The sequence below is a fragment of the Petromyzon marinus genome, chromosome 9, assembly GCF_048934315.1.
Source record: "Petromyzon marinus isolate PM22_M1 ecotype Great Lakes invasive population chromosome 9, UKy_Petmar_22M1.pri1.0, whole genome shotgun sequence".
In the NCBI taxonomy this organism is placed as follows: Eukaryota; Metazoa; Chordata; class Hyperoartia; order Petromyzontiformes; family Petromyzontidae; genus Petromyzon; species Petromyzon marinus.
In genome coordinates this window covers 2,485,158-2,622,950 of record NC_133675.1, presented here as the reverse complement: position 1 = coordinate 2,622,950, position 137,793 = coordinate 2,485,158, and the positions used below count along the sequence as shown (strand labels likewise).

General features: G+C 52.2%; 2 protein-coding genes across 8 annotated transcripts; both read left to right on the top strand.

Moving 5' to 3' along the window:
• Positions 1-30,369: 30,369 nt before the first annotated feature.
• Positions 30,370-67,241, top strand: LOC116940705 (rho guanine nucleotide exchange factor 37-like). Of its 4 annotated transcripts, none has more exons than XM_076065812.1 (15): positions 30,370-30,961; positions 41,278-41,547; positions 46,870-47,024; positions 50,885-51,030; positions 51,796-51,919; positions 52,672-52,825; positions 53,818-54,014; positions 54,959-55,089; positions 57,455-57,559; positions 58,518-58,646; positions 59,576-59,902; positions 60,794-60,937; positions 61,765-61,957; positions 63,050-63,696; positions 64,138-67,241. In XM_076065812.1, exons 3-15 carry the CDS (start codon positions 46,898-46,900, stop codon positions 64,321-64,323), a joined length of 2,610 nt encoding a protein of 869 aa, XP_075921927.1. In that variant the 5' UTR covers positions 30,370-30,961; positions 41,278-41,547; positions 46,870-46,897; the 3' UTR covers positions 64,324-67,241. The 4 variants fall into 4 exon arrangements, with proteins under 4 accessions (XP_075921927.1, XP_075921930.1, XP_075921929.1 ...); XM_076065815.1 differs by having other exon boundaries at positions 41,278-41,556; XM_076065814.1 differs by lacking the exon at positions 41,278-41,547.
• A 1,660-nt stretch (positions 67,242-68,901) lies between these two features.
• On the top strand, positions 68,902-97,844 carry PYROXD2 (pyridine nucleotide-disulphide oxidoreductase domain 2). Of its 4 annotated transcripts, none has more exons than XM_076065817.1 (17): positions 68,902-69,211; positions 70,492-70,640; positions 76,768-76,787; positions 77,544-77,637; positions 78,835-78,908; positions 80,073-80,228; positions 81,564-81,717; positions 82,690-82,751; positions 83,857-83,954; positions 84,229-84,370; positions 85,214-85,348; positions 86,435-86,507; positions 87,859-88,015; positions 89,452-89,606; positions 91,071-91,177; positions 91,508-91,628; positions 91,891-93,200. In XM_076065817.1, exons 2-17 carry the CDS (start codon positions 70,517-70,519, stop codon positions 91,959-91,961), a joined length of 1,743 nt encoding a protein of 580 aa, XP_075921932.1. In that variant the 5' UTR covers positions 68,902-69,211; positions 70,492-70,516; the 3' UTR covers positions 91,962-93,200. The 4 variants fall into 4 exon arrangements, 2 of the variants coding, with proteins under 2 accessions (XP_075921932.1, XP_075921931.1); XR_012941292.1 differs by lacking the exon at positions 68,902-69,211 and adding an exon at positions 93,789-97,844 and having other exon boundaries at positions 70,364-70,640; positions 91,891-92,037; XR_012941293.1 differs by lacking the exon at positions 68,902-69,211 and adding an exon at positions 93,280-93,347 and having other exon boundaries at positions 70,364-70,640; positions 91,891-92,037.
• Positions 97,845-137,793: the final 39,949 nt, after the last annotated feature.

Here is a 137,793-nt window from a genome sequence, read left to right as displayed (position 1 = left end):
ACTGATGAGGAGTGTGAGTGACCAGCACCACTCTCCACCGTCGTCTCCCCAGGTACTGCACTCATTTTCAGGCTGAGTCGACTTCAGGCAGCCCGGTTCGAAGGGGAGCGCGCTCACCACTGCGTCACTGCGTACCACACGCACGCGCCACGCACACACGCGCGCGCAATCTCCGAATTAATTGTAATCGGCATTGTCCCAAGGCCACGTATTTATCAATCATCGGGTGCGTGCAGCGTGTAACGAAGTACATTTTTTTCGGACCGCAACGATGGCACCATGGGGCGTCAGCTGAACAGGGACGCAGAGAAGCGCGGAGGGAGGCGCGTGTTTGGATTCACGCGGAGCGGCAGAAGGAGGAGCGCGTGGATTTAGAGAAGACAGAGAATCCAGAGACGTCCTATGGAGTTCAGTAAAGCGAGTGGCCTTGGGCATAGCGCGTCGCTAGAAGTGATGATGGAAGGCGGTCGAGACTCGCGACGGAGTGGCAGCCAAAGCAGGGAGCACGCCCGAGGGGAAGGTCCACCGAGCGATGAAGTCAGCTCGCGTGCAGGAGCTCAATCATTGGTTGCATTTCGCGAGCGCAAATGATAGCTTCAGCTTGTGGAGGCCTTGTATCCAGCAGTGGGATAGTTCATGCCTGCTGCTTATGATGATGATGATGGAGGAGGAGGAGGATATAGCAACTCCGATTAGCACGGTTGGCTACGTACGATACGAAAGAAGGTCAACATACATACAAAACACTCACCAGCCTTTGCGAGACCATGAACCGCGGCCAGCAGAGTGAAAATGTAAACGCGAGCTGCCACCCAGCAGGGCTCTATCCAAATTTGAGCATGTTGGCACGGAGAGTGGAGTGGAGTGCGGTGGGGGGGGGGGGGGGGGGCGTGGCGGCGGGGGACGGGCACGCGTGCAGGAAGGAGGGGAGGACTTAACAGTGCACGAGGCTTTGCTGGGCAGGGGGGAGGTGGGGGTGGGCAGGGTGAGTGTGGCACTGGGGGGGATAAAGCATTGGCAGGGGGGGGGGGGGTGTGGTTGGGTGGCATGAAAAAGGTCAGGAATGCCATCTGCCCGCTTTAATGTCACAACGCTCCTTGTTCAATTCGCCGTCGAGCAGCAGCAGCCGCCGCCGCCACGGTTGGAGTGGACGCGGTGCTCCGGTGGGGGGGGGGGGGGTTGGTTGAGATGTATTTTTGGGATGAGCTGGCGACGGCGGGGCCGCGCCGAATATCCCTGCGAGATGAGTTGCGAGTCCAGGCGGGCGCGCTCAGCTCTACGCCATCTCCGCTAGAATTGATTTTTTGCGTGTTTTTTTTGTTCGCTTGTTTTGTTCCGAGGCCGTGCGGCCTCCTTTAGTGTCAAAGCGCGTCGCTTGCTGGCGGTGCGCGCGTGTGGATGAGACGCGTGGGGCAGAGGGTCAGCCCAACGCCTTCTGCTGGGTAGCGGTGGCAGCATCAGCAGGCGGACTGAGCAAGACCCCCCCCCCCCCCCTCCTCCCGCCCCACGGCACTCGTAAGTGGAGTTAGGACATCGAACGTGAATGAAATTCTCTGCTGCGGTCACTCTCTCCCGGCGTGTGCGCGTGAAGTTCCAAGCGTCGATGAGGAATGATTATTTATGGTCCCATTTTTACTTTAAGGGCTCTATAGGGGTCGTTTGAGGGTAGCGACGGATGGGGAGGGGAGGGGGGGATATATTGGGGGGCCATGTGAGCTAAGTTTAGGCTGACGTCCTTTGTTAACAGCGCAATGTGGGAGTACATCCTTATCCACCCCTCTCTCGACTCACCCCCCAGCTCGCTCACTTCTGTCCGAGCGGTGCGGGCATCGCGTAACCAAATCTGGCCACGGCGCGCATTTGTGCGTGGGGCACTTAGTGGTTAAATGCGTGTCCCCAAAATACAAACGGCTCTGAACGTGTGGCTCGCTTCCACAGCTGGGGCCGTGAGTCCCGGGCCTGTCCCACACCAGTTTGAAGTTTCGCTCATGAGAATCAAAGACTCGAAAGTCACCGTCACGCGCCCTCGTGGCATGATTGCATCGGCCCTCTCTTGGGGGGCTTTCTTGAGCTCCTGAGAGAGCCTCTTCTAGTGGACCCCCCTCACCCCGCCAGCAGCGGTAATTTCAGGGTTTCCCCATTGTCTTTATTACCTTGTCAGTGGTAGCGACGTCGCAGAGTCGTCAGCACAGCGCCATGATGGAGCGCTCGACTGTAGCTTCAACTTGGTTTTTGTTTCCCCTCTCCTTAGGAAAGCCATGGCCTTGAGGGTTTCTTCTAGTCTTGTCTATGGCAGCAGTATGCCCAGGAGTCAAATGTCAATGTCGAAGTTGCTGGCCACGACGAGAGGGCTTCAGGAGAGAGTCCGTGTGGTTTTGCCGCTGCTCCTATGCGGTGCACAGTCTTACGGTGTAGGTGCGAGACACGAGCTGTCGGGGATTCTGTTGTTGTAAAAATCATGAACCCACCTTAACCTGTGCACATACATGTATGCACGTGAGGGGGGGAGGGGGGTTATGGAGGAAGAGGAAGCTCTGGGGTCGGCCACCCGCCTTGTGGCGGTATCAGATCGACCGCTACTGTCGAGACTTGGGGATAGCAAGGCATTAGGCTTTGGGGAGGAGGGGGAGGGAGGATTGAGGCCAGGAAAGGCCCCTAGGTAGGGAGCTCACTTGGGGGCTTTTTGTGAACGTCTGCTGACATTGTCTCCCACACTCGTATAGCGCAGCGGTGCTGGCTGGGGGGGATGGAAGGGCGCTCGCCTCGCTCCCACCCAGCCGCCGCGGATCCTGCGCGCAAGGTTTTGGGGTTTCATCAGTGGCGAAGAGTGGCCGGCTTGACCCCTTGATGGAAACATTTAAATGTGGCCCTCCCACTCTCTGTCAAATGCCCCCTATCTTTGTAACCCAGCGCCTTGGCACCTCGAGCCCGTGAGCCCCGGTGCTGCTGCACCGCCCGTGCGCTCGATAGCCCCAACGCCACCCGATCCCAGGCTGGCCGCGGACCCGGCGCCAAGCCGTCCTTGCGTCTAAATGCGGAACCAAGGACGCGAAGGGCGCGCACGTGGGTCCCCGGGACTCGTGTTCCGCACGCCCAAGCAGGGATGAGCCGAGTAGCGGCGGGGCGAACGCGCGCCGGGCGTCCACACGCGTCCCTGGAACGCACTTTGCGCTGAGCGCCGTGAGCGAGTGGTTCTCCATGGCCATTAGCTTGTGACCCCCTCCCCAGCCCCCAGGCCCATGGTAAAGTGACTGAGTAACTCAGGGGGGAGGGGGGGGGTCATCATGGCATGGCCGTGCAAGAGACTCTGAGCCGGCCACCGCTCAGATCCCGGGTTCGAATCTGAGATCGAGCCGCCCGTTATATATATAGAAATATAAGTTGCCAGTTGATGGTCTCAGCCCGGTCACCGATAACAGCGCGCAGGCAATGCGTTCATTGTGGGTAATTGACTCAACCGGGCTGTCAATTTCTAAACATTTTCGGTTGCATCGTCTGTTGATGAGCACCTTGCGAGCAGCGCTCGGCAATCGGGGACAGCGCCTCTAGCGTGGACGAGAGGCATCGCAAGGGGGGGAACGGGGTTTGTGGCTTGGCTCTCCAACACACCGGTGTGCTGTACTAGTGACGAATTGGCACGTTCTGTTTACGTGACAACACTTACAAGTTGGCTGTGTCGAGTGGTGGCGGGTTTAAACGACACGTGTGTGTGTATATATTTACGCGATCTAGCCCAAAAAAACCTCTATAATGGATGATATTGGTCGCCAAAGCCGACGTGTTAAACTGGAACGGGAGTCTCAGCCAGGTGGTGGTCACCTTGCAGAAGTCGTGGTGTGTGTGACGCAGGGTGGTGCACTGCTTTCTGTGAGTACCAAATGGGAGTCTCTTCGTCTGGAGGCGACGTGGGCACGATCTGCAATATCATTCGATTGGAAACAAACCAACGGCGGCAACCACAACACTTTCAAAATAAAAGAAGAAAACACGGGCGTTCATTTGTAAGATCGTGATTTCTTTTTAATAACGCAACTGTCCCTGCGTCGTGTAATGGATTGGCGCGGCTGCTACTTAATTAGCCAAGTAATTAAGCGCATCATTTTATATTCGCTTTCTTGTTGAGACGCGGCCCAGTGACTCGGTCCTCAAGGACACATTGTCCACATTTCACTCGCTGCTCCCGAACGAGCTGTACGGGAGTTGGGGCTAGGGGGGGGCGGGGGACATGGGAGGGGGGGCAGCAGCTATGAGAACTTCCTTCAGCTGTCATGCACGCCTATTTCGAGTTTGCGTCTGATGCTGGGGTTTTAAGACGCGGCTAAAAGTGGAGGCCCCTCTGCAATGAAAGCGCTGGTGGTGACTTTACGATTGTTTTGCTATAGGGTTACGCGTTTTGCGATGCGGGTTAAGGACTCGTGTCCGCGGGTTGTATTTAAAGTGACTTGCGTCTCATGTCCGCCGGTTGTGTTTTATGTTCGCGTGCGCGCCAGCTCGGAGCGGTGCTGCTTCCCTCGCTGCGCGGTGAACTCAGCGACGTGGGTTTGACTGCAATTCCACATTCCTATGGCGGCGACGGTGACTTGCGAGTGTGTCCACGTAGGACAACCTCTATGGCTAATCTTCGGAGGGGGGGGGGGGGCGGCAAATGAACGGATCAGTAGTTTGCCAGCAAAGCAGTTGATGCGGCGGCTGCTCCGTTTTTTTTTAAGTGTTAGCGCAGCGTCTGGCGCGCGTGAACCCACAGTTCTCCGTGGGTTCTCGGCTAACTGCGGTTTCACAGTTCGCTTGACAAGGGATGTTTGCAGGACACACGGTCGTCTGAGGTGACCACGTGACTCAGCAAGTCATTCAGCAACCACTGACAACCTGAGTTCGAATTGAAGTTTCAGCTGCCTCTGATTAAACCGGCTCGCTCCAGTCCGGCGAGTTTATGGTCTGAGACCCGGCCAGCAGAGCATGTAATACCATGTCCCGCGTCGTGTGGCTTCAGGGAGCTGTTGTATGACATTTAGTAGTAGTTCTGTGGTGTCCTCTTTCAGAGCCCGCCTTCAATCACCAGGTCACGTCCCCTCCACTGCTGGATGAAAGCCTTACCACGCCTTGTCATTCATGGGCGTTGTTTGACTATAATTCACCACGATGGTCAGTGCGGATTTTTGAATGGGGGAGTGGGGGGGGTGCGGGGGAGCCCCAGAAAGAGACTTCACATATCGCACGGCACCATTATTTGACGTGACCGGGAATGGAACTCGCGCGCATCGCCGAGTTCGGTGGCGCAGCGCGCTAACCACTGCGCCACCGCTCGGCGCCCCGGGCGCAGTATACTAATTGGTCGGCTCGGATGATGCTACACGCGAGGCGCTGGCTCTCTGACTGGGTGCCCGCAGGAAGCCCCATCACAGCGCCGTGGCAATATCAGAAAAGGGGTTTTCAATAGAATCCTAATCCGTTGTTTACACTTCATGAATAAATCAAAGACGGGAACAGAGGCCACGCAAGTGGCAGAGAATACCAAATGGCGCCGGGGCGCTGCGAGGCGTGCGGAGAGCGCCGAGTGAGGATTTGCCAAAAGTCGCACGCGCCCCGAAGAGGAGGAGGAGGAGGAGGTGCGGGGAGGGATCGACCGCAGGCGCCGTGTGGCGCCCGAGCTCGAGCCCCGTGCGTGGCGTGCTTCCTGCTGGCCGCCGATGCCGCAGCTCCATCTGCTGCTGCTGCACAGAGCTCAACCCAGCTCGGGTGTCGGCGCAGATCGGTAAAGGTCAAAGGCAAAGGCGCAGCCCTGACGCGTTTTGCTCACGCCACTGCTACCGAAAGGGCCCCCGCTCAAGAGAGCTCTGGAGAGTCCCTCCCTGGGTGGTATCTTGCCGACGCTTCCACGCCGGCGGGACATCTCTCGGGAGGTGGGGGGAGTACCCACACTTTACCCCACCCGTGGTGTGCCCCTCGATACGACTAGGCTGGGGTGTGGGGAAGAGGCGGAGGGATTTACGCTGCCCCACCCACTGTTTCAGCTGCCGCGCCAGGGGATTGAACCTACGACCTCTGGATTGCAAGTCCAGCGCGCGAACCGCGACGCCCCCGTGGCAGCGTGGCGAGCACGCTGAGCGCAGTGCAAGGTTGGGCCGGGACGACGAATGTCTTCTGGCCACGCCAGGTCGCGCCCTCTCCGTGGTAGCTCGCACTCCACAGCCACGTCCCGGATCGGACCCCACTCATCCCAGACGTGCGCTTGTCACGAGGGTGTTTTGTTACACGAAGCACTGTGGCACTTTTGTCAATCCGCTGCTGAATCGACCTCCCCCCGCCTCCCGCCCCACCTCACATTACGCGGGTCACAGGGGTTGATTGAGGAAGACTTCACCACGCCGGTCAGTGTGGGGTTGAGGAAGGCGCGGGGCATAGCGCCTCCTGCGCGCAGGAGTGCAGCACAACAAAGGGATGTTGCGGCACCGCATTTTTGCTGACAACGCAGCATCGCCGCAGCAGCCTGCAGCTTCACGCGTGGCGGTCGCCCATCCAAGCGCTGTCCCGTGCTCGACTCTGCCAGGGCTGCCCTGCCGGGCCCTGGCCGATGATTTGACCATAGGCACTTGGCGTGGTTTACTCCGAACAAATGCCCAATTGATCTGAACGCATCGACTCGCGCAGCCGATGTTAAGCGACTGTGACGCTGAGCGTGGAACCTGGCGCAGGTGGCTGTGGAACGTGCGTGGAGAACCCCGCGAGTCGGGGAGGCGAGTCGAGCAAGATGGAGACGATTTCTCTTCTCCGGTTTAATCAACACTTCCGGATGAATCAGGAAACGTGGGCTCAAGCTCTACAGCGGGGAGACAAACACGGCCCGGGCGTACGACTCCGCCAGCCACGACAGAGGTTTGCCGCGTGACGTTACGTGCACCGGCCTCTCCGTCGGTACGGGCTGAACGGGGGGACATTTTGTGGACGTGTGGCTGCGTGTGACAAGAGGTGCTGAAGTGATATGCCCAAGCAGATTCTGTTTGGCCCGATAGAGGATATACAGGAGGGTCGTGGGTTCGATCCCGACCCTGACGCCTGCCGTATATTTAGAGTTTGCGTGTCTCTCTCTCTCTCTCTTTTACCCCGTGGTCGGGTGGATTTTTCTCCGGGTCCTCCTGATTTTCCCTCCACATTTAGAAACACTCATTTAGAGTATTTGGTTTGAATACATTTCCACGTGATAAACCACTTCATTGAGTCATAATTTGTGGCCAGGTCACTTCTGAAAAAGAGCTAATAGCTCAGCGAGCCTTACCTGGTGAAATGAAAAAAATAGTTATTTTAGTTTAAACGGGCCGCGGCACGGGCTAGAGAAGAGATCGGCTGAACCGCTGCAGGAGGATGTGGAGCTGAGTGGACTAGTTGATAACTGGTGCAAGCGGTGTCAATATCGGTCTCTGTGGACGAGGATCGTGAAGGACGCTGCTACTCGGCAATTGGAGGCAGTCAGTCTTCAGCAACAACAACGGAGGGCAGAGGAACGACGCTCACAACAACGAGAGGAACACAGGGTGAATAAAAATCAGCAAGTTGGCACAGTGGGGAGCACAGGTGGTGCATCTGCCAGTCATAACATGGCACCTGGGTCTCTTCCGTGGCAGCGAACCATCGACACTGCACGTGGCCTCAGGGTGCACCTAGCTTGGCACAAGCGTCGCTGTGACGTCACCGCTGCTTAGTTGCAAACGACGGTTGTTGTTGGTGAAATAACGCCGGGCCACGCACGCTATCGCTTGCACGAGCCATCTAAATCTATATTGTGCCGCGGCTAGGTCGACTCAGCCTTGAAATGAGTAGAGTATTTGATGGGCCGCTACAAACATCAGCAGTGGGGAGACCAAGGCGTCCGGACCCGGCTCTGTCCACAGCATCACCCCCTCGTGCGTCGTGCTGCCCACCCCTCGATAGGTGCTCGCAAACAGCACGTCCTCCGACAGTCCGCGCTGACCACGCGCGGGGCTACATTCGCCTCTCTCTGTAATCACAGCCCGTGTTGTATTGCTGTGTGCAGCGCTATCGCCCCGTGATGGGCTGCGTGCCAGTCGCACGCTTGGATGGCATGCGCGTCGCCAGGGGTCGGACGAGTAACCTTGCTGCATTCTGACACGAAACTTGAGACTGGTACACGCACACGCGAACGCGCGCGCACACACAAAATACAGACAGACGCACAAATATGCAACGACAAACACACACACACACACACGCGAGCACACATGCGCATTCCCTTGCATAGACGTTCACAGACACCCCCGTATAGCCAGCCTGTTTGTTGGCCAATGCTGTTAGCAAGCACCTATTATGGCCGGTACGGCACACGAGGGGGTGGGTGCCAAGCACCAAGCACGGCTGCCTTTGCTTCCCAAGTGCACACACAACGATATGCACACGCACATGCATGTAGAGACAGACACACATTAACTCAAACGCACACACACACACAGGGCGTGCGTCTCATGAGTCTGCCCTCCGATACAAAACAAAATTAGACAAACACCGCTCCCCCCTACCCCCCACACCATCCTTGTAGCGACAACCTCGGCCTCATTGTCACGGACAAATCTACTCCAACCACGGGATCCCATAGACACCCCCCCCACCACCACCATCACCACAATCACTCCCATCCAACTACCCCAACGAACCCCGACCGACTTCTCGCAAATGGAAAGTGCCTGCCCCACGTCGCTGCTGGCTTTAATAATATCATTGTCTGCTCGGCAGGCTTTGCCGGATTCAATAAGGAGACGCGCCTTTGTATTTCTTTTGCAGCTGGCGTTGTTCGTTTTTCGCTCCCTGCCGAACTCTTCCGAAGAACACGATTCATGGGCAGTGGCGTGCGACCATGGCACCACGTGGCTCGCCTTGTATTAGGCAATGTCTGCCTTTATTGCTACTGCTTGGGGCCAGGCTTACACACACGCAGAGAGAGAGAGAGAAGAGACACCGAGGCCGGGCTTAGTGGTGGGAGTCAAAACAAGATTATGGAATTTAAGAGAAAACAGCCTCGCGTTATATTGACAAACGACTCGCCGGTGGAGCGAGCGTGGAGAGAGAGAGAGAGAGGGGAACGAGAAGCAAAGCCATTTAACCTATCCGTACACGCATCTATATTGCGCTATGATCCATTAATGGGTCAGAAAACAAATCCAAGTCGTGGTGCTGACTTGGTGTGAAAGGTAAGGAGTTACGGAGTGACAGACAGACATGTAGGCAGGCGAGGCTGTTGACGGAATGGCAGCAGAAGAGAATGTCAATTCAACACGGTGGAGGCTTTTGCGACCAATATTATCCATAATAAAGAACTTTTTGGGGGTTAGATTTCGTAAATCAAAGGCGAGGTATAGAGAACGGGGCCAAGAAGGGGTGATCTCCGTGGAGATAAAGCCACGAGATTAGATCATGTGCAGGAGATAGAGGGGGGAGAGTGATTGTGAAGTCATCGCGGGGGGCCTTTACGGGCTGTAGAGATGGCGATGGCGTGAGGTCATAATCCCGTGGTGGATATACCATGGTTCATGATGATGATGGTTATAACAATGTATTAAAACAATGAATAGCGTGATTCCGTTGGGGGGATTTAAAAATGTGACCTGGACGAGTGTAGCATTCATTGCATTATTGCACTGAGCGATTGATTGGCTTATAAAGTTAAAACCAATTCCAGTACAATCAAAATGCACAGTGGACCAAGACTTCTCCATGCCGTTGTGGTCATGGGGTTTATTTAACCATACTTCTTCACCACGCGGGTTAGTGCGGGTTCATTAAATAGCGGGTGGTGGGGGAGGAACGGTTCTTTCCAATATCACTCTCCACTGAAGTTAGCCGCGGACGGGAAGTGAACTCGTGTGACAGGGTACATCGCTAGCCACCGCGCCACCGCTCCCCAAACATAGCCTTGCGCTGGTTACGTCATCGTCGTGGGATTGGTGCCGAAAATCCATCACTTTGCTGCGCAATGAATGAGTTCGGTGTCCACGTGGACACGGAGACCTGGTGGGACCCAGACTCTGCGACGCTCGTTTATGCCACACATTACACCACCCCCACCCCCCACAGATCTTCAACCACGCCGTGTGTCTCGCACCGCTCCGCGTGGCCTAAAACTCGAGCATTTCGCCTACAAATATTGGCCCGGGGGCAACGAGAGAGAGGAGAGAATTGGGAGCTGTTTGAATTTTCTTGCCGTGATTTATGGAGCGACCTCGAGGGTGCCCAACGCATTTTCTCATTGTGTGACTTTCCGCGGCGTGCAAGCGAAGAATCAAGTAAAGAAATAAAATACAGAGGCACGCGGAGCCCATTTGTCTATGCGTGATTCACAAATTCAATCAATTGTCTCCACCCTGGGACGCGTGACCCCGTGCGGATTATCTCACACTTGGAGCGGATAAGGCGCTGAGTGAGGCAGCGCCTAGGCCAGGGAGCCGAGAGTGGGCCACGTGGTGGGATTGGGCTGCCGCGGGTCGTGGGTGGGTGAGCGGGTAGGCGGTTGGGTAAGCCGGTCGGTGGGTAGGTGAGTGAGGTGGGGAGCGAGTGAGTGTGTGGCTGCCTGGGATGGTGGTGGGTGACTGGGTACCCCCGAGGTTGGTGGATAGGTGAGTGAGGTAGTGAGTGAATGGCTGCCCGGAATGGTGGCTGGTGAGTGGGTGGATGAGTAGGTGGGTGGGTGGGTGAATGGGAGAGCGGATAGATTGATGAGTGAGTGGATGAGCGTGTCATTGGTGAGCGAGCATGTAGGTTGGTGAATGGATTAGGTGAGTGAGTGAGCGTATAGGATGGTGAGCATGTGATTGAGCGGACGAGTGTGTAGGTTGGTGAGTGGGTTGGTAAATACATGGGTGAATGGGTGGATACGTGAGTGGGTGGGTAGGTGAGTGGGTGGATAGATAGGTGAGTGAGTTTAGGTAAGTGGGTGGGTTGTGTGGAGACGTGGGTGAGTGCTTGCGTGGTTAAATGTGAACGAGTGAGTGGGCGTGGTTTGGTGAGTGAGAGGGTGAGTGGGAGGCCAGGTAGTTGGGCGAGTGAGTTTGCTATTGAGAGGGTGAGTGAGATATTGGGTTGGTGAGTGAGTGAACATGTGTGTGTGTAGGTGAATAAGTGGGTAGAAGTTTGAGTTGGAGGCAGTCGCTCTCCAGCAACAACAGAGGGCAGAAGAGCAACGCTCACAACAACGAGCGGAGCGCCGGGCGGATAAAATGCCGTAAGTTGCAGTATGGGGTACAGCTGGTGCATCTACCAGTCATCTCAGTAAGCCAACCTATGGCACCTGGGTCTGTCCAGAGACTTCCTGCCAGCGAGTCTTCGACACTTTACGTGGCCTCAGGGTGCACCTAGCTTGGCACAATCACCATGGTGACGTCCCCGTCACTTAGTGGCGAATGGCGGATATTGCTATTGGACGTTTGAGTGTGTGTGTGTGGAGGTGAATGCATCGGTTGGAGTTTGAATGTGTGTGTGGAGGTGAATGCATCGGTTGGAGTTTGAGTGTGTGTGTGTGGAGGTGAATGCGTCTGTGGGAGTTTGAGTGTGTGTGTGTGGAGGTGAATGCGTCTGTGGGAGTTTGAGTGTGTGTGTGGAGGTGAATACGTTGGTGGGAGTTTGAGTGTGTGTGTGTGGAGGTGAATGCGTCGGTGGGAGTTTGAGTGTGTGTGTGTGGAGGTGAATGCGTCGGTGGGAGTTTGAGTGTGTGTGTGTGGAGGTGAATGCGTCGGTGGGAGTATGAGTGTGTAGGTCCCTCCCAAAATGTGTGCGCACGAGTCGCAGTGCATAGAGGAAGCAGAGGGTCTGGGTTAAACCAGCCAGGACCAAGCAGATCTGGACCGGCGCACTCAGCCAGAAAGCAGCAGGAGACAGCGAAGGACATTCCGTATCCGCTTCGGGTGTATGTTTGTGTGTTACTGAATGTTTTCTGGGTCACGAGTAGACTAGATCAGGCGCGTGACTCGCAGCCACAACCGTAGCGGCAGGTATACTGGGTGTGGTGTACCGGGTACTGAGATATTATTGTCCCATGCAAACTCTGGCGAGCCCGAAGTTTGACCGTGCTTTGGGTGGTTACCAATAATAAGTTATTATAATAAGTTATTATTGGCTACGTACGGTGCGAAAGAAGTTCCACATACATAATGATTCCTTTAATATACTCAGGAACGTCTGGATTCCCAACTGTATGTTTTCGAGAGGGTATTACTCCATTGGATTGCTTGGTCAATTCGAGTCAATGAGTGTTTGGCTTGTGGTAGGTAAACCAGAGAAAACCCAGGCGTACGAGGAAGTATTCTCTGAAGGGTCCACGCAGATAATTTCTAGAATCCATTATCCCGTTGGGATCATGTGACCTGAGCACGCGTTTGGCGACCATTGTGCGAGGAGGCATCGCGAGCAGTGGTCGCGTTTGTAGCGGAAAGTGTAATAAATGTGGGGTCACCAGCAGCAGACTCTGCAGCTCTCAGCATTGGTGCATATGCTGTACCGATGAGTCGGTATACGGTGGCGAGATATTAACTACCTCGCCTGGTATGCAGAAAGCCGTGGGTTCGATCCCGACCCTGATGACCACTGGCGCCTGTATATTTGGAGTTCTCACCCGTAGTCGCATGGATTTTTTTCCGGGTCCTCCGTTTTTTACATCCACATTTAGAAACGTGCGTTTAGATTATTTGGCTGCTACACGATGATACGCCTCTTCGTTGAGCTATCAATTGTAGCCAGGTCGCTTCTGAAAAAGAGCTACATCGCTCAGTGAGCCTTACCTGGTAAAATAAAAAAAAGTTAAATAGTCCTAATAACAACGAAACCGGTCTGCAATTGTCCATCTCTGCATCACTGCTGCCTTGCCAGTCGGTCACATTTACTCGAAGTTACTTTAATAGTTTGCCTAATGGCAAGAAGGCCACAGCCTCCGAGGCCACTCTTGCAAACGAGCCTCTCTCAACAACCGCGAACCTGAACTTTAAACTTGGTCATTTCTTCGGGCACTGCTGATGGCCCTTGCGCAATGCACGAAGGGCCGAGTTGCTGTGAACACGTGGTTTCTTTGTTTTTGCAACGTGGCGAAGACGTCACCCGCGTATCCGTCGCTGACGTCGGTGAGAGTCGCCCCGCGCCTCGCGTTGAAGGGTCCTCAAGCGGCAACCTCGCATCGCCTTCTCGCGATTAGTCCCAATGTCGGCGGAGAGACGACGCTCGGGTGGCTTATCGCACGCAAAAAAAAATCGGACGGAGCAAGGAACATTCGCTGGGAGCACGTGGTGGACCCGGGCTCCAGTAAAGGAGTCGTTGAAGGAGGTTTTAGTGCTGTTTTCCCTCTTTCTCTCTCCATTACCCCCACTCTGCACTCAACGAGATCTATCCGCCGACTCGGGGGCAATGCGCCTCTCGGAGCGAGGAAGGAATTTGCACGTGGTCCACTCAAAATGCAAATCGGCGAAAGTCGTCATTAACCCTGGCGGGGTCACTGACCCAGAGTGCAGTCACAATACACTGCAGTCACCTCTGCTGCAGTCACCTCCAATGCAGTAGCCTCCACTGCAGTCACCTCTACTGCAATCAACTCTACTGCAAGTCACCTCGATTGCAGTCATCCCTACTCAAGTCCCTGAGTCATCTCGACTCGAGCGTCCTCGAGTCCGGATTCACCAACCTCTGCTCGCGGGCCCCTTGCAGCTGCGATCTCGCTGGACGAAGCCACGTGGCTCACGCCGCCGCTGGGGTCTCTGTGTTGGTGTGCCAGTCCTTTGGGGAGCGGTAGCAATCTTTGAAATAGCGTGATCAACCGGACTATGCGTTAATTGTGTTTTGACCGACCGTCTGTGTTGCTTTACATGGTTCCAATTTTTTTTTTGCTAAACCCTGTTTGTCTGGTATGCTTCTCTCTCTGTGTCCCCTGTTGTATCTGTGTTAGTTCCCCCTACTTGGGTGTCTGTGTATACATCTGAGGTTATGTGTTTCCCCTCTCTCCTAAATTTAGCTCTTCTGTACCTGATGATGGCTGCTTGTGTTGCAACCGAAACGTCGTACGCTATTATGTTATTTTATTTTTTCTTACTTATACGTGACTTTACCGAAAAAACCAAAGATAAATTCCTGCAGTCACGAAAGCTTCAAATCAAGTCTGAGCGGTAGTAGTGTTGATCGCTACGAACCCGGCCACCACGGGTTCGATTCCCGTTCGCGGCCTACATCGGTTACGAATATTTAAACCGGACCTGGGTCCGCCCCCCCCCTGGGTCGTATCGCCCTTCAATGAGTACCGCGTGCAGTGTGAACACATCAGCGTTGGGCAGATAAAGACGGCCTGAGCGTGGTGCTGGCCATCACCTCCCCCCTCGTGTCGCCCTTAATGTTGCCCGCTAACTGCACTTGCCCCGACACTCTGTTGAAGGCTATACGGGGGATCTTTGTCTAAGTGTTCCCCTGTGTACGCGAGGGGCCGGGTTGTCGGGTCTCCGGGGGGTGCGTGTGCTGGTGGCGGGGGCAGGGAGAGGTATTCAGGGGAGAGTTCACCTGCCTGGTTAAATAATTCAGCCGCGCATTAATCGCGTTTGCCGAGGGGGCCTGTGAGCTAAAAATAATCAACTTGGCTACCCCGGGGGGGGCGGGGCGGGATTGGAGGATGATGGCAGGAGTATGTACTAAAATATCAGGCCCCCCCCACTCCGCCGCACCCCCACCCACCCCACTTTCCTCCTCCTCTTCTACCCTGCTCTCGACCGCAATAAACATTGACGCGACGCGGCATGCGGGCGCCCGAGTCCCTGCCTCCACGTGCATAAAGGTGACGCATCTATAACAAGCGCAATCGCTGATTTCACCCCGCCCCCCGCCTCTTGACCCCTCCCCTCTCCACCCTCCCCCACCCTTTTTATCAAATCGCACTCTCCCCCCTCCCGTATGCTCGCTCCACCACCACCACCACCACCGATATCTCCATCGGCTAGATGAACATTATCTTGCTCCCTGACCCTTAATTTGTGTCCGTGCAGGCTGAATATTATTAGAAATGTATTTGTGCCCAAGTCACTAACCTCTCCCCACACCCTATCCCCTTGTCGGGAGAGAGAGGGGGGAAGGGGTGGAATTTAACATGTAAATTAAACCCCTCTGACTCCCATTAGTCCTGTTTCCGTAAAAAAATGCAATTTGACGAGGACATCACGAGCACTAATGAAAAAAGGCAGCGTGTGCATTTTGCGGTGATTTGCGAAGTTTTAGCTCCCGAAGCAGATGATGCAATAAGGCGTTTAAAAAAAAGATAAGTCATTAATATCCATCGACTTGGGAATTACTCCGTCGTGTTCATCTGTTTACGCGTCGTGAGGAGCAGCGCGATATCCGCGGCACGTCCGCGTGCCGCGCGTCTTTTTTGGGTTCAGTGGGGCCCTGGTGATGATGGTCCCGTTTGAAGCGAGCCCCCAGAGTTTCGCGACAGCAGCGGTGAGCACGTCCGTCACTCGCCACCGATGTCAGCCGTGGCCGGCACGCTTCCCAATGGTCGTGGAGAGGCGGTCTCGGTGCGCAAAGCGACGCTCTCGGGACCAATGAACGCGTTTGAGAAGTCTCGCGCAGAGCTTCACCGTGGCAGCCCGGCTATAAAATAGAAGAAGATGAAAAAAAAAGATACTAGAAGCAGATGGAAACTATGTGCTATCGATATTTATCGAGAATCTATATCTCCGTTACATATCGCAACACAAGCGGACGACCGCTTGTGTTGCGATCGAAACGTCGTAGTTTTTTTGTTATTTTCTTTGAACCTATCTGCGTGACTTTACCGACAGACCCAAAGAATATGAATTCCTGCGGTCACGAAAGCGTTAAGTCAAGATGTATATCATCATCCAGCATCTATACAGTGCTGGATGACGACCTCCCAAACCAGTTGCCACTTCTCATGATCATCCGATGTAAGAGTCCACTCGCGCTTGTACATTTACTAATTTCATCGTTCCATCTCCTCAGTGGACGTCCTTCCATGGACCGGAGCAGAAATCGGCACAATTCAAGGTAGAAACAACTTTAGTAGGTAGCGATTTATGTCTACGGCCAATAAGAGTGAATTTACTTAATAATGCCATTGGAAACCTCATTTGCCAGTAACAAAATATGATAATTGGTTTTTTACCCTTTTATCTGGCAACAAAACTGACACCTTTTTTACAAGGAGTCATGTTTACATTGACCACAATACCTGCGATCGGAACGCAAACAAAAAATAACAACTCTGATAATGTATGCACTGTCCTTGAAATTGATTGGTCCACACCCGAGACAGCTTTCTTTAGAGCCTCGTCTCACATGGTGTTGGACCAGAAGACGCCAAAAGGCGCACACTGATGGTGCATTGCCTTTGAGTTGTGCCCCTTTTGGCGTCTTCTGGTCCAACACCATGTGAGACGAGGCTCTAAAGAAAGCTGTCTCGGGTGTGGACCAATCAATTTCAAGGACAGTGCATACATTATCAGAGTTGTTGTTTTTTGTTTGCGTTCCGACCGCAGGTATTGTGGTCAATGTAAACATGACTCCTTGTAAAAAAGGTGTAAATTTTGTTGCCAGATAAAAGGGTAAAAAAACAATTATCTTACTTAATAATGCCAATAACTTCAAACGGTAGTCATATATTTCACTGATGTTGGCCATAATAATGAATTGGAACCGATAACGTTAAGGGCCGTCCATAAATGACGTCACGCACCTTTGGGGGGGGGGGTCTCACATTTGTGACGATGTGTGACGGGGGGGGGTTGAGAAATGTGACGTCACATCAAAATGCGCAACTTTAAATAAATATAGCCAACACTTTCTACTTAATTAAATAGACTTTTTAATAAATGTTTTCTCCTACAACATCAGAGTGCAGCGCCACATTAAATACGCACTAGTACAATGACAATAGTTTAAAGCGATTTGAAGCATGTTTTTGTTTTTTTTTAGGGGGGGGGGCAGAGCTTTTGACGTCATATTTGAGGGGGAGATCTGCCTTTTTGTGACGTCGTGTGACGAAAGAGGGGGGGGGGTAAAAAATCGTCCAAAATCGCGTGACGTCATTTATGGACGGCCCCTTATGCCACATCGAGTGGTACCGACAAATGAGAAACAATATCCGCTCTGTGCTCAGGAGATCAGCGCTGCGGCGTGTACAACATTCTCTGGCACGTATCGCGCCGGGTACTGCAAGATCTGACCGCGTCCGTCCAGTACTCGCCGAGATTCCGCTTGCCGAACGGACACATTATAAGGTCGCACTCATTACACACGAAGTGCTTGTCGCAAATGGGCCACGATACCTCGCTCGTCTCATCAAGGAGCATAAAGCGTCAGGCGAACTGCGGTCATCCTCGCAGCAGCGGCTTTTGGCTGCTGGCCATCGAACAAAGTCGGTCACCGCATCGCGCACTTTCAGATGCGCTGCTGCGGCCGTCTGGAACGCTCTTGCTTGGAGCTATGCACTTTTACATCATCTAGACTGAAAATGCATTTCTTTAGAACTTATTTTGCGTGTTTAGTTTGTTGTCCTTCCCCCGCACCTCCGGTTAGCGCGGTTGGCTACGTACGATACGGAAGAAGTTAAATATACAACACACAAACAGCGACTCAACTCTTTTCGGACGCATCCTCTCCCTGACCGCATTTTGTTTGTCCACTGCCTCGGTGAGTGGACGCCGCCCTCTGGTGGAGCCACTCCGCGCGGGGCCACGGGAACCAGGGAGTTGTGATGCTGCGTCTCCCTCCCACCCCCCCCACCGCCAGCAGGGGGCTGGTGGGAGGATGGTGCCGAGGTCACCTTGGGGTTCGCGATCGTGGTCAAGGTGAGAGGCGAGTGTCGTCCCCCTCCTGGCTCCACTGGCGGTGGCCGTGGCAGAGCGCGGCTGGTGGGGAGCGGCGCTGGGTAGCGGTGCACGGGGCACGGGGCACGGCTGAACCGCACCCCCATCACACACCGGGTGCTCGTGGATAGCACGCTTGTTTATTTTAGTGCCAACATCATAAACTCTTGGCTGATTATTGCGTTTTTACTCATCGCTAGCAGCCCGCATGTCATTTGAACGTGACCGTCGGGGTAGGTCAGACTACATCTAATATATATCTCAAATATAGTACGATAATGTACATACAGCCCTTTGTCAATCCGCTGCTGGAGAGGAGGCCTCCCCAAGTTGTGTCGGTCACGGCGATCCTTTGACCATACTTCAGCACGCCGGTCGACGCGGGTTGACAGAGTACAGCACCGGAATGGATTCCGCTCGACTCCCCGTTGCTGGCCGCGCAGCCCGCTGCTGCTGTACCTCGCCTTGAGCACGATGCTCGCCAACACGCAAACTCTATCCAGGCTCAGCACCCCCTGCTTAGCTTCCCGAGGCCTGGGCGGAGATCGGACGCGCGCTCCGGGTGATGTGGCGAGGCGGGCTGCACTCGGCCGGAAAGAAGCCGCCTAATGATGATCACGCAACCACAGTGGGTCTCGTTTTAATTGGCAGCGATGTCATTGCACCACTTAGGGGTTGATGACGTGCGTATGATTATGAGACGATGTTCATTAGGGCGCCGTAATTAATGGCGTTGGAGAACGTGAATATTGCGGTTAGCGAGCTGCGTCGTGAGTCCCGAGTTCGATTCCCTGCCACGGTTTGCATCAGTGGCGACTGGTATCTGAAGCGCTCCTGCGCTTCCACGTTCACCTCGCGCGGTGAAGTATGGTCACGCAATCCCCGTTACCGACACGGCGTGTGTGGATGGGTGGGGGGGGGCGGACAGGCCTTTATACGGAGGGATGAGTTATATATTATTGACTGGCGCAATAACATTGAACAGTGCAAAATAGTTTTAATATTTTTTTTCAATATCAGGCTTTTAAATAGGCTCGCATATATATTTTCTGGTTTTAGACAGGTGCCCAAATTTCTCATTTCGCCGTCTCCCGGGACTGGAGTAATTTAAAGAGAGAAAGGCAGCGAGCCGATTCATAAAAGAGGCAAATGGTCTTTCTCTGCGGGGCGGTCGGCAGCCTACGGGGCGGAGCTGACGTCCTCGAGGGCACAGTGATACACGTGTCTGTGTGTATCTGTCTGTGTGTGTCTGTCTGTCTGTGTGTCTGTCTGTGTGTGTCTGTCTGTGTGTGTCTGTCTGTGTCTGTCTGTATCTCCCTGCGTGGGCCTGTCTATCTGTATCTGTCTGTGTGTCTGTCTGTCTGTGTGTGTCTGTCTGTGTGTCTGTCTGTGTGTCTGTCTGTGTGTCTGTCTGTGTGTATCTGCCTGTGTGGATCTATCTGTGTCTGTCTGTATCTCCCTGCGTGGGCCTGTCTATCTGTGTCTGTCTGTGTTTATCTGCCTGTGTGTGTCTGTCTGTGTGTCTGTCTGTGTGTATCTGCCTGTGTGTGTCTGTCTGTGTGTCTGTCTGTGTGTCTGTCTGTGTGTCTGTGTGCATCTGCCTGTGTGGGTCTGTGTCTGTCTGTATCTTCCTGCGTGGACCTGTCTATCTGTGTATGTCTGTGTGTGTCTGTCTGCGTCTGTATCTGCCTGTGAGTCTATCTGTGTCTGTCTGTGTGTGTCTGTCCGTGTGTGTATGTCTGTGTCTATCCGTGTGTGTCTGTCTGTGTCTGTCCGTGTGTGTCTGTCTGTCTATGCGGGCGTGGTGCTGGCCACCCCCTCGTGTGCCGTTCCGGCCTTTATAGGTGCTCCCGACTTGCCTCAGCAGTATGTTAAAGGCTATATAGGGGGAGGGAGGGTCTTTGTCTTTATATGTATGTGTCTGTATGTATGTCTGTCTGTGCGTGCCTGTCTGTGTGTCTTTGTGTCTATGTGTTTGTGTGTCAGGGAGCCTACGACACTTCACGGGGCCTCAACGTGCACCTAGCCTGGCACAGGCGTCGTGGTGACGTCACCGCCACTTAGTGGCGAATTGCGGCTGTTGTTGTTGTTGTGTGTCTGTGGGGAGCGCTCATAGCCAACGTCAGTGACGATTGTCTGAATCGGTCCTGGGCCTCCGCTAGGTGGACTCAGCCTCAAATGAGTACCTGGTGTGGTGTGTGAACATCGCCACTGGGGAGACAAAGGCGGTTGGGCGTGGTGCTGCCCCCCCCCCACCCCCTCGTGTGTCGTGCCGGTCTTCATAGGTGCTCGCTAACAGCACTTGCCACAGCAGTCTATTCAGGTTCTACGGGGGGTCTTTGTGTGAGTAGTCTGAGCGCAGTCTGTAAGGAAGGCTGCTGTCTGACTTTTACTCCCTGTCAATCTCCCTGCAATCATTAGCCTGCAGCGGGCTGCGCGAAGTGACAGAGGGGGCTTGTATGTCTTTGTCTTGTGCATCACTTTCATCATGGGGCATTGCCAGCGTGATAGTGATAACGCTTCATGCGTTGAACGATAAAAATAACGTTTAATTCGTATCTTCTTACATCGTTGACGTGAATTGTATCTCAGAACGCCGCAGAATTTGTAACGCTCAGAATTCACAGGAAGGCGCGGAGGGAACCCGCAGACTATACTAAACTATTTCATTTAACAGGTAAATCGCGCTGAGCTATTAGCTGTTTCAGTAGCGATCTGGCCACGAATGATAGCTCAACGCAGTGGCGTATCATTCGGCGTGTCATCTGTGATCATTTATATCAGCAGAAATACTCTTAACGCACGTGTCTAAATGTGGAGGGGGAAAAAAACCCGAAGGACCTGGAGAAAAAAAAAACATCCCCGCGACCACGGGGAGAGAGACGCGCAGACTCCAAATACGCAGCAGGCGCTGTGGGGTCGGGATGGAACCCCCCGGCCTCCTGCATCCCGAGCGCGTGCGCGAGAGAGATGACAACATCTCGCCACCGCGGGCGCTCCAGACAAGCGGTCAGAGAAGGCAGCCGGCGTCGACGAATCGCCGCCCACTCCGCGCGAGTCTCCCTGTGATCGGCGCGGGCGGGGGCGGGGGGCGAGAGCTCCTTCGCTCGGGATGCCCGCCTCGCGGCCCTGCCGCACGCCACGCTCGCACTCCGCCACGAGGTCCCACGGTCTCTTCGGGCAACAGTGACATGTGGGTTAGCGGAGGAGGGAACGGAGAGGGGAGGAGGGGGAGCGAAGCGGGAGCGGGGGAGGGAGGTGGAGATGGGGGGGTGGGTGGTGGGGTCAGTGGAATAACCCCCCACCCCACCGCAGAAAACATAATGGATTTGAAAGAGCAAACGGTAAAAACAGAAATGAGATCTGGCACTCAGTAGCTCTAGACACAGGCGGGTATTAAAATGGAATACTCGATGTTAGTTGTGGGGAGGGGTGGGGGGAGGCGCCGTACGTGTGGGGGGTAGGGGGGAGGGGCAGTGTGGGGGGGGGGTGGAGGGGTTCGGCCAGAAGCGACATTAAATGTTCTCCATTCCGCGTGATGAGAGTTGGAAAATGCGCTACATATTTAATGCGGCTGATATTGCTCATAACCGGGCCTGGTAAATACCCGAGTGGGTCTCAGCTGCGTGCCGGCGATTTGAGCGGCTCAGGCAGGAACCCGGGAATTACAGAGATTGTGATGGGCGCGCTCTTCTCTCCTCCTCTTCACGGACACGACGATAATAATTAAATAAATAAACACACCCACGGGCACGCGCAACAACAAACGACATCACGGAGACAAAGAAAAACAAAACCGATGTTAAAATATTCATTTCAACAAAGCCGTGCGCATCCTCATTGCTATTTCATCAGCTGCTCTCGTTTGCTTATTTATCACGGATCTCGCGGTGTTGGGGAGTTGTTGGGAGTTTGTTATCTGAAGTGGAACACATATTTTAGCAGCGCGATTAATTTAGCCTGCCTGCCCGCGCTGCGATTTACGATGCAACGCGTCTCGTGTCGTCTCAGCCGAAAGAGATGGAATGTCATTCTCGCAGACCGCTTGTAGGATGATTTTAAATTGATGAATGCATGAGCTGATGAATGAATGAAAGAATAAGTTGTGGAAACGTGAAATGAATGACGCGAATTCATGAACGGATGAATGAATTAATGAGTGAGACGCGAGGTGTATTGAATTAATGCATCACCTGAATAAATTAGTTGAGTCATTGAGATAAGATCTATTAATATAACAAATGCATGAACTGAACTGATACAATCGTCGGTGAGACAATATATATTGAGTGAATGAATTCGTAAATTGATGAATGAATGCATGAACTGAATGAATAAGTCACTGAGACACGAGGTATTTGAATTAATTCATTCGTGAATTAAACATTTGAATTCATTCGTTCATTAAATTTAATAATTTGAAACAGACTTGTTTCCTGCCACATTCACGAACTCAACTGATTAATGAATCCAATGAGACGCGAAAATGCGGTACAACCAGCTGAGCCGAGTGCTCAAATTCAGTTTCATCATCATCGTCGTCATCATCGCACACACGCAGGGAGGCGGAGTCGACTCCGCCTCGTGTGCGCGCGGCGAGTATTTTTAAAGCAGCTTATGCAATCAGATGTGGCCTTGAGACGCCGACTTGAGTAATGTCCGTGCCGCAGGTAATAGGGACAGAACCCCCGCAGGGTCAGAACGAGGGGAGGAGGGTGGTGGTGGTGGGGCGAATAACCAACGCGCCCCGTTTTTGCCAGTGACTCATTCTCTAAGACGGGCAAATTATTCCATTACCTCGCGCTCGGCCGATCCGAGGGTCAGGGTAAACAGAGTCTGATTGAGATATAGTGAGGACAAAGCCCCCCCCCCTTTGCTGCCTTAACTCTGAAATGTGAGCCTTTAATATTTAATGGTGACTTATAAATGAATACCTGGAAACAAATTTGAAATTAATGATGGATATGCATTACCGAGGTCATAGCACGCGCATTAAGCGAGATGCGTGATTAGGCAAACGAGACGTTAATGGGCTAGGCAGGGATATCCGTGACGGTTTCTCGTGTGAAGCGGCCTGCGTCGGCGGCACGCGCACTTGAGAAGTGAGTGTCTGACCGCGCGCGCGTGCGCGTGTCCGGAAACGGTGGTGCGGGAGTTAGCGCGCTGCGCTACGAACCCGGCCAACCGAGTTCGACTCCCACCCCCGGCCACCAAACGCCAATGGCGATCATCTGAACCGGTCCCGGACCTACGCTAGGTTGACTCGGCCTAAAATTTAGTAGCTGGTGCGGGTGCGTGCACATCGCCACTAGGGAGACAAAGGCGGCTGGGCGTGGTGCTGGCCACCCACCCCCAGCGTGTGCCGTTCTGGCCTTCATAGGTGCTCGCTAACAGCACTTGCTACAACAGTCTGTTAAGGCTACACGGGGGATCTTTGTCTTGTTGTGTCTTTGCCTAAAGGGGCCACGTCGGACGAAGGGTCGCAGCTAATTAAGCCGTTGACGCGCTCTTTAATCCATCAATTTGTTATCGTTCAGCCAAGGTGCTGGACCCCGAGTCGTAGATTAGAGAGCGGCTGTGAGAGGAGTGATCACATTCAGGTCATTTGTTTATACACCGAGTCTCAGGGCTCATTTCCAGGAGCGTCCTACGCTGAATTTGTTCGGTCATTTCTCTGATAATTATCAAAATAACAGTTATTGAATTTTCAAAGTAGAGCCTGACCGAGTCTAAAACGTATTTTTTTTTCATGAGTGCCCTTGCTACAGTGAACCGTGGAGGGATGCAGTAAAACAAGGTGGCCTGCCCTACTGCTGCCCACAAACATAGAACACGTGTCTCGTGGGTGGTGGTCGCCCATCCAAGCACTGGCCAAGCTCTGGCCAAGCTCGCCCTGCTTAGCTTAAAAAATATGGCGAGATCGGGCGCGTTCTGGGGGATTAACAAACTCATTATGTGAGCTGTCGTGGAGCAAGCTGACTCTGCACCGGTTCCGACCTTGTGGGTCTCATCAGTAGCCATGTCGGTTAAACAAATGCCTTTGTTACCAACATTTCCAAAGCAGGACTAAAACCTGAATCACTATTTATTTACATATGAGGACACTGGACGGAGCTCTGATTACATTTCCATTTATGCTAATACCCCCCCGCCGCCACTGCCACCTCGGAGCTGAAGATGTGAGATTAATCTGCTCCTGTAATTGTAAACACAGCCCGCTGGTAAATATTCACGCGCGCCGACTGCAATCGATACCACGCGGTGAGCGACCTCGTGTCGTGCCTCTCATCCTCAGCGTCTCCCTGAGACCGCGGTTTGCATAACTAATTAGCCGCCTGTGACCAATTCACCCGGGATATGCGCCCCATCCGAACTCTTCCGCTCTCGCATTGAGCTTCAGTGGAGGCGACACAGCGTGCACGCCACGATGTCAGAGGCGACTGTGCTACGTGGTGGCCAGCAGGGGGTAAAAGTGGGTTGGATGGTTGGGTGGGTTCCGTGGGAGGTTGGGTTGGTGGGTATTTGGGTGGGGGGTATTTGGTGAATGGGTGGATGGGTAGATGGATGGGTGGATGGATGGGTAGTTGGGTGGGTGGGTGGATGGGTAGTTGGGTGGGTGGAAGAGTAGTTGGGTGGGTGGATGGGTAGTTGGGTGGATGGGTAGTTGGGTGGGTGGATGGGTAATTTGTTGGGTGGATAATTGGGTGGGTGGATGGGTAGTTGGGTGGTTGGATGGGTAATTTGGTGGGTGGGTGGATGGATATTTGGGTTGGTGGATAATTGTGTGGTTGGATAGATAATTGGGTGGGTGGATGGGTAGGTGGGTGGGTGAATGGATGGATGGATGGGTGGGTGGATGGATGGGTGGATGGATTGGTGGGTGGGTGGATGGATAGGGAGTTGGGTGGGTGGATGGGTAGTTGGGTGGGTGGATGGGTAGGTGGGTGGGTGGATGGGTAGGTGGGTGGGTGGATGGGTAGTTGGGTGGGTGGATGGGTAATTTGTTGGGTGGGTGGATGGGTAGTTGGGTGGTTGGATGGTTAATTTGGTGGGTGGGTGGATGGATATTTGGGTTGGTGGATAAATGGGTGGTTGGTTAGATAATTGGGTGGGTGGGTAGGTGGGTGGGTGAATGGGTGGATGGGTGGATGGATGGGTGGATGGGTGGATGGGTGGATGGATGGGTGGATGGGTGGATGGATGGGTAGATGGGTAGTTGGGTGGGTGGATGGATAGTTGGGTGAGTGGATGGGTAGTTGGGTGGGTGGATGGGTAATTTATTGGGTGGATAATTGGGTGGGTGGATGGGTAGTTGGGCGGGTAGTTGGGTGGTTGGATGGGTAACTTGCTGGGTGGGTGGATGGATATTTGGGTTGGTGGATAATTGGGTGGTTGGGTAGATAATTGGGTGGGTGGATGGGTAGGTGGGTAGGTGAATCGATGGATGGGTGGATGGGTGGATTGATGGATGGGTGGATGGATGGGTAGATGGGTAGTTGGGTGGGTGGATGGGTAGTTGGGTGGGTGGATGGGTAGTTGGGTGGGTGGATGGGTAATTTGTTGGGTTGATAATTGGGTGGGTGGGTGGGTGGATGGGTAGTTGGGTGGGTGGATGGGTGGATGGGTGGATGGATAGTTGGGTGGTTGGATGGGTAACTTGGTGGGTGGGTGGATGGATATTTTGGTTGGTGGATAATTGGGTGGTTGGGTAGATAATTGGGTGGGTGGATGGGTAGGTGGGTGGGTGAATGGATGGATGGGTGGATGGTTGGATTGATGGATGGGTGGATGGATGGGTGGGTGGAAGAATGATGGGTGGGTGGGTGGATGGATGGATGGATGGGTGGATGGATGGGTGGATGGTTGGATTGATGGATGGGTGGATGGATGGGTGGGTGGAAGAATGGATGGGTGGATGAATGGATGGGTGGATGGATGGTTGGGTGGATGAATGGATGGATGGGAGGATGGATGGATGGGTGGATGGATTATTGGGTGGATGGGTAGTTGGGTGGGTGGAAGAGTAGTTGGGTGGGTGGATGGGTAGTTGGGTGGGTGGATGGGTAATTTGTTGGGTGGATAATTGGGTGGGTGGATGGGTAGTTGGCTGGTTGGATGGGTAATTTGGTGGGTGGGTGGATGGATATTTGGGTTGGTGGATAATTGGGTGGTTGGGTAGATAATTGGGTGGGTGGATGGGTAGGTGGGTGAATGGATGGATGGATGGGTGGATGGATGGGTGGATGGATTGGTGGGTGGATGGATGGGTGGATGGATAGGTAGTTGGGTGGGTGGATGGGTAGTTGGGTGGGTGGGTGGATGGGTAGTTGGGTGGATGGGTAGTTGGGTGGATGGGTAGTTGGGTGGGTGGACGGGTAATTTGTTGGGTGGATAATTGGGTGGGTGGATGGGTAGTTGGGTGGTTGGATGGTTAATTTGGTGGGTGGGTGGATGGATATTTGGGTTGGTGGATAATTGGGTGGTTGGGTAGATAATTGGGTGGATGGGTAGGTAGGTGGGTGAATGGGTGGATGGATGGGTGGATGGATGGGTGGATGGGTGGATGTATGGATGGGTAGATGGGTAGTTGGGTGGGTAGGTAGTTGGATGAGTGGATGGGTAGTTGGGTGGGTGGATGGGTAATTTGTTGGGTGGATAATTGGGTGGGTGGATGGGTAGTTGGGTGGGTGGATGGGTAGTTGGGTGGTTGGATGGGTAACTTGGTGGGTGGGTGGATGAATATTTGTGTTGGTGGATAATTGGGTGGTTGGGTAGATAATTGGGTGGGTGGATGGGTTGGTGGGTGGGTGAATGGATGGATGGGTGGATTGATGGATGGGTGGATGGATGGGAAGATGGGTAGTTGGGTGGATGGGTAGTTGGGTGGGTGGATGGGTAATTTGTTGGGTTGATAATGGGGTGGGTGGATGGGTGGATGGGTTGTTGGGTGGGTGGATGGGTGGATGGGTGGATGGATAGTTGGGTGGTTGGATGGGTAACTTGGTGGGTGGGTGGATGGATATTTGGGTTGGTGGATAATTGGGTGGTTGGGTAGATAATTGGGTGGGTGGATGGGTAGGTGGGTGGGTGAATGGATGGATGGGTGGATGGGTGGATTGATGGATGGGTGGATGGATGGGTGGGTGGAAGAATGGATGGGTGGATGGGTGGATGCATGGGTGGGTGGATAAATGGATGGATGGATGGGTGGATGGATGGATGGGTGGATGGATAATTGAGTGGATGGATAGTTGGGTGGACGGATAGTTGGGTAGTTGAGCGAGTGGGTGGGTTCTGGTTGGGGGGATTTTGAAAGCGACGTGAGACCGGATGTGGTGTGCAGGGCCGGTGGGTGAATTACTTGTGCGATCAGAGTGTGAGCCGCTCCTTAACAATTTGTCATGGGGCTAAGTGAGATGAGAGGGGACATCTAGGATGATTTCTGCTGTTACTTTGTCACGGACTACAAGGTACCCAGCCGACCTGGGTTCGATTTCCGGCGATGGCGCACTTCAGTGGCGAGTGTTATCTGGTCCAGTTTTTGGGTCTCCATGTGAAATGTGGTTAAATGACACCCACGACTGAACCTGTGTTAAGAAGGCCATCATCCAGCACTACATTGTACACGTATGTATATCATGTAGAACACACTGTCAATCCACTGCTGGATGAAGGTCTGTCCATTCCGTGTCGGTCGTGAGGGTTGTTTGACCATACTTCACCACGCTGGTCAGTTTGAGTTAGTGAATGGCAGGGCAGGAATAGGTTAACGTATATGTATACACACTATATACACAATATATAGACACAATATATACACTATATACACACAATATATACATAATATATACCTGTCATTGTGTGTATACAATATATACACTATATACACAATATATACATAATAGATACACCTGTTGTGTGTATATACACAATATACACTATACACTATATACACACAATATATACACAATATATACATAATATATACATGTCATTGTGTGTGTATATACACAATATACACACACAATATCACTCGCCACTGATGTTAGCCAGAGCCAGGAAACAAATTCGGGAGGCCAGTTCCATAGCCCGGTGCGTCATTTGTGTTTTTGGACAATCGTTGTATTCTCAGAGATGAGTCGCGTGTGCTCCGCATCTCGTCAGTCTTGTTTTTACAAATATTTCGTGAATAATATCAACATCATCATCATTAATATTTTTTTTATTTTGGGATGATGCATCACCAATATTTTTACTAACCGTGAATCGCATGCATCCCATTTATACCATAAGTCAACATCCTGGGAACGGATTTCAAAGGAATGTAATGTTTCACATGACATTCTTTCACATGACATGTAATGTTTCACACGACATTCCTTTGAATGTCGCAATGTTTCACGTTGTGATCTGGCAGCCAGATTTACATTGATGATGCCACGGTGGCGAGATGTTAACTGTTTCACCTGGTATACAGGAGGCCGTGGATTCAATCCCGACCCTGACACCTGTATATTTGGAGTTTGCGTGTCTCTCTCCCCGTCGCCGCGTGGACTCTTCTCCAGGTCTGTCCCTCCACATGTAGAATCAACGTCGCGCGTTTCGAGTATTTGGCTGCTGGAAATTTCCACGTGACTGGCCACTTCGTCGAGCTCAGTGGGCCTTACCCGGTAAAATACCCAAAAACAAATTCGTTCCAATAGTTTGAAATCACGGCACTTGCGCCGTCGCGCGTCGCACCTGACTCAGTGGCATTCCGCGCCAGGAATCTGCACCCAGAAACCGAAGTGACGACAGCAACAACAACAACGGCATCGGCAGTTGGCTTCAGGTGTCGCATTCCACCATAGAGCAGCGCTTCCCCCCCCCCACCCGCCAGCACCAAGCGCGCAAATAATTCCTTCGCTAAATATAGTTTTGCCGTCCATAACAGGTTTCTTTGGGTTCGATCGCGTAAATATAAATGTGTCGTTAAACCCGCCGCCACCCGACACAGCCAATTCGTAAGATTTGTCACGTAAACAAAACGTGCCAATTCGTTACTGATACAGCACACCGGTGTGTTTGAGAGTAAACCCACAACATTTACAATATTTTTTTTATTTAAAGCTTTCGTGACTGCAGGGATTCATTGTTTCCCTTCTACGTGACTTTACCGAAAGAACCAACATTTTTTACAATAGTCCCGCGCCGGAAACGTAAGACTCACCGCAAACTTGTGCCCGGTGTCAATTATTACTGTTCTAATGGTAATCATAATGATGAATTAATTTGCGGTAGAAGGAGGCGACCATGTATAGGTGCGTTGCAACCGAGTGACCTGCGGTGAATTTTTATCTTTCAATTTTGCCTACGCGCTCCTTGGACCGTGACGCCGGGAACACAATGGCACATGCTCTTGCGATTACGTCACGGGGACGCTGAACATTCCACTGCAATGGTCACGTAGGTATACAATACAAAAAAAGCTGCTTTCCTACCTGATGACGTACGCTTGTGTTGCGCCCGAAACGTCGTGATTTATTTTATATTATACCCGCGTGACTTTGCCGAAAGAACCAAAGAGCGTGGATTCCTGCACGAAAGCTTCAAATCAAGATTTCACTGCAATGGTCACGTGGCGCGTTCCGGTCGATGCTTCGTGAAGTTTTAATTGAGGCGGCCGCTCGACAAAATTAACGCAATAATCCCCCCCCCCCCCCCCAGAACGTTTGCTTTAAAATACAGGGAGACAACGTTTGCTGCCTTGTAATGCGTTGAATACGGGTAACTGTGGCTTGATAATGAGATGGCTGATAAATGTTGGTAAAGACTTGTCTTGCAATATGTTAAAGTGCACGCGGATTGGCCAGAGGCGATGTCTCGATCTCGGAAGCTAAGCGTGTCCTTGCCTGGTTCGTGCTTGCATGGGTGGCCGTTACAGGGCTTGCGGGATAACGAGGCCGCACCATCCATTGTTGTACTGTATTCTATGCCCTCCGAACTATACTCCCCGCACTCACCAGCGTGGTGAAGTATGGTCAAATAAACCCCACGACTCGCGCTGCGTCATGGGGGTGTGTTTATCCAGCAGCGGATTGACAAAAGGGCTGTACATGTACGGACCCCGAAGATCATTACGTTATATTGTTTATTCTAATTATGCGTGTTGATGCAGAAGAGTCTCATTGCGCATGTACGTTGAACTTCTTTCGCACCGTACGTAGCCAGCCGTGCCAATCGCAGGTGATTGCTATGCGTGTTCCCAATTGACCAATTTGCGGGCAAAGTTGTCAAATGTGGCAACTCTGTGCCGGGGCAAACGACACGCGGTTGCTTTCTCTTGCGCACAACGCCACGGAGTCTTTAACCTTCGTTGCGAAGCAGACGGGGCGCAGTGTGAATCCGGGCTGCCGCTGGAGTCGCGCCGTTCACCTCTGCAACAGCACGCGGCGCACGCTCGACCCTCGAGGCCATGCCACGCGAGTGGGTGGCGGTGGGGAGTTGCAAAGGACAGGGCCGTTCACGCGACAATGCTCTCTCAAAATGTCCCATCACACGTCGGTGCACATTTTTAAATGTGTGGTGAGGGCGGCGGAATTGTTGAGGACCCAGCATCTTGTTTGCGATCAGGGTTAGCTGGGGTGCCGGGCCAGCCACGCGCGTGTGTGCCTTTGTGGATTTCGCTGTGACGACGCCTTCTTCCGTTGCACGTCTCTGTGTGCCCACCTCGCCGTGATCAGCCGTGGACATCTCGTCCGACTGGTTCTACCGGTCTGCATGGTCTCCGTACGTGCACGTTGCTCATCGCGCATATCCAAAATTCCGCTTCCCCAATCGCACACGCGGATTACGCAAACACATAGATTGCGGATACACACACACGCGCATAGATTACACACAAACATGCAGGGGCTTACCGACAGCGCCTGCCCTGCTTATTCTCCGTTCTCATCGTAGGGGGGGAGGGTAGGGAGCAGTTAATCCACCCGAACGCCCGTTGCTTTGTACCGAGTTTATTCGCCATAGAGTTTTTGGGTTCAACAGCTGCGTTGCGGCGTGAGTCTCCCGAGAAACGTGGATCAAAGCGCGCGGAGAGTGGGTGGGGAGCCTCGCTGAGGTTTCCTGAACAGGTACGATTGCGTGAGCGTCGCTCGGAGCGAGTCTAAAGTTTGAAACGTTGTATTCGCAGAGGCATGGTGTTAGAACTGCCATCGGATTGTGTTCTTGGTGTGCGGGTTGGATTGGGGTTGGTGTGCGAGAGTGCGTGCCGGGCGTTTTTACCGTGGAAACATTTTCTCCGAAATTTTGAGAAAAAAAAAACTTGCAGCCCTTTGCTAGTTGAATTAACTAATTCAATATGGGTCCATATTGAATTATACAATTAAAGACGCTTAACAGCAGCGTTCTTCGCAAATTTTCAGAGGTGGGGGGGGGGGGGCGGCTCACTTTTGCCGATAAGACATCATCAGTGTGTGGGCAGCCACACATTTGAAAGCATTGGAGTTTGACAGCAGCACGATGATGATGGGGGGGGGAGGGGTCACATGTTGTGTATTGTCTGGATCCACACATCAGGGGCCCACACTCTAGGCCACCAAGAGCCGCCAGCGGCCCGCGGGACTTGCTTCACAGAAACCGTCGATAGGCACACGTTTACTTTGTAGACATGGCCTTAGGAAGAATTCCTCCGCCTGGGATTGAACGGGGTTGGGTGAGTAGCGCTGAACGATTAATCGATTTCAAATCAAAATCTCAATTTGAAACAATGTGATTAGCAAATCGCAAAGGCTGCGATTTGAAAAGTCCTGTTACTTTTTGGAATTGTTTTATTTTTTTATGTTACAACTTTATTTAGCTTAACAATTGTTCTATGTTTGATTGTTCTATTTCTATTTTTTCATAACTACATGATGGAAGCAATTCATATCTTTTAAATTCTCATCCTTGCATTAGAATATATAGAGCAGTTCATATTTTGATGGTGTCATGTGGTAATGCTCCATCACATGTTTTAACTCTATTACACAGGGAATATTGACCTGAAGCTTGACTTAAAAAAATGAAATCGAACATCAAATCGCAATGAGATATTTTCCCCAAATCGTTCAACCCTACTCGGGAGCCCACAGGGTGGGGGTAAAGGGTCCACACCATGGGGGGCAATTCTCTTTCCATACTTCACCACGCTGGTCGCTGCGGGTTGGTGAAGTGGAGAGACGCACTGACCAAGTGAAGATGTCACTCGCCACCGATGATGTTAGCCGTGGCCGGGAATCGAACTCGGGTACGGCCAGGTTTACGACGCAGTGCGCTAACCACTGCACCACCGTTCCGTCAGAAACCAATGAATATATTTAGAAGAATCGGTGATGTAAATTATTCTACTCGCGTGCAGAAGAATCCGGTTATGAATAATTTCGAAATAAACTATTTCGCATGCACAGTCCCTGGAGCTGTAACTTGCCGCGTGTAAGGACGCATCCAGTGACACACATTCGTCAGCATATATGTAGATGCGGGACCGTGTCTGGTTTCACTTGACTCGAGTCAAATTCCAAGGTTGCCTTTATCACTCACAAGGCTCCGTGTTCTCTTACAGATGAAACTAATTAGATTTGTATTGATCCACACTGCCATTAATTTACGTTCACAAAGAGTTTAGCAGCCACTCGCCAGTCGCATTAAACGCCATAACATAATATTTAGTATTCTTAGCTCTTTCGGTAAAGTCACGTTGAAGGGAAACAATAAAATAATACTATATATAAAACAAACATTCTCACGACGTTTCGACCATAACACAAACGGTCATCATCAGGTGTGAAAACCCAACGGCAAGAAACATTTGAAAGAAGTAGCGGTTTGCATTTATTTATTTTAACGGTGTTTGTATTTATTTAAAAAAAACGTTAGCGCCACGGGCAGCGATTTGGCAGTTTGTTTAGAAGGACGAGTCCATCTATGTTCTGAAAAGAGGAGGGGGGAGACGAAAAATTAATGTATTGTGTCTGAAAGCCACCGTAAGCGTGAACAATCAATTAAGACCTGAAATTGTTTATCAAATCCTTCCAATGATTGCTAAACCAGAATCCATCTTCTCGGTTGAAATTGTCTCTGTGCTTGTATATGTGGACAGCCTCATGAACGAATCTTTCATGGTCGCCAGATGGCTTACAAAGAACCTCTGTCTTGGAGAAGTCAATGTCATGTGAGCCTACTGAATTATAACAATGATCTGCCACGGCCGAGGTGTTGGTCCTACCGTGTTTAAGGTCTGCTTTGTGTTCACGAATGCGGTCCGAGACATGGCGTTTGGTTTCTCCAATGTAACTACTACCACAGAGGCAACTTAGTTTGTAGACACCAGGGTACTGTATGTCCGGAATCACATCTTTTACAGACGGAACCAGATCACGGATTTTATGTAATGTGTTGAAACGGACCTGGATCTTGTGTTTATTCAAGATTTTGGAGATCTTTTTTGTGATCCCCGCAATGTAGGGTAAAGTGATGGTTTGGAAAGGTTCCTCAAGAGGGTCCTTCTTCATGGTTTGAGTGATAGCTTTGCGGATTGTATAGTCGGAGTAACCATTAGCCTTAAGAAGCTTGGTGTACGTGCTTGAGTTCACTGCCTATGTGTTCCTGGTCGGATATGCATTGGGCTCTATGGTACAGAGTCTTGATGAGATAATTCTTCTGTGATGGATGGTGGTGGGATTCCGGTTTCAGATAAGCATCCGTATGGGTAGCTTTCCTGTAGACAGAGTGGCTCATTGAACCATCAGGTCTCTTTTTTATTAGGACATCCAAAAAAGGTAGCTTGCCATCTTTTTCGACTTCCCTGGTAAATCTGATGGCTGGGTGTATGGAATTGATGTGGTCGAAGAATTGGTCTAGAGCAGGCCGGCCATGTGGCCAGATGACAAAAGTGTCATCCACGTACCTCTTCCATAAGGTTGGGCGTAGAGTGGCAGTCTGGATGGCGTCAGTCTCAAATTTCTCCATGAAAATGGACTCGTCCTTCTAAACAAACTGCCAAATCGCTGCCCGTGGTGCTAACATTTTTTTTAAATAAATAAAAACACCGTTTAAAAATAAATAAATGCAAACCGCCACTTATTTCAAATGTTTCTTGCCGTTGGTTTTCACACCTGATGATGACCGTTTGTGTTATGGTCGAAACGTCGTGAGAATTTTTATTGATTTATATATATTTTATGATTTTCTTGTTTCCCTTCAACGTGACTTTACCGAAAGAGCTAAGAATATGAATTACTGCAGTCACGAAAGCTTTAAATCAAAATATAATATTTAGTTTTATGATTATTCACAATTGTTTTCTTTCACATCATTTTTTTGTTTTCAGTGTAAGCGTTAAAATGCTAAGGGCCTCTCCATGCCGTGGTCTATGCGGGGGGGGGGGAGGGGAATTGGTGGGGGGGTGGTAGAGGGAGGGGGGACTTTGCTGCCCCCCCCCACTGCCCACGTCGCTCATTCACGCACCGTCGGCGCTCGCCGAACCGGGCGCACGTGACGGTTGGAACATTCCAGGCGGGGCCTTTTAAACAAACCGACCGAGAGAGCTCTTAGCAGAGGGTTGTTATGCGTAGCCGTGTGTGTGTGTGTGAGATTGTAAAAGCTGTATCGGGGTAAATATTAGCTTGTTTTAGAATAGTTTGAGCAGACTGGCAATAGGCTCTCAGCCTACAGCTGGTGTCGTAAAGTCTTGTTTGCCCGTCCTTCCCGTGGTATGATGAATTGTCGCTGTTCCAGTCGTATTCAATAATCAATAACATTTTAGATCTGCTTTGGTTCTTTCGGTAAAGTCACGTAGAATGAGAATAAAATAATAAATTGATAAAATAAAATAACACAATAATATTCTCACGTGACTTTACCGAAAGAACCAAAGAAGATGAATCCTTGCAGTCACGAAAGCTTTAAATCGAAATTTAACATTTTAGATTTTTCTTTTTTTACCATTTCGTTTGTCTTCATGGCAACAAGTTTGGGGTATATGTACACAGATGGCATTCCACTGCTGGATGAGTGCTTCTCCGCAGCGCTCTGAACCGGGCTGCCTGAGTTCAATTCTCGGCCACGGATCTCGCCGGTGGTGAGTGATGTCTGAACCGGTCATGGGCTGCGTGATAAGAAACACACACTGGGTGCTTATTTCAAAGGTAACGATATCTGCCTGGGAGATAACATCTGTACGGTAAAGGGGAGATGCATTGCGGCTTTTGCTGCTCGTGGAGCAGATAACGTGAATAATTCTCATTCAAGCGGGGATAGAGTCTGTCCTCCTATAACGCTGCGCATTTTCATTACGTTAATTGGAAATAACGCGATTTAATGTATTAGGGAAAACACTTTTTTTATATATATAAAACGCGGATGCGAATTGTATATAACGCGATTGAGTGAACAGAACGACAACGCGCAAGTAGGAATAAGCGGTTGTACGGCTGCCTCGGCGTAGCATTACACAAGGCAGTGGAATGCTGCTGGATGCTTCTAGATGCTACCCACGCGCCTCGGTCCTTTTTCAGCTTGCATACGCATCTCACGTGGTATGGTGACTGTGCTTCACCCTATATTATATATTTTTTTTTTCTCCGTAACGCGGTGTCCTTTAGGAATGTAACTACTACCGCGTTATGGGAGAACAGACTGTACAAACAAGCACCATGCATTTGGAACGCATTGTCTCCTAGGGTTACTAAGAGAACAAAAACTTGAGCCACGTAAAAATACAAGATGAGCACCAGTGATATTGAGGTGGCTAAAGTTGTTTTTACGAGAAGACAAGCCATCGTGAACAACTCAAGCAAGCGTCATGCTTGTATCACAATGAAAACTATTCCTGTGAGAGAGAAAAATGCACTTGTCAACTGCACTCAACTCATTGTTGTTTTTTTCGGTAAAGTCACGTATGTAGGAATACCATAAAATAATATTAAAACAAACCAATCACGACGTGACGTTTCGACCGCAACACAAGCGATCCTCATCAGGTGTACAAAAAAAAACAAATCACGGAGGTAAATACAACAAGAAGATGAGAGACGAGAATTCAACAAACCTAAGAAAAAATTAACGTGATGCACAACCAGTCAGGTCAACAACACAGTTAGACACTTACCTGGCGGACCACGACTTTCAGAAGAGTGCTAAATTTCGTGTTCAACCTCTGGATTGGACATACCAGCAACAAATACGAGGTACAAGTCAGAAATACATATACAGAGACACCAAAAGGCAAGGATGGAAAGAGAAGCAAGGAAAAAATAGTTGGATGAACAGAAGCCTTAAATAAGAAGTGAAGGTGGGGGGAGGGCCCCTCCCCCCACCTTCCTTGCTTCTCTGTCCGTCCTTGCCTCTTGGTGTCTCTGTATATGTATTTCTGACTTGTACTTGAGTAATTTATGCAGACACGAAAGCTTTAATTCTTTATTAATGCACTCAACTCGTCCACGGGGCAACACCAACTCTGAAACGATCAAAGTCTCTGCTCAGTGGACTCTTCATGAAAAGCCGCGCACAGACGCACTTGGGAGCGCCGCAGACCGTTTGAATAACAAGTCTGCACGATTTATTCAAAACTATTACTGTACAGGACATACTCTTTGGTTCTTTCGGTAAAGTCACGTAGGTATCAAATAAAATAAATCACGACGTTTCTGGCGCAACACAAGCGTCCATCATCGGGTGGGAAAGCGGCTTTCCCACCGAAAGAACCAAAAGAGTTTGGATTCCTGCAGTCACGAAAGCTTCAAATCAAGATTGGCTTTCTTGTTGTGCCCTCTGATCACCTTGGAGGCACCACACCTCTGCACCCTCTGCTTGCTCGCGAACGCACGCGCGCATTCGGATCAAGTCGCCTCGCCCATTAACTGCCACTAAAACATTGGCAAACAGCTGTGAAGTTAGCATGAGCGCGTGGAACTGTAGCCGTCCTTTGGCACGCCAATGGTTCACCAATGTCACTACCAGACTACTCACCCGCAGCTACAAACGAGATAGCCGCGTCGGCACCCATTCGCCGATACCTCCCTTGAATACCACCCCACGACTAGATCGGCGAACGCTCCCTCTCATCTCACTCCCTCATATCATGACGCCTCCATTCCACGCACTTTCCTTCCTCCCTCATCTCACCACGCACTCCCCTTCCGCTCCCCCCGACCATCACTATACTCCCCTCCACGCACTCTCTCCAAAACACTATTCCATGCACTCTCCTCTATGTATGTTGAACTACTTTCGCACCGTACGTAGCCAATCGTGCTGATCGGATGTACGGGGTAAGACAACAACCGTTCCCTACCTCTCATCTCACGCCACTCCACCTCATGCACTCCCTACCTCCCCCCTCTCATCCCCACGCTACTTCTCCTCCTCCACGCGGTGTCCGCTCCAGCACCCAAGGCGTTCTAGGCTCCCAGTCGACCTTCGCTCAGTCGGGGTGTTGCTCCTTTCCCTCTATTGCTACCCGAATCAGGGACTCCTTCCCACCGCCAGACAGCCTTGACGTCAACCCCCTGCCCGTTGCTCAAATCCACATTCAGGGACTTCTGTTTCTCCTCTGCCTATGACTGAACTTCCTCCTCCTGAGTATTAATCTATTATTATAGTACATATAAAAATCAGAAACAAATTATATATATGCCCCCTTGTTTCCCTGTGATCGCGACATCCCACTGTTTCTGTGCCGAGTCTTGAAATGCGGTTACATTTAGACGCTGCGTGAATCCACAATTTTGTTAAATTGGGGTTGCCGTGGTGGTGATTTTCAGAGACGAATGTAGAGGAAAGGAAACTTGAGCTGAGTGTGAAAATGAATTGTACCCATTAAAAATGAAACGTGAGACGGTAGGGTGGGGGGGTGAAGGGGGTTGGTAGTGGGGGGGGGTGAAGGTCCTTGGACAAACAGGCGTGATTTTTTTGAAGTGGCCTTTTGTTCCTCTCACTGGTCTAGAGGAATAATTTAAAAACTCAAGTTGACGGCAGTATTCATTAAGCTGTGCGTAAGCGACGGGGAGGGGGGGGGGGCGTGGTAACAACCGCGAGGAGCCCCAGCAGCGCTCGTTTAACGCAGCTCTGTTGCTGCGTTAATGACTCCACAGATGAAACTGGTGCGGGAGTGTTGCCGGCATAGACAAATGCTGCTGTAAAACTGAACTAAATTTATTTTTTTAATTAAACTATTTTTTTTCTTACCAGGTAAGGCCCTTTAAGAGAAGCGACCTGGCCACAAATGAAATCTCAATGAAGTGGCTTATCGCGTGGAAATGTATAGCAGCGAAATCCTCTAAACGCATGTTGATTCTAAATGTGGAGAAGAAAAAATGCATGCAACTGCGGGGAGAACATGCAAACTCCAAATGAACAGGGGTCAGGGTCCGTCTCGAACCCACAACCTCCTGTATACCAGGCGAGGTAGTTAACATCTCGCGACCGTGGCGCTCTGTCGGCTGCTATGCGAATGGGGTGACGTGTTGTTCTTCAGCATTCTTGTTTTACACGGAGAAACAGATTCTGGGACGATCGTTACGTTTAAACCCGACGGTTTGCATTTTTATTGAAACATTGCAATATATTCTGTACCATAGAGCCCAATGCATATCCGACCAGGAACACATAGGCAGTGAACTCAAGCACGTACACCAAGCTCTTAAGGCTAATGGTAACTCCGACTATACAATCCGCAAAGCTATCACTCAAACCATGAAGAAGGGCCCTCTTGAGGAGCCTTTCAAAACCATCACTTTACCCTACATTGCGCGGATCACAAAAAAGATCTCCAAAATCTTGAATAAACACAAGATCCAGGTCCGTTTCAACACATTACCTAAAATCCGTGATTAGGTTCCGTCTGTAAAAGATGTGATTCCGGACATACAGTACCCTGGTGTCTACAAACTAAGTTGCCTCTGTGGTAGTAGTTACATTGGAGAAACCAAACGCCATGTCTCGGACCGCATTCGTGAACACAAAGCAGGCCTTAAACACGGTAGGACCAACACCTCGGCCGTGGCAGATCATTGTTATAATTCAGTAGGCTCACATGACATTGACTTTTCCAAGACAGAGGTTCTTTGTAAGCCATCTGGCTACCATGAGAGATTCGTTCATGAGGCTATCCACATATACAAGCACAGAGACAATTTCAACCGAGAAGATGGATTCTGGCTTAGCAATCATTGGAAAGATTTGATTAACCATTTCAGGTCTTAATTGATTGTTCACGCTTACAGTGGCTTTCAGACAGCATACATTAATGTTTCGTCTCCCCCCTCCTCTTTTCAGAACATAGATGGACTCGTCCTTCTAAATAAACTGCCAAATCGCTGCGCGTGACGCTGACGTTTTTATAAATAAATAAATAAATGCGCCGTTTTAAAATATATACATTTATGCAAACCGACACACCTGATGACGACCGTTTGTGTTATGGTCGAAACGTCGTGAGAATTTTTTATTGTTTTATATTTATTTTATTATTTTATTGTTTCCCTTCAACGTGACTTTACCGAAAGAGCTAAGCATATAGCTATGTTAAAGTCAAAGCCTACACATCCACAGAGGCACCTAGTGCATGGACGTCAAAGGGGCTGCAACAACTCAACTATCATACAGTAAACCGATGTGAAAAAAACCTAAGTCTAAATTACATCAATATAATAAGTGTACTCAATATATTCTTCAATAAGCAGAGCTATTAACAGCAACTGGGTATACACTACACTATATAATGAATACCATATAGTAAACAGATAAAAAACTAAAATATAAACTACCTCAATGTTATCAATAAACTCTATATATTCTCCAATCAGCTGAGCTACCAACAATAAGTCGTTATATGGCCGAAACGTCGTGAGAATTTTATTGTTTTATTTTATTATTTTATTCTCATTCTACGTGACTTTACCGAAAGAACCAAAGAAGATTCTCAGCCTTAATAGAGGTTTTTTTGGATTGGAATCCCGTAAATATGTAAATGTGTCGTTAAAACCCGCCACCACCCGACACAGCCAACCAGTAAGGGTTGTCGCGTAAACAGAACGTGGCCAATTCGTCACTAGTACAGCACACCGGTGTGTTGGAGAGCCAAGCCACAACATTTACAATCCGAGTACGACGTTTCGCCAGTAATTACAACTAGCTTCATCAGGCAACAGACAGATTTGTGACGAAGTCTAACTGTTTCGTTCCTTATACAGAGGCGTAGATGTGGTGACCACGCATTCTCAGCCTGTTGCAGTTATTATGTGGGTGTATTTTGAAGTCGGTGTTTGTTTTGGAATTATTCAAATATTCTGCATGGAAATCTCTTGGGATCGAGCATCTGCTTTGCAGTGGTGTCCAGGGCGTTAATTGTCACACGCCTGGCAAACGCGTAATGACACGTATACAACACACAAGTCTGTGACTTGTACTTTATCGAAAGGGACGGCTCGTATCAAAAGGGATCTGGGGAGGGAGCGTTGTGTGGTTTGTAGTTTCAGAGAAACAGCTGCGAGGTGGGAAGCGCGCTTATCGCTCCCTTCCGACTGGCCGTGCGTGTAGCGGGTACAATAAACGTGAATCAGCGATACTGCAGCAGCAGCAGCAATAGCAGGCGGTGTGTTTCCTGTTGCATTTAACTTCACCCCCCCCACACTCGTTACATAAGGGACACAGTCACCTAGGCTGTTACTGCCTCGCAAGGAAAAAGAATATGATAGGCGACGTTTCGGGCAATGGCCCTTGCATATAAACTATGGGCACCCATTGCCACACTTGTTGACAGTTACGCCCAAGCGCTGGCAGTGGCGAGTGAGCGAGGGAGGGGAGATGGAACTGGAGACGCGGCGGTGGTGGTGGGGGTCACTCGGATAGAGCCCCCTGCTGACCAATGCGGCCGCTGGGACGCGTGGGTGTGGGTGCTTGACTTGAGCCACGGGGGGCTCGGTAGCGGTGCCACTGAGCACAGGCGAGAGAGGAGGTGAGAGGGATTATCCACACCCGTGTCCCTCGCAGCGACGTCGCCGTCACCGTCCAGCCAGCAGCCACCACGAGCGGTGGGGTGTCTCTGTTGGGATCGCGCGTGCACGTGTGCACACATGTGTAGTGCGTGTGTACGTTGAACTTTCTTTCGCACCACACGTGGCCAACCGCGCTTGCTCATCGGAGGTGCGGCGATCTCACAACACAATGTTTCCACTGCGTGGAGTCGGCGTTACACACTCACGCTTGCTCAAGTTTTCAAGTTTCATGTTGTTCCGGCGCAAAGCTCACCCACGGTCTTGATAATGATTAACTTGCCGTTTAAATCATCCGCTAAAATTGCAAGCGGGCGTTTCCCCGTGTTCGCGGCGCACCACCACCATCATCATCTCTCACGTGCCTGACCTTCTCTCCCCCGCCCGCCCGCCTGCCGCTCTGGTCGCGTCGCTAGGGCTGTAGCCAGGGCGAGGCGGAGAGGCCCCACAGGGATCGGCACTCGAGGCGGCTGCTGGCTGCTGCTGCTGTGGAAGGGATGTGGCTGTTTGTTGTAATGCGGCAAGTCGGGTGGCCAAGCGGCTCTGGGGCGTGTTGACTAAGGAGACCGCTCTCGTGCCGAACGCTGCTGCTCCAGACGTGCGTGAGTGCACGCCGCGTGTGTGTGTGGGAGAGAGAGAGAGGGACCTTCTCGCTCTGTTGAAAAACCCAGCAGGTACAAGGCCTGGTGAGTGAGGTACAGTGGAGCAAGGTCACACAGCCCCTCATTCACATATACACTCGCTCACATACACACACGCTCACATACACACACATACTTGCTCACATACATACACACACACTTGCTCACATACACACACGCTCACATACATACACTGACATACATACATACAGACTCGCTCACAGATACACTCGTTCACATACACACTCTCTCACATACACACACGCTCACATACACACACATACTTGCTCACATACATACACACATACTCGCTTACATACACACTCGCTCACATTCATACATACTCGCTCACATACATACACACTGACTCACATACATACAGACTCGCTCACATATTCACTCGTTCACATACACACTCTCTCACATACACACACTCGCTTACATACACACTCGGTCACATACACACCCGCTCACATACACACACTCATTTACACAAACACACTCTCTCGCATACACACTCGTTCACATACACACTTGTTCCCATACATACATACACATATGCTTGCTCACATACACATACTCACTTCCACGCACACTCATACTCGCATACACACACACACTCATACTTTGCTCACTCGTTCACCCCTCGCTTCCATACTACTAAATGAAATGACTGTCTGTACTTTATATTATTTATTTAGCTTTCCTTAATTTGGGTGACCCAGGTTACTCTTGCAAATGAGACTCCTACCTTGGGCTCCGAGTTATCAACCGGTCAAACAAAATCAATTTGAACTTCATCAACCTGAACACCTTCCCATCTTCGCACACACACACACACGCGTAGACACACACAAAGATCCCCCGTGTAGTCTTAACAGACTGTAGGGGCAAGTGCTGTTAGCGAGGACCCTATGAAGGCCGGCACGGCACACGAGGGGGTGGGTGGCCAGCACCACGCCCGTACACGCGCCTACACACGCGCACCTACACACGCGCACCTACACACGCATGCCCTCACCACTGTTCAATTATCCAGAATATTCATTAGCCGCAATTTCCCCGCTACCTCCACCACGCTCCAATATTATTATCACGTCAATCAGTGAATTCATATATACACACAGGGGCGGTGCCAGGATTCTGACTTTGGGGGGGGCTGACTTCAATATTCTGAGATGTCCAGTGTGTTATGTTTTCCAATGGGCGACACAATGTATAAAACAAATTTTATTGGATTTGAACGCGGAGTTTATAATAGGTCGGAGCCGCTGATGTGGCTAATAAGTTCGAAAGGCTGCCGCTCAAGCAGCCTGCAGGGCAGCACAAGGTGGTAGCCGGATATCCGGTTATCCCAATTACCGACCTTCCCAGCCCCCCCTGTGGCTCCGCCCCTGTACACACACCCGTGTGTATGTATACATACACAGTGTATGTATGTATATATAGTCGGGTGGTGGAGGTATCGCACTTGGCCTGTAATCCAGTACTGTGGAGGCAGCGGCGAGAGGGTTGGTGACTCACCGCACACAAGTGCTGTGGAACTCCATGCCCGTGGGCGCCCAGCAGGTGCCACATACCGTGGCACGCCAGGAGATGGCGGTACAGCAAGTGAACTCATCTCCATCTGTTTCCATCCGTACGGGGATAGAGCGTCGCCCCCTCGCACGACGCGCGTGGGTTTTCTCCGCTGTGTCTCCGGTTTCCTCCCACGTGTAGTCTTATTAATTGGCTGTAAACATCCTGAAGTAACAACAACTAAACGAATGTGACCACGACCCTCCTGAAGCAGGAATCCTGCATCTCGGCGTGGCTCTCCTGGATACATAAGTTAAATTATTCATATGATGGGTAACTACCATTGTTGTGTCTTGCTCGGCGCAATGCGGCCTCTGGTAACGGTATGGTGACGTATCTCTGTGGTGACGTATCTCTGTGCGTCTTCATCCAAGCCAACCTCGTGTGGCACGGTCCCGGTCACCTTTTGACCTCTTTGCGGGCAGCATGCCAGCAGAGCAGCCATCGTCACGCTCGGTGGCTTCGCCCACTCACGGTTTTCGTCGACTAAATTAATAAATAAAGGCGCCGCGTCGAATTATTTCGTCACAATTTCCTACGGTCACGACTCTCGGCTCGCTCGCACACACAAAGACAGTGTTCCCACGTATAGCCTCAACAAACGTTTGGGGAAAGTGCTGTGAGCAAGGAGCACCTATGAAGGCTGGCGCGGCACACGAGGGGGTGGGTGGCCAGCACCACGCCCGGCCGCCTTTGCCTCCCTCATGGCGATGTTTACACATTGCACCAGGTACTCATTTGAGGCCGAGTCGACCTAGGGGAGGCCCAGGAGCGGTTCAGATAATCGTCATTGGTGTTGACCGTGAGTGGGAATCGAACCCGGGTCGCCAGGTTCGTAGTGCAGCGCACTAACCGCGACACCTCTACTCCCCCCACACACACACACACACACCTTCGAACGCTCACACGCCTGCACACACACACACACACTGGCTAGGTGGCTCGCCGGGGAACATGAGATGCGTCGCATGGTTGTATATGAACTGTTAATCAGTTCACTTGGGTGTGCGCACCCTGATTGGAATTAATTCCGAGCCTGATATCGATATTCGCAGGACACTTCTCGGTGGTTGCCGAGTTTGGTTGAATTTGCGCCTGCAACTTTGCAATGCTAAGCACAAAAAAAATCGATGCGCCGTATTATATTATTTTGCTTGCGCTGAGCCAAAGTTGCTCAGATGATGCCCTTGCCCACAAGGCGCGTGTGGTTTGACGGGATGTGTAGAATACACCGTGATCATTGTTGTTGTTGTTGTCGAGGTGCTCGTATGGGGGCCAAGGCGTACGCGGTGGCCTGGCTATTGGCATCGTGTGCTCGCTCGCTCGCCAGGACGTGTTCAAAGTCGAACGACGGACGTCGCCGATAACGATCACCACTCGGCCCATTCTAAACGAAACCTTAAATTATTGTTTTTATTTGACCAGGTGAGGCCCGACCTGAGCTCTATAGCTATGTTTCAGATGCAACCTGGCCACAAGTGATGATAGTTCAACGAAGTGGCTCATCGTGTGGAAATTTATAGCAGCCGAATACTCCAAACGCACGTTTCTAAATGCGGAGGGGAGAACCGGAGGATACGGAGAGGTAGTTAACATCTCCCCCCCCGCCCCATTCATCCTGCTGCAGCCACCGGCCGCCCAAGCTGCCATCGTTCCGAGCTTACCAACGTAGCCGCTTCCCCAATACAACTCGAGTCGTTTTACACGCTGCACGCGTCTGATGATTGTTAAGGCACGTCGCACGTGGAGTGGCAGAGCGCGCCGAATCGCGGTAATTCGCGCTTCGCCAACGTCGCTTGCCACGTGTTTGGCGATCATCTGGGGCGTGTGTGCAGCGTGTTCCCACGACCCCCTTTTGTGTTTGTTTGGGGGCGGAAGTGAATGGTAAACCGCGAGAGATGTTAAGTCGCGGGTCCCGTGAGGAATTGGGAGCTTTGTGATATTCCTCATTGACCCCCACCCACCCCGCTCCACCACCCCTCTTGCTCATCCACGTGGTTGTTTGTTTTGGGCGGCAGCGCCTCCCCTGCTTGGGGTTATGTTTGATGACGCAGCGGAGAGCCTCGTCGAGCTTACGATGACACAGCCTCCTTCGCCTGCCTGGACTGCACCGTCACTGCCAGCTGACACAAACTGTCTCTGTGACTGTCCAAGGCTCTAATTCTCTGTGCCATTGTGTTCCTTCCGGCCCCTCCACTCCTCCTCGTGTCTCCCTCTCCCAATCCTCCTCTTTCCCCCTCTACTGCTTGTGTCTCCATTCACCCCCTGCTGCTATCTCCCCTCCTCATCCTCCTCCTCACCCCCCTCTCCGCCTCCTCCGTCCCCCCATCTGCCCGTCATGGTGCCTGCGTTTGGATGACATGGCGTTTGACGTGCCGCAGGTGTTTGTTCCGCTGTCTAAGTGGATCTGAAGCACGCAGGCAGGCAGGCAGGCGCGTGCCGTGCTCTTGTACCCAGAGTGGTGAGGCTGAGTGACTCGTGCCGTGAGGCTCAGATATTCGATCCAGCGCCGGTGATGTTTGCTGCCGGTTTTTAAAGCGCGCGTGGTCATTTTAATGGTTGTGGAATCGTCACACGCCGACTCCCAAGGCTCCCGAGCAAGAGGACCCTGCCTCGCATTGGGATGTTCGGCCAGTTACGTTCATGAGCGTTTGGCTTGTGGGAGGAAACCGGATAACCTGGCGAAACCCCAACGTCCCCCCCTCACCGCCCACACTCAAGGCTCTGCACAGATGGGCTCACGATCCTAACAGCTGTGACTGCCATCCCCTGGCCACAGCACAGCTTGAGGTCACAGCACAGCCTCCTCTTGGTCAACTCGGCCTCAATGAGTACCCGCTGTTGTGCGTAAATATCGGTACTTGTGAAGACAACAGTGGCCGCCAGGTATGGTGCTGGCCACACTGCGATGTTGACTCTTTAATGTTCTCCCTAACAGCATTGGCACCAACGGTCTATTAGGTTAAGCGAGGGAGATCTCTCCGCCGGGGTTTGAGAGTTTCATGAATCTCCGACGGATCCACCAACTCCTGCCTCCCAGGAGCACAGACGAGCACACCCCCCTTCCCCACCGCTAATGGCCATGTCGTGGTGATGAGGGTGTCCAGCAGAATGTCGTGCGATTCACTCCTGAGGAATATTGCTCATCATATTGACGACGATAATGATGGTGGCATTTGTTCATCCTGGAAAGCCTCACTGAGGCTCAAGACGCTTGTTCAGGAGGTTCCTGCATTAATACGTTTGGTCAATTCCAATTTTACGAGTGTGTTTTTCAAGGAGCCTATGCACGTGGAGTTTGTACGTTCTCCCTCTGTTCTTTATGGGTTTCCTCCAGGTTCTGCCGTTTTCTTGCACCGCTAAATACACTGGTATTGGCCACAACATCCCAATCCTGAACAATTACACTGCCAATCACTCAATTGGGACTACACACAGCAGCATCACCCCCACCACCTCCGAAGACTTGGCCCACTGAGCTGTATAGTTCTTTTTCAGTAGCGACCTGGCCACAAATGATCGCTCAACGAAGTGGCTTATCGTGTGTAAATTAATAGCATCCAAATACTCTACACGCATGCTTATAAATGTGGAGAGAAAAAAATTGGAGGAACCGGGGAAAAATCCACGCGATCACGGGGAGAGAGACATACAAACTCCAAATATTTAGGCGTCGGCGTCGAACCCACAACCTCCTGTATACCAGGTGAGACAGTTAACATCTTGCCACTATGGTGCCCCTATGCTGAACCTGCCAGGTTAACCGTGCGCACTTGTTTGTTGGTGCAGACCCGGCACCACCACCGACCTGCGGACCATGGACCACATCTATGATCTTACCCCTGGTGACACCATCTATGACGTCCCACCTCCCGGTGACCTCATCTATGACCTCCCTCCCAAAGACGACCACGATTATGAGGCCATCAAAAGCTGGACTCAAGGTGAGTGGCACGGAGTCAGGCCTGCTGAGCACCAGTAGTGGCTCGGCTGATAAATTGTGCAGGTGGATTTAAGGAAGGTGGCGCGTGATGATGATGATAAATTTCATTAATAAAATATGAATGTATTATTATTGTGATGATGCGGCACTAGTGCTGGGCTCCACCAGACCGGTTCTCCGGGGAAGCCACTGCCGACGCATCCCAATGAATCCACCTGCATTTATTGTCAGCTGAGAACTGAGGTGGCATTTATAGCCTCCTAAAGTTCGAGCCACGAGCCGGCAAGGGACTACACGTATCACCGTGGGTCTGTTTCAATTGGGAGGTGTTCGTGAGAAGTGTGGATCTCCACCAAGACCCAGGGGAGATCCATGTGTGTGTGTGTGAGCGTAAGCAGAGAAGTGATGCAATGATCACACGCTACACTACCAATCCAGTGGCCCGAGTCCAATTCCTTGCCACGGCTAGCATCAGTGGCGAATGTCTGGACCAGTGCTGGGCCTCTCCAAGCTCATCGCAGCCATGAATAAGTACCTCGGTTCTAGCCATACCACTATGTGGACCTTTAAAAAGTGCTCGCTAACAACGTTTACCCCAGCAGTCTATTAGGCAGCACGAGGGAGAACTTGTAGTTTATATGTGCATGCGCACGTGTGTGTTTCTGCGTGGGGAGCGGTGGTACAGTGGTGAGAACACTGCGCTACGAACTTGGCGAACCGAGTTCGATTCACGTTGATGGCCAACACCAGTGAAGATTGTTTGAACTGGTCCTGGGCCACCTCTAGGTCGACTCGGCTTCAAATGAGTACCTGAAGCAGTGTGTAAAACATCGCCACTGGGGAGACAAAGAAGGTGGTGCTGGCCACGCACCATGCCAGACTTCATCCGTGCTACTCGCTAACAGCATTTGCCCCAACAGTCCATTAAAGGCTATATGGGGGATCTTTGTCTTTGTGTTTTTTGCGTGCTTGAGATTTCACTTTGCTTTTCTGGAGACCCGCAGCCCTGGCTCGGCGCACGGTTAACCCTTTTTGGTTCCGATGATGTATGCGTACGTCATCGGAATGGAATCGGAAGAAAAACTAAATTAAAATAACTTCTTTGGGATACTGAGGCTCCCACAAGGCCATGCGGGAGGGTGTGCGGCACCGTTTGGCACCAGCGATCATAGAGTGCGGCCGTGTCTTTAGAGTTCTGTGCAGTGAGTACAATGTCTTCAAAAACAACGGCGCTACGCTTCTCTAAATACAACTAACGCTCAACCGCTTGCGCGTTCCGAAATTCAGTGGCGAACAGGGACCCACCCTGCAACTTGCAGACGTCTCGGAACGGGAAAGGGTTAATAGCCAAACACGCAACCGCGAGTTCCGTCAAGACGCGCCAAAAATACAACCGTGCCCCGGTGGAATGTTGTGGCGCCGTAGGCCCGACGACGGAGACAGAAAACCTCTACGAAGAGCTGAGTTTCAGCCCACGGCCGGGCAGCAGTGGTCAGCTAAAGCGGACTCCGCCACCCAGCCCCCCCGACGCCACGCGTAAGCCGCGGGATTTGGCGTCTGTCCGTCCGCTAGTTGAGCGCCGGAGGAGCATCTGGCTCGGGGCGGCGGCAGGGCGAGACGGGGCGCCGCGAGCGGGCGCGCGGAGTCCCGTCTCGCGAAGCCGAACATAAGGGGCGCAGATTGAGATGAATGCGCGATTTCTCGTCGATGATTCGGAACATCTGCGCTGCGTCGTCTGTTGTGGATTCAGCAGGTTTTTTTTGTTGTTGTTGTTGTTGCTGAAATGACACGTTTTTGTGCAATTAATTAAACATAACTTTTTACATGAACGTAAATGGGACTCGCGGGATTGCGGAGGTGGAGTGAGATAGGCGTGGAGCAATCCGCCTCCACAGGCTCACCCCTGCCTTCTCTCTATCTCTCTCTACTCCCCTCCACACACTCTCCAACATCTCCCCTCTCATCCCACTCTACTCCCCTCCACGCACTCTCCTGCCTCTCCCCTCTCATCCCACTCTACTCCCCACCACGCACTCTGCTACCTCTTCCCACTCATCTCACTCTACTCCCCTCCACACACTCTCCTACCTCTCCCCTCTCTCATCGCCCACAGCAAAGTGGAGTGGTAACAAAAGAAATACACGTTGCATGACCCAACTGCGTGGATCGCATACACACATTCGTCTTCATTACATGGAGAGACAGGAAGAGGTGCACATGGATTAGAGAACATACGCAGGTTCATTACATCGTCCACACCATTAAGAGCGCCAAATAGGCTTGTGCAGGTCCCAGCGATGCTACGGATGGACAGTGGCCGACGGTCCAAAAAATGTACGAAGAATGGAACGCGTTCGGCAAGTACGTACACCGCGGGAGATGGAGTGATGAAATCGGCTCGTGTGCTGGTGCTCGGTCGATCATCGCCCGCCGAATTGCTAGGGATACCGCCAGCTTGGGGGAGGCTACCATCCAGCAGTTGATCGACCGTGGCCGATGATGACGCAGGCGCAAATCTGGCATTGTTTCACGAGGAGCGTCACACTTGAAAAAATACATGGGCTCCGCATGCCAGCGCTCGCCTCTCCGCACTCACAGATCCTAGAGTCCATGCGGAGTGCCACTGCGGGTGTGTGCGACACCGGCGACTGATGATGTCACACCCTCCCCCACCTCCCCCCATCCTCTCCCCTCTCCTCTGCAGGAGGATTTGCATTTTGACTGCAGAACAGAGACTGGGCAGGGGAGATAATTTTTTATTTCTTATTTTGTTCAAATCAAACCGACATTTTTGGAGTAAAGGCGCAGCCCTGCAATTACTCGTTTGAGCCACTGCTGGCAGAAGGGCCTCCACTAGAGGGAACTCTAGAGCCCCTCTAGAGAGGGTCTTTGGTCTACTCTTCCACACTGGGCAGATGACTTGTAGGTGGGAGTACCCACACTTCACCCCACTGCAAACGAACCCTGACTAATCACGTGCCGACTCTGGTCTACCAGCAACCAAGAATAACTTTATCCAGTGAGGAATTAAGCTCTTGTGTACACATACACACTTTATTCTAGTTATATTTTTTATACACAACATTATTATAATCATTATTATGAACCCACCAGGTAGCCCGGTGGCTCAGCAGACGAGCAAGCAGCTTCCAATCAGAAGGTTGCAAGTTCACATCCTGGTCGATGCAGCCCATCATCCCTGCAGAATGTATAAAACGAGTAACACTCTGGAAAAAGTCCAGTGTGTTGGTCTGATGGAGAGACTCATCCCTGCCGTGGTGAATATGGGAGTTCCACCACGCGAGAGAGGGTTGTACACAGGAGATGGCACCACCTCAATGCTCACTTGAGCAGGAAATGCATCTCACTTTCATTGTTAATATACAGTCTGTTCTCCGATAACGCCTGTTGTTTTCATAACGCGTATTGGGTACAACGCGATAAATGGAGAAGGGAATACATTATTTTTATAAAGCAGATACGAATTGTAAATGACGCGATTGAGTGAACGGATCCATGTCGCTCGAGTAGGACTAAGCGGTTGTACGGCTGCCTCGGTGTAGCATCGCACAAGGCGGGATGCTGCTGGATGCTTGTAGATGCTACCCACGCATCTCAGTCTTTGTTCAGCCTGCATACGTGCATCTCGCGTATTATCGCGTACTGTGCCTTACCCCCTATATTACATATTATAACGCGATTTTTCCATAACGCGGTGTTCTTCCGGAACGTAACTACTCCCGCGTTATAGGAGAACAAGAGACTGTACTTCCCGTGCCCCCCCCCCCTCCCCCTGCTGCCCCCTCCCGTTCTTCACTAAACCCTCCCCTAAATCCCTTGGGCCCCCCCCCCCCCCACCAGCTCCGGGCAATCCCAGCACCTCTGAGAGCGGCGCCGCAGTGAAGCGGGAGCTCGCCGTGCAGGAGATCGTCCACACGGAGACGATGTTCCTGCACCACCTGCGCCTGTGTGTGGACTTGATGCTGGCGCCGCTGCGCGAGACGCAGGTGAGGCCCTCCACGCCGGCAGGAGGCGCCGCGCCGCACCCGACTCGTTCGTTAGCTCGCTGCAAGGCTCCAACAAAATTTGCGATTGAAAAGAAAAAAAAACAATCCCGAACGCGGTCCCCGATCGCACCCGGAAATTCTCCACGGAGCAGTACAATTGTTCGTGTCGGAGGAGGACGGCCCACGGAGGTGGATATCATAGAACTACTGCTCAGGTTTCTTCTATTGACCTCTGGTCCACACTGGAAGGGGGGCGGCACTTTCCGATCCACCCTGTGACCGGTCAAACCCATTTTTTTTTTATTTACAGGAGGGAATTTAATCGAAGATGGTGTGGAACTATAGTTAATGATAGTGTGTTCCAGGTCTGTAATTACCACATCAGTGTAAATAGGTTTTTCTAGATTGAGAATTCATTTCTTTAGAACTCATTTTGTGGTTAGTTTGTTGTCCTTCCCCTGCACCTCCGATTTAGCACGGTTGGCTACGTACGGCGCAAATGAAGTTCAACAGACACATACAGGTTTACCACAGTGAGTCAATCGGCAGATCACGTGCTACAGGGAAAATGCACGTTACCCAATCTTTTTCAGAGATGTCCGGCCAACCTGGAAGAGTAGGCCAAATACCCTCTAGATAGTGGCGGGGGGCGGGGGCACTCGAGCACTCCGTCGAGTGGAGGCCCTTCCACCAGCGCTCTTCCACCGGCACTGGTACAAGCAAGCACTCGCAGGGCTGCGCCTTTACCTGTCGACCCTTTCGCAGGTGGAGGGCCCCGACGTGAGCCTGGTGTTCGGCAACATGGAGGAGATCATCGGCGTGTCGCAGGCCCTGCTCCAGGCCCTGCACGACTGCACACGGGGCGGCTCCGAGTCGCACAGCACCCTGGGTAAAACAATATATTGAATACATCGTGATTCGAGTTGCGCTCGGTAAAAATTCAGCAGCGCACCGCATTCACGGGGGTTAACCAGACGACGATGAGGTGCGCCGTGCTGCGGTGTGCTGCGGTGTGCTGCGGGGTGCTGCGGTGTGCTGCGGGGTGCTGCTAGTCGCGCGCTCCAAAGAGGAGGAGGAGGTGCGGGGAGGGATCGACCGCAGGCCCCACTTGGCGTCCCAGTTCGAGCCCCGCGCCTGGTGTACTTCCTGCTGAGCGCGAATGCTGCTGCTGCTGCTGCTGCCGCTGCCGCTGCAGCTGCCGCTGCTGCTTAATTCTTCCACCACCCCCTTCCTCCTCCCTGGGTAACGAGGGGCGCCGCGTCGTGCAATTCCTGAGATGGAGAAGGAAGCAAACTTGGAAGCAGCAGTGAGCCCACCATAAGTGGCAAGCAGTCGGAACCAGTGCCGTTCCTCCCCTCGGTCGACTCAGCCTTAAACCTGCTGCGGTGTGTAAACATGAACGCTGAGGGGACGAACGAGGGCGGGGGCCGAACCGGCCACACCACTATCCCGTGCGCCGTGCCCGCCTTAATAGGCGCTCGCTAACAACACTTGCCAGAACAGTCTGTGTGCCTGTGTGTGTGTGTGTGTTTATTATTGTTGGTGACCACCTGCGTAGGCGGTGCTCACTAACAGCACTTGTCCGAACAGCCAATGTGGACTACGTGGGGGGGATCTTTGCACTTCTTGTTGCCGTGTCAGGCGAGGTGTTTGAGAAGTTCTCCCCGGACATCGAGGCGGCCTACAGGCCCTACTGCCAGTACTATGAGGAGGCCGCCGCCTGTCTCAAGTGTTGCCGCGGCAACCCGGCCACCAGCGCCCGCATCGAAGCCTGCGAGGCCCAACTCGTGGAACAGTGAGCACACGCAGTGCACGCAGTGCACACACAGTACACACACGGTTCACGCAGTACACACACAGTACACACACGGTTCACGCTGTATATGCACAGTGCACAAACTATACACGCAGTACACACGCAGTGCACACACGTGCACGCAGTGCACACACGGTACACGTGTGTAGTAACTGACTCGGAGACACTAAGAGTAGGAGGCACTCTATTTATTAGCAGCTTTCACAGGTCACAAGAGGTAACTACAGGTGAAGACGGCGGCAAAGACTCCAGCAGCACCACGAGGGGATCCCACTCCAGACGACAGCCCCGAGCTCCCGCTCGGGGTCCCCTTTTATCCTCCCAACGGGGCCTCGCTCCTCCCCGGCCGCGCCCCCCTTCTAGAACCTACTAGCGGGTTCCAGGGCTTCCCTCACGTGCCCCCTCTGTAACCTTTCTCCTACATCTCTCTCTGGCCTGTCACGTGACCTGCTGCCAGGCAGGGCTGCTGCAACTGCAGATCACCTTCTCTGCCAGCAACCCACGCTATGCTACGTAGTGACCAATTCTATGTCACTGCACACGCAGTGCACACGCAGTCCGTACACACCGTACACTTGCACAAACACAAATGCACCGAAGCCGGCTCCACAACTGAGCGATCGGTGACACAATTCAGTTGCATGCAAGTTAAACGCTCGTATGTGGAAATCTTCTCCGCAAATTTGTGAGCATTTGCTCAACCGGTTGCTTGCAGTGGAGACAACCCGGCTTTCACACACCCATCAGCGCGGCGACGCATTTCATCGCCGCGTGACACGCGCACAGAGCGAGCTGTGATCGGTCGTCACGACCCTGAACACGCCGTTCAATTCCCCTCTTGATGCGCGACCGCTCGCTCGGATGCGGACAAAAGCGGCCGCGTGGGTCGCCGATCGCATCGGGCGACCGGTTGTCTTCCCTCGTGCACTCACGCCACCCCGTGCCACCCCCGTGCCGCCCCACCCCCCCAGGCTGGGCATGAACGTGGACCTGAGCTTCATGCTCATCAAGCCGGTGCAGCGCGTGATGCGCTACTCACTGCTGCTGCAGGCAGTGCTGAATCGCACGCCCGAGGGGCACCCGGAGCACGCCGCGCTGAAGCGCGCCGTGCGGGCGCTGCTCGACGTCAACTCGAGCATCAACGAGCAGAAGCGGCGCACCGACCAGGGTGGGCAACCACGCGCCCTCCCGCTCCCTCTCCCCCTCCCGCTCCCTCTCCCATTCACTCCCACGCTCACTCTCACGCTCGCCCCTCCCTTTCACCCTCCCCTTCACCGTCCCGTTCACCCTCCGTGCAGCCCTCCCGCTCACTCTCACACTCGCCCTCCCATTTACTCGCTCGCGTGTTTATCGTTGCGAGCGAGCACCTTCCTGGGTCAGCTCGCTGATGGCACTTGCCCCGAAAGCATGTGTACCTGTGTAGGCTACACGGGGGATCTTTGTCTTTGCGTGCGCGCATTCGGATGTCTGACTTGAGTCGCCTCCGCTTAACTCCAGTCGACCGGCGGCCCCGGAAAATTTTCGGTGAGACACCTAAGCCGTGGCTCGCAAGGATTGGCGGCAGAGCGGTCCCCGCGTGGAGAGTCATTTAAAACTTCCTGTCGAAACCATGACGGCTCCGGAGCTTGGCGACTGTGTCGCACGGTTCGCGGGGGTCAAGTGGCGCAACCTCCCCCCCCCCTTCCTACTTTCCCGGGGCTCTCCACGGTGAGGGGAGTGAGTGATAACGCTAATTGAAAGAGTCACAGGCGCACCGTCGCAATTTCTATTAGCCGGACGTCACATCTGTCTTGGCGGATTTAATTGAAAAAAAAACCTTCGACTGTCGTGAATCGTAATGGGATCTAATGCTTCCTCTCGTCGTGAGCTGTAACTGCTGGGAGACCACAACAGGAGATGCCCCCCCCCCACTCCCCCCCAGGCCCCCCACTTCCCGCGGGGCGGCGACCCGCGTTCGATCGCTGCTCTATTTTTATCGCTCCCACTCGCTCGCGCCCGTGCTCACTGCCGCTCTCCCGCTGCCCCTCCCTGTGACCCTTGACCCCCTTCACCCTTCTCCTCCTGACCGTCCCCGGACGCCCCCCCCCCCACCTCACTCGTCCCCCTCGGTAGTGCTCAAGTACCGCCGACAGGAGGCGATGCCGCTGGTGGATCGGCTGTCGCGGCTGAACCTGCACACGCTGCAGAAGAAAGGGGCGCGCCTGAGCCAGCAGTTCCGAACGGCCACGGGGCTCTCCGCACTGGCAAGGGCCGCGCGTCGCATACTCATCTACGAGCACGCGCTCACGTGCACACGCACGCACCTCGCACGTGCGCGCAATAGCGAGCAGCCAGCAGACGCGTGACGCCCCGCCGCTCACGCTCGACCTTTAGGCTGAGGGCGCCCGGCCGCGGCTCCGCGTGCCGCGCGCTCACCGGGGCGACGCCGCCTCGTGCCGTCGCCGCCGTCGAATCTACGTTCGGCGCCCCCCCCCCCCTACCCCCCGGCTCCCACCTACGCCCCCTCCCCCGTTCGCTCGGCGCCTCCGGGAGAGACGGGATTCGCTCCGTTGCGGTGGCGCCGTCGGAGAGAAATGCTCGGGGCCGGCGGAGCGCCCGCGAGTTGAAGACGTCCGCAGTTGGAGAGCTACCCGCAACTATGGTGCCGCGCGGCAAGCAACGTCGCTCGCAGGCAACATCTCGGGCAACGCCGCTGCGCGCGGAGTCGTGTGAGGAAGTTGAAGGGGAGGACGGCGGTGCGGAGTCGTGGGAATCAATGTCGGCAGCTGCCCTTCATTTGTCCAGAGCTTGCCGGCAAATTCGACCGTTGCCAACAGCACAGCGTGATCGAGTGCGGGGTGCGCCGAACGAAGAGTGTAATTTAAGTAATGGAGCGGGGGGTCGGGGTGCGCCGGAATTTCAGGACACCCCCCCCCCCCCCCCCCCCCCCCGTCGGTGGTGGGTCTGGGTCTCGGGGAGTTTGGCGTTTTATCCACATCGGCACCGCACCCCCATCCCCGTGCCCGCGCAATTCCAAGCAGCTGGGAAATGGCTCGAGCGATCCGCGCGCTCGCACGCGATCCCCTCCCGTTGCTGCACGGCGCCCGGGCACGGCGCGACCGCTCCGCATTGAGGTCACACGCGACGGCGCTCGCCCGTTTTTGTTTCTCGATGGCAGTGACTTGGCAATGTATGCTGAGAGACCCGCAGCATATATTGGCCTACAGACTCACATTTCAACTGATAGACTCGCGTAAAGGCCTGTATACACTCGCAGTATGACCCACAGACTCGCTGAGAGACCCACAGGCTCGCGTAGAGATCCCAATGGGGAACTGAAATGTTGCTGGCAGTGGCTTCATCACCAGCGATTTCTCTAGCAGATGGGCGCAGCTTCCTGGAGAAACTGGGTCTGGTGGAGCCCAGCACTGGTGCAGCATTATCATCATCATCGTCACTCTCATAATAAAGTAAACTAAATCATTTTATTTTACCAGGTAAAGCCCACTGAGCTATATGGCTCTTTTTCAGAAGCGACCTCGCCACAAATAGCTCAAAGAAGTGGCTTTTCACATGGACATTTAGAGCAGCCAAATACTCTAAACACACATTGATTCTAAATGTGGGGAAAAACCGGAGGACCCATAAAAAATTTCAAGTGACCACGGGGAGAACATGTATAATCCACATATACAGGCGTCAGGGTGGAACCCACGACCTGTATACCAGGCGAGGTAGTTCACAGCTCGCCACTGTGGCAACATGTGATGATGCTAATCATCATCATCGCGCGCTGCCTTCCTTGAATCCACCGCACAAATCCACCTTGAAAACCCCAGAGTGAATTTCGCAGCCTGCTTAAAACTGGAGCCATGGGCACCGCCCACTGCCCGACAGCCGGAGCCGATATGAACGGAAATTAATTTGCCGCTGCCATCGGAGCGCGGTTACAGACCCGGAGCGGAGCTTGGCTGTGACATTTCCAAACACGAGCCTGGTCCATGCTGGGTAATGTTTACCTCGGAGTTTGGACGGCGGAGTTTGTAAAGATTCGCTGGCTCGCTCCATGCTGCCCTTGTCCCGATTCAGGTCACGTTTCAGCTGAGCTGTGATAAAGTTCTGTAGAGTCGCGTTGATTCGGGTCTAAAGGTCCAAGAGTTTAATCCGTGAGCTTCGCAAGCGGGGCGCGTGCACATTCCTCCCAAACAGAAATGTGCGTTCGTAATCACAAACTACGAAATTGCTGTATTAACAGGGATTCCAGGGTCGGGCTTTAATTTGTTTTCACCAGGCCAGACTTCGAGAGCAACCCGTGTCACCAAAATGATACAAAAAAAAACCAAAAAAAAGTTCAGCAATGAAGCAAAGAGAAGCTGTCGGGGTGTGTGGTGATTAGAAGGCGGGGGAGCAATCCGTCTCTGTCTCGGACATTTGAAATCGAATCCCGCATCACTCGCGATGACGTGCACTCCTGTTGGCAAGAGTTAGCGGGAGAAATGCAGGGCACGTCGTGGCGAGGTGAGAGTCGGCTGCCGCCCGGCGGTCGAGGCTCGCGTCACTGACGGGTGCCAGCCAGAGGCCGCGGCACCGCCGGCCTAATGCCCAGATCCGTCTCGTGTTTGTCGGCAGCCCGCGGATGAAGAATTTGAGAAGGCGCACGACTCGTTCCTCGCCCTGCATCGCCTCGTCGGAGCCCTGCTGCACGGGCTGGAGGGGTACCTGCTGCATCTGCAGGTGAGCGCCTGCAGTGCGCCCCCGTCCGTTGAAAAGTGCTGCTGCACCCCCCCCCCCCCAACTCCCCTTCATAGCACTGGTTCAACACAGGCAAACTCTGCACCAACATCCACATTCGTTGTATGTACTGTATGTTAAACTTCTTTCGCACCATACGTAGCCAACCGTGCTAATCGGATGTGCGGAGAGCAATAACAACTTAGTTTGGCGTCTACAAACTAAGTTGCCTCTGTGGTAGTAGTTACATTGGAGAAACCAAACGACATGTCTCGGACCACATCTGTGAACACAAAGCAGACCTAAAACACGGTAGGACCAACACCTCGGCCGTGGCAGATCACTGTTATAATTCAGTAGGCTCACATGACATTGACTTCTCCAAGACAGAGGTTCTCTGCAAGCCATCTGGCTACCATGAGAGATTAGTTCATGAGGCTATCCACATATACAAACACAGAGACAATTTCAACCGAGAAGATGAATTCTGGCTTAGCAATCATTGGAAGGATTTGATAAACCATTTCGGGTCTTAATTGATTGTTCACGCTTACGGTGGCTTTCAGACCGCATCCATTATTTTCGTCTCCCCCCTCCTCTTTTCCGAACATAGATGGACTCGTCCATCTGAATAGCTGCCAAATCACTCTCCGTGGTGCTAACATTAAAAAAACCCGCCACTTTTTTTCAAATTTTTCTTGCTGTGGTTTTCACACCTGATGATGATTGCTTGCGTTGCAGTCGAAACGTCGTGAGAATTTAATTGTTTTATATTTGTATTATTTTATCGTTTCCCTTCTACGTGACTTTACCGAAAGAACCAAGAATATAATAATAATAATAATGCTGTTGCTGATGCTGTCAACTATGATGACGCTATGCCAAGGGGGGGGTGGGGTGACGGGTTACAGCTGTGTCGTCGCCACCACCGCGGTCACGTGTTGTTGCCGCCATGGTCAAGGGCCCCCAGGACGCGTGGCTGGCGGCCGCGCCCGGCCTGCGGGTGCTGTGGCCCGAGCGGAACGACGACATCGCCGAGCCGCTCCGCGCGGCACTCCACGCCATCGCCGAGAGGCACACGCAGCAGCTGGTGAGTTCGCGACGGGAGCGGTGGCGCCGCGCTGGACTCGTGCGAGATGTTAACTGCCTCGCCCGGTATGGAGGAGGTTGTGGGTTCGATCCCGACCCCCGACGCTTGCTGTGTATTTGGAGTTTGTTCGTCTCTCGCCGTGGTCGCGTGGATTTTTTTTCGTGTCCTCTGGCTTTCTCCCTGCAGATTTAGAAACGTGTCTGTAGAGTGTTTGGCTGCTATCAATTTCCACATGAAGAGAGGTCGCTTTGGAAAAAAGAGCCGTGTAGCTCGGTGGGCCTTACCTGGTCAAATAAAAAATAGTTAATTGTTAAGTTTATAGTTTTTCGGAGGCTCCCGTCCGTTGGACGCCAGCGCCGCGACCGCCGGGGTCGTGCAGAGACGGCTCTTGGATGTCGTAGACGGGGTCGACGGGCCACTGTCGCCCCTCGAGCTGTTTCTGCGGATCGCTGTGCAGTAAGAAAATGGACAATTGGAATATCTGTACCTGCCCTCCGTGCATGTTCATTCCTACAATGGAACTACGAGATGTGTGAATCAAAACGAATCAAAATCGTTATTCGTGCTGCGCGTGCGGTTAGCCGTGAGGCCCGATCTTCGGGGATCGATCTGCGTCGCAGCGACAAGCCGAGTCGCGCGGCGCATCCCCTCCGCTCCCGCACACCGTGGATTCACGCGGAGACCGAACGCGGCCGCAGCTCGGGATGCCGTGCAGGAGAAGCGGGCGACATGTTTGCTAAGAGACGCGGTCACAGATGGGAAGAAACAAAAAACCTCCGAACGTCGCGCGGAGGCCACAACGCTGTCCCCGCCGCGTGCGGATCGAGTTTCAAATTACGTACGGTCCTCTCCTCCTCCGCTCCTCTACCCCTCCTGCCCTGCTCCCCATGCCCTCCCACCCATCGTCCCCGATGCGGGGGGAACCGCAGCGTTCGCGCCTGGAGAGCCGGGTGGTGCCGCTGCTGAGCGGCGCCCACCACGCCTTCGCCATGCCCCAGCTGCTGGTCCAGAAGCGCTTCGACAAGCTGCTCGACTACGGCCACTGGATGGAGCACGCCGGCTCGCTGGATGATGCGCAGCAGCCCTTGGAGCTGTCGCGGCGCGAGTACGAGACCCTGAACGTGCAGCTGCTGGAGGAGCTGCCGACGTTCTGCCGCTGCGTGGCCGCGCTCGCACTCGGCGCCATCCAGGGGCTCGTCCGAGCCCACCGAGCGTTCCTCGGGGCCGCCGCCGCAGAGATGGAACCGCTCCGAGAGGTCGGAGGGCAGAGAAGCGGGTGGTCGGGGGGTAGGGGGTGGAAGAGTGGTATTGGCACGTGGCTCCAGGTTGAGGGGTTTCCAGTCTCAGCTGATAATTATATATAATGCGTGCAGGTGGATTCGTTGAGAAAATGGAAAGCAATGATGGTGGTTTCATCAGCGCTTTCTCACAGATTCACATGGAGACCCATAGACGCACATGGAGATCCATAGACTCGGATACCCATATACTCGCATAGAGACCCAGAGACTCGCATGGAGACCCATCGACTCAGATACCCATAGACCCACATAGAGACCCAGAGACCCACATGGAGACCCATAGACCCACATAGAGACCCTTAGACCCACATAGAGACCCAGAGACTCACATGGAGACTCATAGACGCGCTTCACGTGGAGAAGGTGGGCTGGGACAGAGCGAAGCTCCCGAGGTGATCAGTGGGCTGACGACTCTTCGTCAGTCATGCATTTATATTCTTGGCTCTTTCGGTAAAGTCACGTTGAAGGGAAACAATAAAATAATAAAATATATTATTATGGTTTTCACACTTGATGATGACTGCTTGTGTTGCAGTCGAAACGTCGTGAGAATTTTATTGTTTTATATATTTTATTATTTTATTGTTTCCCTTCAACGTGACTTTACCGAAAGAACCAAGAATATGAATCACTGCAGGCACGAAAGCTTTAAATCAAAAGTCATGCATTTGTTAATTAATTCAGTTGTTTCATTCACTTCACTTGCCAAAGCATTGTACCGCACCTCCATTTAGCACAGTTGACTACATACAGTGCATACATACATACATCCAGTAATTAATTGGCATCATGAACATGGTTTAGATATGGTGCCCAGCATCGACGATTCGACAATTCTCGCCGCAGATGATGAACATCGAGGCCGGGGACCCGAACATCCTCCCGTACTTCCTCAGCGCCAGCGCCAGGCACGAGGACATCCTCTCGCACCTGCAGTTTTCTGCAGACCCCATGATCCTCCTGCCGGGCTCCACCCTCGCCTCCCCTGCTGTGAGACACTCTTCGTTACTATCATCATCATCGTCGGTCATCATCATCGTTGGTCATCTCGCAGCGGATTTTGGCAAACCATTGAACTAAGATGGTCACTCCATCGCATGCTTTCAGATGTGCTTCTGCGGCCGTCTGGAATACTCTTCCTTCCGATATTAGGAAGCCCATATATCTATGCACGTTTAAATCTAGATTGCAAACGTATTTCTTTTGAACTGCTTTTTGTGTTTAGATTGTTGTCCTTCCCCTGCACCTCCGATTAGCATGGTTGGCTACGTATGGTGCGAAAGAAGTTCAGCATACATACATACATGCATCATCACCATCATCACCATCATCATCAATATCATCTTGAAAATCGAAATCATCAAAAACATTGTCATCACGCACCTTGCATACAACACGATCGCTCGTCTGCCCAGCCCACGTTGGCACCTGTGGATGCTTGGTCATCTACGAACTGAGCACGTGATGCCTTCGGAAAATTTGCCCAAGGACAATCGTTAGTCATGTTCTATCCACTGCTGAATGCACGGCTCCCCGATCCACCGCCATCGCTCACGGACGTGCGACGACGCCTCGAGCGGGCACGTCTCTCCGACGACGCGCCCCCGGCGCGTGCCGCGCGTTGCCCGCCGCGACGCCTTCAGCTTTCGCTCCGAGCGCCCGGAGCTTCTTCGGCGTGATTCGGTTAGGGAGCGCTCCCGGCACACGCGCGGCGAAAACGTCGGACACCGTGCCAAACGACGCGGGGCACCGCCCGACCGCCTCGACTCGAGGCCTGCAACCCCCTGCCCCCCCCCCGGCTTTGTTTTTCCCGTCAGAGGCCCGCGTCGCCGGGGCCCGTCCTGCCCCCGAAGCTGGCGCAGTACCCGGCGGAGCAGCTGCACCGGGTGACGGCCAACACGACGCCGTTCAAGCAGACTGACCTGCGGCTGTGCCGCGGCGCGGTGGTGGCCGTCGTCACGCGCCACGACACGCAGGGGAACTCTCATCGCTGGCTCGTCGACAGCGGGGGTGAGGCCAGGGGTCGCCGGGCGTCGCCAGGGGCCCCGTGGGCCCACTGAGCTACGGAGCTCTTTTCGAGAAGCGACCTGGCTATCACAAATGATAGCTCGGCCAAGTGGAATTATCACGTGGACATCTTTTTTGCAGCCAAATGGTCTAAACGCACGTTTAACACGTAGGCTTTCGCGACCAATATCATCCATTAATGAAAGGTATTTTTTGGGGGGTTAGATTGCATGAATGTAAATGTGTCGTTAAACCCGCCACCACTCGACACAGCCAACTAGTAAGGTTTCTCACGTAAACAGAACGTGCCAATTCGTTACTAGTACAGCACACCGGTGTGTTGGAGAGCAAATCCAGTAATTACAGCTAGCATCTTCAGGCGGACAGGCAGATTTGTGGAGAAATCCCTCTGTTTCATTCCTTAAATAGAGAGACGTGATGATGTCACTTGTGAGCCCTTCATGTGCAAAGGGGGTGAAGTACAAGTAACGAATTGGCATGTTCTGTTTACATGACAAACCTTACTAATTGGCTGTGTCGGGTGGTGGCGGGTTTAACGGCACATTTATATATTTACGCGCTCTAAGCAAAAAAAAACACTCTGTTGATTCTAAGTATGGAGGGAAACACCTGGAGAACGATATCTGCTTGTTCATAACATACTCCATCTACTATTTTGACTAACTCCTGTACATTACATAATTGCACGATACAAACCAAGTAAATCGGGACCCGATTTCACGTTACATCGATTAAATGATATATCCTTTGACTCTTCATCATCCTCACCATCATCATCAGCCATGATCAATCAACTGCTGGATCACAGCTTCCCCAAGCTGCCTCCTCTCGCGATCCTGCGATGCAACGGCCCACCCAGCACCTGCACGCAAACCGATTTCATCGCTCCATTGGGATAGTGGAAATCCTCGGCTGCCACTCCGTTATTGTTAATATTATTATTATTATCATGAAGACGACATTTGGCTGAGAAGTTAAATTTTTTGTCGGCCCGATGGTGGCGATGTTTTATTTATCCACTGTGCCCCAAATGATGACGCGTGCTGCTGCTGTTGCTCCTGCTTCCGCCTGCAGTGTCACGTGGTTTCGTGAAGTCCTCGCTGCTCGTGCCGTACAAGGCGGCGGGATTCTCCTCCTCTTCCTCCTCCTCCTCCTTATCATCCTCATTCTCCTCCATGGCGATCAACCTCCGCGTGCCGTCCATCTTCGTATCCGGCGACTCGCCACCTGGTGACGGCACCTCCAAGCGAGCGCCCGGAGCGACGCCCTCGGGCGGCAGCGCCTCCCGGCCAGCGCATCGGCCGAGCCGCGCCCCCGACGCCAAGCGGGGCGGTCTCGGCCTGGTGGCGGCACCGGCGGTGACCTCGCCGAAGCCAGAGGAGCCTCAAACCGGCAGGCCCGGCATCGCCGATTCTCGCAACGAACTGCTGCTGCCGGGGGGCGACCGGCCGCGATCGGCGTCGGTCTGCATCGAGCGTGGCTATGGGTGGGCGGTGCCCGAGGATGGTGGCGGTGACGGCGGTGGCGGTTGGGGCGGTACTGGTGGTGGTACTGCCACCACGGACGGCGGGGCCGAACACTCGCCGGAAAGCCAGGCGAGGAGCGGGAAGCACGTGGGCCAGAGGAGACGCTGGACCATGGGGTCGAGGGCCGAGAGCGAAGGGGGGCAGCAACCTCCCGGTGCGGTGCCGACCGCCTCTCCGCTGCCACTGGACAGACAGGTGGGCAGCGCCAACGCCACCGTTGACCCCAGAGACAGGAGGGAGTCTTTTTTTCGATCCATTAATTTTTTATTATTATTTGTGAATGTATTCTTTGTATTCGCTTAATTTTTTCTGCATGAATTCACAGATAAGTCACCTGGAAGCCATCGCCCAGAAGTAACTAATGTAATCTGGTCATCCGTGTGTTTTACAGTTTAAACAGGAAGTAGTGGCAAGGTTCATCCAATTATCCACACTCATCTGTGGATAACCACATGGATATCAGCTCTTTCCATGGATGAGGACAGATCATGAAGTCTGCCAAAAGGCGCAAATGTGCTAGTCTGTAATGGCGAAACTTCCACGTGATGCGCATCCACTGTGCAACTCGGTCACGTGTGTAACTGTGCACCTCCCCCCCCCCCATCTCTCGTCCCCCCCACTTCCCCGTGAACACAGGAGTGGTGTGCGCTGTTCACGTTCTCGGCGCAGGGCGTGGGCCAGGCGAGCGTGCGCGCGGGACAGCGCGTGCACGTGCTGCACACGAGCGACCTCGGGGGGAATCCACAGTGGTGGCTCGTGGAGAGTGACAGCGGCCACCGGGGCTACGTGCCCGCCAGCTTCCTCGGCACCATGCAGCGCTAGCAGCGCTCCGCTAGCCTCTCCCTCTCTACCAGCGCTCCGCTCCGATAGCCTCTCCCTCTCTACTAGCCCGCCTCTCCTCTCTGCGAGCCCCTCTCTCCGCTGGCACTCCACTAGCCTCCCCCTCCGCAAGCACTCCGCTAGCCCCTCTATCCTCTATCTCTTAGCCCTCCGCTAGCACTCCGCTAGCCCCTCTCTCTGTTAGCCCTCCGCTAGCACTCCGCTAGCCCCTCTCTCTGTTAGCACTCCGCTAGCACTCCGCTAGCCCCTCTCTCTGTTAGCACTCCGCTAGCACTCCGCTAGCCCCTCTATCTGTTAGCCCTCCGCTAGCACTCCGCTAGCCCCACTATCTGTTAGCCCTCCACTAGCACTCCGCTAGCCCCTCTATTTGTTAGCCCTCCACTAGCACTCCGCTAGCCCCTCTCTCTGTTAGCACTCCACTAGCACTCCGCTAGCCCCTCTCTCTGTTAGCACTCCGCTAGCCCCTCTCTCTGCTAGCGGTCTGCTCCACTAGCCCCTCTCTCTGCTAGCGGTCTGCTCCACTAGCCCCTCTCTCTGCTAGCGCTCTGCTCCACTAGCGCCGCTCTTCTCTCTGCGAGCTCGACTCGTGGGCACGTCTGCGCTGTGTGTCTCGCCAGGGGTGGGAGCCGAGCCGAGAGGTCGTCCCCACAGCCCCCGTGGGGGCGATGGAGGGATCATTGCAGGGCCATCTGAGACGGTAGCGGCTTGGGGGGAGGCCTTCATCCAAAAGTGGACTGAACATGGCTGATGATGATTTCAGACACTTTAACGATGTCGATTGTCATTCATATAATCAGAGCATAGATGTATAAGTTCATTCATAGTATGTCACCCAATTAGGGCTGTAATTTACACGTAAATAATTTGTGTCAAACGACTGACCTATCCCATGAACATTTACAGATTTTATAAATTGCGTTCAACAGATAATTGTGTTCAACATGACACTGAAGGTGTGTGTGTGTATATAGGTGCTCGCAAAAAGCACTTGCCCCAACAGTCTCTTCAGCCTATACAGGGAATATTTTTGTATATGTATATATAATAGTGGGGAGCGGTAGTGTAGCGGTTGGCATGCTGTACTACAAGCCTGGCGACCCGACTTCGATTCCTGCTCACGGCCAACACCACTCACAGTTATCTGATGCAGTGCTGAGCCTCCCCTGGGTCGACTCGGCCTCACATGAGTGTTCGGTGCGATGTGAAAATATAGCCACGAGGGAGACAAAGGCGGCCGGGCGTGGTGCTGGCCCCCCACCCCCTCGTGTGCCATGCTGGCCTTCATAGGTGCTCGCTAACAGCACTTGCCCCAACAGTCTGTTGAGGCCATACAGGGGGATCTTTGTCTTTGTGTATATATGTAAAATGGGATGATGGTAGAATCGTGACTGTGTGAGGCTGCCTCATCTTTGGAACAATGTTCGTGGTTGTGCTTTCCACGCACCAGCCGGGCAGCAGCAGTCTGGCCGGTGGCGGGGGTCAGAGGGCGCGTGGCTCGTGGTGGTGGACGCTGCGATTCCATCATCCCTCTCGAGTCAATAAAATCTGTAACACTTTGTGGGGAAGTCGAGACGGCGCTTGTCCCAAGGATAAAATTCGTCGTCGTCCCCGTCCCCCCGTATAAATGTGGAATTAATACCACTGGCTGAGGCCTGAAAATTGGTGAGCGATCAATCCCAAGATTTGTAACGCGCCTTATTGGGCAAAAAGCAGAGACGGAAGCGCTTATGGCACTGAGAAAAATTAACTGAACTCAACTCACCAGAAGAAAAAATAAATGTTTCTCGTCCGGACTGAAGAGCGGGTAACGGATATCGTTCCAGACACCGAGGCTGCAGGTGTAAAACTCCATTCTTTTGCTGAGTGCATCGTTTACTCCGTACAGCAAGCATAGAGTTGCAATCGTCAAGGCGAGAGTGGGACCGAGAACGGGTCCCTGTGGGATGCCGAATGGAGACAGGACAACGGTGGAGATGGAACAACGGTCCATCTTTGGTGAAGATAAAACGGCCGAATGAGTGCAGGACACGGTGATCGATGAGGACACAAGTGGCCAGAATGTTCAGTCCTACCGGTGCTTCCACCCACCCACAATGGACAGCCGCCAGGAGATCGTGGAAAATAGCACACGGCCGTGGTCTCGGTGGAGCGGAGGGATCGGTAAGCGGACTGAAGTTCATCGAGCGAGCTACGTGGTGAGGCCTTAGCCGTGCCAGTTCCGAGCCGCTCAGCTCCTCTCGAGTTCGTAGAAAGATTGGAGAGTGGCCCGATAATTTGCATCTTCGCACCTGACAAGATTGTCTTCAGGAGTGGAGAGATTTGGCACTTGCCCAAATGGACAGCAAAGTGCAGGAGCTGAGAGACGGGTTAGACAGGCGTGAGACCATCACGGGCCGTGGCTCTCTGCAGGCTTTCAGGAGCATGATCGGGGAAAATAGCAAGCGGGAGAAGCCTTCGTTGGCAGTTCTTCCATGATCTTCACTCCGTGTTGTATTCCCTATGCAAGTGGCTCATATGTCTACGTGCAGCGATGATGTAACCGTGCATGTTATAAATGTGAATGTGGCAGTAATTTTTTTAATGAGGCATTTAATTCTGGGCGCATTCATAGACTTAATTTCATTTGAGCCAGGTTATAAATAGCATTCAAAGATAATAATGGTGATGATAAGTCTATCATTCAGGTCATATAACGTATATTCACATGCTGTACACAGTACTTTGCTTGTTGATGTGAAGTATAAACTCATCGGATATTCAACGCGAGTCTGTATAAGCTTCCACAAACACCTCGTCGGTCGCCTGCTGTGCGTGCCGCGTTCGGCGCCCGAGTGTGCACAAAAATTTTTAATGTCCGTGTATCGTCCACAGTTATTTAATAAATTAATTTCCAAAAAATGCGAACGGCGTCAAATATATCCGCAGTGCCAAGGACACCACGGCCGTGCGTCCGTCACGCAATCCCCGCCCCCCCCCCGTACCCCACCAAGGGACCCGGCAGCGCGGTGGAAGCAGCACCGCTTGCAGCCGCGGAGAGGCTGATGATCTTTATTTAAAGTGGATCCCCGCTGCCAAAATTCTATTGAAGGCGCTCGACGGGGGGGGGGGGGGGGTGCCAATCCGGGGCGCTCGTGCCGAGGACGACGTTAAAAATAGACGCCGCGCACAGCGTCGTCGGCGGAGTGAGAGTCGGGGCAGGTGAGGCGAGACGGCCGATGCTTTCCTCCAGCCGTGCACGGCGCTCATCTCGGGCGCTCTCGCTCGCCCCCGTCTCGGGAGAAGGAGGGGCGGGGGGTGGGGTGCTCCGCCGAGTGTGCGTTTGAATTCCTGCGTTCCCACTGGGGTAGGAAGCGCGAATGTCCGAGACGTCGGTGAAAAAAAAGAGCTTCATAGCTCATCGGATTCCTCCAGTATGAATAAATATTGTGATGATAGGTCTGAGACGCCGACGGAATTCGGAACGAGCGGTGGCGAGCAGTGTGCGCAAAGCTGCGCTTTGGTGAACGGCGCACGTAAGTAGAAATCGCAGAGCGACCTCTTGAGATCCCTTCCTCAGGTGACACAGCTGGTCCACATGGCAGGGGGCACCGTATCCACAACCGGTCTTTCTTAAATTCTCGGAGATTTTGAATTCTCAGAAGAACCAACATTGCCGAATTAAATGCGGAGCCAAATTGATTTGTTGTGATGGGTTTTGTTTTGTTTGTGCATTCATCAGGTGACCAAGCTGAGTCAGACCATCCCTTTCCTTCGCTCGAGAATCACGATTTGATTGCGTGTGGCTGCCGGGTTTTAAACTCGGGGTTTTTCAGCTGTGCCGGCTCTCTGCTGCTCTGACCTTTTGAGCCTTCCCGGCCACCTCCGTAGCAACCTCTGTCGGAGTAACCGGCTGTTGCGTGCACATTAAACTAAAACTAAACTATTATTTATTTTACCAGGTAAGGCCCACTGAGCTATATAGAGCTCTTTTTTCAGACGCGACCAGGCCACAAACGATAGCTCAACGAAGTGGCTTGTGTGGGAATTGATCGCGGCCAAATACTAGAAGTGCATGTTTCTAAAACGTGGAAATGGGAAAACCCAGAGGACACGGAGAAAATCCACACGACCACGGGGAGGGAGACACGCAAACTCCAAATTTACAGGCGTCGGGATCGGGATCGAACCCACCAGGCGTGGTAGTTAACATCTCTAAGCACTTTACAGACTCAATCCTGCTTCAAGTCCACGAACCGACAGCAGATATTCTACGTGGTTGATAGCTCCCGAGGTGGCATTACCTTCGTGGATCCGATGTCTTAATGCGGTCAAAGGCAGCGTGCGGTAGATAGCACCCATTATTAATGAGTGGGATTATGATACGAATCGCCACCATTGGCCTCATACTTAACATTGTTTCGACGGACTTGCTGGCCTTTAGCCTCTTTGGCTAACGGCCAGCAATGTATGGGGCGCGAGTGTTTATTGAGCGGGGTGGGACTGTGAGCGCGGTGCCCGGCTGTGATTGGTGGGCGGAGGCGGCGGGGGGAGGCGCGGGTCTCTCGGTCACGGCCATGAGCCAGGAAGAGGGGGCCCGCAGAGCGCGCCGCACGTGGCCCGCACGGCGCTGAGCCCCCGAACTCAACAGGGAAGGGACTGCTCTGGACGGGGCTCCCTAAGAGAGACACGCGGCAGAGTGACGCCTGCGCCGTTAAACCCTGAACGTTGCGCAGACAATACAACTCCGAGGTGGGCGATCGTCCTATTTGACCTTGAACTCAGAAGAATATCGGCCGGGGTTGTAAAGCCACCCAAACTAAGTCGCCAGGTCGATCCCGGGACTCCCCCCGACCACTTGAGGCTCAACACAGCGAAGGGAACCCCAGAGGAGGCGAGTACGGAAGCTGCGCGTGTTGGAAGAAATTCGGGTTCGAAAATAGGGAGGTGATTGTGTTTTATTTTGCGTAGAGAAAGCGGTGGGGAGTCTGGCACAAGCTGCCCAACACGGCGAGTGGTGGACGCCGATTTCGCTGGGACGCGTCAAGAAAAGCCTCGCGTTGCTTCGACAACCGAACGAGATACAGGGGGTCGCATGCCCCACACCCTCCGTTTGTAACCTTATGTCCTTCCGCAACTCAGGCGAAACGGACAGGTGGGCAAGGCAGGTAGGTGGGTAGAGGGCAAGTGGGCGGGTCAGTGGGTGGGTTGCGAGACAGGTGAGTGGGTTGCGAGATAGGTGGGTGGGCAGAGAGATAGGTGGGTGGGTGAAGTGGCAGGTGAGCGAGTCGAGGGGCAAGTGGGCGGGTCAGTGGGTGGGTTGAAAAATAGGTGGGTGGATCGAGTGGCAGGTGGGCGGGCAGGTGGAGAGACAGGGAGGTGGTCAATTCAAGGATGAGCGCGTAGAGTAGTGCACAGGCGGGTTCACGAACCCACATGGTGGACTGCCATCTCCCGGCCACCTGGCAGCCCAGCGGATTTTGAGGTTTCCTAAAACGCTCCGTGATCCACCAACCCTCTGCTCCAAAGGGCTGGGCAACATCATCGCCACTATCACGATTGTAACGTGGATTAGTAATATGATTGTTTTTGCTAAAGTTATTTCGTCCACAAAGTAAACGTCCTCTACGTTTAACAACAAATGCAGTGTTGATGGTGGATGGATCGAGAACAGTCGCAGTCGGGATTGGCGGCCCAGAAAATAGGGAGTGAGAATTAAAACCGGGTTGGATTGGGGCACCTGCACCGCGTGGCTCGCACTTTGCAACGCTGACCACGCGGGCTCAGCGTTCCCTTCCCGGTCACGGCTGACAAATCGGTGGCGAGTGTGATGTGACAGGCTCAGCACCCACCCTTGCGTTCACCAGCCCGTGCCTGGTGAACCAACATGTCCTGACCTCCCGGCTCCCGGCCCTCTCTCTCTCTTACCGTTCCGTCCAGCAATGTGCGGTGTCATTATCTTCACCCCTGGGGGGGAAGAGTGGGAGTGGCGAGTGGGGGAGGGGATACGGGGCCAAATAAGGAGATTGGAGGTTGGAGGTCAAGGTCTCGTGCAAGTGCACTTAAGTCTCCACGTAAGCGGGCGACACAAATTATATAAGCTTGCCCTCGTCTCTCTGTTCTCGTCTCCCTCGGCCCCCTACTTTCGTCGCTGCTCTGCGCTGCTTTCCCTAGGCGCCTCCCCCCCTCCCAGCTCGCCATGGCCGGCCGCGTGCTCGCAGGGGGCCGTCAGCTCGGCCGGGAACCCCCGGGAGCCCGCGGCCTCACGGGGCTGGCCGGGGCCACCCTCAAAAGCAGCTACGACGCCGTGGTGATTGGAGCAGGCGAGTGAACCCCCGGCGCGGAGCTCATGGGTTCGCAACTCGGGGGGCGGGGGGGGGCTTTGGACAAACTCATAGTGTCGGGGTGGCGGTGGAGGAGGGGGACTTTAGGGGGCCCCCCACCGACTGCTGAAGGATCGCCATCGTCTCTTTATACCGCTGAAATTGAGTCGCATTTTGTCTGCTAACACGATGGTGCTGTTCGTTGCTGACCACTTGACGTGTTGGGACTTTGGACTGTGCAAACCGCATTGCGAGAGCCCGTGATGGGTGGCATCGCAGCCTTTTCCTCGCCCCTACAAAGACCTCGCGTACAGCCTTAACAGACTGTTGGGGCAAGTGCTGTTAGTGAAGGTCAGCACGTCACACGAGTGGGTGAGTGACCAACACCACGCCCGGCCGCCTTTGTCTCCCCAGTGGCGATGTTTACACACCGCTGCGCAAAAGTACTCATTTAAGGCCGAGTCGACCTAGGGGAGGCCCAGGAACAGGTTCAGATAATCGTCACTGGTATGGGCCGTGAGCGGGAATCGAACCCGGGTCGCCAGGTTCGTAGCGCAGCGCGCTACCCGCTATGCCACCGCTCCCCACAGTGACTACATGCACACACGGGCGGTGATATTGACACGAGCGCATCGTTCGCGCACTCAGGTTTCGCGTTGGACATTTGGTTTAAAGTTTGTTCAACATTATCCGTGGCATCCTATTTAGCCGGTATCAAAATGACGAACACATGAGAATAGGCATTAGCGTTTCTGGCAATAAAACTGTCAGTGAAGCAGGTGTTTTAATTGTTCATCGTTTTGCTACTGGCAAAAAGGCCCCATAGATATAACTGCCCAACCCGAGCTATTGACACTTTGCTACCTGCATTGCCGTTGCACTGTTCGCCTTTTGGCGTCGTCCTCTGCTCTAACACTGGCGAGTCAAGGCCACCAAGAAGGCCGCCTCTGGTGTAGGCCAATCCGTTTAAAAGACAATGCATGTATAACTATCAGAGGACATTTGTTGGCATGTTTTGCCGCAATTGTGTGTGGTTTATGCAGACTTGATGTTTGAACATCTTAACACCATCTGTTTGATTGCCGTGAAGGGTGAATCCCATTCTTCTTTGTTCAACATTGCCATGCGCACCCCCCACCCACCCACCCACTTTCACCCCATCTGAGTGTATGCCCCCCCCCCCCCTTTAAACACGGTTGCGATACAGGGTTGGCCGGCTGGCTTGGGGTGTCACGGTTGCAAGATCAATCGCATGGCGCCGTCGCCACGCGCTGACGTCTCGTCGTTTTGGTTTACACGAGATGGAGCGGCGGCGCAGCGGTTAGCGCAGCGCCGCCCTAAACCCAGGAACCCGAGTTAGATTCCGGGCCGCGGCTGACATCAGCGAACGAGCGGTGTCCGAGTCGGTCCTGGTTCCTCCTTCCTCTGCGCCTTTCACCATCCCGCACAAACCGCCGTGGTCAAACTACCCCCTCTAACCGACGCCATGTCGGTTAGGGCCTTCATACAGCAGTGGTATTACTGCAGGATGATTATCTAGTTCAATTTGTTGTGAGTTCTGACGCGTTCATGGTTTTTATTTTCCATCGGTGGGAACAGTGGGGGGGGGGGGGGGGGGGGGTGGTCGGAGGGGAGGTTGGTGGGTTGGTGGGATAGCGTGGGGGTGCAGCTGCACCACCCCAAAACGATTGAGCAGAGAACAGAGCCTTACGCTGTACCCCCATCGCACCTCCCATGAGCACGGTAGGCTTACGTACGGTACGAAAAATGTTCAACATACAAACCATCAGTTTAGAATCACCTTCACCCCCCCGTCTCCGTTGGTTACTTGACGATCTCCCAAGTTTCAATCATTGTTCCCAAAGTGCCAGGCTTCCCCGTGCTCTTGGTCCTTGACAACAAATTCGAGGAGTGTTCTGGACAGGCGCCATGCGCACGGAGGTCCAGCGAGTCCAGAGAGGGAATGAGAAATAAGATTCCAGAGAGCGAATGAGAAGTAAGATTCCAGAGAGGGAATGAGAAATAAGAGTGTAGAGAGGCAATGAGAAATAAGAGCTCAAAGAGGGAATGGGAAATAAGATTCCAGAGAGGGAATGAGAAATAAGAGTGCAAAGAGGAAATGAGAAATAAGAGTGCAGAGAGGGAATGAGAAATAAGAGTCCAGAGAGGGAATGAGAAATAAGAGCGCAGAGAAGGAATTAGAAATAAGAGTGCAGAGAGGGAATGAGAAATAAGAGTGCAGAGGGAATGAGAAATAAGAGTGCAGAGGGAATGAAAAATAAGAGCGCAGAGAGGGAATGAGAAATAAGAGCGCAGAGAGGGAATGAGAAATAAGAGCGCAGAGAGGGAATGAGAAATACGATTCCAGAGAGGGAATGAGAAATAAGATTCCAGAGAGGGAATGAGAAATAGGAGTGCAGAGGGAATGAGAAATAAGAGTGCAGAGAGGGAATGAGAAATGAGGACGTTTTGCGTTGTTGAGAGCAGGCTGATAAAAATAATGCTCATTGTGCTGAGTGTTTTTTCTTGTTGTTGCTCATTGTGCTTCGTAGACTGTGCGGCCATCCATGGTGGGGGTGGGTGGCGCGTAGAAGATAGGGGCGTTCACGGTGGCGAGATGTTACAGTGAGGGAATAAAGTATTTGATCCCCTGCTCTTTGGTTTTATTCGGTAAAGTCACGTAGATAAAATAAGACAAAATAATTAAATCACGACGTTTCGGAGGTAACACAAGCTTCCGTCTTCAGGTGGAAAAGTCAACACAATAAAACCAAAGAGTATGAATCTTTGCAGTCACGAAAGCTTCAAATCTATTTGATCCCCTGCTGATTTTGTACGTTTGCCCACTGATAAAGAAATTATCAGTCTATAATTTTAATGGTAGGGTTATTTGAACAGTGAGAGACAGAATAACAACAACAAAAATCCAGAAAAACGCATGTCAATAATGTTATAAATTGATTTCAATTTTAATGAGGGAAATAAGTATTTGACCCCCTCTCAATCAGAAAGATTTCTGGCTCCAAGGTGTCTTTTATATAGGTAGCGAGCTGAGATTAGGAGCACACTCTTAAAGGGAGTGCTCCTAATCTGAGCTTGTTACCTGTATAAAAGACACCTGTCCACAGAAGCAATCAATCAGATTCCAAACTCTTCACCATGGCCAAGACCAAAGAGCTCTCCAAGGATGTCAGGGACAAGATTGTAGACCTACACAAGGCTGGAATGGGCTACAAGACCATTGCCAAGCAGCTTGGTGAGAAGGTGACAACAGTTGGTGCGATTATTCGCAAATGGAAGAAACACAAAAGAACTGTCAATCTTCCTCGGCCCGGGGCTCCATGCAAGATCTCACCTCGTGGAGTTGCAATGATCATGAGAACTGTGAGGAATCAGCCCACAAATATACGGGAGGATCTTGTCAATGATCTCAAGGCAGCTGGGACCATAGTCACCAAGAAAACAATTGGTAACACACTACGCCGTGAAGGACTGAAATCCTGCAGCAAAATAAAACAGATACAATACTAACGTAGCAACAGTGGATTGTAAAGTGTTCAACAACACCTGAGCATGGGTTTTGCTTCACAATAAGTGGGTTATCAACTTGTTCCAACACAGCCCTCAGTCGTGCTGTTGTTACGCATCTCACACATGCCGATGATCGCGAATGAGTGAGTGATGCCAATTGAATTCATGTTATAAAAGGGTTTGGGCGCTTACATTTGTTCAAAATACAGCACGGTCTGAAAGCCAAGATTTCAGATTTTGTGCCCTCAAAACTTACGAGCCAGGAGTCGATTGGTTTCACCCGTAGGTCGGAGTCAAAATTCACGTCTGCACTGTGTTCAATCCCTTGCTAAACTCTTGTTGTTGTTTTGATTTAAAGCTTTCGTGACTGCAGGCATTCATATTCTTGGTTCTTTTCGGTAAAGTCACGTAGAAGGGAAACAATAAAATAATAAAAATATAAAACAATACAATTTTCTTGCTGTGGTTTTCACACCTGATGATGACTGCTTGTGTTGCAGTAGAAACGTCGTGAGAATTTTATTGTTTTATATTTGTATTACTTTATTGTTTCCCTTCTACGTGACTTTACCGAAAGAACCAAGAATATTCTGTTGTTGTTTGTTCGGATCCGTTATTGCCCACTAGCTTGTTTGCCCGTCCAAGGACGGGTGTAGATTGTAGTAAAAATGAAATATTAAATCGAAAAATTAAATCGAAAAATTGTTCAGCTCATGATTATCAATGAGGGGGCGGGGGTTGCCCCATGTGGAGTGACGTCACCCGCTAATGGTTATTGGGGAGGGGTGCGGCATGTGGAGTGACGTCACCCCCCCATGGTTATTGTGGAGGGGCGCGGCATGTGGAGTGACGTCACACGCTCATGATTATTAATGAGGGGAGGGGTGCGGCGTGTGGAGTGCGTGACCTTCTTGTGCGTCAGTGTAAATTTCCACGCGGACATGAATATTAATGAAGGGGGGTCGGGGGGGGCTCTTTTGCAGTGACGTCACGCACGGATGTAGCACTAAGCTGCGTAGATTTATTTTTACCGTCACTCTCCGTAAAGAAACGTCGTCATATTTGAAGCGATGTTGCGTAATAAAATATTTAATTCAGCTCGACCTTCCTCTGCGCTCGTGTCAAAATCCACCCACTCATGAATATTCATGATGCGGGGGGGGGCTCTTTTACGGTGACGTCACGTACGGACGTAGCAGTCTGCTGCGTATATTTTTTTACCATCACTTTCTGTACCAAATCTTACTTTAATGTTTTGCTTTTGTAAAACAGTACACAAAATTCTAAAACTAGTATCTTGTATGAAAGACGAATTACCTCAATTATCAACAGAAGGTGTATATCGGATGAATTGCTTATGTGGCAGATGCTATATTGGACAGACAGACGGGACGTAACATCAGCGTAAGACTAAAAGAACACCAAAGAAATATTAAATTATCTCAAACACAACTGTCGGCAGTGGCAGAACATGCTTGCCAACAAGGGCACTCAATTGATAACGTTGAAGTGTTATTTAAAACGAATTATTACTGGCCAAGACTAATTAGAGAATCCATCGAAATTGAGAGATATACAAATAATTTTAATCGCTCTGACAGCTACAGGCTTAGTGCGGCCTGGAAGCGTATTATTCAATTACAATTCCTTACAGTGGGAAACACATACTAATTAACTGATTACTAACGTAGTTTCTAATTACAATAACCCCCTCCCCCCCCTCCGCCATTTCTGCACCTGATTGGGTATAGTGATTGGGTTAAGTTATTAAATAATACACATTACAACTCCTTATCGAGGAATCATAACAATTAACTTATTACTAATCTATTATATAATTACAATAACCCCTCCGCCTCTGATCTCTGCACCTGATTGGGTTAAATGATGACGTCACCCTGCTGCTCCATTTAAGACCGGGAGCAAGTGGAGGGCTTCACTATTTTGGCAAATCGCCCAATGATGCTGGATGTAATTACCAGCGAAACGTCGTACTCAAAAATTTAAAATGTTGTGGATTCACTCTTCAACACACCGGTGGGCTAAAGTAATGAACTATTTGTCTTTTGTCAACGTGACACTTTTTTCACTGATTGGCCGTGTCGGGTGGTGGAGGGTTGAGACACATTTATGAATAACGCGATCTAACCCAAACACCTTTATTATGATTAATATTGATCGCGAAAGCCTACGTGTTAAACCAAGTAATGAACCTCCAAATGAACGTGACGCCACAGTTGTTTGGCCGCGTTTAGTTTGCTGGCACAGTGGTTAGCGCACTGCCCTACGAACCAGGTGACCTGAGTTCGATTCCTGCTCACAACCAATAACGGTGGCGAATATCTGAGCCGGTCTTTGGCTTCCGCAAGGTCGACTCAGCCTCAAATGAGTACCTGGTGCTGTGTGTAAACACCGCCACTGGGGAGACAAAGGCAGCCGTGCGTGGTGTTGGCCACCCACCCCCTGGTGCACCGTTCCGGCCATCATAGGTGCTGCTCGCTAACGGCACTTGCCCCAACAGTCTGTTGAGGCTACATGGGGATATTCTTTTATAGATCTGCTCTAATCCCGAGTTGTATTCCTCTCATCCTGGCAGGACACAACGGTCTAGTTGCTGTGAGTACGACTCGCAGAGCCGGGCGCAAGCACGGAACCATCGCACCGCACGCCCCGGCAAACCCTGCCACACAGTGATGTCCACAGCAGTGCAGAGAGTCTTCAGCTGCGTCTTCTTGGCAGTCGCAATGTTGTACTCGGAGCCATGGCTAATAGAGGGGGTATTTGCCGGTAAACATCTGGCCAGCTATTTGCATTGGTTCAAGCAAGCGTGATGAGACACCAAATGCCGAAACTGGTCAAGAATTTGCATCGAACCAACGCTATTGAAATTGTGAGCTCCCAGAAGGCTTTGCGACCGATGGGAGATTTAAAAAAATGACTTTTGGAGGGACTGATATGTGAAGGTGGCTGCCTGTCTCCTTATTTATTGAGGAAGGTAGGTCCGCCCACTACCCAGGTAGCACCGCCCATTACCCAGGTAGCTCCGCCCATTATCCAGGTAGCTCTGCCAACTACTCAGGTAGCACCGCCCATTACCCAGGTAGCTCCGCCCATTACCCATGTAGCTCCGCCCACTAACCAGGTTGTCCCGCTCACTCAACAGGTAGCTCCTCCCACTAACCAGGTAGCCCCCGCCCACTAGCCAGGTAGCCGAATTCCTGAACTTCACGAAACCTTCAGGGTTGGGAAGAGAGGCACCAGGAGAGACTTTCTGAAATCAACGCTGCCCCGGCCAATCCGGGACGTTTGATGTCTCCACTCTCTCCCCAACCATGCCCCCTGCTCCCAACTAATCCCGACGCCCATCACCAGGCCTCCTACCTGCAGCAGGCCGGGTTCGACACCGCCGTGGTGGAACGCCGGCACGTGGTCGGTGGAGCGGCCATCACCGAGGAGATCGTCCCAGGTCAGCGTTGTGAGTCAGAGGTCACTGACCCCCCTGCTCCCCTCCCCCCTCTCCCCCACAAGGAGCAGTAGTGGCTCTTTAAGCAATTAGAGCGACAATGAAACAAAAAATGTCAACTGGGTTGGGGCAAAGCACCAGAGGTGAGGCTCAAGCTGGCATGATGGCCAAGTGAAGGGATATATAGCTCAGGGCTGTTTGGAGAGTTTGTTGTGTGCATTTCTGTTGAATTTCTTTCGCATGGTATGCAGCCAACCGTGCTAATCGGAGGTGTGGGGAAGAAGATAGGATTCGAGTTAGTTTGGAGGGGTTCGAGTTAGTTTGGCTGCATTGTTAGAGTTAGGCTTAGGGGTCGGGCTAGGGTCTGGTTGGCTATTGTGGATCAGGCTTGGACCAGCGTGGTTGGCACGTGCCCTGGCACAAGGAATTAATGTTCAGTTTTCCCCTCCGTAGCCGCTGCCTGGACGCCCCCCCCCCCCCAGCCCGGTGCAGCTGCACAGCCTGCACCTCTCGATCGCTACACCGCTGGCCTGGCGTGTGGTTGGCTAGTTTGTTACGGTTAAGGGTAGGAGGCTTGAATTTTAGTTGATTGGGGTGGCTAGGGTTAGGCTTAGTGGCAGAGCTAATGTCTGATTGGCTCGTGTGCTTCGGGTCAAGCGTAGCGGCGGCTCGAGCAGGGGTCGGCAACCAAAACAACAAGAGGAGCCATTTTGTTCGAATTGAGTAAAACACCTCAATATTTCAAGAGCCGCAATGCACTGCGGGTGACTACGAGACGGTGGTCCTTCGTGATTGACGCCACAAAGCAGCGGTCCTTAAAGAGCCGCATTCGACTCTGGAGCCACAGGTGACCGACCCCTGGGCTCGAGTGAATGTAGCTTCGGGTTGCTTGGGTTCAGGTTAATGGCAGGGATAAGGTCCGGTCTTCTGGTGTATTCCACCCCCCTGGCAGTTTGTCTCCCCTCAACGAAGTGGCTTACCATACGTGGGAATTTATAGCAGCCAAATACTCTAAACGCACGTTTCTTAATGTGGTGGGAGGACCCGGGTAAAAATCCACGCGACCACAGGGAGAACATGCAAACTCCAAATATACAAGATCGAACCCACGACTTCCTGTATAGCAGGCGAGGTAGCTAACATCTCGCCACCGTGGTGCCCCTCGCGCCGGCTCTTCCCCTCGCTCGTGTCGCCCCTCAGGGTTCAAGTTCTCCCGCGCCTCCTACGTGCTCAGTTTGCTGAGGCCGCAGATTTACAAAGACCTCGAGCTGAAGGTACGGAGCTGCCTCCTCCCCACCCCCATCTCTCTCTCCGCTGTGCTCGGGTTTTTCTCTTTTGCCGAGGGCAGAAATCTATCAAAAGAGGTGGCACGGCTGCTCACAGATCAATGCACTGAGAACTTGGGTTCCAGTCCAGGTTATTAGCTGCTGCCTGTGGTTAAACTCAGGTGGTTAAACCCAGGTGGCTAAACCGGGGTAGTTAAACCTGGGTGGTTAAATCGGGTGGTGAAAACGGGTGGTGAATCCCGGGTGGTTGAACCCAGGGCTTAAACCCAGGTGGTTAAACCAGGTGATTACAGTCGGTGGTTTAAGCCGGGTGGTTATACTGGGTGGTTAAACCTGTGTGGTCAAAGCGGGTAGTTCAACCGGGTGGTTCAACCCGGGTGGTTAAACCGAGTAGTAAAACGGGATGGTTAAACACAGATGGTTAAACTTGTTGGTTAAACTGGGTGGTTATACTGGGTGGTTAAACCCGGGTTGTTAAACCGGGTGGTTAAACCCGGGTGGTTAAACCAGGTAGTCAAACCCGGGTGGTTCAACCGGGTGGTTAAACCTGGGTGGTTGAACTGGGTAGTTAAATCGGGCAGTTAAACCCAGGTGGTTAAACCTGGGTAGTTAAACCCGGATGGTAAAATTGGGTGGTTAAACCTGGTGGTTAAACCTGGATGGTAAAATTGGGTGATTCAACCTGGTGGTTAAACTTCAACAACTGCACGCATAGGAATGAGAGTAAAATTTGTTCTGCACTTAATCTTACTAAACCCCAGCTTTGAATCTGAATGTCGTTTTGACTGTTACAAGATGACCATTACCCTCAGTGACAAAGCGGGTCTCGAGGTGTGGACTGGGGGTCAATTGAAGGGATCTTAGAGTCGGCTTGGATTACCACATTTCTCTAAGAATCTGGCTTACCTGAGTTTGATTCCCAGCCACGGCTAAAATCAGTGGCGAGTGACATCCGAACTACTTCCTTGGTCAACTGTGCCTGAAACGAGTAGCTGATACTGTGTGTGACGCACGAGGTGGTGTGGCTAGGCCAAAGGTGGCCTGGCCACACCACCACGTGTACAGCACTTGCCCCCCACAGTCTGTTTAAAGGCTGCACGTGGTGGTGGTGGTGAGAGGGTGGCGGTTCTTGGTGTTTGTTTCTCTCTGTAGAAGTTCGGGCTGAAGCTCTACCCCCGCGACCCGTACTCCTTCAACCCCCTCCCGTCGGACGGCAGCGTGAGCCGCCCGCCGCCGTCGCTGCTGCTGGGGCTGGACATGCAGGAGAACCAGCGGAGCATCGCCTGGTTCTCCGCGAGGGATGCCAAAGTAACCGACGCAGCCGCCGCTCGTGGTCGTCAGCCGCGGCCCGCTCGCTGCCTCGTTATTCGTCTGCGCCTGAACACTGTGACCTCCCCCCCCCTACCCCGCCTTAATCCCGAGAGACTGCTCCCTTGCCGCATTTTCTGGACGCGATTCCGCCTCGATCCACCGCGGCTCTTCAGCCCCACGTCCTCCGAAGAAAGCCGGCGTTTGCTCACGCCGCCGAAAAAGTGTCGGCTACGATGGACGTGCGGTGTGGAACCATCGCCGGATTATTTCCAGGAATCTCACCTTGGCGGCCCACGTGACCTAGAGAGTGTGCTGGCACGGATGGCAAATCACGAGCTGTAGACGCACCTGCAACCCGTCGCGCCGCCCGTGTCAAGCCGCCCTCGAGCCGAATGCAAACACGCGCGGGGAGGGGGTGAGGGCGAGGGGTGCTGGCGCAGAGCCGCCACGCGCCAGCGAGAGCACCACCTCGTGACGCGATTTTGATTTCTCCACGCGATTTCTCTCTTAAACGTTCAGCTGATCGCTGAGCCACAGGCACAGAGGCCCAGCACGTCAAGCGGCCGGCGACAAGCGGCACTGTCAACATTGTCATAGCTCAGAGTGTAACGCATTTTTTTTTGTCATTTTAATTATTGAGCATTGAATTGTGCTTGGGAAAAGAGACGAGGGGAGGGAGCAGACAGAGAAGTGTCGTGCCGTGCAGTGTGGCAGAGTCCTCAACATGGGCGGAGGAATCAACGAGCGAAGGTGCCGAGAGTAGAAACCGTGGTGGTAGCGATAGACGCGTGACGAGGAGGAGACTGACCACCGAGTGAGTGACTGGAGTGAATTATTGGAGCGCTGCATCACCCATAGTTCACGCAATGAGTATCCGTACAGCCCGTCAGTGCACTGCTGGATGAGGACCTCAAGATGTGTGCAGAGGGTTTGTGTGTGTACACAGGTACGCACACGTGTGCACAGAAGTATGCAAATGTGTACACAGAGGCATGCAAACGTGTACCTGCGCGTGTACCTGCGCGTGTTTGCGGTGAGTCAACTCAGGGATCACCAAAGAAGCCAAACGAGTTCTGCAGGAACGAGATGTTAACTATCTCGCCTGATATACAGGAGGTCGTGGGTTCGACCCCGACCCTGACGCCTGCTCTATATTTGGAGTTTACATGTTTCTCTCCCCGTGTTGGCGTGGATTTTCCTCCGGGTCTTCCAGTTTTTCCCCTCCACATTTAGAACCAACACGCGTTTAGAGCATTTGGCCGTTGCCGTCATTTTTTTCCACGTAAAAAAAAGCCACTTCGTTGCGCCGTGTGTCGCATCGCGTGCGCGCAGGCGTACGCAGAGTATGTGCAGCTCATGGAGAAGCTGGCCTGGGCCGTGGAGCCTCTGATCGACGCTCCGCCGCCCGACGTCCCCGGGTTCCACGGTGGTCCCCTCGGCTCGCGCCTGCGCGCCGCCAAATCCTTCCTGCCCGCCCTGAGCTGCGGTGAGTCGCGCCGCCGGGGTTTCGGTCGAAACTCGCCAGGCCCGGCTCCGCTAAAAAAACTATTGTTAATTTTACCAGGTAAGGCCCACTGAGCTATGTAACTCTTGTTTTCAGAAGCGGGCTGGCTACCACAAACGACAGCTCAACGAAGTGGCTTATCACGTGGAAATGTCTAGCAGCAGCCAAATACTCTAAAAGCCGTGATGTCGATTCGAAATGTGAAGGGGAAAACCGGAGGAACCTGGAGAAAAATCCACGCGACCACGGGGAGAGAGACACGCAAATTGCAAATATAGAGCAGGCGTCAGGAACCCACGGCTTCTTGTGTACCAGGCGAGGCAGTTAACATCTAGCCACCGCTACACCCCACGCACGTGGACGGATGTGGCACCGACAGAATTCCGCCCTTCGCGACCTACGGCCCGCGGTCCAGACACGACCCGCGGCTTTGTCTCGTGTGGCCCACGACGACGTGCGGCCCACGACAACGTGAGGCCCACGACAACGTGAGGCCCACGACAACGTGAGGCCCACGACAACGTGAGGCCCACGACAACGTGAGGCCCACGACAACGTGAGGCCCACGACAACGTGAGGTCCGCCACCGCGGAACGGCCCAGCGAACGACGGCGACGCGCGGTGCGAAGGTGCTTACGGATGCGCTGGACGGCCCTCGGGGGGTGTCTCCAGGTCGTACCCCGCCGCGATCGCTCGCCGTGCGGTCGCCGCACAACCGGCGCAGGGCGCGGACCATGGGGTTAGCGAGGCCGAGGGGCGACGGCGGTGCTGGGGGTGGGGGGAGTGGCGAGCGCTTGATCGCGAATGTCCCTGCATGTTACTTCAGCAGCCCCCCCACAGCCCTCCTCCCCCCCTACAGTGCTCAAATGTTATCCTACTCCCCCACCCCGCTCCCACGCTAACCCTAACCTGTGTGCCTGTCTCGCCCCCCCCCCCCCCGGCTCCCGGTAACAGTGCGCCGGCTAGGGAAGGATCTTCCCAAGTTTTACGAGCTCCTCACGGCCCCCACCACCAAGTTGAGTTCTCGTGAATCCTACGATAGTATGACTCCACGTGGGTGGCACGATCCAAGGGGCGGTTATTTCTCCCGTGTGGCACGTCGCAGAGGGGACGAAACCGATTTTTATTTTTTGGAAGAGCAACAAAAGTTACATATCAATGCCCGGGTTCTTTAGCCGACTGACTAGGCGTTGGCGGGTGAAATGCTCGATCGCTTTGGCGTGGCGGTTCACCGGTGCTGGCTGGGCTGTCAGCAGGCGAGCCGTGTGCCCCATTGTTGGTTGTGCTCCTGCAGTTGCCGGCGGAAGCCTCCACAACCGTCCGCGCGGTCTTTCACCCCCAAGGTCCAGGGATCGCGGGGTGGAGCGAGGAGCCCGCAGGGGGTTTGGCTAGCGACGGGGTCTCTGGGAAAATGAAATTGGGAGTCGCTGGAGTTGAGTTTTGGAGGCGAGGCGGGTAGAGGAGTGGGCGGGTGCTGGGTGCGAGACGAGGGGAGAGACGCGAGACACCTGAGCCAGGCTCACGCCACGACACATCATCATCATCATCGCAGGGCATTGAAGGATTCGTACCGCCGTTGGCAAATGGAAACCGGGCTTACTTTTCTCCCCGAATATATTGCACGCCACTGGTAAACTGGAGCAGGTGGCACGTCACTGGTCGCCACAGCCGTCGCGACAGGTATACCGGATGTGGTGTCCTGGGCGCGGGAATGTGTTTGTGGGTCGCCGGCCCAGACAGATCTGGTCACGTCGGCGGATGGAGCCGTCGACGTCCTTTCACGAAGCGCGGTGAGAAGGCCACGTTCACCAACAACGCGCGAGGCAGCGGCGACTGCGTTAGCGTGCCGCACTCGCTGCGTCCAGTGTAGTCAGCGTCTCCGCTCGTTAAGTTATGACATTGATTGATGATGATTATGACAACGGTCATGGTATGATTGTGACACAAGTGATGATGATTATGATCACAATGGCAACGACTGGTGATGGCAATGATGACAGCGATAGGGATACTTGAGATGACGATGATGATCATGATGTCATTGCTGCGCTAATGATAGTCATGTAAATGCTGTTGTTGCTGATGATGATGATGCTGAAGACGATGATGATGTCCCAACAGATTTTGGACCGATGGTTTGAGTCGGAGCCTCTGAAGGCCACTCTTGCCACGGACTCTGTGATTGGAGCCATGGTCAGCCCCAGGACCCCGGGCAGTGGGTGAGCTGAACCCACGGGGTCAGGGGCACTCCTACTACTCTGCTCCATCATCTCCGAGATTTAACAACGCACACACGTGCGTGGCATGCCATGTACAAGGGCTCTCGGCCTTGTCCAGACCACCATCTCAAAATAACTGAACGTGTGGCTGTGGTGTTCGTTGTGGTCATGATGGTGGTTGTCGTGGTGGTCACGGTGGTGTTGGTCGTGGTGGTGGTGTCGTTGGTTATGGTGGAAATGGTGATGGTAGTGGTCGTTGTGGCAATGGTGCTAGGTACGTGTTGCTGCACCACGTGATGGGCGAGCTGGAGGGCGTCAAGGGCATGTGGGCCTACGTGGAGGGCGGCATGGGCGCAGTATCCACCTGCATGGCCAAGTGCGCCATCTCCCGCGGAGCGTCCATCTTCACCGAGGCGGTACTCACCGCTCGACCGCTCACCCGCTCGCCGACTCACCAGCTCGCTCCTCCTCCTGGCCGACGCAACCAGTCATTCACTCTGGCCACCCACTGAATCAACCGCTCACCCACTCACTTGGTCACTCGCTCAATCATCCATGCAACCGGTCACCCACTCGCTCTCTCAGTCGTCCACGCACTCACCCGCTCACACGTGCACTCAACTGACACCGCATTATTCCCACTGGGATCACCCACAAGGTTGTACATTTTTGACATTAAAATGCCAACATCTTCACCAAAAACACGGCGGCAGAATCGACCCTTCTCCCAGGGCCTTTAGCGCGTGTAGCCCACCGTCCCACCGTTGGCATGCGGTTGGCACCGTTGGACCAATGTTGGCTGTCGGTGTCGTTTTTCTAAACGACACCGACAGCACGATCGGGATGAAGTGTGCTGGGCAGGTGTCATCTTTATGTGCGTGCGTGTGTTTACACGCGTGTGTGTGTGTGTGTGCGTGTGTGATCGCGCGTGTGTGTGTGTACGTGCATGCGCTAGGAACCCGATGACCCCATTTTCGATTCACGCTCACGGCCAACACCAGTGACGATTATATATCTGAACTAGTCATAGACCTCCTCTTGGTCGACGCAGCCTTCAATGAGTAACTAGTACGTGGTGTGTAAACATCGCTACTGGGGAGACAAAGGCAGCCGGGCATCGTGTTGGCCACCCACTTCCTCGCGTTCCGTGCCGGCCTTCATAGGCGCTCGCTAACAGCACTTGCACCGACAGTCCTTTGAAGGCTATACGGGGGATCTTTGTCTTTGTGTGTGTTCGCGTCGCGTGTCGGCACTGGCAGGAGGTGCAGCAGGTGCTCGTGGACGGCACGGGCCGCTCCACCGGGGTGGTGCTGTGCGGTGGCACAGAGGTGCGCAGCAAGGTGGTGCTGTCCAACGCTACGCCGCACGTCACCTTCACGCAGCTCACGCCGCAGGTGCGACGCCGTGCCCACCGTCAACCACAGCAACAACCACAGCAACAACTACCACAACAACAACCACAACCACAGCAACAACAACCACAGCAACAACAACCACAATAAATTACCAAAACAAGAAAAACAACCGCAACAACCAAAGAAAACAATGACATCAGCGTGCAATGCGCCCGTGGTGTAACAAACGTCTCGGAGCGGAGGGGCAACCGAAGAAACAGTTGAAGGATGAGGGATGATTCAATTAATTAATTGATTAATTGAATGCCGTCTGGGGTGAAGCGGTGGCACACTGGTCAGCATACTGCGCGATGGAATCAGTTACCCGAGTTCGATTCCCGGCCTCAGCTGACATTGGTGGCGGGGTCATATCTCGAACGGGGCCCTGGGCCCTCCTTGGCTCAGCGCTGCCCTGCACAGCGGTGGCCTGTTGGGGGGGGGGGGGGGCTACGTCGTGGCCAGCAGGGGGCAGCGCAGCAGGTGTCCATTGTCGCACTGTGTGCTTCTGTGCTCCACGCCAAAGCACCCGCGACCTTCAACGACGCGTCGCTGCTCAGCGCGGATCGCTATGGTGAAACTTGCGCCCATGGGAGGGCTTCAATCGAGCCGTGGATCGCATCGGTGGCCCGACGTGTGGTCAGTCCCAAATATAACCGTGTCACCCCTCACGAGTTGCAATCGCAGCGTTAAGTTCGGTGAACAATGCTGCTGTGATTACAATTGTCGTTGACGCCAGGCCCCTTACAGAGGGATCCGTGAACGACTCCCAAACCCGCTGTGCTGCTCGGCGGCCCCAGTGGGATGCCAGTGCGGCGAGCGCGATTTTGAACTCCTCCCTCCCCATATATCTCCCGTATGGAGTGCGCGTTTTCTTCGGACAGTTGTCATTAACGATCGCACTGCAGGTGAGAATCGGTACACGATGGGCTGGCTTTGAGAGGCGCAGGCAAAGCGTAAGAGTGGAAGGACACCTGAGCAGATGCAGTCCAGGCTTTGTAAACTACTGGCTCTTGGTAATCTTATATTTAATTTGAACATAATAATAATAATAATTGATACGCGTCACGCTTTCTGATTTCCTCACAGGATGCCCTGCCGGCTGACTTCCTCCGAGAGGTTTCTCAAATTGACTACACGTCTCCCGTCACCAAAATCAACGGTATCGACTCTTTTTTAGCCAATTTCTCTCGCAACATAACAGCAACATCGACACAACACCGATCCACTGTGCCTCCCGCCATGTGGATGTCCAACTCTGCCAAAAAATTGCTGAGCCAGCATCAGAGAATATATATGTATGCTCTGTGTATATATATACTCTCCCTCAAAACATTTATTTCTGCCAGGAATGAAGGTTCCTGCTCGGATCCAATATTTGGGAATATCAGTTCTCGTCCTGATTGTTTCTTTGCGTCGGGGATGCATTCCTGAAAGGTGCGATAACGAATATCGAAACGACGTCAATCAAAGCGATTGGCAGGATAGTAGGTGGTGGAGGCCTAAGGCTGAGAGGTGACGGATAACGAGAGAGAACGGACAATGCTGTCAGCGACGTGAGTATGTGTCTGGTGTTGACGTGACGCAATTCTGGTCGGGGTGTTCATGATCAAGTGGCGACGTAATTTGCGTAAAGACGTGCAAGGGGGAGAGATGTAAATCGGGGTATTACCGTACCCCATGACGTGATGGAACGGATCTGGTCTACGCTCCATGTCCGTCCATTTACAACGAGTACCTCGACTGTTAGGGCCACTTCCTCAAGCACGTCCGTGACACTTTTGCTCAACATTGCGTGTATGGTGCCTTACAATGAACCGAACCCTTAACGGATGGTTGTTGGTGGGTATAAATGTTTCACTCGGTGGGAACTAATATTCATTTGCACCGGCGGTTCGAATCCGGGTTTAACCGCATGTGATTTTACTGGATTATCAAGTGCAGCGTGTGGTGGTCACAACCCAGATGCTTATGACTGCCCGCAAACAAACATCATCCAAATATATATTCGCAGTGGCAAGATGTTAACTATCTCGCCTGGTATACAGGAGGTTCGATCTCGACCATGCCCATTAAACACTTGCGCTTTTATATTTGGAACTTGCATGTTCTCCACGTGATCATGTGGATTTTTCTCCTGGCCCTTCGGTTTTTGCCTCCACATTTAGAAACGTGCTTTTAGAGTATTTGGCTGGCATAAATGTCCACATGATAAGCCACTTTGTTGAGCTATCATTTGTGGCTAGGTTGCTTCTGAAAAAGAGCTATACAGCTCATGTGGGCCTTAAATGGTAAAATAAAAAAAAAGTTAATCGTTTTTCATTTTATAAATACTTCATTTGGTTTAAATCCAGTTCTGATACTTACACGGCCAGGGCATATGAAAGGTGCGTACCTCGTGCAGATAAATACACTTACGCAAGTGACTGCAGGAGTAGTTCTTCATCCAGCAGTGGATTCATAATGGCTAACGATGCTCTGAGGTCTCCCGGTACTGCTGCCTCTGTCCGCAGTCGCCGTGGACCGTCTCCCCAACTTCCTGGCAGCGCCGACGGAGCGAGCGGGGCAGGCGATGGCGCACCACCGCTGCTCCATCCACCTCAACACGTGGGACATGGCCTGCCTGGACCGCGGCTACCACGAGGCCCTGCAGGGGGCCCCGTCCACGCGGTATGGCCCGACTCGGCCGCTGGCCGGCCCGGCTGGCTGGCTTGCCCGGCCGCCCGCCACCACCGTCAGAGCCGCCAATGCAAGGCCGCGCAGGGTGCGACAGAACACTGTTGACTTCTCTGCAAAGTGGTAGTTAATTTATGGGCCCCGCAAACACGATGGGCTGAGTCAAGCCACCCCCCCCCACCAAGCAGGATCTGAGTGGCTCACTCGTAATCGGCTGAGCCACCTGGTCAGATAGAGGAAGCAGAAACGATCATTTCATTCGAATCAAGGCTTTCCGAAACATGTTTGTCTTCGGGAGTATTTATTCCGTTTCTGAAGAAGCTCCCATAACGTGGCGCGAAACGTCGAACATCACGCCGAGCAGCACGACGCGGTACAGCCCAAGAGCGCATTGTGGAAGAGCCGTGCTCCAGCAACAATCACGGGAAATCCTACGCAAGTAGATTTTATGTTGCCGCATGGAAACCGACAGAAGCTACCCGGATGGAACACGCGCGCATGGTTGCACTTAAGTCATTTTTACTCCGGGTTGGGTCTCCAATAACCCTACCGGTCGACTTGGCCGATTTTCAGTCGTGTGAGCCCCTAATGGCAACACAACTTCATAGCGAAGTTCCGTTCGTCTTGGACAATGGTCACCTGTGCGTGACTTCCCCTCCGGTTATGGACAGACGGACGGGCGAAGCTGACGCACGAGCGCTTTGAACCTTTGTCGGAAAGATTTCGAAAGCATATCAACCCCAAGCGCTGTGACAGCTGCATAGGCCTTTTTTTTTCTTCTTCAAAAGCCGTTATCGCCCGGGATGTTCCTTAATGAGATAGTGGCGCGTCGTTTAGCAGGTGTCCCCCGCGGGGGGGCGGCGAGTCCCCGCTTCGTCGCGATGCGCTCCATTTGACGGCAATCGAACAACAAAAGCCGGGAGCCTCGCCGAGTGCCGTCGTGCGAGCCTGTGTGAGATGCCGCGGGCGATAGGAGGACGCCCGCTCGCTCGCGCGTGCATGCGAGCGAGCGCACGTGATCGCTAAAGGCCAAGGATTTTCAGAAAATTTCGTTAGCCGGCCTTCCCAGAGAGGATTACTGCACAGATTCAGCACGGCCGATAGCGGCGGCTGGGAAGCGCCGTGTTGTTGCCTGCGCTCCGTTGATAGAAGCGAGGTGTGGACGGGCGGTGTGACTCGACTGACGCCTGGAGAGAAGTGCCACACCTGCATCAGCAATGCCAATGCTGCAAGGAGACAGAGGTGCGGCCGTAACATCGGCAGAGAGGGGTGGAGGAATACGAGCAGAGGGGCGTGCACTCATGTCTGGAGAGCGGTGTGCGCGCCGACCTCGGCGGTGTGACGGTGCCAGGTGACATAACCGGTGCGCGCTAACGCACCGTGTCGCTGTGTGCGCCGACCCCTGTTCCTGGTGTGCCCCGGCCCTGCAGGCCCATGATGGAGCTGTGCATCCCGTCGGCACTGGACCCAACGCTGGCGCCTCCTGGAAGCCACGTGGTGTCACTCTTCACGCAGTACACGCCGTACCTACTCGCCGGGGGACGCGCCTGGACGCAGGCCGACAGGGAGGCCTACGGCGATCGAGGTAGGCCCGGTGCACCGACCGCGACGCCCGGGCAGCGGCACCACCGTCTCCAACACCACCACCACCACAACAGCCGCCGCCCTCCGGCACCACCTCCGCTCGGGGCTCCGGCCGCCACTGTCATGTGACCCAGGCAGCTGCGGGCAGCCATGCTGCAGAGGGGCAGCTGGCAGGGGATTCTTTCAGAGGACTTGAGCTCTGTGCCTGCGAGCTGATTCACGTGAAATACACTCAGCCCTCATTTAACGCGGTGGATGCGTTCCTAAAAAGTGCCGCGTCAAGCGAAAAACGCGTTAAAGTTGAGGCGAGATTCGCACACACAATACGATGCCGGGGACACACAACTTAGGGTATGCTGCCGCGTTACTGTATTATCCCGTGAACTGTATCACGGTAGTTTGTCGTCGACCCATTATAATGGCACGAGCTCAACGTTATAACGACGTGCGTTCCGCATTATAACGGCGCGTGTTTCAAGTTATAACAGGCGCTTTCTGCATTGTGGGAAAAGTGTTCTTGAATGTAAGAATCGCGTTAAGGCGATAACGCGTTGTGTGAACACCACGCGTTAAGCGAGGACCGAACAAACATCATCACCATCATCCCCATCGTCACTGTCATCAGCCATTGGCTACTCATAGAAAAAATTAATTGCCATTAAACACTTGCCCTACAGTTGCCCTAGATATACTTTACATACTTCCCCTAGAGATGCCTCCTAGATTATGTTTCTCAGATGTGTTCCTCCGGCAATTAATGTGTGCAGTGAACTTGTTGTACACGACTTTTTATTCGCTAATATTTATATTTAACTCAACTTTCTATTAATTAAACATATAAGTGTCTAGTGATGTAGGAAAAGCTACCCGATAGAATACTAAACAGGACTTCCTCAGGGCGTACCGCACCCTTTTGAGATGTTACTCAAGTAATCGAAACTAATGAACGGCAGACGACCTGCATTTGCGACATCAGACGTCAATTAATTTCGCGGCGGCCGCTGCTACGGCTGCTGTCTGTATTTCTCAACAAGCACGTTACATTTCTCTGTTGGAGCTGCATACGGCGATCCGCGCTCGAAGCCGTAACCTTTCCACGGAGAAACACCGTCCCCTCGCTCTTACCTCTAAGAGGTGTAATTCCACATTCAACCAAAATAACCACCGCACCCCCTGCGCAGAGAGAAAGAGCCGCGGGCGCCGCTGCGTTGAGGAGAAATTAAAATTAGCGAGGGCACACGAGGGAGGGCGACGGGGAGGTCACCGTGGACACGCTGCCGTCCGTGAAACGTGACCAACTCCGGGCGCATGGCCGCGGCCCCCCCCCCGGCCCCTGCGGACCCGGCTCCGAACGGCGGTGACGGCAGCGGCGATGAGGTGGCCTGTCGGCAGCCGCCGGCCTTCAAGGCTACGCCGCCTATCCTGTGCCGCCCCCCTACCCCCGCCCCACTCCCCCACGCCCCAGTGTTTGACTGCATCGAGGAGTACGCTCCGGGGTTCAAGTCGTCCGTGATTGGCCGGGAGATCTTGACCCCCGCCGACCTGGAGAGGGAGTTTGGTCTCACCGGAGGGGTACGACACGCCGCGATCCTTCCCCTTTTTAACGTCCCCGTTTTTAACCCCGCGTTCCAGTTTGGGGGGGGGGTAGCGGGGTGGGATTGTTTTTGTGTAAGCGCGTGAGACGGCGCCCCCCGCCCCCCCCCCCTGGGGAAGCGGTTGCATGTGTAAGGATCGTTCAGACGTCGACACTTGGCCGTGTGCTCGCGCCCCAGCGACATGTGCACCCGCGCCCGCGCGTGCGCGTGCCCCCGCCGTTAAAAACGGGCCGCTTACGCACGTGGCGCGCCCCGGGGCACGTGTTTGGACAGCACTCACGTCTATGAACCCCTTGCCGCCCCGCAGAACATATTCCACGGCGCCATGTCCCTGGACCAGCTGTACTTCACCCGCCCCGTCGCGTCCCACGTGAGCTACAGGTCGCCGGTCCGAGGACTCTACCTGTGCGGGAGCGGTGCGCACCCAGGTACGGCTCTTCCCCCCCCCCCACCCCCCCCCGTGGGCAGAGGACGGTGCCGCGCGGAGGGGGGCACGGCGCCCGCTCGCTGCGCCTTTTCGGACGTTAAACGAGAAACGTTGCGGGCAATTGACTTCAACTCGGGTGCGAGTCGGCCAGCTCTTCCTCGCACGGCCCGACTCACCTCCGGTCTGTGCCCCACTCCCCCCCCAAACCCCTCCGCCCCTCTCTCCGTGTCGCGCGTTCCCCCCCCCCCCCCCCCCCGGCACAGGGGGGGGCGTGATGGGGTCGGCCGGCCGTAACGGTGCCCTCGTCGCAGTCGCCGACTGCAAGCGGAGGTGAAGCGGCCGCGCTCGTCGCTCCGCTCATCGGGCGGCGGTGGCCGCGTTGGCCGACGGCAAATGAACGGCATGCGCAGGTATAGAGTACGGCGTGTACCACCGTGCGTGCGTGCGTGTGCCTTGCACGAGCGTCTGCGAAAGGACGGTTTCATCACAAGGTGTCGATTTTAAATGGACTTGATAGGATTCGGGGTCGCCCTCGTGTCCATTGCTCGTTGATTGGTGTTGTTCGTTGAACGTCCGTCCGGCGGGCTCGTTGGCGCGCGGCGCTTAGCGAGAAACAGACTCGACGTTCGGATTGCTGATTAAAAATAAAACGTCACTTGTTATCAATAATGATGCATCTCCACACGTTTTGTGTGTTCCTATATGCACAGGTAAATTAAACGCATGTCTTTTGTGAAACCGAGCGCAGAATCCTAGTTAACTGCTGTTTTTTCAGTTAAATAAAAAAATTATTTTGACGGAGCCAGTTACTTTCACGAAGTCAAAATCGCATCCACACTCGCATTGGCCGGACCGAGGAATGTTTTGTCCCTCAGCCGAAACGGCCCCCCTAATCGAACGCCCCCCTCCTAAACCAACGCCCCCCCCCCCCACTCTAATGACCCCCTCTCCTCCAACGCCCCCCCTACTCCAACGCCCCTCCCCCCACTTCAACGCCCCCCTATTCCAACGCCCCACTCCAACGACCCCCCTACTCCAACGCCCCCCCCCCATTCCAACGCCCCCCCCCCTATGTCAACGCCCCCCCACTCCACCACTCTCGCGCTACGCTGTGTGACCTGCGAGTTCTGTGGAGACGAGGTGGGAGTGAGATAGAGGATCCAAGTGGGGGGGCATACCCCCCCCCCCCACCCACCGAGACCCTGAATGTGTTTGTACTCTTTGTTGTTGTAACGTTCTGACCTGCCCCAACTGGACGTCTGTGAAAAAAGAGCTTCATAGCTCATCGGATTCCTCCAGAATAATTACAGATTTTGATGTATATTGATGGTCACCAGAGATAACGCATTGCATGTTTTTAATTATCATCGACGTATGGCCCTGTTCAAGCAGCGTGGAATTCTGGGACCCCCCTACTCCCCCCAGCTGTGTGGGAATATTCATCTGTCAGATGGGGAAGATTTAAGGATAAGATTAAAACAATAAAGCGACGATTAATAATGGTGAAATGTTTATGTAATTCACAATGAGATTCTTGAGGTTATTGTATGAATAAACAGTCATACTTCTTTTATTTATATAAAAAAATGCATTATTGTGTTTTTGCGTGGGGCCCCCACCCCCCCCCGGCCCCATCCTAAACCCGGCCCCAGGATCGTCGCCTGCCTCGTAACGCGTGCATCGAAACGCGTTAGTCGGATCGCGATGTTCGCGGACAGCTCGATGCGTCTCACTGGAGCTGGTGCGGGTGGGGGGCGGGGGGGGGCAGCCGGGGGAGGGCTGGGCTGGAGGCAGCCGCCAGTTATCGTCATGGACGGCGCATCGATTATAATCGCGTTGCCGATCGAGAAGACTTGAGCGACGAATCGTCGCAGCTGTAGATCGCCGTGTCCCTTCGTCCGACGGCTGCCGTCACGCTCTGCTCACCCCCCCCCCCACCACCAGCCAGCTCAGTCGCCCCTCCCCCCCCCCTCTTCCACGTCCCCCACGGGCACGCCGCTTTGGCAGCCCTCGCCGTGCCAATTTTACTCGCTTATTGCTCCCGCTGCTCGGCCAATTCCTCACGGGGGAAATTCAATCGTAAGAAAATAACATCCCCGCCGGTAATGAGCGCGATGCGGCACACTTAAATCTTCTTTTTTTTGTGCGGCTGCTGATGTAGATGCTGAGCAACGACTACAATTTCACATTCAGGTGCTCAAGCCCAGACAACCGCGTCAGGAGCAGTGCATCGCTCTGATGTCTCCTTCGCATTTGTGGATCGGGCAATCGCGTCGTTGTATACGTTGTTTCCTCTGGATGACCACAGTCGCACACTGGACAGTTTCTAATTTTCCATTTGTGCATCTGCTGCTGCCATGGTTGATGTAGTGGATGCGGGTGGGCCATGAGCAGCTTCGTGGAAGATCAAACCCAGGGATCTTCTGCGTCGGTTCTTGTTTAAATGTCGCGGTGTAAGTTTGGCACCGTTGCAGGCGCAGGGAAGCGTTTCGCCGATTGCTCTCTGTTGATTTTGGTGCGACGGATGCACGTGTGGATGAGCCGCCGTTTGATGATCAACGCCATGGCGGTTTAACACGGCGAGATAAATTCTGGATTCTGCCGCGCCAGTCCTAGAGAATTGATTGAAACCTCGTGCCCGAGGTTCGTGTCCGCGTGCCTGTGGCTGACGAAGATGCCTGGTGTAGCCGTTAGCAGACTGCTCGGGAACAGTGGCGTTAGCGAGCATCCCTCGGAGCTGCCACGGACGGCGTGGCTCGCACCACCAGTGTTTGATGTTTACTACATACCGTACCAGGTATTCGTTTGTAAGGCTGGAGCAGACATACAGGAGGCCCCGGGCTGTTTCAGATGTCACTCACCACTGATGTTAGCCGGGTGCGAAGCATGGTGCACTGTGTCGTCTATTCGAGGGATGTACGCGCGTGCGCGCAATGTGTATGTGACCTCTAATAACTCTGCCGACGCTCACGACGCGCTGTCTCTGTCCGTCTGTCCCGTCAGCCACGTGGCTCTGGGTATAAATACGGGCGACCAAAACACGCTGTCTCAATCTCCCTTCGTTACACGAATTGACATTAAACTCTCTGAGAGGTGTGGACACCGAGCAAGCGAGCGTGCATCCCGAAGACGGCCTCGCCTCTTGTGCTCAAATCATTGTGTTTAATCTGGCCGCATCGCTTGGCACTAGAGCATGCGGCTTGCTAGCGGAAGGTCGCGAGATCAATTCCTATTCTTGGTTCTTTCGGTAAAGTCACGTAGAAGGGAAATAATAAAATAACAATAAAATTCTCACGTTTCTCCCTGTGGTTTTCACACCTGATGATGATTGCTTGTGTTGCAATCGAAACGTCGTGAGAATTTAATTGTTGAATTTTTATTATTTTATTATTTCCCTTCTACGTGACTTTACCGAAAGAACCAAGAATATGAATCCCTGCAGTCACGAAAGCTTTAAATCGAAGTTCAATTCCTGGTTGGGGATTGACTCAAGCCCATCATCCCTCCCTCTGGGCTCGATTGAATGAGTGCCACTGTGGATACGTCAGCAGTCGTTTTCCTATGTTGAGACTTTCCCCTCCCCCCGCCATACGAATGTGGAATTTCCACCGCAAACAGGATCTGAGCTCCGACTCGATGCTCGTTTGAGCAGGAAATCACTGTGGCTCGTGTTGAAATCCTTGCCGATAACCTCCACCATCTGGTCCGTGTCTCTCCTCTCGTCTCTCTCTCGGGTGTTCGATTCCCTCGCGAGCTCTCCGCGTCGCTGTCCCTGTCCCTGTGGTCCGTGCAAGCCTGGTTGTCCGGCGCGACGGCTCGCTCAACGCCAGGCTTGTTGGTTTCTAAGTTCCCCGCTGGTTATGTCCATGTTCTCCACGTCCCAGCTATTGGGCCGTGGGTGTGCGAGTTCTGGGTGGCCATATGACAGTGAGGTGTGCGCTTTGGTGCGGCGGCAGCGGTGCTGATCGACGGGGCGTAGCATCGATAGGCTGGGCTAGGGCCCCCTGGGGTATTTTTTACGCTGACACGGGTGTGACATGGGTCTGTCACCGCGGTGTCACATTCGCCTGTGCCAAAATTCACCCTGAACAGCGTGCCTGGTCTCGTCAGCTATTGTAAGCTAAGCAGGTTGTGTAGCCTGGTTAGTACTTGGATGGGATGCCAGGTGTGGAAGAGGCTTTGGCTGCGAGGTGGCCACGTGATGGCAGCACTGCGATGGGGTTAGGAAGTGATTCCCACCACTGACCAAATATTCATGCCATCGCTCAAACCCAAAAAGAGACAAATTATCACCAGACAGCTTGACGTGAGGCTTTTTATCGAACGCGAAAAGGCATTTGCGATTCAGTGGAGGCTGAAGAAAGTTTAAACCTCATTTTGTTTCACCACGTGTGAGCTCCAGCTAACAGGGTGAGTCTCGTTTGCAAGAGTGACCTGCGTCACCAGAATTACAAAAGCAATCACGTAAAGAAAAACACAAATAATACAAATTGAGAAAATCGGAAACGGTGTAGACCCATTCATCTCTCTCACGAAGCGACTGAACAATTACTATTATATATTTTTTTTATCGATTTACACCGGCAGGGCCCCCTTGCCGCAGCGTCACAGCTGGAACGCGAGCAGGCGGCGCTGTGGCCCGGCAACGGGACTACGTTGGCGGTGGCCGCGGGCAACGCGTTTAGCGGCTGTGACAGCTTCTTGGAGCCGAGAGCTGGAAGCGTGTGAATGGCTCGAGTGTCATTCCTCTCCCAGCAGGTTTTATGAGCCGGGTTAAATTTTGCCAGCGCGCCGCAAAATGTGGCCGTTGACCGGTGGACGTAACCCCTCTGCGTGCGCCAATCCACGGGGGACGGTTTCCCGTATCGAGCCAGTGTGAGGGGCCGGCCTGGAAAGTCTCTCGGCTTCTTTTAAACTCGAGATTAAAAAAAGGGTTAATCCGAGAGTCAGCCCCGATATAAACAGAGCCTAACGGTCGTGCGTCCTGCCTCTCGACCAAACTCTGAGTTTCGTCTCTCTCGACTGGCAGAGCCCTCGTGCGTGTCGGGGGCGTTTACACGGAAGAGCACCCACTGTGCCGCACTTTGCCCGCTGCGTTTTGGCTGCGGTTCAGGATCCGTGCCCTGTCTCGGCAACTGACGATCCGGTGCATTCACCGTGTGCTCACCATCGTCCCGGCGAGGCCCAGTCAGGGTGCACCCTGCGGTGTCATCGCCCGCACCGGTGGTTTGACAGGTTGCGAATTTGCCATCGTATTATAAACTATTTAAACTAAACTCTTTTTTTCTTTTACCAGGTAAGCCCCGCTGAGCTATATAGCTCTTACTCTTCAGTTCTTTCGGTTTGAGCCACGTGACTTTATCGAAATAACCAAAGAGTGTGAATTCCTGCAGTCACGAAAGCCTCAAATCAAGATTATATAGCTCTTTTTTTTAGAAGAGACCTGCCCACCAATACTCTAAAGGCACATGGATTCTAAATGTGGAGGGGAAAAACCGGAGGACACGCGACCACGGTGAGAACACGCAAACTCCAAATATACAGCAGGCGTCAGTCGAGATGGAACCCACGACCTCCTCCATACCAGGCGAGTTCGTTAACATCACGCCACCGCATGATTACATCTCAACAACCGCATCGGCTATTGTTTATTCACTGCTGGATGAAGGCTTCCCCACGCCATCAACATTCTTCACGGTCCAATGCTGCCCGCTGCTACCATCCATCATTTTGACGACTGCACTTAAACCGATCTCAACGCTCCATCTCCAAAGTGTACGGCCTCATGGGCATGTTCTCTCCTTGGGCTGCCATTCCGTAACCAGTGTTGTCCATCGACCATCATCCAGTCAAGCGATGAATCCAGCGCCAGCCCATCAAGATTTTCTTAATTGTCGGTATGATCCCTTGATTTTTTTTTCTTCCGTGAATTCCTGTATTCCACCTCCTCTGTCTCTCAGTGCAATTACATCAATCTTATACAACGTAAAAAATACTTATAAAACTTACATCACAGCGTAACGTTCGGGGGTATGAAGACATCAGTGGAACATAGAAAGTAATTTTCCAAAATCCGCACGGTGGCATTTGCGATATATTTAAAATCGAGAGGGCCCTGTAATGCGACACGCGCCTTGGGAGAAGTCACCAAAACTCAAGCCGATGTCAGAATCTAAATTGGGTCATCAAGGAGTCGCGGAGATTATCGCTCGTATCACGACACTGGAGGCCCTGCGCTGTGGAAGTCGTGGGGGGGGGAGGGGGGTGGGGGGGGTGGGCCTACCGGCGAACGGCTCCCTGTGGTTAGAGGGTGGACAACTGGCGGGATCCGTGCAGTTCACCGCCCCCACCCCCCTGCCCCGTCTGCTTCACCACACACGAAGGGAGTTCTCCCATGGCCAGGGTCACAGCTAACCCGTGCAGCTGCTGGCCGCCACGGCTCCGTGCCCAGCCGACTGCGGGCGCTGCCATGCGGTTACAGGTTCTGTCATCGTCGGCACAATCGGTGCCAGCGGTGTCTCTTATTTAACCAGGAGGTGGAAATCCAGGCCCGTCGCGACGTGCGAAACGACGCCTCGGTGAGGGGAGAAAAACGCGGACTGAAAAAACACCAGGAGATTTGTCCAAAGTTTTCCACGTGGGTCTCTTAGCCGTGTTGGGAAGGGGGCGTCGGGACCCCCACGACACCCATGGTGGCTCCGGCAGCTCCACGGCACGGCCGCCCTCTCTCCCGAGTCCCGACCGCACTCGCTCGCGGCTCGCCGGAGCCATATTTGCCAGCCGGCGCCCGCGTGCCTGTGCGCCTGTGCGCCTCTGCGCCTCGCGCAGCGCTGCTTTTTATAGCGCTGCCACGTGCTCCTCTGGCTAGCGGCAGGGAGCAGTGGCGGCACAGGCATCCGAGCGCGCCGGGCTGGCATCCCCCGGGGGGCAGGAGTCCTACGATCGACGCATCACCCGGCGCGACGGGAGAATGCGTGCAGACGTCAACGTCGATTGATACCAACCTCCGCCGCCAGGCCGAGTGGCGGAGGCGGCGGCACCGTAGCTGCCGGCAAGCCACCCCGTCCGGAAGGGGAAGCCCTAGGAAAGAGATGTTCGTGTGTCCCTCAAATGTATCGGAGACGTGAACACGCCATCCCGTTAATTACTGCATTGATTTATCCGAAATCTCTACGCGAGATTTACGGCCGAGGAGTCTCGGAAAAAACGCAATCCGTTCTGCAGCGGGAGCCCCCTGGGACAGCACGGGATCCCGCGGAGTCTCTGCAGCAGAGAGAGAGCGAAACCTACACGGTTGTAATCGCGATACGATGTGGATTTGCACAGCAGTGGCGTCGAATGTCGCCGCATCTCAAGACACCGCGCAAAAAACTGTGACCGTGTTTATTCTGCATGGAGAGAGAAAGAGAGAAAGAGAGAGGGGGTTTGGGCGCAGGCAGAGAAGGGTGAAGGGCTTCAACCTAGGCTTGAACAGTGGCAGAGGGAGAAGAGAGCGCAAGGAGGATCTTGATGTTTTTGGAGATCACGTGCCTTTGTCTCCACGACCGACAATTGGGCGCGACACCACCGCGGTGCCGATTCATCGCTACGCGAATCGCTCGAAGGGATTTTTGGAGAGATTTAAATCCCATAAAGTACGAAGAGATTAGGGACACAACTGCGTGAGAGCAGTGTCTTACATCGTCAGGACGCGGAGGTGACTCAGAAACTAAATGTAGCTTTGCCGTGACATCACGGAAGCCATCCCTCCTGACACGTTCCAGCGCCTCCTTAGTGGCCTCAGGCTGGCCAAGCCACGGAGACCGTGGTGTTGACTTCATTAGCCTGAGCAGTTGCTCTGACAGCAATGTTGCCCCCAGGGCATCCCTCCAGAGACAGGGAAGGTTTATGTCAGTGGGACAGAAGAGAGAGAGTCATGCTTTCTTGAGCATCTTAGGAGAAACCTGAATGTCCAGTGATTTCGCAAGAATCCGTTGGTTTCCAAGACTTTAATTATTCTCAGTCTTAAAAAAAAAACTCAATTGCATTAATCGAAAACACTACCCTTAAAAAGGTATCCCTCTTATTGTTAGGGTTCTGGACGAGCATGTCAAGTATGTGTTCGTAGGTTGAACTTCTTTCACACCGTATGTAGCCAACCGTGCTAATCGGAGGTGCTGAGGCAACACTGCCAATGCAGGATAACAAACAAAATGTTTTCTTCCCAGTCGGACGCTTTGCCCTGGTTGAGTTTGTTCACTTGGTTGCACATTATGTTTTTGCACACGCCCGGCCAGGTCTTCACGCCGTCTTTTTGTCTGTTAGTAACACAGGGCTAGAAGACAGCATCATCTCCACTCATGCAACGTTGCTGGTTCGGCCCTCGGGTTCAAATTTACAAAACAAACTGGTGCTACAGACTGCACGGAGAGAGCTGATGTTACATCACACCGCCTAAAAACATTTAACGCTTCACTTGCCAAGACGGCCCCTTTTTTTGAATACGGCGATCATCAAAATCAGCGCCTCCCCCCCTCCCTCCCCGCTCTGTGCCACCGCCAACATGCCACGGTCCCCGTGCCACCGTCGCCGCCCCCGCAGGCGGCATCCGACGTCTCCTCGCAGCGCCGTCCCGACTGCCGTGAGGCCCCGCGGTCCCTCGGCCGAGCCGGTGAACCCTGACCTCGGACGAGCGGAGGGCTGGGCGAGCGGCGTGGCAGGGGCTCTTTAAATTTTAGCTCGGCGCTCTCTCGCCGCCTTCTACCCTCCGAGTGGCGTCACGCGGGAGAGAGCGGGCGCGCGCAAACCCGAAATCCGAGCGGTTGGCGCGGGGGGGGGGGGACGTGCGGGAGCTTGGCGAGCGCACCTGCTGACGACGAACGGCCGCGTCGACATGCGGCGACCCCGCGCGGACTCTCTCTCTCCGTTCCAACGACCGTCTCCTACTTCAGAAAGCGCCCGAGCGTCGGCACGGGGCGCCACGCCGTGTCGTGCCACCGAGTGACTTGCCGATAGCCAGCCGGACGGATCGGGGCGCCTGGCTCGGCAGAACCTGGATTTTCACGTGCAGGAGACGAAGGCGCTCGCTCGCTCACTCGCTCACTCGCTCGGAGACAGAGCGCGGAGGGAGGGCGGTCGGCCAGCCGGCCGGGGGGACGGATCGCTTGAAGGGTCTGGGCGGCGCAATGGAGTTCCCTGGATCGGCGGGAAGGAGGGAGGAGAGGGGGCCGCAGACACCCGCAGGAGAGCCGGGAGCCCACGTTAGCAGCATGGCCCTGGCGAGGTACGGACGTGGATGCGAGCTCACACATTGGGAGGGTTGCTAAACAGTCCCGATCGCTGGTCTTGTGTCGGTTACTTCAATAAATGTGATATACTCTATCACTAGTATATGTACTTGGGTGCAGTGCAGTGTATTACTATTTTGGCAGCTGGCAAGAATGTATGGGCAAATGTATATTAATGACAGACTTGTAACTTGGGAATTATTATTTTGATGCTGAATTTAACTTCGCTGAAACTCAGCACCAGGGAGCCTGAAATGGCATGCCATGACCATAAAGGGGCCGCGGTGATATATGGCGGCTCCAAACTGCCACCACGATGCAGCGCAGATTCTATTGCAGCCGCCGTGGTTGAGACAAGGGGGCTCACCGAGAGCGCTGCTTTGATCCCGGCGCTTCGCCGCTCACATCTGCTAAACTGCGGCTTTCGCGAGCGGGGCTCCGGTGTTACCTGCGAACCGGCCGCCCTCCCGGCGAGAGCTCCCATAAATCTGGCAGCTGTGGCAGTCGGCGTTGCCCTCTGGCACTGTGGACAGCCGCCGGCCCTCGGGAGGCGGGGTGGGGGGGAACGGGTCTGGGCGGAGCGGGCGCGGGGCATGAGCAGCGCGGTCGCTGAGTGAAGGGAGGCACGCGGTGGCCTCCAGGCGCGCCGTGGAGCTGGGTCGGCCTGAGGTCTAGCAGGGATAGGGCGAGGAGGGCGAGGAGGTTGAGGTGGGTGAGAGGGGCTAGTAGGGTGAGGAGGTTGATGAGGGCGAGAGGGGCTAGCAAGGTGAGAAGGGCGAGAAGGGCTAGCAGGACGAGGGGGGAGCAGGACAAGGGGGGGTAACCAATGGAAATGGGGCTTCAGAGTTTATATTCCCAGTGGGAAAGGTTTCCCGAGTAAATGTGCAGGATGGCTGTAAAGTTAGTTTACAGAGCTAAATATTGTTTTTGTATATTTGCAAGAATTGTGACCACCAACGTCGATTAGTGACAATGTCAAGCCACACTTTTATGAAATGGATAAAAATTTGGCCGAAGGGAGGTTTTTTTATACCTTTTTTCTTCGTTGCTGCGTAGACATGCATTTGACATCCACCACTGGTTAAGCACAAACGTCCCCTGCTCTTCAGTCATGCGTCTCTCCATCTTTACCCTAAATGAAAGCGTACGTGCTTCGCGAAAACAATTGCCAGGCGAGTTACACGTTATATCGCGTTATAAACCGGACCACTGGGTTTCACCCCGCGTTGGGCCAGTCACTTCTTGACAAACGTTGCGCGGAATTTTTCACGAAAGCCTCCACCGACATCTCGGCCACGGGGAACCGTAACGCGGGCAAATCGCCTCTTCCTCGGGAAAGCAACCGATCGGCTGAAACAACGAGACCGTTTCCTCTCTCCTTCGGGGAGTCATCATCGCCCGATTGTTATTTTATATTAAACCGTTATTGAATGGATACGGCCGTTCCCGTAGCTCCGCGGCGAGTTAGTCTGACCACCCGATGGGTCCGTGATGAATTGTCCTGGCCCTCTGTGGACATTAGCAGTCGGGAGATGCAATCTTGCTCTGGGAAAGCTGCAGTCTCCACGACGATAACTCGTGGCTAATCTTGCTCTGTGAGAGGGTTATTGACCCTCGCCGAACATTTTTTTGGTGGAATTCCGTCAAGAGGTCTCGGTGTCGGGTGGACGCGACGCTTGTAAAAGGAGACGCCTGCCAGGTTCTCACTGCACACTTGACCAGGTCACAGTTCATCACACGGGTGGCAGGGAGGCGGCGCAATGGTATCGCGCAAGTGCCTCGCAGCAAGAAGGACCCGGGTTCGATCCCTGACTCGGGCTCCCTCCTGTGCGGAGTTTGCATGTTCTCCCCCTGTTCTGCACGGGTTTCCTCCGGGTTTACTGGTGCCCTCCCAAATCTCGTAAAACATTCATTTCAACTGGTGTTGAACAAGCAATGCTGAAACATTACCTGAAAATTACTCGGCTGGGATTATACCAACACAAGGACCCTCCTGCAAGAGAGTCCTAAGACTCAGCGAGGCCTTTCTGGGTGTATCGAGCGATTACAAAATAAGCCGTGGTGGAGCATATTTCATCGCTCCATCTCCACGATTCACGTCCTTTCGGGCCACACACATCATACACATGTACACCAATTTGCTTCGCCACAGAGACACATTAGCTTAGCCATATATATAAAAAAGTGTGTATATGATCATGAAAAATGTCACCTCATTCAGCCTCAACAGCAATTACAATGTGTGGGGATCGCGCACGCAACGAGCGTCTCATCGATGCGGCACGGAGGCCGAGCGAGGTGGCACGTCCAGCTGTCCCCCATAAAACTTGGCAGGCGCAGCCCCAGCCACGGGCGCCGTAAATCTTCCAGGCAAGGCCTCGAGTTACCACGGCACCGCGCGGCTCCGCCTTGCCACCGGCGCTGTGGTGTAGCAGCGGGGCCCTAGGGCCACGCAGCGTGGGTGGCCACGCAGCGGGGCCCTAGGGCCACAGAGCGAGGATGGCCACGGAGCAGGGCCCTAGGGCCACGCAGTGTGGGTGGCCACGCAGCGTGACGGCGGCAAGGCGCTACCGAGGCGGCCTCCGGGCCCGTAGGCTAGGCCTCGGGCCGTCCATTTGTAATCCCCATTACAGCAGCATCGCGATTCGCAAAGCCACGCCGCTTGATAACTTTGTTGAGTCTCGGTGTGCGGTCTTACTCTTCTTCTTCTGCCCGCTCTTCCCACGGTGCTGAGGTCGCCCACCCAAGGCTCCCTCGTTCCAGGCCTCTCCCCTTCCTCCGAGTCTCCCTCCTCTCCCCTCCTTCTTGTGACCCAGCCACTCTCATTGTCCCTCGGCGGCGTTACCCTTCCACAGTATCCCATCGTCGCCCTGACGCTCCTTCCAACGAATGTGGTGGTGGGGTTGTACTGCACGCCGTCTGCGATGCGGCATGAGGGGGCTACCAAGTCGGCAGGGCTGGCGTGCCCCCCCCCCAAACCCCCCAACCCCCCCTCGTTGCGTGCCGACACCATGGGCCCCCCCAGACTCGTGTCGACTCTTGTCAAAAAAAATATTCATCAAAGAGCTCGACACATTGTTCAACAACACTGCTACAGATCAACAACAATTGTGTGTATATATAAATTAGGCGACGTTTCGGGCAGTGGGCCTTCATAGCAAACAGACGGGCCGGGGATACTGAGTGAATCGCAGTTGAAAGCTTCTGAACTCTTTCCACATCTTGGAGCCCTGGTTTCGAACATGAAAAAGAGCTTCATAGCTCATCGGATTCCTCCAGTCTAAACGCATGCTTCTGATTCCGATTTTTGAACTTAAAGAATGTTTTCCGATGCTTCGTTCTCAAATTCGGCACGTTGAGTTCCCCATTCGTGGCCATTCTGTAGACTGACTTTGACAGACAGACGAACGCTTTCAAAAAGTCAAAACGCTTGACGGATGTGTTCAAATTTTGATTTAAAGCTTTCGTGACTGCAGTAATTCATATTCTTAGTTTTTTCGGTAAAGTCACGTTGAAGAGAAACAACAAAATAACAAAATATATATAAAACAATAAAAAATTCTCACGACGTTTCGACCATAACTCAAACGGTCATCATCAGGTGTGTTGATGACCGTCATCACCTGATGATGACCGTTTGAGTTATGGTCGAAACGTCGTGAGAATTTTTTATTGTTTTATATATATTTTGTTATTTTGTTGTTTCTCTTCAACGTGACTTTACCGAAAAAACTAAGAATATGGATGTGTTCAAGTTCAGCCGTCCGTGTTGGTGCGTCCGAAAAAAATAAGAATATGATTTTAACTGATGTTTATCCTTTCTGCTAAGATGTTCAAACATCAAATAGATACCCTTAACAAGGAATAAAGTCTGCATTAACCACAAGCACCTGTGGTGAACATTCAAACAAAACATGCTCTGATAATTATATAATTATGTGTGCATTGTCTCAGGCAAAAAATAAGTAATATTAAAAAAACTTTTTTTAAAAACACGCTTTAATGAAATGTACCGTACTAGTAGTAATGGAAGAACTCCACGACTCCAGGAAGTGACCCCGAAGTTTGCCACAACGTAAGGGGCCCGTGGTCATTTACAGCCAACGTCAGTTGAGCAGTGGACAATTAGACCCAAGCCTAAACATAACATATAAAAAAATGTTTAAAAATATCTAACTTATATTTTTTTTATGATAGAATATAGTCTTTTTCGATTTAAAGCTTTCGTGACTGCAGGGATTCATCTTGGTTCTTTCGGTAAAGTCACGTTGGAGGGAAATAATAAAATAATAAGAAAACATAATAAAATAAACTTCTCACGACGTTTCGGCCACAACACAAGTAGCCTTCCTCAGGTGAAGAAACAGAACTGTCGGAAAGACAGCGCTCCAATGAACACTGCTAAGCTTAGCAGCGTCTTTTAAGCTGAGTGGGAGGAGCAGAGCGCCTTGACAAAGGAGTTTACATATCAACAGGAGAATTTAGCATTGAAGTAGCTGTGTTAATGTGAGAGATTAGAAGGGTGTTAAAGTCAGAAATTAGCATGTAACTGGGAGATTAGCATGATGTTAGTGTGAGGGATTAGCATGTCACGGAAGTAGCTATGTTAAAGTCAGAGTTTACATATCAACAGAGGCATTTAGTATATTGACGCTAAAGAACTGCAACTACCCAACTATCATACAATAAACCGATGTGAAAGAACTAAATATAAACTACATCAATATAATCAATGTACTCAATATATTCTCCAATAAGCTGAGCTATTAACATAAAGTAACTGGGTATACACTACACTATATAATGAATACCATATAGTAAACTGAGAAAAAACTTAAATATAAACTACATCAATATCAATAAACTCAATATACTCTCCAATCAGCTGAGCGACTAACAATAAGTCATTATACATTACAATTCTATGTCGAAAAAAGTGGCGGTTTCTTTTTTCCTCAACGTTAGTACCACGGAAAGCGACGAGCTTTGTTCAGACGGACGAGTCCATCTATGCTCGGAACGGAGGAGGGGGGAGAGAGAGAGAAACAGCCACGATGCGCTGCTCTGTCCTGTGTTGCATTACAACTATGTTATAAACTAGACTACTATACATTACAATATTATACCTTCCAATCTAAACTACATTGTATCATATTGTATACATAGCCCAATGTAAGCTCTAACATCATGCATTATATTGATATGCCTCCAACTAAACTTTTTTTCTACATTACACAACAAAACACCGTAATTCATATTCTTAGCTCTTTCGGTAAAGTCACGTTGAAGGGAAACAATAAAATAATAAAATATATATAAAACAATAGAAATTCTCACGACGTTTCGACCATAACACAAACGGTCATCATCAGGTGTGAAAAACCAACGGCCAGAAACATTTGAAAGAAGTGTCGGTTTGCATTTATTTATTTTTAAACGGTGTATTTATTTATTTTAAAAAAATGTTAGCGCCACGCGCAGCGATTTGGCAGTTTATTTAGAAGGACGAGTCCATCTATGTTCTGAAAAGAGGAGGGGGGAGACGAAAAATTAATGTATGCTGTCTGAAAGCCACCGTAAGCGTGAACAATCAATTAAGACCTGAAATAGTTTATCAAATCCTTCCAATGATTGCGAAGCCAGAATCCATCTTCTCAGTTGAAATTGTCTCTGTGCTTGTATATGTGGATAGCCTCATGAACGAATCTCTCATGGTAGCCAGATGGCTTACAAAGAACCTCTGTCTTGGAGAAGTCAATGTCATGTGAGCCTAATAAATTATAACAATGATCTGCCATGGCCGAGGTGTTGGTTCTACCGTGTTTAAGGTCTGCTTTGTGTTCACGAATGCGGTCCGAGACATGGCGTTTGGTTTCTCCAATGTAACTACTACCACAGAGGCAACTTAGTTTGTAGACGCCCGGGTACTGTATGTCTGGAACCACATCTTTTACAGACGGGACCAGATCACGGATTTTATGTACTGTGTTGAATCGGACCTGGATATTATGTTTATTCAGGATTTTGGAGATCTTTTTTGTGACCCCCGTAATGTAGGGTAAGGTGATGGTTTTGAATGGCTCCTCAAGAGGATCCTTCTTCATGGTTGGAGTGATGGCTTTGCGGATTGTGTAGTCAGAGTAACCATTAGCCTTGAGAGCTTGGTGTACGTGCTTGAGTTCACTGGCAATGTGTTCCTGGTCGGAGTCTTGATGAGGGTATTCTTCTGGGATGGATGGTGGTGGGAATCCGGTTTTAAGTAAGCATCCGTATGGGTAGCTTTCCTGTAGACAGAGTGGCTCATTGAACCATCAGGTCTCCTTTTAATTAGGACATCCAAAAACGGTAGATTGCCATCTTTTTCGACTTCCATGGTACATCTGATGGCTGGGTGTATGGAATTGATGTGGTCGAGGAATTGGTCTAGAGCAGGCCGGCCATGTGGCCAGATGACAAAAGTGTCATCCACGTACCTCTTCCATAAGTTACATGCTAATCCCTCACACTAACATCATGCTAATCTCCCAGTTACATGCTAATTTCTGACTTTAACATCCTGCTAATCTCTCACATTAACACAGCTACTTCAATGCTAAATTATTGTGTTGATATGTAAACTCCTTTGTCAAGGCGCTCTGCTCCTCCCACCCAGCTTAAAAGACGCTGCCAAGCTTAGCAGTGTTCATTGGAGCGCTGTCTTTCCGACGGTTCTGTTTCTTCACCTGAGGATGGCTACTTGTGTTGTGGCCGTGACTTTACCGAAAGAACCAATAAGATGAATATAGTATTGCCATCAGTATGACATAAGTATACCAAGTTTGCAGTCGATACCACATTGGGAAGTGGGTTAAAATTTAGTTACAAGATTTGAGGATACAACAACAGACAGTGAGTTAATAAAAAGCGTGTAATAATAATAAAAACTAATAAAAAGCTATCGCTTTGGTACTTGCACAACTTAACACCAGTTTTATTGCCAGAAAGGGTAAAATCACATTCATTATCATTCCTTCACATTGGCAAAAAAACAAGGCCCCATGATACCAATGACTAGTATTTGAACCGGTCCTGGGCCTTCCCTAGGTCGACTCAGCCTCAAAATGAGTACCTGGTGCGTGTGTGTCAACATCGCCACTGGGGAGACAAAGGCGGCCGGGCGTGGTGCTCGCCGCCCACCCCTCTCGTGTGCCGTGCCGGCCTTCACAGGTGCCGCTCGCTAACAGCACTTGCCCCAAAACAGCACTGTTAAGTCTCTTAAGGCTACACGGGGGATCTTTGTCTTTGTGGGCCCGCCACCCGCGGAAGGCCCTCGCTGCGGGGATTCGCGCCGCTCGGTGGCCCCCTCCAAGGGCGGCCGCGGGGTTCAAAAATCCTCGCGGCCGTTTTTGTTTTCACAGCCGCGGCGCGGTCGTGAAGTCACGGAATCGACATCGCTGGCGGGATCAGTCAGAGACACACAACGTGCAACAGTTGCCTTACACAACACACTGATACACAACGTGAAACAGTTGCCTTACACAACACACACACTGATACACAACGTGAAACAGTTGCCTTACACAACACACTGATACACAACGTGAAACAGTTGCCTTACACAACACACACACAACGTGAAACAGTTGCCTTACACAACACACACAACGTGAAACAGTTGCCTTACACAACACACACTGATACACAACGTGAAACAGTTGCCTTACACAACAAACTGATACACAACGTGAAACAGTTGCCTTACACAACACACACTGATACACAACGTGAAACAGTTGCCTTACACATCAAACACACAGACACACAACGTGAAACAGTTGCCTTACACAACACACACACAACGTGAAACAGTTGCCTTACACAACACACACTGATACACAACGTGAAACAGTTGCCTTACACAACACACACAATGTGCAACAGTTGCCTTACACAACACACACACTGATACACAACGTGAAACAGTTGCCTTACACAACACACACAATGTGCAACAGTTGCCTTACACAACACACACACAACGTGAAACAGTTGCCTTACACAACACACACAATGTGCAACAGTTGCCTTACACAACACACACACAACGTGAAACAGTTGCCTTACACAACACACACACAACGTGAAACAGTTGCCTTACACAACACAACACACTGATACACAACGTGAAACAGTTGCCTTACACAACAGACACACTGATACACAACGTGAAACAGTTGCCTTACACAACACACACACAACGTTAAACAGTTGCCTTACACAACACACACACTGATACACAACGTGAAACAGTTGCCTTACACAACACACACACAACGTTAAACAGTTGCCTTACACAACACACACACTGAAACACAACGTGAAACAGTTGCCTTACACAACACACACACAACGTGAAACAGTTGCCTTACACAACACACACACAACGTGCAACAGTTGCCTTACACAACACACACACAACGTGCAACAGTTGCCTTACACAACACACACACTGACACACAACGTGAAACAGTTGCCTTACACAACACACACACAACGTGCAACAGTTGCCTTACACAACACACACACTGATACACAACGTGAAACAGTTGCCTTACACAACACACACACTGATACACAACGTGAAACAGTTGCCTTACACAACACACACACAACGTGAAACAGTTGCCTTACACAACACACACACTGAAACACAACGTGAAACAGTTGCCTTACACAACACACACACTGAAACACAACGTGAAACAGTTGCCTTACACAACACACACACAACGTGAAACAGTTGCCTTACACAACACACACACAACGTGCAACAGTTGCCTTACACAACACACACACAGCGTGCAACAGTTGCTTTACACAACACACACAACGTGAAACAGTTGCCTTACACAACACACACACAACGTGCAACAGTTGCCTTACACAACACACACACAACGTGCAACAGTTGCCTTACACAACACACACACAACGTGCAACAGCTGCCTTACACAACACACACACTGACACACAACGTGAAACAGTTGCATTACACAACACACACACAACGTGCAACAGTTGCCTTACACAACACACACACTGATACACAACGTGCAACAGTTGCCTTACACAACACACACACTGATACACAACGTGAAACAGTTGCCTTATACAACACACACACTGATACACAACGTGAAACAGTTGCCTTACACAACACACACACAACGTGAAACAGTTGCCTTACACAACACACACACTGATACACAACGTGAAACAGTTGCCTTATACAACACACACACTGATACACAACGTGAAACAGTTGCCTTACACAACACACACAAAACGTGAAACAGTTGCCTTACACAACACACACACTGAAACACAACGTGAAACAGTTGCCTTACACAACATACAACGTGAAACAGTTGCCTTACACAACACACACACAACGTGCAACAGTTGCCTTACACAACACACACACAACGTGCAACAGTTGCCTTACACAACACACACACTGATACACAACGTGAAACAGTTGCCTTACACAACACACACACAACGTGCAACAGTTGCCTTACACAACACACACACTGATACATAACGTGAAACAGTTGCCTTACACAACACACACTGAAACACAACGTGAAAGAGTTGCCTTACACAACACACACACAGCGTGAAACAGTTGCCTTACACAACACACACACTGATACACAACGCCAAACAGTTGCCTTACACAACACACTGATACACAACGTGAAACAGTTGCCTTACACAACACACACTGATACACAACGTGAAACAGTTGCCTTACACAACACACACACAACGTGAAACAGTTGCCTTACACAACACACACACAACGTGCAACAGTTGCCTTACACAACACACACAACGTGCAACAGTTGCTTTACACAACACACACAACGTGAAACAGTTGCCTTACACAACACACACAACGTGCAACAATTGCCTTACACAACACACACAACGTGCAACAGTTGCCTTACACAACACACACACTGATACACAACGCCAAACAGTTGCCTTACACAACACACACTGATACACAACGTGCAACAGTTGCCTTACACAACACACACACTGATACACAACGCGAAACAGTTCCTTACACAACACACACACACTGATACACAACGTGAAACAGTTGCCTTACACAACACACACACAACGTGCAACCGTTGCCTTACACAACACACACACAACGTGCAACAGTTGCCTTACACAACACACACACTGACACACAACGTGAAACAGTTGCCTTACACAACACACACACAACGTGCAACAGTTGCCTTACACAACGCACACACAATGTGAAACAGTTGCCTTATACAACACACTGATAAACATCGTGAAACAGTTGCTTACACAACACACACACTGATACACAACGTGAAACAGTTGCCTTACACAACACACACTGACAAACAACGTGAAACAGTTCCCTTACACAACACACACTGATACACAACGTGAAACAGTTGCCTTACACAACACACACTGATACACAACGTGAAACAGTTGCCTTACACAACACACACACAACGTGAAACAGTTGCCTTACACAACACACACACTGATACACAACGTGAAACAGTTCCCTTACACAACACACACACTGATACACAACGTGAAACAGTTGCCTTACACAACCCACACACACACAACGTGCAACAGTTCCTTACACAACACACACTGATACACAACGTGAAACAGTTGCCTTACACAACCCACACACACACAACGTGCAACAGTTCCTTACACAACACACACTGATACACAACGTGAAACAGTTGCCTTACACAACACACACACAACGTGAAACAGTTCCTTACACAACACACACAGACACACAACGCCAAACAGTTGCCTTACACAACACACACACAACATGAAACTGTTTTGGTGGCTTGGGGGGAGTGGGAGGAGGATTGGGGGGGGGCATGGGGACCAATAGTTTTTATTGGGGGGCCGCCAAGCCAACAAATTTGAGAATCGCCTGAGTCAAAGTTATCCTTCGGTGTGTATGTGTGGTGTGTGTGTCAGTGTGTTTGTGTGTCTGTCCGCATGTGTATTTTGTATTTGTGTGTTGAGAGCGGTGGTGTAGCGGTTTGTGCAAGGAACCCAGCTACACCAGTTCGATTCCCGCTGATGGCCTCACCTGGGCCCTCCCCTAGGTCAACTCAAACGAGCACCTGGTGCGATGTGTAAACATGGACACTTGCCCCAATAGGCTGTTGAGGCTACATGGTGGATGTGTGTCTGAGAGCAGGTCCGCTGAGGAGGTGCAGCAATGAAATCGGTGAATGTGCAAGTGGCAGGAGGATTGTCGTTACATCTCGAGGTCAAGAGAGATGGTGACGGCTTGCTTGTTGAGGAGGCCTTCATCCAGTAATAGTGAATGAGTCACAGTGGTTTCCAGCGCTAACGGACCTCGTATGGCGCTCAGCCCTGGGCAGTGTTGGGGATATCCACATTCCTATAGCCGGGGTAGAGTCTCTCCTTAATATATCCACAGTAAGGGATAATGGTGGATGCCTCCGCTGTGAGGTTTACACTATCAGTACACCCACGCAGTGTTTCGACAATAGCTGTGCGTTCTGCAGCTATCCCAGGCCTCCTTTGCACAACAGATGTGAGTCGGGTATTTTCTGCATGCCAGAGGTGACACAGTACACTCCAATTATACCACACAATTTGGATTTGCGTGGCACGTCATGGGAGGGAGCCACATCTCAAGACGCTGTACACGACAGATCGATGCTACACAAGCAAAACACTTGGCAGGACCCTCCTCGAAAGAAACAATGTTACGAGACTCAGTAAGGGTTCCTGGGTAAACAATCCCAATCATAATAAAACATTCCATGAAAAAATACACAGGAATGCCAAAATGACCCTGCAGCTCAACAGTATTGAGGCTGCTTATGGATGAGATGGGAGACGGCTTGAGGATAACCAGGTGGTATAGGCTCGTGCTGCAAGGTGGCCAGGAGGTGGCAGTGGAGTAATAGATTCTTGAATCTATCTGTGTGGAGCTTTGAGCGTCACCCGCCGTATTGGTGGTGGGTTTTCTCAGGGAGCCCTGGTTTCTTGCCACACTTCAAGCACCCTTTTTTTCGAATTGGCCAAACATCCCAATTCCGCGGGACTCTACTGACCGCCGGTCTTCAGAATTAGTGAGTATTATAAGACCCACATCTATTCCCCGATATTATAAAGCAATCGTTGGGGATGCGTTTTATAATTCGGTATGTGCGTGTGCGTGCACGTGCACGCGTGAGACCAGATTTCCGTAACTTTATTGACACCGGGCACACGTTTGGGGGGGGGGGGGGTCATACTTTCCAGAGCATCTTATAATCGGGAGCACACGGTAAATCACAGACTATGCCAATGGGCTATGTACCCCGTGCGGCAGGCTGATTCTGTTTCCCCCGCTTAATGTTATTATATTTACACAAGCTGCTGGGCATGAGCCACGGGCGCCGATGCCTTCCAAGCCTATAATTGTTTGATTCGCGGGACCCGTGACTCTGGCCTGCTCGCAGCTGTTGCATATCGCGACCCCCCGCGAGGCTCGTTAAGACGGACCCTGGACTCGGATGGAGTAGGGGGCGGTGGGGGTGGATGGGGGGGGGCACACCCAGGAGCCAGCTGCCTCGCTAGCCCCCCCTCTCCAATTTCACGTGCTTGCACTCTCATATTGGCGCTTTCATCTCGGCAGTCAAGAGCTGTAATAGCTTCGTTCAGGGTTCGCTTCTGTTCTTAATTAATTGGCCCCTGCAGGTTATAACGTTGGGTCTCTCGACCCAAGGCTTGATTATGGACCGGGCCAGTGGGGCCAGCGCCCCGGGGCCGCGGACTTCCAGGGGGCCTCCAAGCCTCAGGCCGCGTCCGGTGCGTGGCCCAAGACTTCCGAAGGAAATTCAACGCCAGGGCCCTCAGTGCACACAGCGCAAGCTGACCACTAGGCCCCTTGGTGTTTAAAACGTAAGCTGGCCACTAGGGCCCATGGTTCCCTCAGCGCTTACAATGTGAGGGCCCCCCAGGCCCCTTGGTGTTTAAAGAGTGAGCTGACCACTAGGGTCCCTAGGCCTCTGGGCCTTAAAGCGTGAGCTGACCACTAGGGCCCCCAGACCCCTCAGTGCTTACAATGTGAAGGCCCCTTGGCGTTTAAAGAGTGAGCTGACCACTCGGGCCCCCGGGCCCCGCAGCGCTTACAATGTGAGGCCCCTCGGTGCTTAAAGCGTGAGTTGACCACTAGGGCCCCCGGGCCCCTGGGTACTTACAGTGTGAGTTGACCACTAGGGTCCCCAGGCCCCTCGGTGCCCACATCGAGCGTAACACCTGGGGCCCTTGGTACGTAAAGTGCATGCTGAAAACGAGAGCTTCTCGGAGAGTACAGTGCTTCTGTACAACTGAGTCACTGGTTGGCACGCTAGAATATGCGGTGACATGATGCAATATTCACCAACAAGTCAGTTCATTCTGCATAACATGACAGTTTGAAGGGCGTCATATTATGGCAAGCCATTCGTTATTTGACTCACCGTAACTAGCTATCCCTTCATTTTAGCTAGCTGCCCATCTGATTCAGTTTGTTTACAGAAATTAGTTAGCTAGCTGCTATTTTTGCCAGCTAGCTGCCCTTACAACCAAATTAGCTGCACTAAAAATCCGGCTAGTGATACAGAAGGCTCGTCATTTGTTGAGAGCTTAGCCGTTGACAAATCAATTATTAAAAATACACTGCGCTTTTGTGAAACATTAAAAAATATGCCAAAAGCTATTTTTTTCCATACACTAACGCATATATGAGAGACCCAATCCATGCTTAAAGATTAAGTAAAACCCCTTTCATTGTTTCCATAGACGGTCTGTTTTTAGATCCACGGAAGTCGATACTGCTGACGTTGACATGCAAATTGTCGTCAGACCTTACGAGGTCTTTTACTCCCCTCCCCATCGATGGGGTGTGGCCTATGGGGTGTGGCCCCTCCCCATCGATGGGGTGTGGCCTATGTGGTGTGGCCCCTCCCCATCGATGGGGTGTGGCCTATGTGCATTGTCTCCACCAAGTAATTTCACTGACTTATCAGAAACCTTTGTTGGTTGTTCAGTCAATGAAAAAAAAGTTATCTTTTGAATTTCAAGCAACATAATTCTCTCTCTGTTATGCAGGTATATAAGACATTTCTTGGTAGGAAAAGCCACAGATAGATGCCTGTTTTTTTGCTTGCTACGCCACTAATATATTCAGAGACTTCATCTTTTTCTAAAACAACAGCCTTTTAAAAGGCTATTTTCTAAAAGCCTTTTTAAAGAGTTAGGGTTATTTTCTTTTACGTGCTTTTTATTTTTTTCCTTTTATCTATTCAAATCTGCCTTTAGGTACAAGTCGACTATAAAATACTACCACTTGGTTGTATATTCCAACAACAGTATTTGAAGGGTGTTGTCATTATTAATATAGATGTAGTGACATCGCGAGATGTCACTGTGTGGTGCCGGCCCGAGAGAGGCACGGTGAGCGATGTTGCGACATCGCGGGCACCACGTGGATGTGGGTGCAGTAGCGGCCCTAGAGGGGCTCGGTGAGCGGTGTTGCGACATCGCGGGCACCACGTGGATGTGAGTGCAGTAGCGGCCCTAGAGGGGCTCGGTGAGCGCTGACTGACAGTGCTGGATGGCACCACGCTCTGCGTGCAGTGCCGGCCCCTACAGGATAGGGTGTGGGAGTGCCGGCCATGGGAATGGGGTTACTAAAGGCCGTGGCACTCTGGTTGACCCCAGAGGACACTTGACCGGTAAAGTCTACACAGGGGCCCCAAGTGGGGGCTAGGGGTGGTCACGTGTCAGGGTCGAGATCCTGCTCGAGGTTTCTCAAAGGTGGTCGTGGCTAAGGGCGGAGCCAGCCACGCCACGGAGGATATAAGCCGGGTCCCCGAGAGGGACCGGCTGCTGTGGTTATCCTGAAGAATCTACGTTCTACATTCTATGTCCGAGAAGAGTCACCAACACGTGGACCTGGACCCAAGCTGGGGTTCTGTCCGTTGTAGCTACTCCCATTGTAGTTAGTGTGGTTAGCCTGGTGGTCCACCACCATAGGTTGTTATCTGGTGAAGGGGCAGTTGCCCCTTTGTGTTGGTATTAATACATGTGTTGCCTCCAAAGAGTACATCTGCGACTCAGTTGAACTCACTTCATATATTAATTCAATTATTATTTAATAAGTATTGAGATATGCTATAAATATATTCATATAAATTGCATACTGGTTCTGAAATATGGACCACAATCGTTGGAATCGTGGTGCTTCCAAAAGGAACGCCAAAAAAGAAAAGGAGGCAAGAGAGGCAGTTTTACTTCAAAGTGTTCCACTCATTGCCAACTTCTTTCAATAACCCTCTGATAGTAATGATGACAGAAGCACTATTGTCAGCTGTGAGTAAGGATCTAGCACGAGTTCAGTTTCCAGTAATATTGTCACTCCCCCAGAGCCATCCTTTGAAGGCGAACCCTCAACAGCAAATGGTACACAAGAACCATCATTTCCACCTCAGGAGCAGTTGGGCAGTTCACAAGAATCAAATCAGCAACCAAGCCATTCCTGGTGCTATGAGGTCACTGAACCTGCATTATGGCAAAGCACTTCCAGTGACATTGTTAAGTCAGTGCTTACTGAAAGAGGAGCAGTCACCTTCCAAAACCGCAGTGAACAATACCCAGCTTCAGTCCGAGGTAGAGCGCTTGGTGGAAAGATTAGAAGTTTCAACAATGAACTTCTTAACTATTCTTAGCTCTTTCGGTCAAGTCACAATAAAGTCACAATAAAAATAATAATTGTAATAATAATTGTAAATAATAATTATTGTTTCCCTTCAACGTAACTTGACCGAAAGAGCTAAGTATATGAATTACTGCAGTCACGAAAACTTTAAATCAAAATTTTACTTTCTGAACTGTATATTGCCAAATTTGCAGGTTTCTAGACAGTGGCTACTGTACTCACCCTCAACAGGTTGTGTGTACTGTTTTGTATGCAAACTGGTCTCCAGCAAGCTCGGTGGCTTTAGTCAGGGGTTTAGTGACTGGAAGTACTCTAAAAGAATAGGGGAACACGAAAAGATTGCAGAACACAGATCATGCACGCTTGCCTTGCACCAGCGGACAATAGGCAGTGCTATAAATGCAGATCTCACGCAGCAACTTGATGGGGGACGTAAATACTGGAGGGACATTTTGAAAAGAATTGCAGCAGTGATCAAGTTCTTGGTTAACGAGGGATTGCGTTTAGGGGAGATGATGAACGGTTTGGGTCTACCCATGACGGTAATTTTCTTGGCACTATAGAATTTCTATCACAATTTGACCCACTCTTAGCTGAACATATTAAAAAGTTTAGCGGAAAACGAAGAGGCTTCGTGTCCTATTTGTCATCGACAATATGTGAAGAACTCATTGAGCTAATGGGTTAGAAAACTCGCCAAACAATAGCAGGTGAGATTCGGGATGCCAAATATTTTTCATTAATTGTTGACTCCACCCCAGACCTGTCACATGTGGACCAATTGACGATCATATTCCGATTTGCTAACAGCAACGGGAATGTGGTGGAGCGATTCCTGGGCTTTGAGCCAATTGAGAGCCACACTGGCAAAAGTTGAGCAGACTGTGACTCTGATGGTGGAGGGCCTTGGGTTGGACCTCTCAAACTGTATAGGTCAGTCAAATCACAATGCAAGCAACATGATAGAGTATGTGCCTTGCGCAGCACATTCACTTAACTTAGTTGGCGTTAACACCTTAGATGGCAGTAGCCCAGAGGCTGACGAGTTTTTTTTTTACATGTTGCAGTCACTGTACACATTTTGCTCTTTATCCACACACAGATGGCGAAAGTCTTTCTGAAGACAGATGTGAGACTGACATTAAAATCGCTGTCCAGTACTCGTTGGAGTGCTCGGGTAGAGTCAACCAAGGCACCGTGGAGAAATTACACCCACATTAGAGAGGCCTTTGGTGGTATGTGCAATGATGATAATAAGAAAAGAGATACTCGAATTGAGGCCGTTGGACTATGTGCTAAATTAGACACCTTAGAGATGGTGTTCATGGCACATTTCTGGGACGTCATACTTGACCGGTTCCACGCTACAGGCATGCACCTACAGAAAAAGTGACATTTACATTTCTGTAGCAGCACAGCTTTTGTCTTCGTTGAGGAATTTTGTGGAGGGACAGCGAGACCAGTTTGAGGCTTTTGAAAGGGCAGCCTTAAATGTGACAGGTGTCTCCCAGTCATATAACCACAATCTTCAGCGAAAGAGGAAACGCAAAACATTTGCAGATGAGAGTTCAGAGCCAGGTGTGACACTTGAGGGGAGTGAGAAGTTCAAAATAGAAACATTTTATGTGGTCCTTGATAAGCTAGTGGCATGCCTTGAACATCGCTTGGACGCTTACAAGCATTTGACAAGCCTCTTTGGGGTTCTGTTTATGTCAGATCAGGTGTCTAACAGTGATGTCATAGTGGAAAAGGTAAATCCACTCTCCGCTGCATATCCATCAGACCTGGACATGAACTTTGCCAACAAACTCATACAAGTCTTTCATGTCTGAATGAGGGCGAGAAGTGCCCAACTAAATTGCTTGAGACGTTGCAGGCACTTAATCTGCAGTCAGTGTTCCCCAATGTTTTCGTGGCACTTCGGATTTTTCTAACTTTGCCAGTGACAAACTGCCATGGTGAGCGGACATTTCCCCTTTTAGGCAGAATAAAGAATGAGCTGCGGAGTAGCGTGTTGCCAAACACGTCTCAGCTCATTGTCACTCGTGTCAATAGAGTCAGACCTTGTCAGACAGCTAGATTTTGACGATCTAGTGGATGATCTTGCGAGGAGGAAGGCAAGAAATACATCAATATAGGAAAGCGGGGGGGGGGGCCTCCAAAAGACACGTGACCAGGGGCCTCACGGGACCATGATCCGGCCCTGTCTCGACCCTATGATGGTTGAGAAGCGTGCAGTCTCTTATTGATCTCGGTGTGGTCATCTGTCCTGTTGATAGCCGTGGGGAAATTCCACGTTCATATAATGGAGGTGAGTATGTCCATATGGCGGCCAATGTTCACCGTCCACAAAGCGGTACGAAGCTTAGCGACTCTGGCTGGGGTGGGTGGGTGGTGGGATAATATTAGAAGTTGATCGCGAATTGGAGTTCGAATTCGCCGCTTGATTTATCAATTCCAAGACGTACGGACGATCGTGAGCAAAGTAAATTCTCATGACGTTCGAGAAGGCCTAGAGAGCCGAATGTTGCCACAAGCAGAGTCTACGCCTAAATATGTAGAGAGAAAAAAAACTTTTTAATCCAGAGCATGAGCTCTGTTTTCTTTCACTTTGATTCATGAAAAGTCAGCGTAGAGTTCTACTTTGCCCTAATGTTAATTGTAAAAAGTAATTCGCCTCCCATGGAGCGTGACGGAATAAGTGCCATAGAATGGCTTGGTGATGACATGAGAGATGTGTGCCAGAAATGTGTGGCACCACTTGATGATATATTGGCACAAGGCAGAGGAAAGTGGAAACAAATGGCGGATTGTGCAGTGGACAACCTACGGGCTATCTGCCCCATGCACCGTGATGCTGATGATGGTGGTGGAGTGTGACACTGAAGCCGATAGCGGGTACAGCTCGTCGCCGGTTTCCGCAGTGTGCGTGTGTGTCCGTATATGCATCTACCGGTCATCTCAGTCCGTCAACCCACGGCGCTTGGGTGTGCCCCGTGGCTTCCTGCCTGCGAGCCTTCGACGCTTTACGTGGCCCCAAAGTGCACCTAGGCTGGCACAATCGCCGTGGTGACATCGCCACAGCCTAGTAGCGAACGGCGCTCATTGTACACTCTATCTGATGTTGTCCGTTCGCACGTGTGGGGATGTTATCAAGTGACCAACACAATTCGCGTGCGGGAGGAGGCGGCGGGGTGTGGGGGGGACCACGTGGCTTCAAGCGAAGGACGCTCGCTCGATGTCGCGCGGAGAGGCATCTTGACGCCTTGAGACGTCGCCTCCAGCAATGCTGCGATGCGATGCGGGGTTTTTAGCGAACGCTAATTCTTGATTCTTCGAAGACGTTAATGGACGAGCGCTCGCGCTCTCCCCAGAGCGTCGTCGTCATCGTTGTTGTTGTTGTAACGGCGCTCGGCGGGCTCTGAGTGACGGCGCCGTCACCTGGGACGCTGTCACGCGCGGCAGATTAAAACGCGCGCCGCGATGACCCGAATCAATTAGCGTCTTTATTTTTTATTTAACTTCACCCCCGCCCCCGCCCCCCGCCGCCCCCCCGCCCTGCTGACCGGCTAATTAAAGTTGATCGTATTTAATTTTTTGGTCGTTTAAATAACGCGGGCCGATTAAGCCGTAAAATAATATCATACTCTTATACAGTAATTATCATAATGATAGCGTGACGCCGAGCACGGCTGCGTTGGCGTCACTGCAAGGGGGCGCGAGGAGCCCATGACCTCGTGTGCAAGAGCACAATCCATCACGCCGTGCCACCAATGGCATTGTCAAAACACTCATTTAAATACCATTCATTGAGGTGGCCGAGTGGATGCGGGTGGGGGTCATCGCAACTATGTCTATCTCAAGGGGGCTCATAATGGCCGCGTCTCTTTGTTCCTATGTGGGGTTCATAACGACCGTGTATCTGTCTCCCGGAGGGTTCATAATGGCATTGTCTCTTTGTCTCGGGGGGGGGGGGGGGGGGGGAGGTTCATAATGGCCACGTCTCTTGTTCTAGGATTCACAGTGGCCGTGTCTCTTTGTTTATGGGAGATTAGAATGGCCGTCTCTGTCTCGGGGGGTTCATAATGCCAGAGCACTGAGCCGGCACCGTTAAGATCCTGGGTTTTAATCTGCGGTTCAGCCGTCTGTGATTTCGATGGGTTGTTTTCAAGTGTGGCGGGTTGATGGTCTCAGCCGAGTCATTTACGACTTCACAAATACATCAGTCATCGCATGTGTTTGTTTACTTACTGCGGCATGTGTCAACCCGGGGGCTGACGGAATGTTGGGGTTGATTGGCAAGTGATGGGCAACTCTGTATCAGGGAGCGTGAGAAGGTGCAAAGCGAGGGACCTCAGACCAAGTTCTGTGAAGTACTCTTCCGGAGGCCGTTCACTAACACGTGGTATAATTTCATATGGAAATTATATTTTCATGTTTTTTTTTCCCCTTGACATGAGCACAGTTGGAATAAATAAATAACGACAAGAGCTACGTATTGATCTGCCAAACATCCCAACATCCCAACGCAGCCCCCCCCCCCTCCCGTAAGTAACGGAGTCTTGAGATCCAGCTGCATTCGTTAACAGACGACATTGAGTAAACCACTGTAGTCTGCGCTCATTTAACGGAGGAACAGCAAAAAGACACGGACTCTCTCCTGAAGCCCTCTCTCTCATCGTGGCGAGCAGAACTTGACATTGGCATTTAGCTCTAGAACATGTTTCTGCCATCATACGCGTGTTGGGGCACAGAGCTGAAATCAGTCAATTGAGGCCAAACCCCAGAGTTGGCAGAATAGTGGCCCAGGTGAGAGTGGCCTAGGTGAGTGAGGCCCAAGTGACAGTGGCCCAGGTGAGAGTGGCCCAAGTGAGAGTGGCTGAGGTGAAAGTGAGTAAGGTAAGACTTTGCCTAGGTGAGAGTGGCCCAGGTGACAGTGGCCCAGGTGAGAGTGGCCCAGGTGAGAGTGAGTGAGGTAAGAGTTTGCCCAGGTGAGAGTGGCCCAGGTGACAGTGGCCTAGGTGAGAGTGGCCCAGGTGAGAGTGGCCCAGGTGAGAGTGGCCCAGGTGAGAGTGGCCTAGGTGAGTAAGGCCCAGGTGAGAGTGGCCTAGGTGAGTGAGGCCCAGGTGAGAGTGGCCCAGGTGACAGTGGCCCAGGTGAGAGTGGCCCAGGTGAGAGTGGCCCAGGTGAGAGTGGCCTAGGTGAGTGAGGCCCAGGTGAGAGTGGCCTAGGTGAGTGAGGCCCAGGTGAGAGTGGCCCAGGTGACAGTGGCCTAGGTGAGAGTGGCTGAGGTGAGAGTGGGTGAGGTGAGAGTGAGTGAGGTAAGAGTTTGCCCAGGTGAGTGAGGCCCAAGTGAGAGTGGCCCAGGTGACAGTGTCCTAGGTGAGTGGCTGAGGTGAGAGTGGGTGAGGTGAGTATGGTAAGACTTTGCCCAGGTGAGAGTGGCCCAGGTGAGAGTGGCCCAGATGAGAGTGGCCTAGATAATAGTGGCCCAGGTAAGAGAGGCCCAGGTGAGAGTGGGTGATGTGAGAATGGCCCAGGTAAGAGAGGCCCAGGTGAAAGTGGCCCAGGTGAGAATGAGTGAGGTGAGGCGTTCCATCGCCTGTGAGCGGGTAGGGGTTGATGTTCCATTGCGGGGCCTGGGACGTGGCCTGGTCGCATTACGACCGTGTGTGGTGTGTCTCACCGTGTGTGTGTGACCGTGTGTGTGTGTCTCACCGTGTGTGTGTGTGTCTCACCGTGTGTGGTGTGTGTCTCACCGTGTGTGTGTGTGTCCCACCATGTGTGTGTGTCTCACCGTGTGTGTGTGACCGTGTGTGTAGTGGGGAGCGGTAGTGTAGCGGTTAGCGTGCTGCGCTATGAACCTGGCGACCAGGGTTAAATTCCCGCTCACGGCCAACACCAGTGACGATTATCTGAACCGGTCCTGGGCCTCCCCTAGGTCGACTCAGCCTTAAATGAGTACCTGGTGCAGTGTGTTAACATCGCCACTGGGGAGACAAAGGCGGCCGGGCGTGGTGCTGGCCACCCACCCCATCGTGTGCCGTTCCGGCCTTCATAGGTGCTCGCTAACAGCACTTGCCCCTACAGTCTGTTAAGGCTACACGGGGGATATTTGTGTGTGACCGCCTCACTCTCCCTGCCGCGATGACGTGACGCACTAAAATCACTGCGCCATGAACACGACGACCGCAGGCTGAATGCGGATGAAGGCTGCCGTCAGCGGCGACCTGTCTGGAGCCTTCCCCCCGCCGCCTCCCTCAACCTTCACCAACCCGCATTGACCGGCATGGCGAAGTATGGTCAGACACGCTCCCACTCTTGTTGTCCTTTCCCCCGCACTCCCCGCTTGGGGACGGCTCACTACGCGCAGGGCGTTAACACTTCAACACGCGCACATACAGCAGTGGGTGGACTCTGTGTTGTCTGTAGAAATGAGTACTGGGGAGACAAAGGCGACCGTGCCGGCAGCTCCACTTCCTCCCTCGTAGACTCTCGCCAACAGCCCTTGCCCCAGCAGTCCGTGTGAGGCTACACGGCGGCGGGGATGTGGGAACTTTGTCATCTTTATGTCAGTGTGCAGCGATGAATCACAGTGCCTTGCACGTGAACTCGCTTTAGCCCGCGCACTTCCAGAGACGCACGAGCGTTAGAACGGCAAAAGCATCGCAGGAGCCGAGGTGGCAACGACACAACGCCGCTGCCCGCGCCTGCCACACAACAAAGATACCGTCGTGTAAAGCCGCTTGGTACCAAGAAGGAGGAGAGACATGTTCCTTCTCAGCAACCGCGTCCTTCGCTCCAGACGGCCCCTGTTTTACTCATGGCACGTTCACTCACGCGCCACCCTTTCATGCAGACTCTCTCTTCCCGTGCCACGTGCTACCTGGTAAACTTTGCAGACTCTGTGAACGGATAACGCTGGGCGCTTGCCCCTCTCCCCCCCCCCATCATTGGACGAGATGGGGGGAAACGCAAGTGTTTTGCTACAGAAGGCAACTCGGGGTTTGGTAATGGCACGCGTGAAGGATGATGCTGCTCTTGTGCTATTCGTCTCTGTCATGATAGCGTGTGCGTGTGTGTGCGTGCATAACATCCAGCAGATCGACTCAACCTTACCCGAGTTATGTAAGCATCATCTATGGGGAGACAAAGGCGACCGGGGCGGCCGAGCGTGGCGTCCGCCCACACCTACACACCACCCCAAACCCCTCTTCCCCACGTGCTCGCTGCCAACTTTAATAGGTGCTCGCTAACAACACTTGTCCCAACAGTCCATGTGGGTGTACCTCGGATCCTTTTATTTTTTGTGTGGTGTAAGTGAGCGTGAGCCTATGTCTGTATACTCATGTGTGTGAGTGTATTTGTGGGTGAGTGTCTGTGTGCGTCGCGCGTGTGAATATTAGTGAGAGTGCGCGCGCGTGTGTGTTTGAGTGCGTTGGATGGGAAAGTGCCTGTGAGTGTATGTGTCCGAGTGTGCGGGTGGATGGGTGGGTGCGCGTGTTGGGGAGTTGAGTGGCTGGGGACGATGTGTTACATGTGCGGTGTGAAATGCCACGCACTCGAGTCTTGCGAATCTCTTTCACCCCCTGTCACGAACACGTGTCACGCGCAATGGCTCAATTCGCAGTCTCGGCGAAATGTCTTTTCCGCTCGTTGTTTTTTTTTAAGAAAGCAGCATGACATGTTTCCCCCGATGTGGGTGAAAGGGAACCCCGAGTAGAAATCAGTGGGACACGAGGAGGCAGCGTATTTACAGAAAGAAAGATGCAAATGAAACGCAGCAAGGATTTGGTGTCAGCGTTGGAGTTAGGGTCAACGAGAGCGCTCGTTCCGGTGGTTGGTTTTCTGTTTGGGTAGTCGCCGAGGTGGTTAGGGCTCGCACTAGTGGCTGTGTGGATTAGATAGTTAGGTATAGAGCTGGTGCCAGTGGCTGGTTTTGCTAATCGGTGTATGTTAGGGATAATGCTTGGTTGGCTATCTGATGAAGATTTTGATCAGTGAGAGGATTTGTACTGGCGGCTGGTTGGTTAGTTGGTTAGGGGTGGGGCTGTTATTCGTGGTAGGTTGGCTTTTTGGCTCGGATTAGGCTCGTTTTGTCATGGCTAGATTATTTCGGATGGGGTTAGTGGATGGTGGCTAGTGCTCGTGGCTGGTGGCTAGTTGGTTCGGGATCGTGGCTGTTGGCTAGTGGATTAGGCTATGGGGTAGTGACAAGTAGGCTAGGGTATGGCCTAGTGGCTTGTGGGCTAGGGTATGGGTTATTGGCTAGTGGGCTAGGGTTTTGGCTAGTGCGAGTGGCTAGTGGGCTAGGGTTCTGGCTAGTGATAGTGGTTAGTGGCTAGTGGGCTAGGGTTATGGCTAGTGATAGTGGTTGGTGGCTAGTGGGCTAGGGTTCTGGCTAGTGATAGTGGTTGGTGGCTAGTAGGCTAGGGCTCTGGCTAGTGATAGTGGTTGGTGGCTAGTGGGCTAGGGCTCTGGATAGTGATAGTGGCTAGTGGGCTAGGGTTCTGGCTAGTGATAGTGGATGGTGGCTAGTGGGCTAGGGTTCTGGCTAGTGATAGTGGTTAGTGGCTAGTGGGCTAGGGCTCTGGCTAGTGATAGTGGTTGGTGGCTAGTGGGCTAGGGCTCTGGCTAGTGATAGTGGTTAGTGGCAAGTGGGCTAGGGTTCTGGCTAGTGATAGTGGTTGGTGGCTAGTGGACTAGGGCTCTGGCTAGTGATAATGGTTAGTGGCTAATGGGCTAGGGCTCTGGCTAGTGATAGTGGTTAGTGGCTAGTGGGCTAGGGTTCTGGCTAGTGAAAGGGATTGGTGGCTAGTGGGCTAGGGTTGTGGCTAGTGATAGTGGTTAGTGGCTAGTGGGCTAGGGCTCTGGCTAGTGATAGTCGTTGGTGGCTAGTGGGCTAGGGTTCTGGCTGGTGATAGTGGTTGGTGGCTAGTGGGCTAGGGTTCTGGCAAGTGATAGTGGTTAGTGGCTAGTAGGCTAGGGCTCTGGCTAGTGATAGTGGTTGGTGGCTAGTGGGCTAGGGTTCTGGCTAGTGATAGTGGTTGGTGGCTAGTGGGCTAGGGCTCTGGCTAGTGATAGTGGTTGGTGGCTAGTGGGCTAGGGCTCTGGCTAGTGATAGTGGTTGGTGGCTAGTGGGCCAGGGCTCTGACTAGTGATAGTGGTTGGTGGCCAGTGGGCTAGGGCTCTGGCTAGTGATAGTGGTTGGTGGCTAGTGGGCTAGGGTTATGGCTAGTGATAGTGGTTGGTGGCTAGTGGGCTAGGGTTATGGCTAGTGATAGTGGTTGGTGGCTAGTGGGCTAGGGTTCTGGCTAGTGATAGTGGTTAGTGGCTAGTGGGCTAGGGCTCTGGCTAGTGATAGTGGTTGGTGGTTAGTGGGCTAGGGCTCTGGCTAGTGATAGTGGTTAGTGGCTAGTGGGCTAGGGTTCTGGCTAGTGATAGTGGTTGGTGGCTAGTGGGCTAGGGCTCTGGCTAGTGATAGTGGTTAGTGGCTAGTGGGCTAGGGTTCTGGTTAGTGATAGGGATTGGTGGCTAGTGGGCTAGGGTTCTGGCTAGTGATAGTGGTTGGTGGCTAGTGGGCTAGGGTTGTGGCTAGTGATAGTGGTTAGTGGCTAGTGGCTAGTGGGCTAGGGCTCTGACTAGTGATAGTGGTTGGTGGCTGGTGGGCTAGGGTTCTGGCTGGTGATAGTGGTTGGTGGCTAGTGGGCTAGGGTTCTGGCAAGTGATAGTGGTTAGTGGCTAGTAGGCTAGGGCTCTGGCTAGTGATAGTGGTAGGTGGCTAGTGGGCTAGGGTTCTGGCTAGTGATAGTGGTTGGTGGCTAGTGGGCTAGGGCTCTGGCTAGTGATAGTGGTTGGTGGCTAGTGGGCTAGGGCTCTGGCTAGTGATAGTGGTTGGTGGCTAGTGGGCTAGGGCTCTGGCTAGTGATAGTGGTTAGTGGGCTAGGGTTCTGGCTAGTGATCGTGGTTAGTGGCTAGTGGGCTAGGGTTCTGGCTAGTGATTGTGTTAGTGGATAGTGGGCTAGGGCTCTGGCTAGTGATAGTGGTTGGAGGCTAGTGGGCTAGGGCTCTGGCTAGTGATAGTGGTTAGTGGATAGTGGGCTAGGGTTCTGGCTAGTGATAGTGGTTAGTGGCTAGTGGGCTAGGGCTCTGGCTAGTGATAGCGGTTCGTGGCTAGTTGGCTAGGGTTCTGGCTAGTGATAGTGGTTGGTGGTTAGTGGGCTAGGGCTCTGGCTAGTGATAGTGGTTAGTGGCTAGTGGGCTAGGGCTCTGGCTAGTGATAGTGGTTAGTGGCTAGTGGCTAGTGGGCTAGGGCTCTGGCTCGTGATAGTGGTTGGTGGCTAGTGGGCTAGGGCTCTGGCTAGTGTTAGTGGTTAGTGGCTAGTGGGCTAGGGCTCTGGCTAGTGATAGTGGTTAGTGGCTAGTGGGATAGGGTTCTGGCTAGTGATAGTGGTTAGTGGCTAGTGGGCTAGGGCTCTGGCTAGTGATAGTGGTTAGTGGCTAGTGGGCTAGGGTTCTGGCTAGTGATAGTGGTTGGTGGCTAGTGGGCTAGGGCTCTGGCTAGTGATGGTGGTTGGTGGCTAGTGGGCTAGGGTTCTGGCTAGTGATAGTGGTTAGTGGCTAGTGGGCTAGGGTTCTGGCTAGTGATAGTGGTTAGTGGCTAGTGGGCTAGGGCTCTGGCTAGTGATAGTGGTTAGTGGCTAGTGGGCTAGGGCTCTGGCTAGTGATAGTGTTAGTGGCTAGTGGGCTAGGGTTCTGGCTAGTGATAGGGATTGGTGGATAGTGGGCTAGGGTTCTGGCTAGTGATAGTGGTTGGTGGCTAGTGGGCTAGGGCTCTGGCTAGTAATAGTGGTTAGTGGCTAGTGGGCTAGGGTTCTGTCTAGTGATAGTGGTTGGTGGCGAGTGAGCTAGGGCTCTGGCTAGTGTTAGTGGTTAGTGGCTAGTGGGCTAGGGCTCTGGCTAGTGATAGTGGTTGGTGGTTAGTGGGCTAGAGTTCTGGCTAGTGATAGTGGTTGGTGGCTAGTGGGCTAGGGCTCTGGCTAGTGATAGTGGTTGGTGGCTAGTGGGCTAGGGCTCTGGCTAGTGATAGTGGTTAGTGGCTAGTGGCTAGTGGGCAAGGGCTCTGGCTAGTGATAGTGGTTGGTGGCTAGTGGGCTAGGGCTCTGGCTAGTGATAGTGGTTAGTGGCTAGTGGGCGAGGGCTCTGGCTAGTGATAGTGGTTAGTGGCTAGTAGGCTAGGGCTCTGGCTAGTGATAGTGGTTGGTGGCAAGTGGACTAGGCCTCTGGCTAGTGATAGTGGTTGGTGGCAAGTGGGCTAGGGCTCTGGCTAGTGATAGTGGTTGGTGGCTAGTAGGCTAGGGTTCTGGCTAGTGATAGTGGTTAGTGGCTATTGGGCTAGGGCTCTGGCTAGTGATAGTGGTTGGTGGCAAGTCGGCTAGGGTTCTGGCTAGTGATAGTGGTTAGTGGCTAGTGGGCTAGGGTTCTGGCTAGTGATAGTGGTTGGTGGCAAGTGGGCTAGGCTTCTGGCTAGTGATAGTGGTTGGTGGCTAGTGGGCTAGAGCTCTGGCTAGTGATAGTGGTTAGTGGCTAATGGGCTAGAGCTCTGGATAGTGGTTAGTGGCTAGTGGGCTAGGGCTCTGGCTAGTGATAGTGGTTGGTGGCTAGTGGGCTAGGGTTCTGGCTAGTGATAGTGGTTTGTGGCTAGTGGCTAGTGGGCTAGGGCTCTGGCTAGTGATAGTGGTTAGTGGCTAGTGAGCTAGGGCTCTGGCTAGTGATAGTGGTTAGTGGCTAGTGGGTTTGGGCTCTGGCTAGTGATAGTGGTTAGTGGCTAGTGCACTAGGGCTCTCGCTAGTGATAGTGGTTAGTGGCTAGTGGGCTAGTGTTCTGGCTAGTGATAGTGGTTAGTGGCTAGTGGGCTAGGGTTCTGGCTAGTGATAGTGGTTAGTAGCTAGTGGGCTAGGGTTCTGGCTAGTGATAGTGGTTGGTGGCTAGTGGGCTAGGGTTCTGGCTAGTGATAGTGGTTAGTGGCTAGTTGGCTAGGGTTCTGGCTAGTGATAGTGGTTGGTGGCTAGTGGGCTAGGGCTCTGGCTAGTGATAGTGGTTGGTGGCTAGTGGGCTAGGGTTTTGGCTGGTGATAGTGGTTGGTGGCTAGTGGGCTAGGGTTCTGGCTAGTGATCGTGGTTAGTGGCTAGTGGGCTAGGGCTCTGGCTAGTGATAGTGGTTAGTGGCTAGTGGGCTAGGGTTTTGGCTGGTGATAGTGGTTGGTGGCTAGTGGGCTAGGGTTCTGGCTAGTGATCGTGGTTAGTGGCTAGTGGGCTAGGGCTCTGGCTAGTGATAGTGGTTAGTGGCTAGTGGGCTAGGGCTCTGGCTAGTGATAGTGGTTAGTGGCTAGTGGGCTAGGGTTCTGGCTAGTGATAGTGGTTGGTGGCTAGTGCGCTAGGGCTCTGGCTAGTGATAGTGGTTGGTGGCTAGTGGGCTAGGGTTCTGGCTAGTGATAGTGGTTGGTGGCTAGTGGGCTAGGGCTCTGGCTAGTGCTAGTGGTTGGTGGCTAGTGGGCTAGGGTTCTTGCTGGTGATAGTGGTTGGTGGCTAGTGGGCTAGGGCTCTGGCTAGTGATAGTGGTTGGTGGCTAGTGGGCTAGGGTTATGGCTAGTGATAGTGGTTAGTGGGATAGGGCTATGGCTAGTGCTAGTGGTTGGTGGCTAGTGGGCTAGGGTTCTGGCTAGTGCGAGTGGCTAGTGGCTAGTGGGCTAGGGCTCTGGCTAGTGATAGTGGTTAGTGGCTAGTGGGCTAGGGTTCTGGCTAGTGATAGTGGTTGGTGGCGAGTGGGCTAGGGCTCTGGCTAGTGTTAGTGGTTAGTGGCTAGTGGGCTAGGGCTCTGACTAGTGATAGTGGTTGGTGGTTAGTGGGCTAGAGTTCTGGCTAGTGATAGTGGTTGGTGGCTAGTGGGCTAGGGTTCTGGCTAGTGCGAGTGGCTAGTGGCTAGTGGGCTAGGGCTCTGGCTAGTGATAGTGGTTAGTGGCTAGTGGGCTAGGGTTCTGGCTAGTGATAGTGGTTGGTGGCGAGTGGGCTAGGGCTCTGGCTAGTGTTAGTGGTTAGTGGCTAGTGGGCTAGGGCTCTGACTAGTGATAGTGGTTGGTGGTTAGTGGGCTAGAGTTCTGGCTAGTGATAGTGGTTGGTGGCTAGTGGGCTAGGGCTCTGGCTAGTGATAGTGGTTGGTGGCTAGTGGGCTAGGGCTCTGGCTAGTGATAGTGGTTAGTGGCTAGTGGCTAGTGGGCAAGGGCTCTGGCTAGTGATAGTGGTTGGTGGCTAGTGGGCTAGGGCTCTGGCTAGTGATAGTGGTTAGTGGCTAGTGGGTTAGGGCTATGGCTAGTGATAGTGGTTAGTGGCTAGTGGGTTAGGCTTCTGGCTAGTGATAGTGGTTGGTGGCTAGTGGGCTAGAGTTCTGGCTAGTGATAGTGGTTGGTGGCTAGTGGGCTAGAGCTCTGGCTAGTGATAGTGGTTAGTGGCTAGTGGGCTAGGCTTCTGGCTAGTGATAGTGGTTGGTGGCTAGTGGGCTAGAGCTCTGGCTAGTGATAGTGGTTGGTGGCTAGTGGGCTAGAGCTCTGGCTAGTGATAGTGGTTAGTGGCTAGTGGGCTAGGGCTCTGGCTAGTGATAGTGGTTGGTGGCTAGTGGGCTAGGGTTCTGGCTAGTGATAGTGGTTTGTGGCTAGTGGCTAGTGGGCTAGGGCTCTGGCTAGTGATAGTGGTTAGTGGCTAGTGAGCTAGGGCTCTGGCTAGTGATAGTGGTTAGTGGCTAGTGGGTTTGGGCTCTGGCTAGTGATAGTGGTTAGTGGCTAGTGCGCTAGGGCTCTCGCTAGTGATAGTGGTTAGTGGCTAGTGGGCTAGTGTTCTGGCTAGTGATAGTGGTTAGTGGCTAGTGGGCTAGGGTTCTGGCTAGTGATAGTGGTTAGTAGCTAGTGGGCTAGGGTTCTGGCTAGTGATAGTGGTTGGTGGCTAGTGGGCTAGGGTTCTGGCTAGTGATAGTGGTTAGTGGCTAGTTGGCTAGGGTTCTGGCTAGTGATAGTGGTTGGTGGCTAGTGGGCTAGGGCTCTGGCTAGTGATAGTGGTTGGTGGCTAGTGGGCTAGGGTTTTGGCTGGTGATAGTGGTTGGTGGCTAGTGGGCTAGGGTTCTGGCTAGTGATCGTGGTTAGTGGCTAGTGGGCTAGGGCTCTGGCTAGTGATAGTGGTTAGTGGCTAGTGGGCTAGGGTTTTGGCTGGTGATAGTGGTTGGTGGCTAGTGGGCTAGGGTTCTGGCTAGTGATCGTGGTTAGTGGCTAGTGGGCTAGGGCTCTGGCTAGTGATAGTGGTTAGTGGCTAGTGGGCTAGGGCTCTGGCTAGTGATAGTGGTTAGTGGCAAGTGGGCTAGGGTTCAGGCTAGTGATAGTGGTTGGTGGCTAGTGCGCTAGGGCTCTGGCTAGTGATAGTGGTTGGTGGCTAGTGGGCTAGGGTTCTGGCTAGTGATAGTGGTTGGTGGCTAGTGGGCTAGGGCTCTGGCTAGTGATAGTGGTTGGTGGCTAGTGGGCTAGGGTTCTGGCTAGTGAAAGTGGTTGGTGGCTAGTGGGCTAGGGTTCTGGCTAGTGCGAGTGGCTAGTAGGCTAGGGCTCTGGCTAGTGCTAGTGGTTGGTGGCTAGTGGGCTAGGGTTCTTGCTGGTGATAGTGGTTGGTGGCTAGTGGGCTAGGGCTCTGGCTAGTGATAGTGGTTGGTGGCTAGTGGGCTAGGGTTATGGCTAGTGATAGTGGTTAGTGGGATAGGGCTATGGCTAGTGCTAGTGGTTGGTGGCTAGTGGGCTAGGGTTCTGGCTAGTGCGAGTGGCTAGTGGGCTAGGGCTCTGGCTAGTGATAGTGGACGAGGGTTCGGCATGGTGTTTGGCTGGGCTTGTCAGTGCTGGTGGTGGTTGCTCGCTCTCAGGCCCCGCAGCAGCGCCCCCTGCCTCGTGACTGCGGGTGCGGCACTGGCCGTGCTCGTCACTAGAGGGCAGCGCGGAGCCACGAGAGGGCACCGTGGAGCCCTGCGGGAGACTGCCGCATGATGCAGACTTAATTTCGTACTGAACACGGGGCGATTGGGATGTTTACAGATGGAGTAATGGTATCATATCAGATTATAAATGTTCGCGAACCGGGTATGAAAAAGCCAGGCTATAATACGGTGTCATATTTCAGTTTAACACGTAGGTTTTTGCGACCAATATCCATGATATCATCTTGATTTGAAGCTTTCGTGACTGCATGAATCCATACTCTTTGGTTCTTTCGGTAAAGTCACGTAGGTGGAAATAAAACAAAATAAGTCACGACGTTTCTAAAGCCACACAAGCGCCCGTCTTCAGGTGAACATCGCGATAGCCGCGGTGTCTGGTGCGAGCAGAAACAATGTCTGCTGCCTCGTGAAGAGAAGCTGTTACCAGCAAGAGTTTACATACGTTTTGAGAACAAAGGTAGCCGAAGTAGTGTTAATGGGGTATTGTAGTGTAAAAATACACATGCTAATCCTACATTGCTAATCTGAGCTCTTATGCGCTACGGAAGCTCATTAACTTTGAACTATAAGCCAACATGCTAATCTAAGTTTAGTTTCTTTAACATGCCACGCTATTTATTACCTTGACACTATAATACCCCATGCATGTTCTGTTTACGTGACAAACCTTAATAATTGGCTGTGTCGGGTGGTGGCGGGTTTAACGACATTATTTATATTTACGCGATCTAACTGAATAACCCCTATATTATGGATGTATTTCATCTGTTCGTGTGATTTCCCCACCCCCTCCCAGCCACTAGAGGCCGCTACATTCAGCACAATGTAAAACAAATACTCGACATTCCTAAATACTCGACTGTAATCGATGAAACTTAATCGATGCGTCATCACACCGCTACAAAAGGCAGTCAGCGTCCTCTCTCTCTGAACAGTCAGATCCCACGCGGTGTGCAAGCCATTCATTCCGTTAACGCAAGGCAATCTACTCACCATTCGACTAACAACATGCATTCCGCATTGGGCATCAATATAATTGTGTCAAAGCATGAATTAAATTAAACGTAATATCTCTTAACGCCAGCCCTCCTTATATATCTGCCACATCGCGACTGTATATGAAGCGCTTGCATTGGCAGCTGATCGGTATTTAGTGTTGTCCTCGCCCCGCGCCCCTCCGATACGCACGGTTGGCTACGTACGGCGCAGAAGTTCAGCATGCAGTGCACGTGCGTGGAACTTGCCGGCTTTCGTCGCTTTTTTGTGGCGGTAGATGCGTTCCAAAAAAGTGGCCGCACGCGCAAAGCGAAACCGCACGGAACTAGTGCGTGCCTCACTCGGGGTGCATACGACTGCAGAGGCACGCACATGCCCACCTAAGCCTCATACGAGCGAATTCGCACCGCGTGCTGTGTGTATCGAATGTTGGCCACAAATAGGTTAGCCCCCATATACGGTAAGTCGCACAAACCGAACCAAAACCTGTCAACCACTCATCAGTGCCCTTACCTTATTACAGACCAATTCAGACCTCATTGGTCACCCCGTGCCCTTATAAATCTCAACGTGCATCCTACAAAGTCCCATCACAAGGGAGAAACACAAATAGACACGTGTGTGTTGTTGCCCTATTGAAACTGCTGTACGCCTATGGACTTAAAAACTCAATTTCCCAGTAAAAGAATACTGGGTAAACCGTATGGGTTGACAGCTATCCGAACCCGCATGAAGCGAGTCACACGTGTAATTCTAAACGCTAGGTTCTATTTAACAGCCTCCTTGACGCGCCTTATTATTGCACCGCCTGAATAGAGATACCAATGCACCATGTGCTGACAGCTCCGTGACCTGCCGGCTGAAGCTGGCTATCCCCACACTGTGTCCATCACGGAGGTCGCTTGACCATACTTCACGCCGCTGCGGCGCGGGTTGGTGGAAGGCGCCCGCGAGGGCTCAGGACCGGTTCGGGTGTCACTCGCCACTTCACGTCAGCCGTGGCCGGGAATCGAACTCGGGTGGCCGTGATGAGGGCAGGGCGGTAAACCAAGTTTCCAGTTGAGTCCACTACGCCACTGTGACTTGATGCGTAGACTCTTACGACCAGTATGAACCTCTGATTCACGTGAACCTTTTGATTCATATGAACTTCGTATACATATGAACCTCTGATTCATATGAACCTCTTGATTCATATGAACCTCGGATGCATATGAACCTCTGATTCATATGAACGTCTGATTCATAAAAAAAAATCTCCGATTCATGTGAACCTCTGATTCATATGAACCTCTGATTCATAAAAAAAAATCTCCGATTCATATGAACCTCTGATTCATATGAACCTCTGATTCATAAAAAAAAATCTCCGATTCATATGAACCTCTGATTCATATGAACCTCTGAATCATATGAACCTCTGATTCATAAAAAAAAATCTCCGATTCATATGAACCTCTGATTCATATGAACCTCTGATTCATAAAAAAATCTCCGATTCATATGAACCTCTGATTCATATGAACGTCTGATTCATAAAAAATCTCAGATTCATATGAACCTCTGATTCATATGAACCTCTGATTCATAAAAAAATCTCCAAATCATATTAATCTCTGATTCATATGAACCTCTGATTCATAAAAAAAAATCTCTGATTCATATGAACTCTGATTCATATGAACCTCTGATTCATAAAAAAATCTTCGATTCACATGAACCTCTGATTCATTAAAAAAAACTCCGATTCATATGAACCTCTGATTCATGTGAACCTCGGGTGCATATGAACCAGACGAGCAGTAGCTGCCGTCTCGATTTGTATGAATGTTGGAGCGAATATCGGAGCAGCGTGCCTTGCCGTGTGAACACTGCGCCACCGTGTGAACTCTGCCTCCACCCCAGCAGGGGTTCCCATTGCCCTCTCTGCTCGAGGGATCAGCTGAGATATATTTACATTTTGCTGGTAACCCGTCTGTGTGTACGGACACAACGGTACACGCCTATGGGGTTGATGCTCACGTTGGTCAAACCGAGCTCGCACAATGGACCACGTGTCTGGCGTTCTGTCTTGAGTAGAATGGGAATGGAATGGTGGCACGACGTTGGCAAGTGGCGTTGTGAAGTAGGCCCATTGCTCGAAACGTCGCCAATATTTTTTTTTACATACATCAATATATGGTGTTCCTTTTTAGGCCACGGTGTTATTGACGAATGTGCTGAGATTTTGAGAAGAATGAGTTGGAGTGACTGGTGGGACAAAACATTGAAATGTCACGATTTAAAATCGATTAAACGTGACTATCGGTGGCGTTGCGTTTCGATTTAAGAATCGATTATTCCTGTTATTTTATTTGTACCGGCTGCTTGGAGTCGTCCGTCGTTTGCGTCGCCCCGCTCGTCAACAGCACCACGTGGCACTAGCATCTCATTGCTGACGCCATAAATAATCGATTATCTCCCACGATTAATCATCCCGCATAGTAATATATGTGTAAAAGGTGTTTAACCAATCGATGCATCGGTAACATGCTCCGCATGGATGTAACGATTCACTCTCATCGACGGTTCGATGGATTCCCAAGATTCTGGGTCGGAATTCGGTTCAATATTTGATGGGGTTTATTTTTTTATACAGAATACATATAGCGTACAACGGATGTAGCGGTCACTGTGGTTAGAGGGAGTCACGTGAACCTCTATGTTACGCATACATCTCAAGGCGCTGTGCAGACTCTGGGCCAGTGTATTCTAGGGGGGTGGTAGTGGTGGTGGGGGGTGGTGGTGGGGGGTGGAGTTAGTCAGCCACGGCCGAAGGTAGAGACGAAAACAAGAGCTTCATAGCTCATCGGATTCCTCCAGTCTAAATCAATATTTTGAAGGTTTTGAGCCTCGACTGGAACAGGGGCAGCAGAGTCCATCGATCTCTATGTGAGTCTATGGGCCTCTGTGCGAGTCTGGGTCCTCTATGCAAGTCCATTGGTCTCTGGGCGATTCTGTGGGTCGCTTTGTGAGTATTTGGGTGTCTGAGTCTATACAATACGATGCAATGTTGATGTATCTGGCGCAAACTCAGGGCGCTGTACAGACCACAGCGGTCATGTTCATTTCATAGAGAAGAGGCAAAGTCGATCATAGGCAAGAGGAGATGGCTGGATTTGCGCAGGGAGTCGACAGCACGGAGGACTGGTGGGAGGGGGGGATTCCAGATGTAGAGATACAGAGACACACAATCACAACATGGTACCTTTTGACTTAAAACTTTTGTGACTGCAGGAATTATTTTAAATTGTATTATTTTTATTTTCTATCTACGTGACTTTACCGAAAGAACCAAGAATATGAACATGGGACCTCTATATACACACACTCACGTAGATTTCACATATACAAAACAAGATAAAGATCCCCCGTATAGCCTTACCAGACTGTACGGGCAAGTGTTGTTAGCAAGCACCTATGAAGGCCGGTACGCCACACGACGGGGTGGGTGGCCAGCACCACGCCCGGCCGCCTTTGTCTCCCTATTAGCGATGTTTACACATGTGGCAATGTTTTTATCCACCGCACCAGATACTCATTTGAGGCTGAGTCGGCCTAGGGGAGGCCCAGGACCGGTTCAGATAATCGTCACTGGTGTTGGCCGTGAGCGGGAGTCGAACCCGGGTGGCCCGGTTCGCAGCGCAGCGCGCTAACCGCTACACTACCGTTCCCCATATACATACACCGATACACACGTAGATTACACATATACATACTGAGCCAATGACCAAGATCCCCCCTTATAGAAGTGGTGTGGTGACGACATTATCAGCTCACGGGGTGCCGCAATTGGTCAGGTGGGCCCCAATATTTGATTTGTCTCGCACGGTGGCACCTAGAGGCTATTATCTATCGTGGCTCCTCTTGACGAATCACGTCATTTGACGTTGTAGGGGCGCTCCGTCTTCGCAACAATACAGCCACTAAAGCTCTGTAGTAGTACCTCTTTGCAATATAATTTGCGTGTATCTTGTGAAATAAATATCCCGGAAACGGAGTGCTATGTCCAATGTCCTTTTAACCAAGTTACTGCTGCCATTCAAAGCAAATTACGTTTAGTTACATAACGTTTTTTTACAGTGAAAAATAAACTATTACTTCCAAAACTAAATATCTAAATAGCTACGTTAGAGTTACACAGTAGCAAATTCATGTATAACAATAATAGCCTTTCCCATTTTTTTTCCTTCAAACAAATGTGCTTATCCTTTAGGAATACATTACAGTATTTCACAATTATCACAGCACGGCTCCTACAAACCCTTTCAACAGAAATGCTCGTCTCGAACAGTTAACTGTAACATGCCAATGCTTATTTTGAATCGTCAACGGAACTATATACAGTATATGAAATAAAAAAAATATTGTTAACACATCACAAAGATGGCTCATCTTTGATTGTCACAGCTCCAAATCTACTTTCATTTGCGTTGACAAACTTGGGAGATAAACTTTCTCCAAACTGCCGGCCTCAACGCTTTCGCTCTTGGTGATTCTCAAGGGGGCCCCAACTCGTAGCTTTTGGCCACCAGGGAGGGCCAGCCAAGGCAGCCCCCTGCTCCCACACTCGTCACGCTCCTGCCCTATAGCCTCGACAGCCTCTTGGGGCAAGTGCTGTTCGCGAGGGCCATTGAAGGTCAGCACGTGACACGCGAGGGTTGTGGGTAGCCAGCACCACGCCCGATCGCCTTTGTCTGCCCAGCGAGGATGTTTACGCACCAGGTACTCGTTTTAAGGCTGAGCGGACCTAGGAGAGGCACAGACCGGTCGTCACCGATGTTGGCCGTGAGCGTGAATCGGCTTCGATTAGCGCGGTGCGATAACCGATGCGCAACCGTTCTCCTGTGCAGCTTTCCCCGCCCTTGGCCACCGCCGTCGCTTGCCGCAGCTGAACATGAGCCCCGGCTAAACGCCGCGATCACTCACCCCGGCGAATTGAGAATCTCCGCCCTGGGACCAAGCTCAGACTTTTGCTATCGGCGAGGCACTTACTTGGCTGCAAATCAGCAACGATACACGCACGGGGCGGGGAGAACGAGCGG

What these genes read in the sequence shown, in the direction of transcription:
- LOC116940705 (XM_076065811.1), top strand. Translation starts at nt 40,580, where the DNA reads ATGGCCCTTGCATATAAACTATGGGCACCCATTGCCACACTTGTTGAC. An exon ending in GAAGCGGCGCACCGACCAGG is followed by an intron (nt 54,015 to 54,958) that starts GTGGGCAACCAC and finishes CCCCCTCGGTAG; the next exon opens with TGCTCAAGTACCGCCGACAG. An exon ending in CCACCCTCGCCTCCCCTGCT is followed by an intron (nt 60,938 to 61,764) that starts GTGAGACACTCT and finishes TTTTCCCGTCAG; the next exon opens with AGGCCCGCGTCGCCGGGGCC.
- PYROXD2 (XM_076065817.1), top strand. Translation starts at nt 70,517, where the DNA reads ATGGCCGGCCGCGTGCTCGCAGGGGGCCGTCAGCTCGGCCGGGAACCC. An exon ending in CGTCCATCTTCACCGAGGCG is followed by an intron (nt 84,371 to 85,213) that starts GTACTCACCGCT and finishes CGGCACTGGCAG; the next exon opens with GAGGTGCAGCAGGTGCTCGT. An exon ending in CGGGAGCGGTGCGCACCCAG is followed by an intron (nt 91,629 to 91,890) that starts GTACGGCTCTTC and finishes CCCCCGGCACAG; the next exon opens with GGGGGGGCGTGATGGGGTCG.